Consider the following 144,179-nt stretch of genomic DNA (forward strand, 5'->3'; position numbering starts at 1 on the left):
GATACTGAGATTAGCTGAAGACCAGTGGATGTTAATTTTCAATTCTTTCTAGCCCTGAAAAAGATTTCTGTCCATCTGAACAGGTGAATACTTATTAATTAAAATAAAATGATTGCTACTCATATCAAAATAATGTCTCCATCTGACTGCTACCGCTTACCTGCAGGCAAAGCAAGCAGTAAGAAGTGGCAGCAAGAGTGAAGAGGAGGATATTTTTATAGAAAATATTTTGAAATGTCCCTCTGTTCTATTCTAAACATATTCCATTGCCTTTGGGAAAGGAAACAGTATGCTTAACTGCTACCAGATTTTCATTGCTAAATATTCAGTGATCAATGACACTATAAAAAATATCTGGAGCTCTTAAAACTGTTGCTTCTCCTTTATCTGGGATGAGGAGTGACCTCTTGAGTCAATTTTTTTTTTGGAGGGAGAAAAGTAAAGATACTTAGAGATCTAAAATTTAATTATTACGAAGTATAGAAAAGCATCTGTGCCTCTCTTTGCCCATCCATAATATGAGGATAATTATACTGACCTCCTTTACAGAGTGCTTTGAGATCTACTGATGAAAAGCACTACATAAGGACTAGGTATTATTATTATCTTCCTTTGGAGAAAAATACACAGTTGGGGGAAAATCTAAAAGTCAGGGCAAGCGCCAGTTCTTCAGTCTATGGTGTAATAGAGATGAGAACACCTGTGGATTCTGATAGCTCCATTTTAATGTGTCCCAGGCACTGTCTACAACGGGAATTGCCCCTGATTTCAACCATTAGTATGGCTGCCCCAGCGCAAACTCCTTGGGTAGAGGGGGAGTTCTCTTTTATTTCAAGCAGGGCTAAGCGCCACCATTGAAAATTTCCTTATCTGCATTAGGTGTTTGCACAAAGTAAAACTACACTAATGGCTGCAGTTGGGTAATTACCAGCATATACAAGGCATGAGTCAAACTGTATCCCCAGAGGAAGAGCAATCAGGAAGGAAAATGGGATAGTCAACACATTCTTGCCATATTTGGTATGCTGCCCATAATACTTAGCTATTGCACAGCATGTTTGAAATATTGATAAGCATCACAAAGTGTTTTACGTCTCAGATGGGGTTTACTGGGCAGAGAGACTGAGGCTGAAATAACTAGGCTGCTCCTCACAAAAAGAGGTTGTCTGGCGTGTGCTACAAGTGAGATGTGAGCTATTATAGCACAGCTGTGCTTAGAAAGTCAAATTAAAATATTAGATATTGTTATATCATTCCCTCTTTCAGCTACAGTGAACAACCGCATTTCAAAGTGCTATTGTGCTTTTAAAAACAGCCAAAGGAAGCCATGGTAGGGAGGGATACATTGGAGAGATTTGCTTTTACTTGCCTCATAAACAGAAGTAGAAATAATTCTTTGTGTCTTCAAATTAGTTTATTCCCCCCCCCAATTTTTTGATTGTCAACAAAATGAGACTGAGGTGATGCACATTGTTGTAATGAGTAAATTAAATATTTCTCCTAACATTCTGTTCACTGTCAAACTGGGAGGACATATCTAATGAGGTCATGCAGGGGTCTGTCCTAGACCTAGCACTAGTCAATATTTTCATGAATGACTTGGATAATGGTGTGCACGGTATGCTTATAAAAATTATGGATGACACCAAGCCAGAAGGAATTGAAATCACTTTGGGGATCAGGATTAGAATTCAAAGGTACCTGGATAAATTGGAAATTTGGTCTGAAGTCAACAAAATGAAATTCAATAAAGACAAGTGCAAAGTACTACACTCAGAAAGGAAAAATCAAATGCACAAATACAAAATGGGGATAAATAACTGACTAGACCGTAGCACTGGAGAAAAGGAGCTGGGGTTTATAGTGGATCAGAGATTGAATATGAGCCAGTTATGAAAAAGGCTAATATAATTCTGGGTGTATTAACAGGAGTCTTGTATGTAAGACATGGGAGGTAATTGTCCCACTCAACTCAGCCTTGGTGAGGCCTCAGCTGGAGTACTGTGTCCAGTTCTGCATGACACATCTTAGGAACAATGTGCACAAGCTGGAGAGAGTCCAGAACAAAACAGCAAAAATGATAAAAGGTTTAGGAAACCTGACCTACGAGGAAAGGTTAAGAAAAAAACCCTGAGTATGTTTAGTCTTGAGAAAAGAAGACTGAGGGAGGATCTTATACAGTCCTTCACATATTTGAAGACTATTTATAAAGAAGATGGTGATCAGTTGTTCTCCATGTCCACTGAAGGTAGGACAAGAAATAAATCAGCTTAATCTGCAGCAAGGGATATTTAGGTTAGTTATTAGGGAAAAACTCTTAGCTATAAGGATAGTTAAGTACTGGAATAGGTTACCAAAGGAGGTTGTGGAATCCCCACCACTGGACATTTTTAAGAACACATTAAACAAACACTTGTCAGGGGTGGTCTAGGCATTACAAATGCATGCATTATTATTCCAGTTTTCCTGGGGGTAAAACTGGAGGTCAGAGATGTTAACTGACATTCAAATACAGCTGTAGGCTAGAAGACACACATCATGCTGTCTTTCCAGGCCTACTCCGCTCTTCTGAGCAGACAAGGGATTGAGATTCTTGGAAAAGTTCATCCTTTACCTGCTGGCAAGAATGAAGCGGGCAGGAAGTGTGGAAGGATGACTCTATGCATTCATGTCAGATATGCCTGCAAGGCTCCCACCACAACAAACCCAGAATCCTTAGTTATTGGTGATTTGCTGAATTGCAGAGCTGGGATTTTAAGATTTTCAGCCTCCTATTAGAGAACCTTCTTTGACTTTCCATTAACAGGAAAATATTAGTCTCAAAAAAATTTCTCATCTAAGGGTACATCTACACTACAGGGGGCAGTCGATTTAAGATACGCAAATTCAGCTACGTGAATAGCGTAGCTGAATTCGACGTATTGCAGCCGACTTACCCCGCTGTGAGGACGGCGGCAAAATCGACTTCTGCGGCTTTCTGTCGGCGGCGCTTACTCCCACCTCCGCTGGTGGAGTAAGAGCGTCGATTTGGGGATCGATTGTCGCGTCCCATCGGGACGCGATAAATCGATCCCCGAGAGGTCGATTTCTACCCGCCGATTCAGGTGGGTAGTGTAGACCTAGCCGTATATCACAAACTCTGTTCTTGGGTTCTTGTGTGTTATTGTTCTGAATTCTAAGAAATAAAGTAGTGTTACAATGGAACTTCCAGCAAGAGTATTTGGTTTTATTAATTTCTATATGTATATGCAGTGAACATAACAATATTCATGGGCTCTTGTACTAGAAACAGGTAAGAAGAAGATGGGGAGGACAGAGGTCTACACTGGCCTCCTGAAGTCTCAGGAAACTGATCATGTGGTATACAGTCACCTGAACATCACAGTCAATGCCTACTCAAGAAGGCAGGCTCTGATATTATTTACAGTGGTGTAAGTAACTGGAGGTAGCCCACTGACATACACTGGTGTAAATCAGATTTAAATCTGACCCACTATCTCCAAAAGAAGATGAAAACCCAGCAAGGTCAATAGGCCCCTAGGAGAAATACCTTCATAACTGCAAAGTTGGTGACCTCTGTACAAGTGAGCAAGAATTGCCAACCTACTGAGTTCATGATCTACATCTTGGATGAGAAATTTAGATTTGTAAAGTTTGAATTATATTTGAGAGGTCTCAAAAGGCTAACTGGCATAGTAACAAAGTTACAGCATGCTGAAAGTTGCTATGAAATTCTTTCACACAGTTCTGAAGGTTGCTCAGTAATCACCCAATATAAAGTCACTGTGGTAGAAAGTTTTCTCACTTGGGGTCAATAGGTATAGTTCCACTGAAAACAAAGATACTGTACTCATTTACCCCAGCTGAGGGTCAGGGCTGCAGTATTTGACTTTTTCTAAATTTGGAATATAGCCCTTATATGGGAGTACATGAAATATCTATAAAGTCTTTAAAATCAAGACTGGATGTCTTTTTTAAAGACATGCTGTAGTTCAGACAGAAGTTATGAGCTTGAAACAGAAATTACTGGGTGAGGTTCTTTGGCTTGTGTGATTCAGGTCAGGCTAGAGGATCATAATTGTCCCTTTTGGCCTTATAATCTACCAATACTTTGCAAGGAAAACTTCTTGTTAGTTAGGGCTTGTGGAGGAAGGATGAGGGTATGTTACTAAGTATGCTCTAGGAATGAGAGGCTTTTCTGGAATTTTTCTAATTTATTATCTGCTGCCTGAGGTAAATTGTTACCTCCATTTGATTATTGAAGGCTGCTGGTTGGTGGAGTTAATTCATTTGTATTTATGCCACGGAGTGATTATTGAAAACTTAATTATTATCAGTACACTAAGATCATTATATGGTCAGTCAAATGTCAAATCTAAAGAAAAAATAATACATTTATAGTTTGTGCCATTTGCTGCAGAAAAGGAGGTGTTCCTTGTGGTTATGACTCTGGGATTTCTTTCCAGCTCTACCACCAATTTACTGAGTGAACTTTATGTGCAGATATTTAGTTGATTAAATATAAGAACAACAAAATAATAGACCAAAAGAAACATAAGTGAATAATGCTATCACAAAGTAATCCATCAATCCTGAAAACCATTTACCAACTACTAAAATCTCTGAAAATAAACTTAAAAGAACAGTATTTTAAAAGCCAGTGCAATATCCTAAACGAAAGTCCCAAAAAATAGTTAATGTGAGCAATGAGTCTTAGCGGTCTGGTAATATATTTTGCTATCTGAACTGAGATCATCATCTCAGTGAACCATAGTGAATAGTGAACCATAAAATAAATAGTGTACAAAATATACACCAGAAAAAAAAAAAGAAAAGAAAAGAAAATACAAGTAGGGCCTAGATGCTACAACTAGCTCCTGAAGACAGACATTGAGCCTGTATGGAGCCAGCTACAGCATTGGGGCCTCTTTCAGTTATAGCACTTTTCATTCAAGGATCCCAAAGATTTAAATCAAGAATCTCACCATTATAAAGGTGAATAAATATAATTACCCTCAATTGAAAGATGGTTACATTTACAGAGAAATTCATTTACTTGCCAAGATTCATAGAGCGACCCAAAGGCAGAGTCAGGAACAAAAAATGACTAGTGGTCAACTGCCTGCCTGGAGATTTTGTAAATGACCAAACAACTTACTTTATTTATTTATCTGACTTTCACGTAAATCCAAGTCTGCTGATTCCTAGTCTCCAGCTCTAAATAAGATGCCTCAGTAACAAGTACTGTATTACTTCTGTATTATTGGTATATCTCCAACATGTTAATTGCCTTACAGACAGATTTCAGAGACAAGGTCTGACTCTGCAGAGTTTGCTCTCTAGACAATATACAAACCAAGGTGCTAGGAGGTTGGGGTGGGAGGAGAATTACAAAGCAATGTGACTGATGGCAAAGTTAACACCTGTTTTATTTCCGCAGTTGTGGGTTACTTGTACACATCTTATTAGTGGAATACAAAGGGAAGGGGTGTGGGCTACAGTTCACATGCCTGTCTATGTTTAAGGACCCTAAAGGAGGGATGGTGGACCAGGGAGGCATTTAGGGCAGTATGGTAGAAAGGCTGTGTAGATTCAGAGGACATCTTGATCTGAGCAGGGGGAGCCATGAGGATAGTGGGGAGAGACAAGAGCAGGCAGGGACCAGGCAGTGAAGCCTTTTGAAAGCCAGAATGAGGAGCTTAAGTACGACCAGGATAGCAAGGGGCAGGAGTCAGTGAAGGGGCTGAATATGGTCTAAAAATTCTACTTTTCTTGCTGGAGTCTATGTATTTCATTGTTACATGACCTTCTAATCCATACCTACCTTGTTTGCCTGTCTCGTTCACCTGTTGCATCCTGACTGATGACTAGTCTGCAAGCTGTCTGGGGAAGGGATGGTTATCTTCATTACTTGTCTGTAAAGCATGTAGCATAAAGGAGCCCTGATCCTTCAGTAGGGCTATTGGGCACCACCATAATATGCATAAATATATAACAAGAGTGGTGGGCGAGGTAGTGACTTTTGCAGCAGCATTTTGGACAGATTGAAAAAATAGAAGAAATTGAAACTATGGATTTGCCTTAATGTGAACAGCAATTACTGGGCATGGATTAGGGTGACCAGACGTCCCGATTTTATCGGGACTGTCCCGATATTTGCTTGTTTGTCCCGCATCCCGACCGACGTGCGGTCGGGACACTGGACAAACAAGGAAATGCTCCAGAGCCCGGAGCCCGGAAGTGCTCATGCCCCCCCGCCCCGACTTCATCCCCTCCTCCCCCCATTGGCTCCCTCCCCGAATCCCTGCCTCTTCCCCAGGCTCACCATTCCTCCTCCCTCCACAAGCGCTGGAGGGAGGCCCCAGAGATGCAGGGGAAGCACAGGGCCGGGGTGAGTGAGAGTCCGCCTGGCCCTGAACAGGCAGGACTCAGTCGGGCGGTAGGGAGAGGAGGGGGGCGGCCCACGGGGCCAGGCGGCGGCTGTTCTCCCCCCCTGGGCAGCGGGACTCGGGAGCAGCCGCTGCTGCGGCTCCCACTGCCGCGGGGAGAGGAAGTGGCCGATGGTCAAGCTCGGTGGCTGCGGCTCTGGCGTCCGGGCCCGAACCCCCCGAGCCTGTTCCCCTCCAGGACCTGAGCGGGACAGGCGGGCTGGGGCCTGCTGTCCCCACTCTGGGGCCACCGCGGGATAGCACCAGCTGGGCAGCAGCCCAGACGCGACTGGCCAGGGGCTGGACGCAGCGTGCGCGCTGCTGGGTCCCCGCAGCAGGCCCCGGCTCGGGGGGTTCGGGCCCGGGCGCCAGAGCCGCAGCCGCCGAGCTTCGCCATCGGCCGCTTCCTCCCCCGCGGCAGTGGGAGCTGCAGCAGCGGCTGCTCCCGAGTCCCGCTGGCCGGGGGGGGAGAACAGCCGCTGCCTGGCCCCACGGGCCATCCCCCTACTCTCCCTACCACCCAACTGAGTCCTGCCTGCACTCGGGGCCAGGCCAGACTCTCACTCACCACAGCCCCGCGCTTCCCCTGCGTCCCCCGGGCTTCCCTCCAGCGCTTGTGGAAGAAGGGTGGTATGTTTTTGTTTTTTTGCCCCGCTCCCCCCGCATCACACACTCCCTCCTCCCCTCCTCCACCCCCCCCGCATCCCGATATTTGACTTGGGTGATCTGGTCACCCTAGCATGGATTAATTCATTTTTTGCAGAACTTACTCTCAGCTTAGTTCAAGAACATCTCAAATAAACTGCTGAACTCTGGCATCTAAAAGGAATTTGGAAAGAAACTATTGTAAGCAGTAGTTTATAACCAATAACATGCCACTGCTGTGGCAAGACGAGTATAACAATCAGTGCCAGTTAATCACTCTGCCAGGTTGTTTTTCTTCCAGAGATGGTGCTGTGACAGGTTTAACCTTCCATCTTTGGATTCCTTTCTTTTGCTGCATCAGGTCCTCACATCTGGTTGAGCTGTGTTTGACACAGGACTTGAGGTGGATGGGAAAGATGGCTGCAAGACACCTTTCTGCTTTCCCAATTTTGGAGCTAGTCTCAATCTGGATTTAGGAGGACCCTAACTTTAGGCACCCAGGTTTGAAATTTTTAACCCTTGCAAAACAGAGGATTAATTTATAAAACAGAATTAGAAGGAATCGTGTAAAACAGCCAGGTGGTTCTGAGTCTTAGGTAGGAGTGAAGAAAAGTCTCTGAAAGGAGAGTGCATTGGCTACTTATTGTGTTTCAACAGTTATTATGTAGTAGACAAAAAATTAAAAATAAGCAATTTGTGGTTAAATGGAGACAGACAGATTCTGATCTGGGCAAAGCCAAGTGCAGTATCTGAAGTCTACAATATGTACAAACCATCCGTGTTTGGGAAGAGGGAAGCTTGGTCAGAAAGGGTGATAACAGTGAGATGCACCGATTGGAGAAGAATATCTGGTTCCTGTTGGAAGAGTTATGGCTGCTCAGGAGGTACAGCACAGAATCATGAGGGCTTCAAGAGAATAGGGGTAACAGAACTGAGGGAAAACTTAACTAAGGAGGGGTGGTGGGATGGGGCATTCTGTGAGTCCTATAGGATATCAGCCTGCGGTGAGTGTGTTAGCTGTTTGGTGATGGGAAGAAGTCAAGGGAGCTGAGCAGCCCAGCCGGTGACTGATTCAGGCCTCTGAACATTAGAGCAAATCACAGGCCTCCCACTCCAATTCTGATTTTATTTGCCCCCCATGGAGCATCACTGGTGTGGGCTTTCAATCTAGGTGACTTATTTTAGATTACAGAAAACACAACAAACTGCCAACAAATATAAAGCCTCCTTGGGAGAAAAAGCAGAGTGTGCCTTGCTTATTGTTTAAGACTGAATCTTCTTACAGCCCTGCTCCCAAGCACACATGCATACTTCTTACATTTAAAGGAGCAATACACAGGGAAAGGAATGATGGTTACATACTCAACAAGTGCTGACAGGAATTGCTTGTTGCACAGGATTTACTAACTCCTCTAAACTATGCTAAAAACCCACACAAGGCAGTTCTCAAAGACAGCCTAATCTCCGTGTAAGAAGCACTCCCCTTCATAATAATCTATTTCAAAGACCACATCGCTCACTGACTGAGCATTTGTTCATTCACACAAGCACACATCCAGAATGATATATAGCATAGAGTCCCTGCATTTCAGAGATAAAAAAAATGTATGCTACACCAGTGTGATATTTCAGAGCATGGGATATACACACATGAACGTTAGATTCTCTTCCATGTGTGGAGTAGTTTATCTCCTCAGCAGGGATACATTACTAATTCCTCTGCAATACAGAGGATGGCAAACCCCAGACTAACAGAAGATGTGGTGATTCATCTCTCTACAGCCAAAGAACACAGTTTAGAAAAAGGAGGCAACATAAGTAGTTTAGTGAGTATTTTATGGTTGTTCTACCTGTTTATTTAAAAAGGAAATGTGGTTATGATGCACATTAGAAAGAATGTTGTAATGAACATGAATTGGAGATTATACATTTATTATATAATGTATAACACACATATATATGCATATCTATATATAAAATATATAATCATAATTGTTTTCATATTAGATAGATAGGTAGATGGGGTGTATGGGGATAGCTAGATAGATAGATAGATAGATATAGTTCGGATAAATATTGTTACAAGACCACAACATTAAGGACCTCTAGCAGTAAGAAATCTCTGAGTTGAATTGATTCAAGTTCATGCCTGCTGCAGAAGTGCTGAAGCCAATTAATTACGCCAGGAATGAATTTGTCCCATATTGCCTTGGCATTACAGGACAAATAGGGCCAAATTGTGTCCTCAGATAAACACGCAAAACTCTCATTAGGTTCAGTGGGAACTGAACACAAGAATCTGAGGGCAGCATTTGGCCTGTTATATGAAGCTATTCACTTGCCAAAAGATCATATGTGTTAAAGTTGGAGGGCCAGATCTAATGGAGTCAAGCTGAGTTACACCAGTGGAGGATCTGACTCTGGAGGCACAAAGAAGGACAGTTAGCTAAGGTTCCTGTGGTTGCCTTAGCTCTGATTCTCGTGCTTTGTAGGTCTAAAGAAATTATCTAGAGGGGAAAGAAAATGATTTCATAGTGAGAATTATGACTGAACTACTAGAGCAAGAACTAAAATATAAATGGAAAATAAATTGTACGAATCCCATTTCTGGGCTAGAATGATCTTTATAAATTGAACAATTTATTGCCTGTTACTTGCAGTTTCACTACATAACCCTGTGGTATATTTAAATGCCAGAAAGCCACAAGATCAAAATTCCTACTAGGAAAGTGGCAATTGTTAAGAAAAGCAGACAATAAAAATCTGGTAGATTAATGAACTGCATAGTAAATTTTATGATAAAAATAATGAAGCTCATAACCTGAGCTCCATTATTTGCATCGACATCCTAAATCAAACAAGCAGCTTGATATATCTAAATCCCTAAAACAAGTGTTTTAGCCAACAGGGAAAGCATAGATCTGAACTCTGACAAATTTGTGTTTATTCAAGCTGTGATTTTAGGTCACAAACAAGCAAATAAAATTTAAGTCATCAAAGTGACTCTCCTCCCTCAGAAAAGGTCATTCTCTCTATGATATAATGAACACTAGTTTGTCCTCTACAATGTTAGAATTTTCATAGTTAAGAAATGTTCAGCACAAAGGAGTAATGCCTATCATCCCCTTCCCCTAACTCCCTCTGTGCCCCATTCTCCCCCCTCTCCTTCCACCCCCATAAAAAAATCCTTCAGACCTGATCCTGCATCAGGTCTACATGGGCAGAACTTTATGCCCACACAAAACTCTACAGAGATTTATATGGGTGGATCAGATTGCAGGATCAGGACTTAATAGTAAAATGTACCCCACAGAGCTAAGGGATAATGGAACCTTGTATTCTCCCCTCAATCCCCAGCAAAGATGGTACACTTTAGGACTGTGATGGCACACACAGAGCTGCAGTTGCATATCAGTCGCCAGATCTGGGATCGTTCCACTATCTCTCTGTGGCCTGGGGAAAAGGATTGCTTCTAGCACTCTGGACTCTTCCCAAACCTACCCACCTCATGCCTAGGGCCAACTCAGTAGTAGCGTTAGTTATAAAACCAACAGGGTTTGTGTGAGTAAGGGCCTAATAGTGTATTTTTTAAATCATGTTTGAGGCAGGGGGTTGTTCCATATTACTAGCTTCTGACACGGGGGCAGGGATATGATAGCTGTGGTTAAAATAATAATTTGAGATGATACATAAGAGCAAGTGTGACAGACAACATGAGAAAACCACGTGGCTGCCCAAAATAATCACAACCTCATTTAATAACCACGACATTTCAGTTTAGCAATTTGTTTTATATTTGGTAAAAGAGTTTGATCTTATGCATAACTGGTGACATACTGTATTGTTAAAAAAAGAACTATTTTTGAGTACAAAAATGAGCTCCATACACATTCAGAAATGGTTCAACTTTTGAGCTAAACATCAACATTTTTGGAATGTAATTAATAGAAAGATCAAATGATTCAAATAGTTGAAATTTTGCATGATTCAATGTGAAAAACAGCTCAAACGGAAAACTAAAATTAATGAAAAGTTAAATTTCTGAGGTGCAAAAAGGGCCAGAAAAACATTGAATTTTTTTTTGTAAAATCTCATGGAAGTTATTGGCATCACTTTTGTAAGCAGTTAGCTAATAGCTTGTGATAAATAATAAAAACAATTAACCCTCAAGAACAAACCAGGGAAACCCTGAGGAGGCTCTGCAGAACCCCTACACAAATGCTGAAATATTTGGGCCATATCCTCAACTGGTGCAAACTGGCATCATTTCACTGACTTCAGCATCACTACATTGCTTTACACCAACTGAGGATCTGGCCAATATTTTTCCAATACTTATAGTAGATCAAACTGAACTAAATATGCTGTTCTAGCTTACTCCTAGGGCTACAATGTCTCCTCTGTGCATGGTGGATGTAGCTCTTAGAAAGGCTGAAAAGAGCTATAGTTACATCTCAAGAGAAAAGGGTATGACTACACAGCAATTAAACACCCTCAGCTGGCTTGAGCTGCAGGGCTGTAAAATTGCTGTGTAAACACTCAGGCTTGGTCTGGATCCCAGGTTCTGGGACCCTCATGGAGAGTCCACTGGGATTTATGTGAAATTGTTTTATAACCCTAGTGGTCTCCAAAAGAACTTCTAGGTTCTGAATTCTTGTAATTTTTTGCTGCTTTTAGGGACTGATCCAAAGCCTATTGAAATCAGTTGAGTCTTTCCCTTCATTTCAATGGGCTTTGGATCAAGCACTGAGTCCTGCAGCCTATTAAACTCCTGGGACCAATCCCCAACTTTTCCACTGACTCATTTTGAGTGTGATCCTACACCCACTGAAGTTAATGACTTCAGTGGCCTTTGGATTGGGCCCTCTGTGATCATGGGCAAGTCCCACAAGATCCCACAAAGTTCTGAACACATCCTGGGTGCATCTTGATGGATCAAGCACTTTCCACAATTGTCTTTTCATGGGCTAAATTCAATCCTGGTGTCAATAGAGGAAAATTCCACTGATATCAGTGAAGTTGCACCCACCCACTCATGCCAAGTGGTGAATTTGGCCCAACCTCTGTGTCTCAATTTACCCATCTGATAATGAGAATAACAATGTTTAGTCACCAGAGAGTTGTGATTCTTAATTAATGTTTAAGTGCTTTGAGATCTTCAAATGAAGGCTGCTATTTTAGAGCGTGATCCGGTCTATTGAAGTCAATGGAAAGTCTCCCATTCACTTCAATATGTACTGGATCAGACTCATAGTACTAACAATATTTAACTTCATTCTTGATTTCAAGAAAAATATATACTTAGAAATTATGGGTGGGATTTTCAAAAGCACTGAATTGCATTAGGAATACAATTTCCTTAGGGTTTGTGCTCCTAACTCCCCTGATAATAGGTTCCTTCCATCTCAGAAAGAAAGAGAGATACTTTAGCATCAATGGGAATTATGCAGTTGGACTGAATGGAGAAGGCACCTTAGTCTTTCTTCTCTATTTGCCTGTTTTATTCTAAAACTAGTTACCTTAAAAGGATAAAATAATTTTTTAAATATTGGTCTCAACACTTTTTTTGTGTTCTATTCCTTTCTAATTTGTATCATTATGTTAAAAAAATACTAATACCAATACCAATTTTTTCAGCCAAAGGATCAAAGATTAAATAAAATATGGAAGACCATTGTTGCAAAGATTCCAAAATAAAAACAGAACTGGGTATATGGAATCTTATCAGAAAGTTAAGTCTTTTGATTTCTTCTTGTTTAGCTTCTTTACTCCTGAATCGTCTTAAGAACTGTTGACCAATTTTTGTTACCATCATTTCGCAGCAAGACAATAATTCAAACCTCTTTCTAACAACTGAGCCATGGAAGACCAACTTTCCACAGCAAGTGTTTGCAATGAGATCAGCATTTCACCGAAAGTGTTTGCCCATTTTTATTGTATTCTGGTCAGATCAGGGGAGAGAACCTGGCCCACTTACTGCATAGACTTGCAGCTTTAGCCCACTGGAAGCTGACTGCCCCATCTCTGGCTACTCAGTTCAGTGTTGGCAAACCAGTTGTCAGTTTTGCAGTGATGGAGGTTTGCCAGGCAGTTGTTACATTGATTCATCCATGGGTAGTCAAGGGGAGCACTGAGCAATGTCCTCAAAACAACTGAAGACTTTCAGTGAATGGGCTTCCCAAATTGTGTTGGGGCCATATGTGCCCATGATGTGACCCCACAAGGTGCACATGAGTATGTAAATAGGAAAGTCACTCCATACGCAGGCCTTGGTGAACTATAGAGAGAGGTTCCTGGACACCTATGCAGGATGCACCTGCACAATGCCAGTGTATTCCCAGAGATCAGGACTATTCAGATTTGGACAAGTAGATACTTTGTTTCCACCCACTAATGTGCTACCAACAGGGTGTCTGTCTGCGCTGTAATTTTGGCAGACCCAGCCTATCCTCTTTTCTCCTGGCCCATGAAGGTCTCTCCTGATTGGTGAGCACTGGAAGAAGGTTTAATTATACACTGAGTGGGGTAAAGGATGGTGGTGGGATATGCCTTTGTCCAACAGAAGGACAGATGGTGCTGCCTACAAAGTTGTTTGAACTGAAGTGTGTATAATGCAACACATGTTATTGGGACATGCTGCAGCAGTACTTTACAGGCCTTGTACAGGCCACTTGCCAGTGAGGCTTTGGAAACTGGGCACATGTCAGTGCTCTGTATTTATTTATTCAAGATTAATATAAAAATGGGAGTCTCACTGAGATTGTGTTTAACTAGCTCAGTGCCAATTGCATGAATTTTTAACCTGAGACTCCAATACATTTTTTCCATTTCTAAGAGACAGTTTTCCCTGCTACTATTTGGAACACACACAATAGTCCTGGCCTGACATGAGTTAGGGGAAGTTTCCATTCTTTGGAAAATAGGATTAGGGAGGTAAATGAATCATCAGGCTACAAAAAGGATGTTTGTGCTAAATAAGATAAGTAAATAGGTCAGTAGGCTAAAAAGACAGAATATCTGAGCCAGCCAAGATAAGAAGGAGAACATCCATGACCCATTTATTATGAACATGATAACAATGGACAAGATAAATTAGCAATGTAGAGATGAGGTAAAGAGTAGGTCCAGTATTGACAGAACATGCTGCACTGGGACTGGCTTCTGCAAGCCAATCCAAAAATGTGTGATACCATGTATAGTAAATGCAATGAGATGTGTAAACGTACATAAAGGGAGAAGGTTTCTGTATAACTTTGGAGCTGTGATGTACTCTGCATCACCCCTGTACATTTGAGTCTGATCAACTCAGTGTAGCACTGCTGTATGCCAAATAAAATAAACCTGAGTGATGAAGTCTGGAGTCAAACTGAGTTATTGGGAAGCCAAGTGTAAAGAGGTCTCAGAAGGAATCCCAACACAGAGGATTTTTGTCAAAGCCATTTATTAGCGGTTGCCAACACAGACAGTCTGGCTGCCAAAAAATAAATGCAAGAGGACATAATAGGTGCAAGTTTTCCAGCAGCGCCATCCCAAAACCCAATACCAAAATCCAAGCAAAAACCCACAAACTCAAAACTAGAAATGCCACAAGAGTGCAAAAACAAAACAAAACATACAACGAAGTACAAAGTCACATACAATGATCATGCCCAACGCACTCCCTGTCCCCCCTTTTGCTTTACTTCAGGGGCTAAGAAATTGCTGCTGGCTTATATAAAAAGCTTATCACTTGTGCTGACTCAGCTCCATTTGTTAAGTAGGTATATGATGGAAAGTCAGACCCAAAGCTCTGCCTACTCATTGGCTCTTTGCTCCAAGGAAGATTAAGTGAATGTGCAGCACCCCTTCTCCTTGCATGCCCAGAATTCTGAGGTGTATGAGAAAGTATTACTCCTCCCTTACAACCCTGTATGGGTATGCAGTCCAGGCTATATTCTAGCCCATAAACCCACAGTGGTGGGGATCTGCAGGTAGAACACCTGCAACTAAGTTTGGGAGTACCAGGGGGGTTACATTATTTAATTATCCTCAGGTGGCTTAGCTTTCAGTGTATCCAAAGAAAAGCTGGTGAATTGTTTATTGTCTCGTGGCCCATCTCTTATGTCCAGTTTAGAAACACAGCATGCTTAGCTTGAGCTTTCCAGCTCCAAGCAGTGAGCCCAATTTATAATGCTCTTAATTGCTTTTCTGTTACTCTTCCCAGTTGGCAGATGGAATGGGGCAGATCACACCATATTACCGCTTTTGTATATTGTGCTTAGAAGAATGGTGACAGAGGTACACAATGATTTTATCCTCTGATCCCTGCGTGGCACAAACAAGTTTCACTAATTATTTGCTCTTTATTTATTTTTACTCTCAGCTGCTGGCAGGGATTAGAAAACAATTTCTTTGTGTTTAGTTTGCTTGCGTTCTTTTGAATTCTAAATTCTCCATTTTAATTAATGCAAAGTATTCTTTTGGGAGCACACTGAGTTTGTTGTGCTTGTGTGAACATTACTATGGAGGCAAAGCAGAGAGGGGCAGTGAGAGGGAGAGGAAGGGAAAGAGAATAAATGATCTTCCTAAAGATACCAATAAAAGAAGATTTTTTTGATACCAGTATCAGCCAAGAGAAACATATCCCAAAGTGATGCTGGTGAGGGAGGGAAGCTGATTAAAATGAAAAGCCAGTGCAGAAAAAGAAAGACTTGAATAGGTCTTGGCTAATATTCCAGGCAAACAAAAGTACCGAGCAGTAAAGCCATGATCAACATTGTAAACTCTTACATTATAAAAGTAAAAGAACAATAAACACCGCAGCACCAAGAAATTCAACATGGCTGCCTTTACATTAAATTAGACCTCAGTATTTGCACTGATTCTTCACCAGCAATTCCCAGCACACATCTTTTATACTTCCCATTACAGTTACCTGCTGCTCTAGATAAGCGACAGATTCAACTCAAACTTGGGATACTTTGGTTTTGTGCACATTTTTATTCTCTCTAGCTATCCATAAATATTTCAGGCTGCTGTTGATACTCTATTTCTGGTTTGAACCAGGTTAGGTCAGGTTACATGGAGCATGTCATAACATTTTCTAATGCATCCACTTGTCCTACTTCCATTTTTGGTAACTCCCCTGCAAACAAAACCTTGCATATGGGTTTGAATTAAGATGTGACCTGGGAAAACGTGGTCCATTCAAACTCAATATTTTAGACCGTAAGTGCCTGCAAAATCATGTGAATTGGTTCAGACATTAAAAACAAATTATGAACCTGTCTTGAACTGAAATGTTCACTGCAGTTAGCAATCTGTTAAGCTGCTCAGTTGCAGTGGCTTTATCCTCAGGAGTCTATTCTGTACCTTTTAGTTGTCTAGGACCTATGATGACATAATGGCACTTTGACATTGTTAAATACGGTAAGTAAGATAAGATTGAACAATATAGTTATCTCATCAAATAAAAAAATACAGATTTGTACAATAATAAACATTGCAGTAGCTATTTATATTGCTGTAAAATACGATCCCTGAATGTGCTTGGCAGGACAGCTGGGAGTCAGCATATAGTACTTCAGCTACATAGAAACCCAAACTTCAGAAAGTTATCAAAACATATAAGGTTCTTTCCAGTTTACGAATAGGTTGGAAAATCTAACACTAGCCTGGGAAATCTTACAAATCTTTCTTGGGGGAGATTTTGATGTTTATGGTCTAGGTCAAAACGAAGATACGTGGTAACACAATAATGATTGAGAGAACTTATGCAAACCTTGAAGTCTAGGTTCAGATTGAGTTATTTTGTACAAACCAGTTCACCCATCCTGAGCCATTTTAGTCTTAGTCTCAGTTGCCATCTGAAACTTTTCAGTCACTGCAACTACAGCTGCATGAAAACGTCATCCTAACAAAAGCCCAGATCTCCATGGATAGGAGTTTGTAGTGGGCTAGAGTTCATTCAGACCTCAGCAAGTACTTAGATGACATTCTCAACAGTCCCATAAGGATGGCTTGGCCAGGTGACCTGCGTCTGCTATTTTAGGAAGGGAAGTAAGAAAAAGCCCATTGCTACACCCAGCCAAACCCCACAGGGTATGTATACATTTGGAGCTGGGGGTGTGCTCAAAGAGATACATGGGCACTAACTCTCATCAAGCTACCATGGTAAAAATAGAGTGTAGCCATGGCAGTGTCTGTCTTCTCTTCTCCAGACTAAACAAACCCATTTTTTTTCAATTTTCCCTCACAGGTCATGTTTTCTAGACCTTGTTGCTTTTCTCTGGACTTTCTCCAATTTGTCCACTTCTTTCCTGAAATGTGGCACCCAGAACTGGACACAATACTCCAGCTGGGGCTTAATCAGCACAGAGTAGAGTGGAAGAATTACTTCTTGTGTCTTGCTTACAGCACCCCTGCTAATTCATCCCAGAATGATGCCCCCCTTTATTTATTTATTTTTTACACACACACACACACACACACACACACAAAGTTTTTTGTTGACTCTTCTGGGAAGCAAACTCCATTGAGCGATATAATAGCTGGGAATCTGCTTGGAAGTTTGGGGTTTTACATACACAGGACACTGAATGAAACCCTGGAATGAATCCTCTAGTGTGGGTTAATAAAATCCATGTTAACCAAAAAAAGTGGGCTTCATACAGCCTAAGCTGCAATTATATCGTGTCCTAATAGACACAACTCACAGGTATGGTCCTTTCCTTGGACCGGTCACATAAAGGATCAGTTATATTTCAGCAAAGTGGGGTGGATTGATTTAAATCAAAGTGATGTAAAGCACATTTTAATCATGATTTAAATCAGCAAATAGGAAACTTTGATTTAAATTGTCAATCTTTATTGTATTTTGCATTTGTATTTTTAGGTATTTTCATAAGGAAAAGTTGATTCTCACTCGTTGGTAATCACTGAAACAAGATGATTTGCAATTAAATGTAGACTTTAAGCTAAATTTGGTGCTTCTGTTTGCTAACCAGATGTTATGTTACATCTATACCTGTTTATTTATGCAGCTATATAGCTTAACTTGCATTTATTCAGATTCTTAATTTTTACATATTTTATGTTCGAAAATGGTGAATGATGCATTTCTTGATTTCCAGATCATTAATTTTTACTTGCAATTTGTGTCAAACTTTATTTGGATTAAAATTTAAATTCAGTTAAAATGCACAAAACAGCATTTAATATTTTATGTGCTGGGTACATAATAAAAATGTTTTTCAGACCATGTTTTGCATTTAAAATTAACTGGCTGATTAAACAAAGTAAGTTAGCTGTAGTTAGTAAATTGAACTGACTTCAGAGCTAGTAGACCTCATCTTCTCATACCTAGTATTAATTCACAGGTGGGAAGAGGAAAACAAGCTGTCCTGCTTTTTCAACTCCCAATTGATTTCTCAGCTTTGAATGAACTAGTCATTGAACGGAACTAGTTGAATAAACTGAAATAGCAATATTCTCTTTGCATCTTCAGAAGAGCTTTCTGCTGTCAAATGCTAGTTTTATACTTGAGCAATCTCTGGTTCTAGGTGGTTAAGCAGTGACTTCCTGCAGTTCGGTGGTTTGACTTTCTTTAAACTTGGCAGCAAATATGTATTGCTTAATATTATTTTTGACATTCAATGATTAATAGATTATAATATGTTTAGGCCTTAAAAAGAGGTAGTCAATTTCAAATTTAATTTAAATAGATTATTTTTTAAAGATAACCCTGGTTTTAGTTTAAATTTATCATTTTTAAAATTTGTTTAAATTGATTTTATCCACCCTGAAGCAAAATACATTGAAAACTATTAGCCCTGTAATATCTGAAATACAGGAATATAATGGAAAGGTAACAGTTTTATATGCAAGGTCAGTGAACTTTAACATATTATACTTTAAAAACTACACAAGGGGAAAATATGATAGAAGAGGGCTCCTTATTCTAACAGACAAAAGGTATAACAAGATTTGATGCTTTGAAGTTGAATCTAAAAAATTTCAAATTAGAAATAAGGTGCAAATTTCTAACAGTGAGGGTAATTAACCATTACAACAAAAAAGGGATATGGTAAATTCTCCATCAGCTGTAGGCTTTAAATCAAAACTGGATATCATTCTAAAATACATGTTTTAGTTAAACCGCAAGTTATGAGGTTTGGTGGAGAAATAATTGGGTGAAATTCTATGGCCTATGCTTTGCAGGAGGTCAGACTAGAAGATCACAATGGCCCCTTCAGGCCTTAATAGCTATACATTTGTTAACATTTAATATTAGTATTTATATTTAATATTAATTTTAGGCCACTTTGACATGACACACTTGCAAATGTAAATAATTTTGAGATTACTTTTGAAAGAATTCTTATTTTTTTCCCCTTTACAATAGTTACTTTCTAAAAAGCGGTGTCCTTTGGAAAAATATAAAATGATGCAGAAATCCAGGAAAAACTCACCTTCCCTTTCACACAGGGAGAAACAAAGCAAATTGGTATTTCTACTACAGTGAGTTTGATCTGAGTATTTTCCCCTCTTCTCACTTCATTGAGCAGTCTGGTGAGCAGACAGTTGCACCAGATGGTACCGAGTGAACCCTTGGGCTATGCTGCAGCCAAAAAAGGACACTGATTGAGAGAGTTATATCCCAATAAATACAACTTGTTCTTACAGCTTGCACTAAATAGAATTAAATATACTTTTAAAGCTCTGAATGAACACATTATTGAAATGAATGATACAAAACTTGATTTATGTTGTTTTTAAATGAAGAAAAGGCAATCTGGGACAAATTCCACCAAACAAATTCAATTCAAGGGCAACTTGACTGATGACAGGTGAATTTAAACAGTGATGAATGCAGCACCCTAACATTAGAATCAGCTATTGCTGGTTGCCCTGCATCTTGAAAAGATTCACAGATGAAAATGTTGGGGAAAGTATTCTCTCTTAATTGTAAGTGAAATTACAGAGTACCAATTGTGAAGTTGCCAGGGGAGTGATGTCGTGAGCCTCTGAGAAGAAGAAGTGAGGTTCTTACCCACGAAAGCTTTTGCTCCCAATACTTCTGTTAGTCTTAAAGGTGCCACAGGACCCTCTGTTGCTTTTTACAGATTCAGACTAACACGGCTACCCCTCTGATATCTGAGAAGATAGTGCCTTTCAAAGACTAATCTCAAGATGGAATCTAGCACTGACCTGCCTTTACTCGGATCACAGGCATCTTACAACCTTTAGCGATTCAGTTCTGCATCTAGATCTCTCCGTAGTAAACTGGGTCACCAAATCCTGAGGCTCTTGTTTCATTAAGTCAGTTCTTAATCAGGAAAACTCTCACTGATGGCATGAGTATGCAGCCACGGAGGTTTGGGGTAGCCTACTGCAGACACAAGTATCAGAGGTAAAGTTCAGGTTCCAGTCTGACTTTGCCAAAATTTCAGGGTGTTTGGATCTGAATTTTGGTTTGGTCCCCTCCCCCTCTATTTAAAACTTTTGCGTGCATGAGAAATAAAGTTACAGTTGGTTCACTGTTCCTGGTTGCCAATTCTTGCACACCTTCAACATTAAGTTAATTTTAAAAAGCAGGAACAATTCCCTGTTAGCTGATCTCTCATGAACAGCAGGCCGATACACTAGCTAGCTACCAGAGGGTGTGGTGGGGACCTTCGGTACATAGTCTGGTTTCTAGCCTATGCTGAAGCCCGTGCTGCCACATCTACACTGCTATTGTTACCCACGCTAGCTAGCTTAAAGCTCGCATGCGTATGTGTAGCTGTGTGACAATCACACCTGCACTAAAAGGGGGAGGGAAACAGTCCTCTCTAGACCACCTGCCTTGCCAGCAGTAGGGCTTGAGGATACAACTCAGAGCCTGATCTCTGGCAAATGGGGCCCCTGGTCCTATTTATGGTGAGGTGCTTCAAGAGACCTGGCATATTGTCTTGAAGAACATAGGAAACTTAAATAAATGCATCATTCCGTACCATGATTGTCTTGGGCCACATTCCTCCTCTGCTCATAAATGTCTTTTCATCTGCTGAGCCAGACGACACTGTTGCTTTCCTTTAACAGACAGGTAAGCAGTGTACTAAAATCCATCTCCCTGCAATGTAAAAGATATTTTACATAATCATTTGCCTTAATTTTATTCTGTTAAAAGGGAGGCAAGTTCCATTCAGGAAAGTGTTCAAGCAACACCATCCAATACTAACACTCCTGACTTGACAAGCTTTTCACATGCTGGTGCTTATGATCACTAAATTCCCATGTGCAAATTTTTTAAATGGTCGCAATGCCATCATTGTCTGATCCAGATCATCCCTCCCTTTAGTCTAGGGAATAAACATTTTTCTTTTTGAACCTTCAAACAAAATGTCTTGTAGATGCAAATGAAAGGCCTGATCCTTAAAAGGACTCCTTGAAGTGCTAAGAACTTTCAACATCCATTGGAATCAATAGGGGTAGCAGGTACGCAGCACTTTTCAGGATTAGTCCCCCAGAGTCTCTCTCCCACGGGGAGTTCCACCTTGTCCTTTTGATGCTAGTCTATTCTGTGGATTGCTGTCAGAAGGAACCTATGCAGCAGGGAATAATCATGTAAGGGCCAAGTTTCTGCTCTGACTTACATCAAAGTCAATGGAGTTATTTTGGATTTACACTGGTGTAATGTATATAGAACATTGGCTAATAAATCCAAGTCAGTTACCTCTGTGACACTTCTAAGTTCAACCAGCCCAGCAAATAAGAGTCCCAAGGTTGCTTCTCTAGCTGGGGCGTCTATGCCTACCCAAACAATATTTCAATCAAGCCAGTCATCTATTCATTTTGGGTATTAAATATCCTTCATTAAATAAACACTAGGTTACACCAATGATTCTCTGCAGCACACAGAAAAGGAAATCCAAAGCAACCATTTGAAACAAATCACAAGACGTCACACAAATTATTCTTGGAGAGGAGGCAAGTATATACTACAGAAAGTGTTGAATCCATTCTGTCCTGAAGATAAATACATGAGAGGTAAAAGACACTGATCCGTTAACTAGACTGTCACATTGACAGACAGAGTGAGGCAAATGTCATAACATCTTTTGTAAATTGCTCTACCTTAATTGACAAACAAGATGTTCCATTTCTCTGCTATAGTCAGACAATTATAGTTAAAAAAATTGTAATGAAAGTGACACAACCTGTTACCAATAGTGACTTGAAACCTCTTCTGATGCTGCTTCCATATTTTCTCTCATCCTCAGGAGATATCAAGAGCTATAAAATCCTTGGCAGCCTTATCATTTTTTTTGTCATCCTTTCCATTTAGAAGTGATAGTTTCAGGCAGTGTAACTAGCGTTTTTGCTCACCAACACAAGAAATATGCAATGGAAATTTTACATAAGGGGGAACAGGTGTTGGTTGAAAAAGAGCAGTGCTTAATCAACCATATGCAAGAGCCCACATTTTACAAGTGACCTTTCCCCCACTTCATCTGGGCCAGTGGGGAACAGGCACCCCATGATCACAATGTCATACTGTACATAAATAGAAGTACATATTTTAAAAAATAGAGATAAAAATGGAGATAATAGAATCTCCATCGGTCAAATGGCTAACGATCACAGTCTCAAAAGACAGCTTGTAAAGCAAAAACCTATCGGCTAGTGCAAAAATTAAGGGCTAGACAAGAGCCAAACTGAGATTACTGCTTCTGATCTGCTTATTACCTCTCACTGGGGCATGGGTAGCAGTTTTTTTTGAGGGGGCATTTGATAGCAGCCTTCAACTACCTGAACGGGGGTTCCAAAGAGGATGGAGCTCAGCTGTTCTCAGTGGTGGCAGATGACAGAACAAGAAGCAATGGTCTCAAGTTGCAGTGGGGAAGGTCTAGGTTGTATATTAGGAAACACTATTTCACTAGGAAGGTGGTGAAGCACTGGAATGGGTTACCTAGGGAGGTGGTGGAATCTCCATCCTTAGAGGTTTTTAAGGCCCAGCTTGACAGAGCCCTGGCTGGGATGATTTAGTTGGTGTTGGTCCTGCTTTGAGCAGGAGATTAGACTAGATGACCTCCTGAGGTCTCTTCCAACCCTAATCTTCTATATTTCTATGATTACACCTGGAGAAATATACAGTAAGTGTGGTAATGTTGTAAGGTCCATATTAGAAGCCATGAGACAAATACTGCTCTCAGTTACTGCACTGTAAATCAGAATAGCTCAGTTCGCTTCAACAGAGTTAGTCTACATTTACACTGGAGAATCTTAGCACAAAATTTGCCCCATTACTGTGGAAGTGAAATTCATTACATTCTGTAGGAGGAGAATCCCAAGTATCGATTATTATTTTAGTAGACACAATTAAATTGTATAGACATAACTGCAATTCAAGGTAAGCTGTATCTTATACCTTAATTGCATCTGAATCAATACTTATTCAGTTTTGTAAGATGGAAATTAAAATTTAAGTTTCCAGACTCCAAAATAATTTTCTCATTGGCATTCTAGCATTGAACTGCTGCATGATGCAAGTGTTAATGATTATCCTTCACTACACTCTGAGATCTGTGCAACAAGTACTACTTTCACTAAAGTGAAAGTATCTTACAAGTCAGATATCAGGAATGGCAATACACAAAAACCTGTAGGAGAACACTTCAGCTAGGTCTACACTACGGGGGTGGGGGGTCAACCTAAGATACGCAACTTCAGCTACGTGAATAGCGTAGCTGAAGTGGCGTATTTTAGGTCGACTTACCTGGCTTTGAGGATGGCAGCGAGTCGACCGCTGCCACGCCGCCGTCAACTGCGCTTCCGCCTCTTGCCGCGGTGGATTTCCGGAGTCGACAGAAGAGCCATTGGGGATCAATTTTATCACGTCTTCACTAGACGCGATAAGTCGATCCCCAATAGATCGATTGCTACCCGCCGATTTGGCCCTTCAACCTCCCTGGCCACACAATAGCAGATGTAAAGGTAGCCATCTTACAGCAAAAAAACTTCAGGACCAGACTCCAAAGAGAAACTGCTGAGCTCCAGTTCATTTGCAAATTTGACACCATCAGATCAGGATTAAACAAAGACTGTGAATGGCTATCCAACTACAGAAGCAGTTTCTCCTCCCTTGGTGTTCACACCTCAACTGCTAGCAGAGCACCTCACCCTCCCTGATTGAACTAACCTCGTTATCTCCATACTGATTTATACCTGCCTCTGGAAATTTCCATTACTTGTGTCTGATGCCACGAAAGCTTATGCTCCAATACTTCTGTTAGTCTTAAAGGTGCCACAGGACCGTCTGTTGCTACTTTCACTAAGACACACACTTAATTTTCATGTCTAACTTTTCAAGTGATACTTACAGTATGCGGGCAATCCCAGATTGTCTTTGCTTTAAATACTCATTGATCAACTAACATGCCCACCAGGGAGAAGCTATGAAACATAACTGGGTGTTTTCCTTTCATCCTGGACTGAGAGAACACTCATTTTACTTGTTTTAGATAGAGCTGAGTGAATGGAATCTGAAATCTTTTGGAATTTTTGGTGAATTGAAAGAGTCCATTTCAGATCTATTACGGAGCAAGGATTCAGATCTGGGTTTTCCACATCTCAAAAAAGCAACAGTGTCGTCTGGCTCAGCAGATGAAAAGACATTTATGAGCAGAGGAGGAAAGTGGCCAAAGACAATCATGGTATGGAATGATGCATTTATTTAAGATTCCTATGTTCTTCAAGACAATATGCCAGGTCTCTTGAAGCACCTCACCATAAATAGGACCAGGGGCCCCATTTGCCAGAGATCAGGCTCTGAGTTGTATCCTCAAGCCCTACTGCTGGCAAGGCGGGTTAAGGGGGAGTGGAAGATGCAGTACCTCTGCCACCTCCAGCCATTTTGTGAATGGTTTAAACTATTTGTGTCTAACTCACAAATAGTTTCAGGTCAACCAAAATTATATTTATTAAATAAACTATTTCTTTGAAACTCTAGCTGTAAATTACACTGGCTACCATGTACTTCAATATTTTTAATCTCTAGCAATTAGACACAGATCACCCAGCCCAAAACTTGGGATCCGTATCTATACTCCATACCCTTAATGTGGGATGGTACAAGTCTTTGAACCTAGTCCTGCAAAACTACAGCTTCCATTTGCTTCAGTAGGAGCCATGGGTGCTCAACCTATTGCAGGATTGGGCCCTTAATGAACCATGTACATAAAACATTCTGCCACAAAATTGTTCCTCTAGTGAGAAGTGCACATCAACTCTTTGGATTAATGGAGCATAAGTGGTACACTTCCTAGCAGCTACCAACCCCAATGCTAATGTTCCTGATGATAACATTGAGTCAGATTCAGCTCTCAGTTACACTACAGCAAACTCAGATATCAGTGAGGCTTCAGGCATGAAAATGATCCCAGAATTTGGCTCCTGGTGCTTCATCCTTCTCTAGTGCTGCTGTAATGTAAAAGTCTGAAATATAGAACATACTGTACCACTCTGTAGATACTTGAAGCTAATCATCTCAACTCCTCTAAAAATTTTAACTAAGGCTAGAACCTCTCCCCGAACCCACTGTCCCACCCCAGAGCCCACACCCCCAGCCAGAGCCCGCAGCTCCTCCTGCCCCCCAAATCCTTCATTTCCAGCCCCACCCCAGAGCCTGCACCCCCAGCCAGAGCCCTCATCCCCTTTCATGCCCTAACTGCTTGCCCCAGTCCGGTGAAAGTGAGTGAGGGTGGGGGTGAGCGAGTGATGGAGGGAGGGGGATGGAGTGAGTGGAGGGCAGGGCCTTGGAAAAGGGGCAGGGCAGGGGCGGGGCCAAGGGGAAGGGGTGGGAAAGTGGGCAGGGCAAGGGTGTTTGGTTTTGTGTGATTAGAAAGTTGGCAACTCTAGGAATATCTATACCAGTATAAGTCACCTTTATATCAGTATAACTGTATCCACACTATGGCTTTTACCGGTATAACTATTTTGGTTTTTAAAAAAATCATACCCTAAACAAAATAGTTATAGTGCTACAACTTTCAATCATAGAACAGGCCTAAGGACTTCCCAGATAAATAACAGCAGCATAGAAAGTTTCTAAGGAACCTTATGAAGTCATCTGCTCTTGAGTTAATCAAATCTGCTGGCTGGTCATCAATATTATTAATTAATTTTTGTATTGTGATAATACCTAGAGGCCAGTAAAGCAATAAAGTGCTAGTCACTGCACATATAGAAAACAACAGTCTCAACCCCAGGAGTCTACAATTCAAAAGACAAGGCATAATGGGTGAATGAGACAAACAAGCAAGTCAGATGGAAGAAATATATTCAATATAAAATACAGGTTTCCTACCTTCTTCTTCTTCTTTTTTTTTTTTGGCAATGAGGGGCCTGGTCTAAAACCCACAGAAGTCAATGGAAAGATTCCCAGTGACTTCATTGGACTTTGAATCAGGCCTCTAATTTGTAAATAAATAGGATTTCAAGAATTCTTCCAGGTCTGTTTTAAAATACTTCTTTTAATGCCTACTCTCCCTAAGCAGCTGGAGTACAGTACTTGTCATTTATTATATTTTTCTAAAAGCAATGTTAAACAGTTTGATTTCAGTATGAAATTATATATTACCTCTTAGTTTTGATTAAGTATTCCTTTAATAAATAACAATTCAATCTTCAAAATAAGGAGCTAGAAATTCCCAATATGATTATGCCATAAAATAGTAATGAGTTTGTTCTTATTTTGGCAGGGACAGTAAAAGGGAGAGTTTCAACTATTCCCATTTATCTTGTCTTTTGATGTCAAAGATTCTCTAAAGTTCAGTGGCCAAAGGCCTTCATAAATCAGTCTGGGAAACCACTTCTGACTAATCTGACCTAGTGAATGGTTTGAAATAGAATTCAGTGCCAGCAGCTCTAACACTTTAGATTCTATAGTCTTATATTAAACTTCTGTCTATCCTTTTTAAAAATACTTATTTGTACAGTTATAGCACCATTCATCTGAGAATCCCAAGGTGCTTTGCAAATATTAAAGTCTCACATCATCATTGTAAAATGAATACAATAATACACCTCTACCCCGATATAACGCGAATTCGGATATAACATGGTAAAGCAGCGCTCCGGGGGGGCGGGGCTGCGCTCTTCGACTGATCAAAGCAAATTCGATATAACGTGGTTTCGCCTATAACGCGGTAAGATTTTTTGGCTCCCGAGGACAGAGTTATATCAGGGTAGAGGTGTACTTACCTTATCATCTCAATCTCAGGCAGTGAGAGACAAATTCTCTGCTTTTGTAAATTGGTGTCAATGGAGCTGTGCAGTTGACATCCGCTGGAAATTTGGCCGTGACAATATAACTTGGCCAAAGTGACACAGTGACTCTGTGGGTGGTCCAGGAATATAACACAAATGTCCTAGTTCCTGATTCCAGCTACTAGATAATTCTCCTCTCCAAGCCCATTCTTTTATTTTGATCTGTGCAGTTTTTTGTTTTGTTTTTTTTCAAACAAACAATGTCTATTTTACTTTGAGCAGAAGTCTTGTCATATAAGACACCAGAATCAAATTTCCAAGTGTTCATGCATTTTTTTGGGTACCCAATTTAAACACACAACTATTATGCTAATGCACATGCATACAGACATACAAACACATAGGAAGGGGATGCAAATACATGTGTGTGAGTGCTTATTTGAATGCTTAAGTTAAGATTTGGACATAAGACATCATTATAATCATCTGTTAAGATGATTGTGTTACAAAATGCACAGGCATCCAGGAGCCCTTTCTCAGCCCTTTGAAATGAACAAAGTTTATGGAGCTCCTGCCTCTGTCCTAGTGCACTGGTGAGGTACCCTTTCATCCCGCAGCTAAATTAGCCAAGTATGCAAAGCAAATCCTCCCTCAGCTATGCACTTTAAGGCCCTGATGTAGCAAGGCACTGAAGCATGTAAGTAATCACACTGAAAACAGGGTTTCTAATAAGGTTAACTCTCACTGTGATATCTGAGTGTCTTTGATGTTAGGTACTAAAATGGGCAGTAAGCTTCCTCGTCTGTCCGTTCTCTCCCCCCCCCCCCCCACACACAAACTATGTTTTTAGGGATTCGGCAAGGAATTGAAGCTTTTGCCTAACATGAAACAGGTGAATTGTCCTACTGAAATCAGCTAAGCCAGCCTGAGGGGGGCAGTCATTTGCTGCTTTCGTAGGCCTGCAGCAAGTTATTGCCCCCTGAAGCAAGTTAGGGAAAGAAAGAGGCACAGTTCCTTCCCTGTGATGCTCCTGAGGCAAAGCAGGTAAGTGCCAATACTTATTATAGGTTATGTCTAGAGACTAAATCTAACCAACAACAACAAAAAAGAGTAATACAAGGGGCCCGATTCTCCTTTTTACTACTTTAGCAGTGGCTCTAGCAGTGTAAAAGGGTCTAAATGTGGGTACAAATGTAATGCCTCTTTAAGACCTCTATACATTGGTAGAGAGTATAAAAGGGGCTTTAGGTCAGTCTACACTATAGACCTATGTAGGTATAACCACGTCGCTCAGGGGTGTGATGTAGTTATATGACCTACTCCTAGCCCCAGGGCAGACAGCTCTATGTCTATGGCAGGGCTTCTCCTGTTGACATAGCTACCACCTCTCGGGGAGGTGGATTAACTACGCCAACAGTAGCATCTTCACTAAAGAGCTACAGCAGTGCAGTACGTGAAGACAAGCCTTCTGTGTAAATGAGAAACAGGATCAAGATGTCTACCCTCTCCGAAAGAACAGCATCTTTCAGAATTGGGCGTAACACCCTCAATTTCTATTGAAGTCACCTTATGGTAACTTCTGATAAGATAACCTTTAGGTAACCTTATGATAAAGGTAGCAGTGACTTGGTACCACATGCCATTTTGATTAATGTCTATTTTTAACTGTTATTGCTTTCAATTTCTAGCAGTGGCATGAACAATGTCACAAAAACAACCACCTGGGCTATTTAATCTACCAAAATAGCCACGAAAAAGGCATTTTGGATTAACATAGTCTATCAAAATGTAAAAGGTGCACACGTGTTAGTATCATTCACTTTCTGGTCCCTGGATTTGATTTCAAGGGCTCAAAAATTGTGAAGCTGTCTGGTATACCTCGTTTTTCTGTAGACAAGTAGAAAAAAATAATTGCTGTCTCAGGGCCAACCTTGTAGTTATTTATATATATATGAATTCCACTGGCTACGTGAGCAGTATAATTTCCAATACCTATTTCCACACGATTCATGGGCTAACAAGATACTTGAGCTGCTGCATGAAGAAATTTCAGCATTTCCCCAAGGAAAACATGAGGGCAGGTTGATTGTGAATAGTCATTTCTGAAGCCTAAATGGTTTCTGTAAAGTAATAGAGCTTTAAAGGACTTGGGGCTACTCTGGGTCTGATTCTGTTCTCAGCGAACCCAGTGTAAGTCTGAATTATTTCACTGACTTCAGAGCATTACTGAATGTTACCCAAACAGATCAGAACCTGGTCTTAAATCTTTTACTGTTCAGGAACAGTTTAGGCTTTAGAAATGACTATTCAAAATCCACCTGCCCTCAAGTTTCCTTTGGGGAAATATTGAGGGTTCCCGTCCTCCCGCCCCAAAACCCTCATATGTTATGTTAGCTCATCCCTCTTTTCCAACAGGTGCTGGCAGGGCTGGCTCTAGCTTTTTTGCTGCCCCAAGCGGCGAAGACAAAAAAAAAGAAGAAGAAAAAGAAAAACCTGATTGAGTTGCTGCCGAAGTGCTGCCGAAGAGGAAGAGACGGAGTGAAGGGCCTGCCGCCGGATTTCCACCCAAGACTAAAACGGAGCGCTTGAGCTGCTGCCAAAGTGCCGCCGAAGACCCGGACGTGCCGCCCCAATAACAGACAGAATGCCGCCCCTTTCTATTGGCCACCCCAGGCACCTGCTTCCTTCTCTGGTGCCTGGAGCCGGCCCTGGGTGCTGGAAGCTATGCTGAAGCAAGGCTGAGGAGATTTCTACAGGCTAAAGGTCAGTTTCCAGCTGTGGGATAATGGCTGTTTACTTTCAGCCATTCCTATTATTTTTATATTTATTGCAAGTGGGAGGGAAGATGCTATTCTGAGGGTTAGAAAGCCCCCTTAGATCCACACAAAGCTCTACCGCCTCCCAAGACAATGTGGGAGAATCAGCTGCCTCTGCAACACTGACTGCTAAGCACACACTCCATGGAGCAGTAGTCTCCAAATTGTGGGGCATGGAGATGGCAGGGCCCAGGCCAGCCCCCATGGGAAGCAGGTAGGGTTGCCAACCCTCCAGGATTGTCCTGGAGTCCCCAGGAATTAAAGATTAAATTTTAATTAAAGTTATGTTATATGATGAAATCTCCAGGAATTCGTCCAACCAAAGTTGCCAAGCCTAGTAGGGAGGGCGCACCACCAAGCCCCACTCTGCCCCCAGCTCTGGTCCTGCCCTGGCCCCACCCCCTAGCCATGGTTCTGGCTGCTAGCCCACACTGTGGCCTGGCTGCGGCTCTGATCCCAGCCCCAGCCCTGCCCCCATCTGCAATTCCACTTTTGGCCCCAGCCCTGCCCCCATCTGCAGCTCTGCTCCCGGCCCCAGCCCTGTCCCCAGCTGTGGCCCAACCTCAGCCCCCTTACTCCTGTCCATGTACCCCTTCCCCCAGAGCCATGGCCCTGCTCTTAGTTCCAGTGGAGACGTGGACAGGAGTAAGGGGGGACATGACTGTGAAAAGTTTGGGGACCACTTCCATGGAGGGATCCTTCATAGGTTTGCAGTCAATGCAGGTGGAGAGAGTAGCAACTAGATGGGTTGAGGGAAGGAAATGATTGCCCCTGCTCTGGCCTCATGAGTTTAGGTGAAATAGATAGTATAAGCTATGAGCTGTACTGTTACCATTTCAACTAAGCCTCCCCTGCTCCGGAGGCTTTGGCTTCCATGGATAGTTTTGGTCTTTTGCAAGTCCACCAGGTTCAGGGGCAGGTCTAGTCTCTAGGAGAAAAGGCCACCAACAGAATGATAGGGGACGAAACTGTCATGGATAGTTCTTTCCCCACAAAATTTACTGTGGGAGGGAGTGATCCAGGCCTTAGCAATTAGTGGCAGAGCATAATATAGTAGCATATATAATGAATAACATGTTGCAACATATTTATAATAATAATTAAAGGTACAGCTATTCTAAAATTGTACCTTGTAGGATGACACCATTTCCAGGGCAGGAGAGAGATTATAGACGGGGAGAAGTGAAAAGTTTGGGGAGGTTTGCAAATAGAGACAGGGGTGATATTGTCCAATAGAGAATGGGAATTGCCTGTACGGCTTACATCATCTTTACATATTTTTGAGCCTGTTTTTATTTACATATGCATGCACATGGCACTGAAAGTATCTTCTATTTTTTATTTCTCACAGTCTTATAGAAATGGCAATTTCCATTTGCTATAGCTCTCTTCTGTCAGCCTGACTATAGACACATACAGTAGCTCCTATGCAGCGACTGTTGCAGTTCAGACAACTATCAGCCCATCCTGCAAACACTTGCATAAGTTACTTTTTGGGAACTCAGTAGGACGAGTTGCATGAGTCTCGTTACTCAAACGTGTTTTTGCTGGCTTGGGCCCTAAATTAATACACCCTTTTCCTCCAGGCCCACACAATACAGTATGTGCCATTGCTAATCCTATTTTCATATCTGATAGATTGCATTGGAACGTGTCAGCAGCAAAACAAGAATTCAACTCATAATTAAACTTGGAAACAGCTAAGTGTTTGGTGTGTAGAAATGTATTTGCCTTCTTGGCACATATTAGTTTTATTGAAAAGGCTGATCCAGCTGGCAATCAGCTCTGGCTGAGTGAAGGTCAACATGGCATCATCTTGCCAATAGTATCTCCCCAATGCACTGGGTTTCTCATAAACAGCTGGGTTGTTTCAAGAATAGAAGTGTTTTTTGGGAGAAGTTCATTGCAATGTCATTCCACTACAGCCTTCCAGTGTTTTTGAGGGATACCCTTGATGCACATTTCTGTGAGTGGACTCTCTAAATTCTCTCTGACTGAGGCTACTAAGGTATTAATGTTCACCCTCACAGAATGAAAGCACCAGCTCCCCTTTCCAAGCTAGGATCCATATAGAGACTTTGTGCCTCCCTGCCAGTTCTGAGTCCATCCCCCAAACCGATCCCACTTCTGACCTGCAGGCAGCCCTCCAGAGCTCCCCTAGAGGAAGAGGGGGCTGATACTGCCAGCTCCTACCCCCCCCCCCAGCCCTCCCCCTTGTGAGCTGATCTTATGGATAGGATGTGATCCTCAATTACATTGCTGTAAATTGGGGGTAACTCCACTAAATCAATGTAGTCACACCAATGTGAGATTGAAGTAAGTGAGATTGGAATTAGGGCAATTTGGGTTTTAGACTTTTTAAGGAATCAGGCATAGTGTGCACTTGAAGAAATAAACTGAACTATCAAGCACACTTCAGATGTTCAAATATTCAATAGTTGTTCATACACCCACACACAGTAAATAGTAGAAAATAATCAAGGGAGACTTAACAGATCAACTGACCTTTAAAGAATAAAGGTTTTATGGAGAATATATCAAAGCAAAGTCGTCTTCTGGATACAGGTTTGTCTGATCAATTTTGTTTGAGATAATTAAATAAGCACATAGTACAAAGGGTTCCATTATTTGAAGCTGAACATATCAGCATCAAAGCACAAAGTGCCAAGGTGAGAATTTATAAAATTGGATCATTGATTCAATTTGAGGCAAGGTATTACTATCGGCTCTTAGTACAATATGCTATTATGGGCAAGAAGGAAATACCCGGGGCCTGATTCCAATTTGATAAAGGCCCTAATCCTGCAAATGTTGATGGCCACCATCTTGGCCAACATCAGGGTCTAAACTGGGGACTTCTAAAGCTAAAAACATTAGCATCTAATGTTTGAGCTAAAGAGTCAAGCTGTATAAGTGTGGCCCATAATAGACTCATATCCTCTGTGGAATTTGGCACAAAGAGTGATACATAGCACACATTGATGAATGAGTTACATACTTACTCTAAACAGAGGAAGCTCATCCCAAGTGTCTGAGTCCCACAGCACTTTGAATCCCAGATAGACCCCACTTATGCAATGACCCCCATATTGTTCGACAGCTGCGACCCCCAAAGCTATAACCATCGATCTCTACTGCTTGAGCTAAAGAACCATGATCTCAAGCTAAGAGAAATGTAATAGATCTATATTGTCTGTTTATCAGGCACCAAAAGGGGACATGTAATATGTAGTGATCAGTACATTACCCAAAGACTTGAGCACATGGTTAACTTTAAGTATGTGCATAGTCTCATTGACTTTACTGGGACTATTCACACAATTAAAAGGGAAGCATGTATGAAAATCTTTGCAGAATCAGAGATTTACATCAATTTTATATTGGTACAAGTGTAACCCTTCTGCCCATCTAACTTGGCAGCAACAAGGGCCGGGTTCTGTATCTAGGGGTTCCGTTTCAATAACGCAATGCAAAACCGGCTCGAGCCCCCACCCAGTGACCTGGGACAATTACATACCACCCCCTGGGCGCCTCTAGGAGGCAAAACTTCCCCTCTTGCAAGCACGGAGTCTGAGTGTAACAGAAAATGTTTAATAACATGAGGTAAACGACATCAGCATTAAATTGGAAAAACAACACAAACAGGCGTCATGAGCAAAAACCCACCCCAGCAAATTGGGCTGTGTCCTTTCTCTTTGGTCCTTGAAACCAGCAACCCAAGAATCACCAAAGTCCCAAAAGTCCAACAACCCCAAAGTCTCTTGGGTCCAGCAACCCAAGGATCACCAAAGTCCCAAAAGTCCAACAACCCCCCCAAGTCTCTGTCCCTGGTCAGTGCAGCCCCAGAGTTCAAGCGGGGGGGGGGGAGGAGGCATGCAGGGTGTTAAGGGGCACCTTACGTGATCCAAGGCCGACCGGCTGCCTCTCCGTGGGGTTCCGCCGCAGCCTTCTCCACGAGCCGCTCCACTCCACTCCACCAGCTGTCCCGTGAGCCGCTCCCGCCGTCCACGAACTGCGCTGGCAGCTGCTCCGCTCTGCTTACCGACCTGTGAGCCGCTCAGCTCTGCTCCACTTCAGCTGTTCCTTGGGCCGCTCCCACAAGGCTCCGCTCTGTTCACTGCTTCTCCAGCCGCTCCGTCCTGCTCACCGACCTGTGAGTCGCTCAGCTCCGCTCCAACCGTCCCCGTGAGGCTCCACTCGGCTAGCTGCTCCACCAGCCGCTTAGCAATATAGCTTCAGGCTCCCCCACTAGTTAACACAGTCTCAGTGATCTCAGCTCTTAATAACTTTAGCTCTTTTGTGATTTCAGCTCTTAGTGATTTCAGCTCATAGTAGGGGAGCCCCAGTGCTAATGCACCATTGGCCCAAAGTGAATTCAGCTCAGCAGCCTGTAACTAGACTCCTAATGGAATCAAAGTTAGCTCTGACATTCAACAGTGGAGAGAGGAGATAGTGCAATTGGTGTTTCAAACCCTCAAAGAGGGCCCATACCATCAGATATAAATACCTGTCCCCCCTCCTCTCTCAATTCACTGGGTTTTGTAACCCATGCCCCTTGTCAAGCAAGTGCTACTTAGGTAATGGTGAAGGACTCACTCAGTCCTTCTGTCATACAACAGTTCCACTGGCCTTGATTCACAGAATCAGGGTAACAAAACTTTATTCTTCCTGCCCCAATAATAGAGAAACTGGGGATCCCACACCAGCCAAAGTAACCACTTTGAGTTGCTGTTGTTTCATGCCAGGCGAGTGGGTGTGCCTATGCAAACCAGATCAGCCCCTGGAGTTCTTTTCCACACTCGTCATAATTCACCACCAGATGTCAGGGTAGAGCTCATCCTGACTCTGCTTACACAAGAGAAGAGAATAAGACCCCAATATGAACAACTGTGAAGAAGTCAGGCATACAGGACATAATCAGCTATTTACTCAGGAGGAAAACTTAATTTCTGAGCCTTAATGTTGCATGCAACATTTTTTACACTAAACATTATGGAACTATTTATCAGAAATATATTGACTGGCTAATGTTCTGAGTATGTTGTTATCTGGTGTCTTCTGTACAAACTGAGAATCCTTGTCCAGTTGGCCATCCTCCAAATAATTTTGCCTATTTGAAAATAAACTGTTCCAGAAGCTTCTGAAAGGCTTTCAGATACTAAAATCCACATAGCTTCCCTTGGAGCATTGCAGTCAGTGAATTTTGGGCACCACATCACCAGAAAATACTGACCAACTGGATGGAGTTCACAAAGAAGCAACAAAAATTGTCAGAGGGTTGGCTTATTAGGAAAGATTAAAGCAGCTAAATACATAGCTTTGCTCAGCAACCACTAAATTTACAACAGTCTGAGACCACTCTGCCAACATTTGAAGGGTGTAAACATCAAGGATGGAAAGGAGTTTTGTCTGATAAATGGGGACATAAATAGGCGTAATGGGTTAAATTAAGACTGGGAATATTTAGCCAGAAATATTGCAAAGAACAAATTGTATATATTGAAGAATACCCTAAGATATATACTAGGCTGTTACAATCTCCAAGGTGAAATATTGGAAGTCTTATCAATTGTGTGGTTTAAAACTAGTTTGGGCAAAACACCAGAATATATATTGGAAAGTACAATTCTATTTTGGGCGGGGGATGGACTAGAGCAATGTTCCATGCAATGTTCTTTTCTGTTCCATGATCCCTGGGTACAACCAAAAAGAGTGTTGGGGCTCTCCTTCCCATCTAGTGAGGAGAAGAAGCCTGGTCACAATATCCTGAAACTTGTTCATAAACCCTAGGTTGAAAACCCATTGACTAAGTGATCCAATAGGTCTTTTTCTCTGTATGAACCTATGACTTTGCCTGAAGAAACCACTAGTGTTATCAAAAGTCCATCAAAAAATTGGCATCAATTAACCAGTTTTTATTTAAACTGAAATCAAGAAGAGAAAGTGGATGAGGCATTCTATAAGCAGGTAACAAGATTAGTTAACACAGGAGGTAGTATTAATGTGGGATTTTAACTTCCCTGATATCTGTTGGAAGACTATTACAGCAAAACATAATATGTCCTGTAAGTTCTTAGCATGTGTAGGAGACAACTGATTCAGAAAGTTGAGGAAACAACTTTTGGACCTGATGTTGACCAACAGGGTTGAATTAGTTGCGAACGCGAAGGTAGTCAGGAACTTGGGAGGAAGTGATCATGATCTAATAGAATTCAAGAACCTAAGGAAAGGAGGGCACAATAACGCAAAACAAGGACACTGGCCCTACAGAAAGGCAGATTTCAACCAACTCAGAGAAATAATAGGTAATTCCCATGGAAAAACCAATTAGGAAGAAAAGGAGTCGAAGGGGCTGGCATGTCCTAAAAGATGTAATACTAGAGGCTCAACATCAAGCTATTCTGACACAGGGGAAAGTTAAGAAGAGCCACAGGAGGCGAATGTGGCTGCACAAGGAGCTCTTTAGCAATCTAAAAACCAAAAGGATACATACAGGAAATGGAAGGAGGGGCATGTCACTAAGGAAGAACACATGGGAACAGCACAAGCGTGTAGGGACAAAATCAGGAAAGCCAAGGCAAAGAATGAGTTACAGCTGGCAAGAAATGTTAGAGACCACAAGAAGAGGATCTACAAATATGTCAGACAAAACAGAAAGATCTGGGATGGTGTGGGTCCACTGCTCAATGGAGAAGGTGAGCTGGTAAAGGAAGTTGATAGGAAGGCAAAGCTGCTCAATGCCTACTTTGCTTCAGTCTCCTCAAAAAAATAACATGTGAACAGATGACTAGTAAAGTTACCTTAAACAATAAAGTGGAAGGGATGCAGATTGGAATAAATAAAGAACACATCAGAGTTCTTCTGACTAATTCGAATGAACTCAAGTCAGTGGGGCCTGATGCTATTCACCCCAGGGCACTGAAAGTATTAGCTTAAGAAAGCTTGGAGCCAGTGACACTAATATTTATAAACTCCGGGATGACAAGAGAGATCCCAGAAGACTGGAGAAGGGCTAATGCACTGCCCATCTTTAAAAAGGGAAAAAAGGAGGAGCTGGGGAACTATAGGCCAGACAGCCTGAACATGATACCTGGGAAGCTACTAGAGCAATGTATAAAACATTCAATTTGTGAATACCTGGAGGATGCAGGGTAATCACTGGCAGCCAGCATGGATTTACTAAGAACAACTCATGCCAAACCAGCTTAATTTCCTTCTTTGATGGGGTAAATAGTTTTCTGGAAAGAGGAGATGCGATGAACGAAGAGTAACTATTAATGGAATAATGTCAGTTTGGAAGGAGGTCTCAGGTGAGGTTCCACAGGGATCTGCTTTTGGTCCAGTGTTATTTAAAATCTTTATTATTGACCTGAATGTAGGAATAGAGAACGTACTGATCAAATTTGCAGATGATGCAAAGGTTGCGGGGGAGGGGGTTGGGATTTGCCAGCACTTTGGAGGACAGAGAGAAAATTCAAAGGGATCTTAATAAGTTGGAGAACTGGGATATAGACAACAAAATGAAATTAAACAAAGACAAAGTAAGGTGCTACACTTAGGGAAGAAAAAACAAATGCCCAAATATAGAATAGCGGAAGTTGTGGTGGATCACAACCTCAACATGAGTCAGCAATGCAATGCTGTTACAAAAAAAATAAAAATAAAAATAAAAAAAAATGCAACTTTAGGTTTCATTTAACAGAGACATAGTATGCAAGTCACAGGAGGTGATAGTACTGCTCTACTCAGCGCTGGTTAGGCCTTGGCTGGAGTACTGTGTCCAATTTTGGTCACTAATGTATAGAAAAGATGTAGAGAAACTGGAAAGGATCCAGAGGCGAGTGACAATGATGATCAAAGGCAGGCCTGCTGACAGGGGAGGGGGAGGGGGTGGGGGGAAGGCGCAAGGGGGAAATTGGCTAGGGGCCCAGGTGACTTAAAAGGGTCCAGGGCCACCACCACCGGCAGTTCAGCAGGGCAAAGCCAGGCTTCCTGTCCGCCCTCACTCCACGCTGCTCCTGGAAGTGGCCAACATCCCTGCAGCCCCTGGGGAGGGGGGTCTCTGTGTGCTGCCCCTGCCCTAAGCACCAACTCCGCAGCTCCTATTGGCCTAGGAGCCTCTGCCAGAGGTGTGAGACAGTCACTTTTGGGAACCACCCAAGGTACGCTGTGCACCCTCCTGTACCCCAACCCCCTACCCCAGCCTAGAGCCTGCACCCCACACCCAAACTCCCTTCCAGAGCCTGCACCCCGAACTCCTTCTGCATCCAAAGTCCCTCCCAGAGTCCACACCCAAACTCCCTCCCAGAGCCCAACCCCGCACCACCTCCTGCACCCAAACTCCCTCCCAGAGCCCAACCCCACACCCAAACTCCCTCCCAGAGCCTGCACCCTGAACTCCTTCTGCATCCAAAGTCCCTCCCAGAGACCACACCCAAACTCCCTCCCAGAGCCCAACCCCACACCCAAACTCCCTCCCAGAGCCTGCACAGTGCACCCCAATCCCCTGCCCCAGCTTGGTGAAAGTGAGTGAGGGTGGGGGAGAGCGAGTGATGGAGGGAGTGAGGATGGAGTGAGCAGGGGCCGGGCCCTCAGAGAAGAGGTGGGACAGGGGTGTAGTCTCAGGGAAAGGATGGGGCAGGGGGCGCGGCAAGGGTTTTTGGGTTTGCGCGATTAGACAGTTGGCAACCCTCCCAGGCAGGCATGTGGAAGCCCTGGCCGTGCCGAAAGAGCATGCTCAGCAGTGCAGCCGGCAGCTCGTTGGGCACCAGCCAGTGCAGGCACAGCACTGCCCAAATGTCTGGTGGACCGTCTCTGCGCGGGCCCGACTTGTGCATACGTGAGGGCCCATTGACTATTTTGCCCTGGTGCCTGGAATTGCTGTCAGTGGGTCTGATCAAAGGGATGGACTGAAAGCCATATGAACAAAGGCTGAAGGAACCGGGTATGTTTAATTTGGAAAAGAGGAGATTAAAGGGGACATGTTTGTGGTCTTCAAATACCTGAAAGGCTGCCATAAAAAAAGATGGAGAAAAGTTGTTCTGTCTTGCCACAACGGGCAGGATAAAAGGCAATGGGTTCAAACTACAGCATAGCAGAGTTGGAATAAATCTCAGGAAAAATTTCCTAACTGTAAGAACAATGTAACAAACTGTGTAGGGAGGTCATAGAAGCTCCTTCACTGGAGGTTTTCAAAAGGAGGCTGGATAGCCATCTGTCTTAGATGGTTTAGACACAACAAATCCTGCATCTTGGCAGGGGGTTAGACTAGATGACCCTTGTGGTCCCTTCTAACCCTACGGTTCTATGCTTTTTAGGGGAGGTGAGTCTCTCTTTGATTGATCTTGGGAATCCTTTGAACAGCAGGAATCCTTTGAACAGCTACCCCAAACTAACAAGAAAACCAAGGGTGCCTGTTCACCAGATAATAGGAATGTATATGGTTTTCTTTCTGTCAAATTTGGACTCTGCTGTGCTACTACTGAACACATTAAAATATACGTAGAAGAAACACAATTGCCATTCTTTCCTCGAGGCTCCCTAACAGCTCTTTGAAGTTGCTAAAAACCGCATCAGCACCAGCATTTCTCCTGAAAGAAGCATACTGTTGCCGATGCTGCTATCACTTCGTCTATTTCTGTTGATGTACTATTCAGTGCTACACATTGTCCCTATTAATTAATTCCTCCTACAAAAAAGCCAGCTGTTGAACACCCATTTTAAAAAGCATTTCTAAACAGGTCGAGTTGCCATCTAAAATCCCAGCTACTTTTGCTAATGTAAAATAACAATAAGTAGATTAGTCACCCTTAAAAACTAGTCCATTGACTTGGATATTTGCAAGTGTTTGCAATATTCCCTATAAGTATAGGAATTTAAAGGGAAATAAATATAGTACTCATATTTGGACCCTCTCTGTTTTCCTCCAGTCATCCAGGTTAAGGATTATTTAGAAAAGCTGGACATGCACAAGTCCATGGGTCCGGATCTAATGCATCCGAGGGTGCTGAGGGAGTTGGCTGATGTGACTACAGAGTCATTGGCCATTATCTTTGAAGACTTATAGTGATCGGGGGTCCTGGATGATTGGAAAAAGGCAAATATAGTGCCCATCTTTAAAAAAGAGAAGAAGGAGAATCCAGGGAACTACAGACCAGTCAGCCTCACCACAGTACCTGGAAAAATCATGGAGTAGGTCCTCAAGGAATCCATTTTGAAGCACTTGGAGGAGAGGAAGGTGATCAGGAACAGTCAACATGGATTCACCAAGGGCAAGTCATGCCTGACCAACCTGATTACCTTCTATGATGAGATAACTGGCTCTGTGGATATGGGGGAAGTTGTGGACGTGATATTATCTTGACTTTAGCAAAGCTTTTGATACGGTCTCCCACAGTATTCTTGCCAGCAAGTTAAAAAAGTATGGATTGGATGAATGGACTATAAGGTGGATAGAAAGCTGGCTAGATCATTGGGCTCAATGGGTAGTGATCAATGGCTCAATGTCTATTTGGCAACCGGTATCAAGCGAGTGCTCCAGGGGTGGGTCCTGGGGCCAGTTTTGTTCAACATCTTCATTAATGATCTGGATGATGGGATGGATTGCACCCTCAGCAAGTTTGCGGCTGATACTAAGCTGGGGGAAGAGGCATATACACTGGAGGGTAGTGATAGGGTCCAGAGTGACCTAGACAAATTGGAGAATTAGGCCAAAAGAAATCTGATGAGGTTCAACCAGGACAAGTGCGGAGTTAGGACGGAAGAATCTCATGCACTGCTACAGGCTGGGGACCAACTGGCTAAGCAGCAGGTCCGCAGAAAAGGACCTGGGGATTACAGTGGATGAGAAGCTGGATATGAGTCAACAGTGTGCCCTTGTTGCCAAGACGGCTAACGGCATATTGGGCTGCATTAGGAGCATTGCCAGCAGATCGAGGGAAGTGATTATTCCCTTCTATTCGGCACTGGTGAGGCCACATCTGGAGCATTGCATCCAGTTTTGGGCCTTCCCACTACATAAAGGATGTGGACAAATTGGAGACAGTCCAGCAGAGGGCAATGAAAATGATCAGGGGCCTGGGGCACATGACTTACGAAGAAAGGCTGAGGGAACTGGGCTTATTTAGTCTGCAGAAGAGAAGAGTGTGTGCGGGGGGGGGGGGGGGGGGGAGTTTGATAGCAGCCTTCAACTACCTGAATGGGGGTTCCAAGGAGGATGGAGCTCGGCTGTTCTCAGTGGTGGCAGATGACAGAACAAGAAGCAATGGTCTCAAGTTGCAGTGGGGGAGTTCTAGGTTGGATATTAGGAAACACTATTTCACTAGGAAGATAGTGAAGCACTGGAATGGGTTACCTTGGGAGGTGATGGAATCTCTATCCTTAGCGATTTTTAAAGGCCCGGCTTGACAAAGCTCTGGCTGGGATGATTTAGTTGGTGTTGGTCCTGCTTTGAGCAGGGGGTTGAGGTCTCTTCCGACCCTAATTTATGATTCCTCCTCCTTTTCTTTAAAGGAGAAGGGGACACAGCTTTAATTTGCCTTAGCCAAACATGTCATCCTTGCCCAAACCCTGATCTGAGCTGGAATGTGAACGAAGGAACCAGGAAAGACAAAAATCTAAATTAATATATTTTTTTAATTGGAGGGTTGTTTTTTTATTTGGAAGCTCAATTAGTTTTATTTGTAGCAATTTTTAAAAAATCACAGTTGGATGTTTTTCTGGAGGATGTGCTCTACGAATGATATTGGGGAAGTGCTATGGCCTGCGTTTTGCAAAAGGTCAGACTAGATGATCACAGTGGTCCTTTCTGGCCTTGGAAGCTATGAAAACTTCAAAACATAAGTATAAGTGGATGAAAAATGGGTGTAAAAGGCACTCAGCAGTTCTGTGAAATAGGTATTGCTATCCTCATTTTGCACATAGGGAAACCAACACTATTTTCATGGCAAAGATGAGCATACTTAACAGGAGTCCTAACTCTAGAGCACAGTAGGGTAAATAATGCTGCAGTTGCAAAAGATCCTAGGACAAATTAGCACAAAATGGGTTGCCATGAGGAATGCTAGAACTTTAGACCCGACGCTTCAGTTGGTGCAAAACAGCATAGCTCCACTGACGTTAGCACCCAAGGACCTGGATTATTGTTGATCACAGCAATCCCTATAAACTTTCCTGAGAGGATTTTGTCAGACTTCAGTAAACTTCCCATTATTTTATCTACAGTAATGGGGGTGACTTTGACACAATCCTGTAAATAATGGAAAAATGTCAGCATCTGTCATGGCAGCAGTATTATCATTCATCACCGTCTGGCAATTCAAAATCTGTCCATGAAATAAAGTTTAGTCAAGGGTCAGAACTTACAGAAAGGCCTTTGTGGAACCAATATGAAGACTAGTAGCTGTATTCTTTGTTTTCCAGTGAAGCATTCAGTAATTTAATAACTACAGCAGATTGTATAGTTCTATGTCACTTCCTAAATTTCCTTCTCTCTTCACATCTGTAGTCTGTGATGATGTACTTGCTACAAGCTCCTCTTTATTTCATACTTGGCAAGTGCCTTGATCTTAACTTATAGGAAAGAAGCTGTAGAATGTAGGGAAAAGTGAATCCTTATAGCAAAGAATAAAGGCTTTTTGTTGCTGGGTGTTTGCTTTTTCCCTGAAAACAGTGGATAACATCCCATTTTCTGCTTTTTATTGAGATTTGCTGCTCATGTGTGCTCCCTAGGCAAATTTCTTTTTAGGTAATTCTTCCTAACTACTTTGCTTTGTAATTTCAGTTGGGTACAGTATTCTTCATTCCTTATCTTAGATTATTGTGTAGTATGTACAGTTACATAGCTGTTGTACTCCAACCCAGACTTGGGTGCACTACAGTAGTAGACAAAGAAATTTCTATATGTAAACCATGAATAAATCAATCAGTAAAATTTGTGAAGTGCTTTCTAGATTCGTTTGGATAAGAGACTCTATACAACCTCAAAAGCAAAATTGTCAACATAATTATCATTGGAGAAAATAAAATGGATGGATTTCTTGGAGAAAAAATATTGGTGGCAAAAGAACTGAAACTAAGTAGTGATCTGTTAATTCTAATGACCTTGCATGAGAGTCCGTTACAATACATCAGTAAGGGATCTGCCACCGGACATTACGGAGAGTGACGCAGATGGCAGCTGAAGATGAAAAAAAAAAAAAAAAAAAAAAAGAGTCCTATAGTGATGAGTTAGCTCTATATAGAATCAGACGACAGATATTAAGGGTTCAGTAAAAGGGTACTAAGATCAGAGCTACAACACCCTGAATGGCTCAGATACAAGAAGAAATATAAAAGGAAGATCAACTAGTAAAGCATTTTAACCTCTTCACATTGACACTTGTGTTAGAACAATAGGAGCTTCTGGGTGCTAAGCCCTTCTGAAATCTGTCCAAGAGTGTGTACAGTGCTCCTGTAATACACTTTGCACTAAGCTCTAAATACATCAGAATACAGGTATTTATTTGGGAAGTGTGATGGCCTTCAGACCAATGAGGAGTTGTGTTACCACCTGCCCTGTAACCATGGGAACCCTCACAATGCTTTGCTGCTGTAGCTTCCAGCTTGGGACGTTCACAACCAGCCTACCATCATGCAGGTCACACTCTGTGTGTCTGTGTGCTAGACATGCCTGGTTCAACAGTTCTGACCCCAGCAGCCTGTCTACAGCCACACAACCCCACTCTTGCTTCCACCAGCCCTAGTTTCTGCTTGCAGGGTGACCCCAACACACTGTTCTGAATTTTCCCCAAACGGTATGCTCTGTAATGTCCAGCCCTCTCCTGGACAGTTCATTTGTTCTTGTAAAGATGCAAAATCACATCAAATAAAATGGATGGATTTCTTAGTTATTACTTAACTAAGACAAATAGCTCTGATTTGGTTTATAATAAAAAATAAATCAAATTTATTAACAGGACATAGGTTAAATGATGCCAAGTAAAAGGAAAAATTATAGCAGGAATCACAGTAAGATAACTATAATTGGCAACACTGCAACACCCGATCTCCATCTCCTCTCTGCTCTATGAAGTGTGCGTGTTTCTGACCTGCCTGCACCATGCCAACAATCCACCTTGGCAGCTCATGAGCTCTGCTGGCAAGGACTCCTCACACCTCCATGCAACTCAGCCATGTTGCTCCAGAAACCATAATCTTTCAAATGTGCTAGTGAATGAAGTTAGCATGATACAGAGGTTGTTTTTCCCAGTTCCTCTTTTCTATTAAGAGCAATACTTTGTATAGCATCATTTTAACTGCACTCCTTAATTATAGGTTTAAATGAAGTATTCTCTTTAGGCACGATTTATCACCTCTCTTGGTCTGAGCTCCTGCTGCTTTGTACTCTTGGGTTTCTTTTTCCAATAGCTGTAAATAAAGCACAACAAAAATAGGTTTTAGAGCTGTATTTTGCACCATTGGCCATTGACTAGTGGAAGTGACAATCTTGATAAACCAATTTGAAATCACTCACCATTGAACACCTGTTTTTCAGATGTCTATAAATAACAAGATGCACTTGGTTTAAAGGGCTTGTGTAGGTAATTCCAGAGTAAGCCAGATCCATCACCAGGGAGCATAAGCCAGATGATACAATACCTTAAATCGCTAAAGGTAGTTATACAACTATTCACATTAGCCGTGAAGGTTTATTACCGCCTGGGTAAGATGGGCCCTGTTTTTTTGTGTGTGTGGCTTATTTATTTCACATATAACCTAAGATCAAATATGTCATTGATATTAAAATGGTCTCAATATTGTCTCTCTGCTTCCAGGAACTCCCCTACTGGTCTGTCTATACCAAGTTGTCTCTTGTTTTATACTTAGTTTGTAAGCTCTGAGGGGCAGGAACTGTGTTTTTGTTCTGTGTTTATACAGCACCTAGCACAATTGGGTCCAGGTCTGTGACTTGAGCTCCTGGGCATTAATACAAATAAAGATAAAAATAATAAATTAAAGGAAATGGTCTAAACCAGTCTCCTCACACCACTGCAGATCACACTACCAAATGGATGCTGCAGAGGATCTGATACTCTAGTCTATGGTATAGTTGTAACAATGGTAACAGACCCTTGCACTCTATCAGGCTAACACCCTCAGCACTCACCTTCCTCTCACCTACAACAAATGCAACTAGTTCAACATTTCATTTAGTTGATAGAACGTCATTGGACAGCATTCTGATCTGGTATTCGTTGGTTTATTGGCTCCAGTGACGTCAGGAGTCTCACTGATTTAGAACAGCTGAGGATTAAGTCTCGTATTTTTAACCCACTTACAGTATGTCTAAAACACTTCGTTATTAGACATTTTAGTAGAATAGTAAATAAACAACAATAATAGGCCAGGTTTTGCCTTCTTGACAAAAAAGTCACAGAAAATCTGAGACCTTGCCTGGCTGTGGTTGAGGTGTTGTGTGAGTGAATGGGGATGTGTGGCTGCGTGAGACTGCAGGTGAGAGTGGGTGGGTGACTGAATGCCTGGGCAAGGGACAGTTTTGGGGAGAAAAAATGCTGCTGCTTTGGACCATTTATATCACAACTCTTCTAGTTTTGTGTTTTCAAACAAAGGTCAAAAGGGCTCAGAACTGACTGGTTGAACTTTGGGGTGGAATTAAAAAAAAAAATAGATGATCTCCCCCAATATAAATAAATGTATGCTAGATCCTCCTTCAAAGCTCTGAACTGGGAGTATTTTTAAAGTGACTAGTGTAAAAAATGGCTGTTCTCCTTTTGAACCCTCATCTCACTAACTAGAGACTGCAGAATGATCGCTGCATCATGCCAAAGGCTAATTTACTTTAACTTCATATGAAGTCAGGAATCCTTCGTCACTCTGTTCCCCCAACAACAGATTCTCAGTCATTTTTAACCCCCAATTAAGAAGCACATATTTAAAAGAAAACACACGCAGGTCACCTGTCCCCAGCTGTTACCCCAGAATTTGACATTCCTGATGTTACCCCAGAATTTGACAGTACTGCAGTCAGCAATTTTGTATGTTCAGCCACTGCCTGCTGAAAATCAAACATCACATAGCTAGGAAAATCTTAGGTCCATAGAGGCAAGGCTGTGTAGCTGCACGTTTCCAGCTTTGCTATCAGAATGGGCAGATGAGACAGAAAGTTAACAGATTATAAGTATGGAAGAGCGAGTGAATAGTGACCTTGGGTTTAGGTGCCTCTAACATGTCAGTTTCATTATTGCTCTGACTAGAAATGTTTTGATAAGAGATAATGAGTAGTTTTACTGAAAGTAGGAGAATCGGTGACCCATTAGGGGTTACTATGGTGACCCACTAGGAGTCACTATAGGTTATGTGCTTTGTTTGAAGTTAGCTATAAAAGATTAGGTGAAAGAATTTGCTTTGGAGGAGTCCAAGGAAGCTTTTCTCTGGGCAAGGATATGACAGCTAGATGGAAGGTGCCCCCTACCCCGAAGCCTGGCCACTGATCCCTGAAACCCATTTTAGACTTTTTAGGTAACTATAAACGTTTGGAATGCTTTAAACCTATTGCAACAGTAGGTGTGTGTGTGTGTGTGTGTGTGATCACGCTTGAGATCTAATTAAAAGTGTTTTAACCTAAAACTACTTTTTTGCTTTTGCCAATTATTTATCAGACGGATGAGCTGTGCCCCCATTGATTTATTCCTGACACTGCCTAGAGAGAAAAAGTTATCACTGCTTTGGGTTCTGAAAACCCTGGTTAGTACAACTCTCTACCTACAGAATCACATGCTGATGATCCTTTGTATCCCAGTTCGCAGAATCATTACTTGTAAAACTAATGAAATAAAAAGCCAAGTTTTCTCAGTTTATCATTTGATCTGGCTGCTGTTTATTTGCAAAAAAGTAACAGATTGCTTCTGCTGCTCCTACAGTCAAGCTGAGCAGGAATCTCTCTGCCAGACATGAGCCTGGAGAGTTATTGGTGCGGAATTTGCAAACGAATATTTCCAAGCTGAGCATGGTTTTTAACAATTCTTACCAGGGTTCCATTCCCAGCACATGAACAGGAAACTGTTTCCTCCCAGAAGTATTTCAGTCAGATGTTGAGTTCCAGTAAGATGCAGGCTTCTATTCATAGATTCAAAGGCCAAAATGGACCACTGTGATCATCTAGTCGGGGCACCTGGCATTGGCCACTGTCGGTAGACAGGATACTGGGCTAGATGGACCTTTGGTATGGCCGTTCTTATGTAGTCTGACTTGTATAACACAGACCATAGAACATCCCTGAAATAATTCCTGTTTGAACTAGAGCATATATATTTTCTAAAAGATAAGCTGCTGTTTTTACATTTTCTTCTTACAGTTGGGTCCAGATTTCTCTTCATCTGATGGCATGTCATAACTAATGGCAATGTATTATTTAGCAGTGTCAGCAGGGAGGAGGAGGAGATCAGCAAGGTCTTATCCTCCAGGGATACTGTTTACAGCAAGAAGGTAAAATAGATGAACGTACCATAAATGAAACAGACAGCTCCCCAGCTCAGAGTTCAGCCCAGTTTTTCTACGCTGCATCTAAAATTCAAACTTCACAGGCACTGTTCCATTCATAACCTGTAAAGCAACCAAATTATAATCCTTCCCCTCAGCTCTTATGGAACGAAAGAGCAAGCTTGTGTCTCTTAGTTAACTATTTTCTATACTTGTTTAAAATAACTAATAAAAGGTCTGCTATATGGAGTCTGTAAATTCTGTCTGTAAGTTGCTCTTTTGACTAAACTGAAGGACTGGAGATAGGAGCCACAGTTTTAGCTCACATTTCTAAAGTTTGATGGAGAACCAACCAAGGTCACAGGATAGGATGAGTATCTCTCATCCCAGTAATGGTTTTAGAGGTTACTGGAAAATTCTTTAGCCACTAAAAAACAAACAAAAAAACCCAATGGACTCTGAAAGGGAAAGCTAACACAAACCCTGCTGGTTAATCCAACATACTTAAAATTTCCTGCTGCAAGAAATTTTAATGTAAGGTCAGGGGTGGCCTGTTATAATGCACACCTTCTTCCATCCAGGTTATCACCTTTTCTTGTTGTTCATTATCATGGGATTCACACAGAAGCATACATGCGCCTTTAGCCCTTTTACAATCAGTTACACTAAGAGGGCAAGTTCAGAGGTGATGTGAAAAGGGATGTGCAAATTACACATTGAGAATCTAAGGCTATACCTATACTGGAACTGGAAGGTCCAATTTCCAGCTCATGCAGACCTAGCTGCACTAGCTCTAGTCGAACTAGGATGCTAAAAATTGAAATGTAGCTGCTGTGCTACAATGTAGCGCAAGTAATGGGAGAATCAAGCCACCCAAGTACGTACCTAGGTTCTCGAAGGGGACTATCCTCATGGCAGCTTGCCACTCCTGCCACCTACACTGCTGTGGCTACACTTCTATTTTTAGCATGCCAGCTCAATCAGAGCTAGTGCCTGAAGGTGTAACCAAGCTAGAAACTACACTTTCCAGCGCCAATTTAGAGATAACCTAAGGAAGTCTAAGCAAGTGTAGAGTACACCTGGAGGGAGTTTGAAGAAGGTGTAATTGCAGAAGTCCCTTAAGGCTTGTCTAAATGAACATTTACTTCATGGCAAACTGTTGACAAAAATCTACCTGTGCACTAAGTGTCCATGTGGACCCTGCTGCCACACTAAAAGGTCCCTAGTGCACTTTAATTTACTCCCGTTTCGAAGTGGAGGAGATCAAAGTGCATTGTTAGTATGCGGCAAAAGGGGCCACACAGACACCAAGTGCCCAGCAGGCTGGTGTGGGTGTAGATTTACACCACAGCTTGCCACAAACTAAGTGTTCATTTAGACAAGTCCTTACATGTCCATTGTGTCAAATCATTCCATGGTGCAACACCAATGACTTAAGTGACAAATTTATGAAGTTCTTTTAATCTAAGAATCCTCCATTATGTAACCTGCAGTTCATTTGGTAGTACTGCTTCAAGCTGTACCTTTCATCTATTATGGGCCAGGCCTTCAGTTGTTGTAAATTGGTGTAGTTCCATCAAGTTTGATGAAGCTATGACAATTTACATGAACTGAAGAACTCCGCTTATAGTTGGCAACGAAGACTTAAAGAACTACTACTAAGGGTAATTAACTGTAACAATAACTATCTACAACTATACTACAAGTTCTACAGAGTTTGTGCAAACAGAGAGTGAGACAACGCTAGCTGAAGTAGCAGATGTTCCAGCATCGTCACTGGCGGCAAGAAGGAACTGAGGGTGGGGGGAGCTAGTGGCGCCCCTTATACTGTGCCTTGCGGGCACCACTCCAGAGGGCACCAGAGTTGGTCCCCTATGGATACTGCTAAGGGAAAACTTCCAGCACCGGTGCATGTGGCAAGCACACACACCTAATATGGAATGGACATGAGCAAGCACTCAAAGAAAAACCCACACATTCTCTCTTACCTCAGCTCTTGAATTTCATATCACTTACTGCCCTTGAATTAGTCAGGGTCAAATAACAAATGCAGTGAAAAGTGTATTTGACTGCAAATTCAAAGATGATCATTACAAAGAGCAGATAAGGATCTAAAGTTAGGAGGAAGCCATTCAGAACTACTGAAAAGTATCCTTGGGATTCCCACTTTTATATCAATATGAAAAGCTGTTCAAATTTTCTTCTCTATGAAACACATTTAAGTACATATGAGGAGTTTTTATATTTTATCTCAGGCAATCTCAGGTACCGGTTCTTAACTCTATCTCTTCAAATACCAGTATTTTTTCTGCTAGCACTACTGGCAACTAAAAATTACCTACAGCCTATAAATTAACTCCATGTCATAACACACGAAGGGCCAGAAGCCCCTGCTACCCAAACCAGCAAGATGCAGGGAGAGACTGGAGAAATGGCCATTCGACATTTCAGTGATGCTTCTCAGGAAGCAGCACACCCAATCTAGAGCAGCCCACCAGAAGTCTTCAAAGATTCAGGTTGGGATGAATGAAGTTTGCAAGACTGGGTCCTAACTTGCAATTTGCTGTTGTAAGTAGCAGGGAAATGTTCGTATTTTAGCATTAAAGGGTGTCCTTCTCTCATTCACCACTATGGAAATCAATGCGGCTTCGTCAGTCAATGGATTAACTCTGGCATAGACCAGCATGAGGGGACAATCAGGCACAATATGTTGATTTGATCACTCAGGAGGATTCACTGGCATCTTAAAGAGAGCACCAGACACACTTTTTTTACTTTTTTTTTTTTTTTTTTAAATCACACAAACTAGCTCTTCCACATTACACATTCAGAGCTAATGTCTTCTTGCTACTGGACAGCAGTCAATGATCATTTTAAAATTATGACTGCTATGCAAACAGGGAGTGGTATTTACAAGTTTTGCTTTTAAATTGTTGATAAAATATAAAAATAGATTATAAAAATAAAATCTGTTGATTTATTCCACCTTATTAAATCAAAAGAACTAACATTACTTAAAACTAGAGCAGGGGTGGCAAACTTTGGATCCGCCCTGCGGGACTGCCACCCCCATGGCGCCGCTCCGAGAAGCGGCCGGCACCATGTCCCTGCGGCCTCTGAGTAGGGAGGCAGAGGGCTCCATGCACTGCCCTTGCCTGCAGGCACAGCCCCCCGCAGCTCCCATTGGCCAGGAATGGGAGACCACGGCCAATGGGAGCTACGGGGGAGGTACCCACAGGCAAGGGCAGCACACAGAGCCCTCTGCTCCCTGTCCCCCAGGGGCCACAGGGATGTGGTGCCGGCCGTTTCCAGGAGCGGCGCGGAGCCAGGGCAGGCAGGCAGGGAGCCTGCCCTGGCCCCAGTGCATGCCGCTGCCACCCCAGAGCTGCTCCAGGGAAGTGGCGCTGGGCCGGAGCTTGCACCCTGAACCCCTCCTGCACCCTGCACCCCCTGCCACACCCCAACCCCATGCCTTGAGCCCCCTGCTGCACCCCTCCTGCACCCCAACCCCCTGCTCTGAGCCTCCTCCCGCACTTCACACCTCCTCCTGAGCCCGAACCCCCTTCCCTGAACCCCCTCATACACCTCACACCCCTCCTCTGCCCCAACTCCTTGCCCTAAGCCCCTTCCTGCATACTGCACCCCCTTCCATACCTCACACTCCCTCCTGCACCCCAACCCCCTACCCCAGCCCTACATTCATGGCCCTGCATGCAATTTCCCCACCCAGATGTGGCCCTTGGGCCAAAAAGTTTGCCCACCCCTCTACTATAGTGATGAGAAAGCTAAAGAGACAATTTAAGGTTCTATCTCAATTTAGTGGGAGGATTAGCACAACTGCTGTTTGACTCTTGCATAGTGGAATTTGGAAGACAATGGCCCTGTTCTGGTTTCTGCTTTCATTCTCTGCATTTTCTCTGCCAGCTCCGAGTTATTTATAACTTTTTAAAAGCTGTTTAAAATGTACTTAGTGCCTGGACTAAAGTACTTTGATTATTGTGAAACTGTTTTAAAGATGTGATATGTGATTATTTTTGACAGAATCTTGGCATATAACCAATCACAAAAATCACAAATGCCAATTATTGCCTCCTATACTCTTCTGCTCCCAAAGTTATTCCTTTATTAAATAAAAAGACTAAAATGTTGGAGTTGAAGTACACAAATAAAAAGGCTGAGGTGCCTAATATTTGGTTTTTACCAAGAGAAAGACTTCCTTCAACCCTTGAATTGCTTCCAAATTGTAGCTATGTCTACTCAGAGCAGAAAGCCCATTTCATGGTGTGGAATGTAAATGCCTAACATTCCATTGTGTTCCAGAGGACATCTGAGAGCATGTTTTAAGGGCAGAACCTCAGCTGGTATAAACCAAGGTTGCTCCAGTAAAGTAAACTAAAAAAGGAGAGATGGTCTTGTGATTAAGGCGTTAGGCTGTGACTCAAGAGAACTGGGATCAAGTATCTGCTACATTATAGACTTTGTGTATTACCTTTGCAAGTCACTCACTCTCTTTACTTGAATTGCTCAAGTGAATTTGTAAAATGGGGATAATAATGCTTCTTTTACCTGACTAGACTAAGTTCTTTGGGCCACGCCTACCAAGTATATGTACAATAACAGAACAATGGGACTTTGGTTTCCTACTGTAATGCAAATAATAAACACCAGTTACTCAAGTATGGTGTCAATAGAGTGATATTGCTTTACTCCAGATGAGGCTCAAAGCCAAGGTATATATTAACGATAAAGGAACAGCTCTCAAAAGTAGGTTGAGATGAGGTGTGGTATGTATACTTTGTATATTCTAATTCCACCATCCCATCCCCACATTTTAACTCTACCACTCTGTTCCTTTATCACAATATTTGAGGGTTTTTTTTTAATTCTACCCACTCAACTTCTCTCTGCTTTCATTATTTCTACCCCCAACCTGTTTTCCACACTCCTAAAGCATAATACACAGACCTCTCAAAACCTTTCAAGACAGGGTTGAATTTCTGAACCCATATTTAACTGGGTTTGAAATCAGGAAGAATGAGTTTGCCTGTCCATACTGGAAATAGAGCTAGAGCACTAGAGGAGAAACATCTGGGTTTCACTTTACAGAATTTCAGAGAGATTCTTGTACTTTTCAGTACATCACTGACGTGAATGAAGCATACAACTGGAGTAGGGAAAATGTTCTATGAGTAAGCGCTCACAACCTGTCTGTAATGAGCCAAGTCATGTGCTTTGTAGAAAAAACAATTATATAATGTAAGCATGCATTTCCCATACCGTATCAAAGATTGTCCCGCCAGGCTTAACAGTGTCCTTTTAAAGTAATAATGACAAATTTCTCAATAGAAATAATGATCCTAAGATGAAACAATAATAGGAGCACTGGAACATCAGTTTTGATCTCTCCAAAAGAAGTGAAACCTGATTATGCAACTGAAAAGCTACTTAGCTAGCAAGTTCCATAATTTGAGGGGTGGGGGGAACAGATCTCTGGCTTGAAGAACTGCAGGGGGTGTCCCTGATGCTTTTGATACACATGGGTAATTATAATGCTTCCAACAGCAAGGTCTAATACTCAGAAAAGAATTAGTGATTTGAAAATATATAATTAAGTTACTGTACTTAATTAAAATGCTTTTCTACCATGCAAACAAGGGCATTAGACAGACAAGTTAGTTACAGAAAGGAGCTCATTTTGTTAGAAGAAAATACACTACAAAATTGATAAACATGGGATGGCCACCTTTTTTTAATAGAGGGTTTATAATAGGAAAGAATGAAGGACTGGGTGAATGAATGAATTCAGAAAAGACAAACTTCTCTAAAGTCTCATGCTGGGGCAGAGTTTTTTCAAATTATATTTTAGATTTATGTTATTGTTTCAGCTTTTCCCTTTTTACTGGGTATCTAGGAAAGTCCAGAGCTTAATTTTATATTCCTGGACCTTGGACATAGTCAGGCAACTTTTAATGGATAGGGAGACTTTTTGGTTAACAAAATTAATGGCTTTTTCTTCCCTGTGGCAGATCCTCTATTATTTTCATGATTAGCTAAGCCCCAAAATGAAATTCTTAATGAAACCACTCACAGTCTGGCCACAACAAATTTTGTTAGTCATAAAATGAATTTCAGGTATGATTCAAAGAGTCATTTTCCATGAACCTTAATGCAAAAAACCACATGCTTGCTTGAATGGCAGCTAAAATTCAAACGTGCTTGATCAAACTGCACTGTAGGATTGGCTGAATGTTTCAGAAATTTTTTTTCCCCCCACTATTTGTCCAGCTCTACTCTGGATTTTGAATTACTTTAGCTGGTTTCCAGATCTGAGGAGCTTCTCTAACTTAAAAGAAATGCTAAATATGTCTCAGTTCACACATTTCAGCTGTTGCTGAAGGGAATTTAATACTTTTCTTTAAAAAGAAGCTATGTGTAAATATTCTGTTTCCTGTGATGGATAATGGAAGTAAATAGAGCAGATTATAATTCTTTAAATCTAATCTAATAAATCAAAATGCTTCAGAGAACTAATAATTATGGGTCAAATCCTGGCAGTTGATCCAAAAGCCAGTGAAGTGTAAGCACCCACAGTTGTGAGCTACAGCCAGTAAACAAGAAATCCTGCAATTACAGGGCACATTGCCAGACGAAGGGTTGGCTCACTGTGTAAGAGGATGCTTTTTGCTGCTACTTTCTGTAGCAGCAATATGCTCACTGCCATTGTTGCCAGGTTGTACTCGCTGGGGATAGCAGCACAGGCACTCACTGGATTTTACGTAATCCGTGCCTATTTGCCATCAACACCTCATAGTCAGTACGATGCATTGCCCGTTGCCCTCAGGAGCCCCAAGGGAATATCTTCAGGGGCACTTTTGTGTGCAGTGGCAGAATACCTTTGATTGACTCACTTGTAGTCCTATTTTTTCATTTTAATTTTAGAGCTTCGCCTGCACAAAAATCACGGACACCAAAAAGGAAATGTATCAGTCCATGAGATAAAACCAAATCCCTTCACTTTGTGCCTCTGGTCTCCCTCCTACCCTTTGCCTGGCTTGTCTATTTAGATTATAAGCATCTCAAGGGACTCTTTCTTACTATGTGTTTATACAATGCCTAGCACAATGGGGCTCTGATTTTAGCTGGCACCGTTAGGCACTACAGTAATAATAATCATCTTTATTGTTAATTTGTACGTACAATTTCCTGAAAGTACAACAAAACAGAGCTATTGAGTTTAAGGCCAGGAGGGACCATCTCAACTCCTGTATATCACAGGCCTTTAACCATCATCCAGCCACACCCAAAACCATGAGAGCTAAATAAAGTATTACAGGCCACAGGAGAGCAAACCATTGTTTACCATAGTCACATGTATGACTTAACTAGTAATACTTAGCACTTCTCCAACATTTTATATTTTCGAAGCGTCAGACAACTCAAGCAATAGAATCAGCAATCTCAACTGGTGGGTCATGACACCCAGGTAGTATGTGTATATTCATTGATCACAGTAGCTGAAGCCCAGCATCTATTTCCATTTGCATGGACTGACTGTTTAACACCACCATTACTTTCTAAGGTCCCACGTTTTCCCTTTTAGTCTTCCTCTCCCTTAAGGTAAAAAGGGCCTCTTCTTTCTTCCTTTTCCTTTGGTGTTTTGGGCTCTACCTCGTCAGCTTGAGATTCTGTCTGATAGCCACCTCTGCATTTTCTGGCTAAATGTCTGATCTTGAGGCATTTATGAGACTGAGACCCTTGCAGCTGACTTTGTTTTTGGTTTTATTGAATCAGTTTGATTTCCCCAGCAATCAAAGTGAAATCTTGTAAGTTTGTCACTGCTTCTTGCATTGCTGTTGGCAATACTGCTCCTATGGGGCAGGGTAAGTGCCCCTCTGCCAGCAATTGTCTTTCAGTAGTAATATCACAAACGAATCTATTCCCCAGCCTCTAGGACATTTCTGAATTAGCAATATTCCATTAATCTTTTTACAGTTTCACCTTACCTCTTCATTCTGGTATAAAACGTTCCACCAGAAGATTCGGCTTTGGTGCACAGGGATAGCAACCAGAATACATATCCAGGGTCCCCACGGGGGTTGTTCTCTGGTTGCTAATGCATGCTGCCACATCTCCACTATTAGTGTTACCCATGCTAGCTAGATTAAAGTATCCTTACCCATGCTACAATCCAACTTGTAGAGTGGACGGACCCCGATGTTAAGTCTTCACTTGCAATAGTTTGTAGAATACAGGCACTGCCTGCCCAGCTAGCAAAGGTATAAATAGCAGTGTAGCTGGGGAGGACTGCTTAGGCGAGTAGAGACACTCCTGAACCATAGGGTACATACCCTCCAAGGCTCTACACACCCAAGCAGTGCCTCCCATATCCACACTGCTATTTTTAGCATCATACTGTCCTACTGCCTCTCCCATGGCCGAGCCTTTCCCCATTGACTCCTGCCTGCCGGAGCCTTTTACTACTGCATGCAGCTACACACCACAGGGAGTGTGGACACAGCCTGCCTTTCACTGTGATGCACAGCTATATGTACTGTGGCAGAGCTCTAAACTTGTCCCTGTGGGTCCTGCACTTCTAGGCAGTATATGCTAGCCTCAGTGGCTCTCTGTGACCCTCCATGTAGCCCTTCTCTCTCTAGGGCCAGGGTTAGAGTCTACTGAGCCCTTTTCATCATAAGCCAGCAAGGAGGTTGGTGAGAGAACTCCCACAGTCGCCATTGTCCCTAGAGCTTGTTTTAGAACAGTTTAGCCTCCTGTCCTGACAGGGGGCCTGACTTCCCCTCCCAGGAGGTGTTCCAGTAGTGGTGGGTTGGGGGGAACCCAGGCCCGCCCTCTACTCCAGGTTCTGGCCCAGGGACCCTAATGGTAGCAGCTGTTGGGAGCCAACCTTTCATTGCCAGAGTTGCTACATTTCCCTGGGCCACTTCCCCCCAGCTCTCCTGCTTCTCCCTTCTTCACCCTTACCTTAGGGCTCCCTTATCAATAATTTGAGGGTGTCTTCATTAACCAGCCCTTCAGCTGCACTTCCTCTTCTCTGGCTCCCTAGCTCTCCTCTGCCTGACTGGAGTGAGCCTTTTTATAGTATCAGTGGGGCCTTAATTAGAGTCAGGTGGTCACATTAGCTTAATGCCATCACCTGACTCTTTGCAGGTTAATTGGAGTCAGGTGTTCTCATTAGCCTGGAGCAGCCCCTGCTCTGGTCAGTCAGGGAACAGAAAACTGTTAATCCAGTGGCCAGTATATCTGCCTTCTGCTATTCTGCTGTACTCAACTGGCCTGGGTCTATCACAGTACCTTACAAGCCACCGCAAGTGTGGACAAGGCCTTAGAAGGAGTGAGGCAGGAGGACAGAGAAGTAGATAGGAGCCATGGCTCTGCTCACCATGAGCCAGCTAGAAAAGCTGGCCAGACACTCTGTTCAGGGCTGCAGTCTGTTTCTCTCCCTGCTGTGAGAGGTGGGTGCTGCAGGGGGAAGTGGAACTCCATCCCGATTCCCACTGGGGTGACACACCTACACACTGGCCTTTTGCTCAGACCTATCATTTAAATGCCACTATCTAGCTCTTAATCCCTCTGATCCTCATTTTCTCCCTCTGTAAAATAAAGATAATAATGCTTCCCTGACTGCCTCACAGGGGTGTTGTGAGAATTAATTAATATCGTTAATGTACTTTGAACATGTAAACCACTTTGCAAGCACTATGTATTATTACTTCAGTTCTTAATAATCTATTATAATTTTGGGTATAATTATCTTTGTACCAAGGAAGTAGCTGCCATCTCCAAGTATTGACTGGAGTTGTAAAAGTGCTTGTCCTCTCTCTCCTAAGTTGTCTTGCAATGGTGCTGGTGATCGAAGCTGCTTTTTTGCCAATAGCACATACAGAGAGGATTACTGATCCCGGACAGCCCCACCGTCTGGGCCTGGTACACGCCGACAAAAATTAGCAGCAATTCCAGCTCCAGAGAATCGTAGAAATGTAGGACTGGAAGGGACCTCAGTAAATCATCTAATCCAGTCCCCGGCACTGAGGCAGGATTTAGTATTATCCAGACCATCCCTGGCAGGTGTTTGTATAACCTTTTCTTAAAAACCTCCAATGAGGGAGATTCCATAATCTCCCTAGGTAATATGCTCCACTGCTTAACTACCTGGACACTTAGGAAGTTTCTCCTGATGTCTAAACCTAAACCTCCTTTGCTGCAATTTAAGCCCATTGCTTCTTGTCCTGTCCTCAGTGGTTCAGAACAGTTTATGAAGCCCACAAAAGCTTCTGCCCAAATAAATTTGTTAGTCTCTAAAGTGCCACAATGACTCCTCCTTGTTTTTGCTGATACAGATTACCGTGGCTACCACTCGGAAACCTATTACGTAACTGAAGATTGTTATATCCTGTCAGTCTTCTCTTCTCCAGACTAAACAAACCCATTTTTTTCAATCTTTCCTTGTAGGTCATGTTTTCTAGACTTTTAATGTTTTTTATTGACCTCCTCTGGACTTTCTCTATTTTCCCCCACATCGTTCCCAAAGTGTGGTGCCCAGAACTGTACAGAATACTCCAGTTGAGGCCCTATCAGTGCTGAGTATAACTTCTCATGCCTTGTTTTCAATACTCCTGCTAATAGATCCAGTATGATGATTTTGTTAATTTGTTTATTTTTGCAAGAGTGTTACATTGTTACTTATATTTAGCTTGTGATCCACTATAACCCCCAGATGCTTTTCTGCAGTACTCCTTTCTAGGTAGTTATTTCCCATTTTGTATTTGTGCAATTGATATTTCTTCCTAAGTATAGTACAGTACTTGGAATTTGCCCTGATTCAATTTCATCCTATTTATTTCAGACCATTTCTCCAGTTCGCCACGATCATTTTGAATTCTAATCCTGTCCTCCAGAGCACTCACAGCCCCTAGCAGCTCAGTATTGTTCGCTAACATTAAACATGTACTCTCTAGGCTATTATCCAAACCACTTATGAAGATACTGAATAGAACTGGACCCAGGACTGATCCCCGCAAGGCCCTACTCAAAATGCCTTTCCAGCTTGATTGTGAAGCAATTGATAATTACACTGTGTACTCTTTTCCAACCAGTTGTACACCCACCTTCTAGTAGATTCATCTAGGCTATATTTCTCTAGTTTGTTTATGAGAAGGTCATGTGAGACAGTATTAAAAGCCTTACTAAAGTAGAAACAGATCATATCTACTGCATTCTCCAATCCACAAAGCTTCTTACCCTGTCAAAGAAGGATATTAGGTTGGTTTTACATGATTTGTCCTGGACAAATCCATGTTGACTGTTACTTGTCACCTTATTATATTCCAGGTGCTTACAAATTGATTGTTTGATTATTTGCTCCATTATGTTCTTGGGTACTGAAGTTAATCTGACTGTTCTATAATTCCATGGGTTGTCCTTATTCGCCATGGTGTAACTACAGCAGGTTGTGATGAGGAGATCATGACCTAGTGGAACCAGGGCAGCTTGTTAAGGAAATTATAATTAAGATATTTGTTTCTGGGACACAGTCTATATTTCTAATCCTACATGTTCTGCACTTAAAAAGCACTGAATGGTTTCAGAAACTACCACTCAGTCAACATTTAACCAACCATCTCTCCAGCTGAGGGTATGAAGTAGTTGAAGTTCAATACACCCTGATATAATGTTCTTTAGGGGGTCCAGGATAAGCTAAACATACATAAAGAGAGTAGTGATTTACCTAATAGAAGACAGTAGGTTTTTAAGAATTTGACCTTGCATTCTATAGGAGCTTTACTCTCAGGATCTACCGTATTTATAGGCTAATAACTCCTCATTATTTAAGATATTGTAACAAAATGTGGCCACCTAGGATGTTGTGGTTGTCACTTACACCACCCAGCATGGTCACTTGGATAATGTGGACAGAACCAGATACTACTGTACAGGTCCGCACCACTGGAGCTAAATGGAGACTGTTAGCTTTCAGCAGTATAGCACTGGTGATGCACACTTTACCAGTCCTGATCCTATCCAGAAGAGAACAATGGTACATATGTAAACAATAGCCAGTTCAGCACAATACCTAGCGACATCTAATGAAAAGATCATGTCTAATTACATAATTGTTACACCTCAATACACTGGTTTTTAATTGTTACTATTACATCGGTAATAAAATTTGAAGTGAACCAGTCTGTCCTTATTGCAGGGCTGTTCCCTTCGGTATATTCTCAAGTGCTTTGTCAAACCTGGGTCTGTATGCCCACTCTTTTTATAGATGTCACTGTCAGGGAGGACCAAATTTCCAATAAAAATCTCTCAAATTTCAGAGTGGTTGAGACATGTATCCTTAAATCTGAACCCACTCCTGTGGTTTGGGTTCTGGATCAGACATTTTTTGTTGATTTTGGTTCATTGAAACCCAGTTCTTGTAAGGTTTTGGCCCATAAAGTGAAAATCTCATGAAATCAATTGATCATGCAAGATTCCTGCCATCATGTGTTCACGTGTCATAACTCACATGATTTTGCAGTCATTCAGTCTTAACTTAGATCATAACTAGAGCCCTACCAAATTCTCAGCCATGAAAAATACATGATGGACCATAAAATCTGGTCTCCCCCATGAAATCTGGTATTTTGTATACTTTTACCCTATATTAAACAGATTTCATAGGGGAGACCAGCATTTCTCAAATTGGGGGGTCCTGACCCAAAAGGAGGTCATGGACAGTTGCAAATTTATTGTAGGGGGCTCATGGTATTGCCACCCTTACTTCTGCGCTGCCTTCAGAACTGGGTGGCTAGAGAGCAGGAAGGCTCGGAAGGCAGTGCCCACCAGCAGCAGCACAGAAATAAGGGTGGCAATACTATACCATGTCATCCTTACCTCTGCGCTGCTGCCTTCAGAGCTGGGCAGCTGGAGATTGGCAGCTGCTGGCCAAGGGCCCAGTGCAGAAGTAAGGCTAGCAATACCATACCATGCCATCCTTACTTGTGTACTGGTGTTCAGAGCTGGACTCTCGGCAGCACTCGCTGCTCTTCGGTCACCCAGCTCTGAAGCCAGCACCGCTCCCAGCAGTGGGACAGAAGTTAGGGTGGCAATACTAAGACCCCCTCGACAATAACCTTGCAACACCCCCCCCCCCAACTCCTTTTGGGTCAGGACCCCTACAGGTCAACACCGTGAAATTTAGGATTTAAATATCTCAAATCAGGAAATTTATTATTTTTAAAATCCTATGACCATGAAATTGACCAAAATGAACCGTGAATTTTGTAGGCCCCTAATCATAACCCTAATTTGGTGTAAATACCAAGAGTTTCCCAACTTTACTGTGGTGCAAATCTAATTTTGATCCAGATCCAAACACTTGTCCCATCTCTAGTCACTATTAGGAAGATTTGCAAAAATCTAGCTTTGTGTCATTTCATCCTATTACACGTTGTTATATTCGTGTCAAACCAACCTGATAGCTTTCTTGTTACCCTGATAGTTCCTGACAGGGTAACAAGCCTTGTGGATAGGGAGGAAGCGGTAGATGTGGTATATCTTGATTTTAGTAAGGCTTTTGATACTGTTTCGCATGCCCTTCTCAGAAACAAACTAGGGAAATACAACCTAGATGGAGCTATTTACAAGGAGGGTGCTGGTTGGAAAATCATTCCCAGAGAGTAGTTATCAGTGGTTCACAGTCATGCTGGAATGGCATAACAAGTGGAGTTCCTCAGGGATCAGTTCTGGGTCCAGTTCTGTTCAATACCTTTATCAGTGATTTAATAATGGCATAGAGAGTACACTTAAAGTTTGCAGACAATACCAAGCTGGGAGAGGTGGCAAGTGCTTTAGAGAATAGGATTAAAATTCAAAATGATCTGGACAAACTGGAGAAATGGTCTGAAGTAAATAGGATGAAATTCAATAAGGACAAATGCAAAGTATTCCACTTAGGAAGGAACAATCAGTTGCACACATACTGTCAAGGTTCCTTCCCCACTCTGAACTCTAGGGTACAGATGCGGGGACCTGCATGAGAACCTCAAAGCTTAACTACCAGCTTAGAACTGGTTTTGCTGCCACCACCCAAATTATTTATGAATCATTTGGGAAACTCTGTCTACCTCCCCCCAGAATCTTTCCCTCCCAAGTACTATAACTCTTCCCTGGATAGCCTTGAGAGACTTCTCCACCAATTTCCTGGTTAACACCGATCCAAACCTTTGGATCTTAAAACAAGGAGAAATTAACCATTCCCCCTCCTTTCCCCCCACCAATTCCTGGTGAGTCCAGATCCAACCCCCTTGGTTCTTAAAACAAGGAAAAATCAATCAGGTTCTTAAAAAGAAGGCTTTTAATTAAAGAAAGAAAGGTAAAAATCATCTCTGTAAAATCAGGATGGAAAATAACTTTACAGGGTAATCAGATTCAAAGAGCCCAGAGGAACCCCCTCTAGCCTTAGGTTCAAAGTCACAGCAAACAGAGGTAAACACCCTAGTAAAAGGAACATTTACAAGTTGAGGAAACAAAAGATAAATCTAACACGCCTTGCCTGACTGTAATTTACAAGTTTGAAATATTAGAGACTTGTTCAGAAAGATTTGGAGAGCTCTTAGTCCCAAGAGCGAACAACCCCCAAAACAAAGAGCACAAACAAAAGCCTTCCCCCCACCAAGATTTGAAAGTATCTTGTCCCTTTATTGGTCCTTTGGGTCAGGTGTCAGCCAGGTTACCTGAGCTTCTTAACCCTTTACAGGTAAAAGGATTTTGGAGTCTCTGGCCAGGAGGGATTTTATAGTATTGTACACAAGAGGGCTATTACCCTTCTGTGACAATGTGGTTCTGGCGGAACCCAACTGAGAGTGCCAACTTAGGACAAATTGCTCAAACAGGGCAGTTACAGCCCAAGGCTGGGGTTTATTCCACCTCTAAGGCAAACCAAACCAGCCAGACTAGGAGGACTTCGGTCTCACCCCACGGGCTAACCGAAAGCCTCACAAGCAATCTCCTTAGACACTCCAGTTTCCCAGTATTACCACCAGTGCCACTCATTATGGGGACAAATGGTTATGAAAACCAATACCCCAGTAAAAGAAAAAGGTTCTCCTGATCCCAAAGGACCAAGCCCCAGACCCAGGTCAATATACAAATCAGATCTTACCCACAAATCACACTGTTGCCAATCCTTTAGAATCTAAAATCTAAAGAAAAAAGAAGAACAGGAGTACTTGTGGCACCTTAGAGACTAACAAATTTATTAGAGCATAAGCTTTCGTGGACTACAGCCCACTTCTTCGGATGCATCCGAAGAAGTGGGCTGTAGTCCACAAAAGCTTATGCTCTAATAAATTTGTTAGTCTCTAAGGTGCCACAAGTACTCCTGTTCTTCTTTTTGCGGATACAGACTAACACGGCTGCTACTCTAAAATCTAAAGGTTTATTCATAAACGGAAAAAGATAGAGATGAGAGTTAGAATTGGTTAAATGGAATCAATTACATACAGTAATGGCAAAGTTCTTGGTTCAGGCTTGCAGCAGCGATAGAATAAACTGCAGGTTCAAATCAAGTCTCTGGAATACATCCCCAGTCCTGTGTTCAAAGCTTCAGCTTGTAGCAAAGTTCCTCCAGAGGTATGAAGCAGGATTGAAGACAAGATGGAGATGAGACATCAGCCTTATATAGTCTTTTCCAGGTGTAAGAACACCTTTGTTCTTACTGTGGAAAATTACAGCAAAATGGAGTCTGGAGTCACATGGGCAAGTTCCTGCATACTTTGCTGAGTCTCAAGGCATATTTGCCTTCTCTCAATGGGTCCATTGTATAGCTGATGGTCCTTAATGGGCCATCAAGCAGGCTAGGCAGAGCTAACACCAGTTTGTCTGGGATGTCACCCAGCAGCATAGCATAAGTTTGAAATACAGACAGTATAGAGCCAGTATTCATAACTTCAACTACAAAATTGATACACACATATAGACAGCATAATCATAACCAGCAAACCATAGCCTTGTCTTAGACACCCCATTTGACCCCCTTTATACAAGATTTGCGTGCCACTACAGGACCTTGGTTGCAACAATGATCTATATGGTCCCAGATTCTATCAATAACGTCACACCTTCCCTTTATAGTTATGGCACATACAAAATGGGAAATGACAGCCTAGGAAGGAGTACTGCGGAAAGGGATCTGGGGGTCAGAGTGGATCACAAGCTAACTATGAGTCAACAGGGTTTTTTTTTTTAGTGTAACACTGTTGCAAAAAAGCAGACATCATTGTGTGATGTATTATCAGGAGTATTGTAAGCAAGTCACGAGAAGTAATTCTTTCGCTCTACTCCACACGGATTAGGCTTCAACTGGAGTATTGTGTTCAGTTCTGGGTACCACATTTCAGGAAAGATGTGGACAAATTGGAGAAAGTCCAGAGAAGAGCAACAAAAATGATTAAAGGTCTAGAAAACATGATCTATGAGGGAAGATTGAAAAAATTATGTTTGTTTAGTCTGGAGAAGAGAAGACTGAGAGGGGACATGATAACAGTTTTCAAGTACATAAAAGGTTGTTACAAGAAGGAGGGAGAAAAATTGTTCTTCTTAACCTCTGAGGATAGGACAAGAAGCAATGGGCTTAAATTGAAGCAAGGGTGGTTTAGGTTGGACATTAAGAAAAACTTCCTAACTGTCAGAGTGGTTAAGCACTGAAATAAATCACCTAGGGAGGTTGTGGAATCTCCATCATTGGGGATTTTTAAGAGCAGGTTGGACAAAAACCTTTTAGGGATGGGCTAGATAATACTTAGTCCTGCCTTGAGTGCAGGGGACTGGGACTAGGACTAGATGACCTCTCGAGGTCCCTTCCAGTTCTATGATTCTATGATTCACTGAAAGCAAAATCCTTATGCGTGAGGCTTACCTTATAGTGGGAGAGGGATGTTTTTCTATAAAGGGTTTTGATATCTGATTCAAACAACAAAAACTAATTCATTCAAAAAAACAGTTCCGTGTTTACATAGTTGAAGTTTATACCATATCACTCTAATTGATTTTTCAGAACATTTAGAAGGCAAGAGATGGATAATCTAGCTCTTGTATAGTGGTTTTCATTCACAGAGTTGGAACAATTTTCATATACTCATCACAATGTTGGTTACTTTGCTAACTTATCTGGTTTACTAAGAAATCATTGCAGTTATGATTGTTCACCATAATGAAGTTAAGTAAATATACCTGCAAAATTCCTTACACCTGATTATGAATCCTTAAGAAAAATCTAATAAATCACAGAGGATTTATTGTGGTTTTTATTTACATATATTTCAATCTGGAATACAATTTTATTACATTTATTCAAATACCATTTCAATAAATGGAAAGTGTTTTCCAAAATCATTTTCACCTTTCATGAGTCTAATAAATTGACTTTCATGCCTTTAAGGATTTTAATAAAAAAAAAAAAGATTCCCATCCAAGACATTTTTGAAATATAGCCATCTCAATTGTATCTTAGAAAACATGTACAGCATATACTTTCTTTTAATGAGGAAGGAATTGCATGCTGTGCTTTTTACTATGTAATTTCTAATGAGCAAACATAGCAGGATGATATCTCAGCTTGAAGAACGGCTCAGGTTGTAGCAAAAATGATTCAATAGTGTGTCATAGTTTGTGCTTGGCATATTTTACTCTCTTAAAATGTGTGTACAGAGAAACAAGACAGAACTACTAAGAAAACAAGTAGAAAGCATGTTTTTCTCTAAATGGGACAGCTTACCCAAATAAGTTAAAAATAAATTAATGGTTATTTTATCATTATTAACATACATGCACTTTCCATGCAAGTTTTAGTTATAACCTGTACTTGTTACCTTTAAAAGATCCATTTGGGTTTGGTCAGTCTTATCATTATCTGTATATTTATTTTGTTCAAATTCCAAAAAAAGGTAGGCATACGTTATAAAAATCTATTTCCTCCTGAATTAATGCTGTCTGTTTTTCCATTGATAGATCCCCAAAATGAGTGCCATGGAGAAATAAAGTATGGGAAATCCTATCCTTTTTTAAAAAATGAGCTATAAATTTCAGGTGCAAATTACACAGGATACTACATTAAAGAGAGAATCTAAAACAGCTGGAAGAGGTACTGAATGGAATTGTGGAATGTTGAGGATTTGCAATTCCCCTTGAAGTTAGTGGGAGTTACAAGTGCCCACTACTGCTCAGGATGAGACCTATTGGGAATGGCTTTATAAAAATATTAGTTAACAGATTACAGTTCAACATTTTCGGTCATTCAGTTTTCCCCCTCAAATGACTGACCTAATCATGATGTGTCCTGCCACTTTACTTAACATCAAACAATATGGTATTGACTTTCCCAGCTGGGAGACTGAAGACCCATAGAGACTTAACTACTCCGTCACTCCTAAAGGTGGTCCCAGTAAAGCACTGACACAAACTGGCAAGGTAGTGGGAGGAGGGATTTCAAGGGCTGGCAATTTTCACAAGCAATAAATATTAAGCTAAATCAAAACCTGGTATTCTGCATAAGTGGGCTGGCTCAATACATCTGTGGAAGGGATAATGAGTTTGGAAGTAACTAAGGGACTGGGCCCTTCTTGCTAGAGGGTGCTTCTGCGGGAATGTGTATCCTAGCCAGACTGCAGCACTGTGACCGGGATCCCAGGGGAGCCACACTGAGGTTACTCAATTAGAGCAAACTGCAAAGAATGGGGCAGACAATCCCCAAAGCTGGTGAATATTCCACTACTTACATTTACCAAAACAGCTTCTATAATACCTTACTGGTTACCCAGAGGCCAAAACACAGTTCCCTTAAAGCAACCCAGCCTTAGGTCTCCACCCAGACACCCAAGTTAAATATGATGAGAATTGCTGAAAATCTTATTCATCATATAAGAAAGTTCTACCAATCCCAAAGGATCAGACACATTACCTCCCAGGTTAATGGATATTCCAGATCTTACCCAAAGAACTGCTTACAACCAATTCTTATTAACTAAACTGAAATTTATTAAAAAAGAAATGAGTATTGGTTTAAAGATCAATATACATACAGACATGAGTACAGTTCTGAGATCAGATTCATAGTAGAGATGATGAGAATTGTAGTTTCAAAGAGTTCTTTCAGAATTAGTCTGTTGGTTATAGTCTAATGTTCATATCCAGGGTGATCCAGTTGAAATTGGAGATCTCAGTCTTATGACTTAAGCTTCCCCTGCACGAAGCATCAAGCAGATCTGAGATAAAAAGAATCAGTATCACTTCTAACAATATAGGTTTGTAATTCAAAATTCTAGCCTATCTACCCTGGAATGGCCCAAATTACCATTTGGATACTTTTCTAACATGTCTCAAAAGGTTGGATCTGGGTCATTTATCCTGCAGGATGCTTAACCCTTTCTAGCCATGAGTCATACTTTGAAACAAATCTTATACAATTATATAACCATGGTAGCAACAATGATTTGCATGGTTATTAAATTAATGGAGATATCCTATCTCCTAGAACTGGAAGGGACCTTGAAAGGTCATCAAGTCCAGCCCCCTGCCTTCACTAGCAGGACCAAGTACTGATTTTGCCCCAAATCCCTAAGTGGCCCCCTCAAGGACTGAACTCACAACCTTGGGTTTAGCAGGCCAATGCTCAAATCACTGATCTATCCCTCCTCCCTGAGTATAGTCTAATCAGATAACACCACAGCTTCCAGCAAGAGACCAATGGTGTGCTGTGTATCATGTTTTTGCAGTCTCAATAGCTGCTAGAACTGGAGCAAAAAGCAGCTGTTCAAGAAGAACCATGATCACAGTAGGCATTTAACAAACATGGTCACTGCTACAAGGAGGATGAAGTAGTATAGAGAAAAATCATTGCAGTGAGTTTTCCCTTTACAGCTAATGTAATTTTGAGTACCCAACTTGGCTCAATGGGCAGAAACAGAATCTGCCAATATGTTTAAACAAAGTCCAGCATAGTGGAACCCTGCTCCTGGCAGAGGATTTTCAATGTTACTGCAATACAAAGAACACACAGTAATTTAGGTTAATGAATGAGCTGTTAGAACTGGAGCTATGCTGGGGGGGGGGGGAAGAAGGGGGAGAGGGAGAGTTCATTCATCCTGTACTGAGTGCGCCTGGATTTACTTCCTCAGGACATCACAGTTAGTGCACAGCAAAGGGTTGGGCAAAAGCCTTGATACTAAACAGGGTCCGAGCTGTAAAGCTTGGATCGTATTGTGGCTCAGAAGTGGACCAAAGTTTCTGAGAAGTTGGGCTCTACGGTTTGGTTTGGCTCAGCTCATTACAGAGATATGGGTCCTTCATGATATCTGAATCCAGATCATAGTACATTCAGATCAGGCTCATCTGTCCTTTAAGTTCTCCCACCAAATCATAACAACAGCGAATTCTCAATAACTGCTTTGGAGAGGTGAGGGCATGCTTATATTACCACTGTCCATGATAAATCCTGGCCAAAGAGGACAGCAAACCCACACCTTTCAATGCCTAGAACTCTCCTCTGCTAAACAAAAATGAAAAAGCCTTCTGACTGTTGAAATGACATAAAATGACAATTCTTATGTAAACTGTGGTATATCTGGGACTACAACAGGAAGAGGTAAAAATAGCTGCACATTTTACTCAGCAACAAACCAGACCTCTGAATCACTTCTGAAACAGACACTATAATAAAATTACATTTTTAATTTGATACTGTTTTAATCTTATTCATAAAATGTAGATCCCTTTCTCCCCTTGTGGCAAGGTAATTTGGACAGTTTGTAAATAACAGTAATTAGCCATCTGCTAACATTGTCACCGAGCACTGAGGTGCTCTTTCTCCTACTCAGTGCAATGAAATTAGATCAGGAAATTAACTCATGTCATTGGAACAGATGAGAAAATATTTAAGTGCTAAAGAAATTCTAAGCACACACACACACACACACACACACAAAGACAACACATACACAAAGACACTAAATATCCAATACTCTGTCATGATAATTCGATTCACAGTATTTCACATGGAAAATGCTGAGTAAAGCAATTGTTTCTATAAAAGATATGAACATTAAAATCATCGTGTTAAACAAGGCACAATGAGCAAAGAGTAGGTTCTCCTCCTGGAAGAGTTGATTGGGACTTTTTTTAAAATTAAACTGCAACTTTTCATTAGAATGAAAAGGATGGAATTTCTGTCCAAAACAAGAGAGGAAAAGAGAGACATGCCCCAGAGTGGCCTGTAGCCTATTCTCCCACAGGCTGCATCCCCTCCATGGCCTACTCTCCAGCTCATATCCCACTCAGATCCAAATCTGAGGGAGAATCTTATCTATCTAAATCACTCAAATGAGCCCACTTTACAGTAGCATCTGACAGTCTATGTATTTAGCCTCACACACCCTTTTGAGGTAGGAAATAGGGCTGCCAATTAATCACAGCTAACTAAAGTGATTAACTCCAAACAAATTAACTCGATTTAAAACTGATTAATCATGATTAATTTTTTTATTACACTACAATAAGAGAAATACTACGTAATTATTACAGTGTAATACAATAATTGAAATGTATTATAAATATTTTTAATGTTTTTCTACATTTTCAAATATATGGATTTCAATTACAATACAGAATACAAAAGTGTACAGTGCTCACATTATTTTTATTACAAATATTTGCACTGTAAAAAAGAAACAAAAGAATGGAATTTTTCAATTCTCCTCATACAAGTACCGTAGTGCAATCTCTTTAGTGAAAGTGTGACTTACAAATGTAGATTTTTCTGTTACATAACTGCACTCAAAACAAAACAATGTAAATCTTTAGAGCCTACAAATCCACTCAGTCCTACTTCCTGAACAGTCAGTCGCTAAGACAAAGAAGTTTGTTTACATTTACAGGAGATAATGCTGCCCGCTTCTTATTTATAATGTCACCTGAAAGTTAGAACAGGTATTTGCATGGCACTGTTGTAATCGGCGTTGCAAAGTATTTACGTGCCAGCTATGCTAAACATTTGTATGCCCCTTCATGCTTTGGCCACCATTCCAAAGGACATGCTTCCATGTTTCCATCATCAGTAAATATAAACTTTTGAAATGCTCTAAACCTATTGTGACTGTGTGTGTGCGGGTGTGTGCTTAAGATCTAATACCAAAAGGTAGTTTTAGGTGAAAGCACTCTGGTTTCTATCAATTATATATCAGATGAATGAGCAGTGCCCCCATTGATTTATTCCTGACACTGCCTGGAGAAAAAAAGTTAAGTTACCACTCTTTTGGGTGCTGAAAACCCTGGGTAACAACAGTACAAAAAAAATGTGAGTATTGTACAGATGGAAAATGGGGTCCACTTACTATTAGTATTCATATAGTGTCCAAGAGCATGCTAGATGCTTTATACATACAAACACACAAGTGGGGTGTGGGACCTATTGTATACCTATCTCACAGAACTGGAAGGGACCTTGAAGGGTCATTGAGTCCAGTCCCCTGCCTTCACTAGCAGGACCAAGTACTGACTTTTGCCCCAGATCCCTAAATTGCCCCTTCAAAGATTGAACTCATAACCCTGGGTTTAGTAGGCCAATGCTCAAACCACTGAGCTATCCCACCCTCCATATACCTAACTGTAAAGAAAGTTTCTTCCACTGGCAAAGGGAATGATGCAAAAACAATCCGTCTTTTCTATTTCCAGCAGCTAGACTGTGACTAGGTGCAACCCTAAGTAAGGTGTAGGGTGTAAGCTGTGCCATCTGCAGAGTAGCATCCCTGAGACACAATTTCCCTCTTGCATCCTTCTTGTTCTCATGTGCAAGGGGATAGGCTGATTGAGATGGCTAAGTTGATGAGTGAGTTGTTCAAGGGGACAGAGGTGGTCTGTGGTAGACTTGGGAATTGAACCCAGATCTACTGAGTCCCAGTCCAGTCATGTAAACATTGATGCAAAATAATTTGGGTAGTTCAAGTTTATCTTGAACGAATGCTGTAAAATGGGTGCATTTTCATTGCACTTGAACTTAACTCACAAATCTAAAAAAAAAAAAAAAAAATGCAGACTTTCACCAATTTAAAAAAATCCAAGAAGTTTAGCATCAAGGGTGGGTTTGGATCTCGGAAACAGAAGCAGTTGTGTTAATTGTTTAGCTGGCTATATATGTTTATCTTGGTGAGTCAAAAGCTCTCTCACATCATCCAGCAGATGATTAAACATGTTTGTTCAGCATAATTAAGGAAGCTCTCTTTGGGTGACCCCATCATGCTGTATTTCCTCAATTATTCCCCTGTCACATTTTTGATTCATAGATTCTTGGGATTTGTCCTGACTTTACTTTTTCAGAATCATTGATCTTCATTTCACCTGCAAATCAATTTGTATTAGAATTGCCATTAACTTTGCCATTTCAAATTCTATATACAGTATGATGGACAAAATGCAAATGCAAACTGCCTTTTATACTGAACTATCTGTCATCCTATATAAAATATCATTTATAGGACATTTTCTGGAATTTAACTTTTTAAATAAAGCTGAACTAATTCAAAATGTTTCTACCACCGGATTCTCAAATATTAGCTACTTTGAGTCAGATAATTAGGATCCAATAAGTCAGCCTGGCCAGACTAAGAACTTGCCCGAACTTTTGTTCATCCTTTGAACCAAACCAAATTGTAACTTTAAGATTTGCTATCTAGTTGACTATGTTCCCTCTTTGGTAGAGGAGATTCTCTATGCCGGGTCCAGCTGTATGTGTGTTCTCTGATCTGGAGCTTTCCTGATTGCATGTTTAAAACACACGTGAGCATATCCTGAAAACCCCAAATCACATAGGCTGTGGGAGTTCCAAATTGTTCTGGTCAATCACTAAACAAAGCATCAAACCAGGTGTTCAGATATCATGGTGATGGGCATAGAAGCAGAAGCTGGTTAGATAGCTAAACTGTGCAGCTAGAGGCTCCAAAACGGTTTCCCCCACCCCCCCCCTGCAGAAGAAAACACTCCTCTCTGAACATTGCCAGTGAAAGGGAAGGGAAGACCCTCTCTGATGAATCCTCCCAATAAGGTGGATGGGAAAGGAAGACAATGGAGAATTCCCTCTTGTGACTGATGCCGGTCTTCTAAACATGAAAAAGCTTACAATCTACAGATAAGACACATAAAGGGTGTATTATTATGTCCATTTTATAGACTTAAAACAGGGTCAGAGATTAAGTGATTTGCCCATGGTTTCACAGGTAGTCTGTGGCAGAGGTCTAGATATCCTGCATTCCAGTCACTGGTTTATCCAATAAACTATCCTTTTCCTCCCCATTTTTCACATATGTAAAAGTGGTTGGGTTTCATAGATATGTAAATCAGATTGTCACGGGGGCTCAGCATGTCCAGCAGGGGTCTTTCCTATTTGACCAGTGCGGGGGTGATACATCCCATCACACAGTCATTCCCTGCTGAGTCAAGCTATCACAAGCAGGAACTCTGGACCCTTAGGCGGGGCAGAGCAAACAAGCCGTCTATACAAAGAGCCAAGCCTGGTGGAGAGTGTGGGGCAGGGGCAGGGGAATTTGGGCTTTCCCTAATCCACCAGGTTCCGACCCAGGGCCCTATGAAACCAGTAAACTCCCTATTAATGGTTCAAGCATTGGCTCCTAATGCATTCCCTGGGTCACTTCCTACCATAAAGCCCATCTCCGGTATCTCCTCGGCTGGCAGTGACTTGGCATCCCTGTCAGTTTCCACAGTCAGTTGGGCTGCCGCAGCCTAGTCAGGGTCTACAGCCTCAGCAGTCTGGAGGCTGGGGGTTCTTTCTGCAGGAACCTGCAGCATACATCCTTCCTCCTCCTCAGCCAGCCCCAACTGAGCTGAGCTGCCTTCTTTTATCTGTTCCCTCCACCTGGAGCAGGTGCAGCAGAGGCAAGGGGATGGGCCCACAGTGATCAGTCAGTCTCCATTTGCCCAGTGCGGGATCGATACATCCCATCACACATATAGAAACTCAACTATTTGTTAGCTGTTTAGATCCCACAGAGATTCTTGGATACCAGGGTAATGGACAAAGTATGAGAGGCAAGAGAGATACAGACAATTTATCTTTCATAACCTGTAAACACAACACTACCAGCTGTCTCATCATCTCCTCTGATGCATGTAACTTTAGTTTCATTCTTATCATGTTCTACCCTATAACTGTTTGTGCTATCAATCCTCATGCTCTAAGGTTTTCTGTAATTTCAAATGAATTCAGGTTAGTGCAGAATTCAATGCAACTGGAATGAAACTGCTCCCATTTTAGATTGCTGCCTTAGCTGTTCAAATTAGGATAACTTTAAATAGAGCTTTGGAAGAATGCCTGGCAAATTTTCTTTTTTCAGTTCAGTTGCTATCATTTGCTTTCTGTGAGGCTCATGGGGTGCCACTCAATCTCATCTGTAATTTGGTTTGCAATACAATACAAATTCTAGAAGTCTACCTAGGTAAATCAATTTGTCGTCTGTTGAATGGATGAATGTAGGTACCCTTTCAATCTTTATTCTTTTTCATGTCCATTGGTTAATATAGAAATAGGTCTGTCATTTTCAAGGTCTGCTTTATCCCCTTTTATTTATATCTTTGTCACTATTTCCAGTGGAGAAGAAATTGACTCAAGACACGGAGAAATATGCCCAAATGTCCCAATTTGTAACAGAGTACACTAATTGAAGTGGTGTGATGTTTAATTCACTAAAATAATAGAATCTAGAAATGGGGATGACATAACAGGTCTCTAAGCCCATCTCTCTGCCAGTGTAGGATGTTTCCCTTCATTTTGTAGAGCTCTGTCCAGCCTAGTTGTTAGTCTCAAGCAATGGTGTTTCCAACCTCTTCTCTTGGGCATAAAGTCAGCATAGTTATGCAGATATTCAGCATAAGTATTCACTACCGTAATGTCTGCAGATTATTATTAATTTTACCTTTATGAATCACACTAGATCATTCCTTTTCAGCACTGTCATTTGGTTCCTTACACGTCTGTTATCATGCCTACCTGCTGTTGCATGAGTAATGGATTTACCTATTAAGCTCTTACTATCTTTTCTCGGAAATCAGTTTTCAAGCCATTAATCATTTTATTGCTCTTCTCCAAACACTCTCTGTAAATGCCTTTTTGGGAATATGCTGCTAAGAACTGAACATAATTCCATAAGCACAGAGAGGAACTGTGGGCCTCAGCCAAAGGCAATGGAAAAACTCCCAGTTATTTCAGATTTCTTTGGTTCAAGCCTTCTAATGACCCTGCTCTGGGCAATGCAGCCCAAAATTATTTTGCCTCTCTTTTCCACGGCTCCCACTTTACCAACTCAAGCCTAGTTTTGTCTCCACTACCCTACATCTCTTGCTACATTATTTATTGTTAGGGCACTAAGAGCTTTTGTATGAGCCACTTTAATGTTAAATCCATACAACCAGTTATTTCTCAGTTTCTGCCCTCCCATTAAGTATAATTATCTCAAAATATTCCACCACCACCCCACAGTTATTGGTTTGCATTTTCCAAGGTGAACTTCAGTTTGTAACGTTCTGTCCACATCTCTAATCTCTCTCCTTGTATTATTTCTCCCCTTGGTGGTATTTTCAGCCCTTTCTAATTTAGTATCAGTGTGAATTAGTCCCTCTCCCAGATCATTAAGATGTTTAATAAATAAGACTGAACCTAGCGCTACATTGCAAGGGCAAGCAATACAAACACACTACTTCAAACCATCAGTGTCCTTCGAACAGAGTCTTCACTTGGAACAGAAGGACTGTAGGGGTGAAATGGAAAGCTTCCATGTTTAGTCATTAGCCTTGTAGCTGAGACATCAACAACATTGCCTACTTTGGCAATGTCTCCCGCTCCTCCCTCTCTCCCTCCCCCCCCCCCCAAAATGATCAACTTGTCCACTAGGAACTGCACTAAGGCCACTAAACCCATATTATCTAAGCCAACAAAGACACCAGATGGTAAATATATATCAACAGCAGGGCCGGCTCTGGCTTTTTGGAAAAAAAAAAAAAAAAAGAAAAAGGGGTGGCCAGAACAGCAAAGCAAAAAAAAAAAACCCAAGACAAACAGTGATCTGTGCGCTGGAGCGTGGGGTGCTGGGGGGACCAGCTAGCGGGGGGTGGGGTGGAGGAGGGAGCAGGCAGGAGAGGGAGAGAAGGGGGGCAGCTACAGCGGGGCCTGCCGGGAGGGCTCCGCTCCGGTCGCTGGGGAGGGAAGGACAAGGACTGTGCCACCCTAGGATTGGGCGGAATGCTGACTCATTCAATCTGCCGCCCCAAGCACCAGCTTGCTTGGCTGGTGCCTGGAGCCGGCCCTGATCAACATCAACCTCAGCTGGATTTGAACCAGCCACCTTTTGGGGACAAACTTCATATTTTATTGCTAATCTCATGAGCAAGCCAAGCTCCCTTCTTCGTTTTATTGTCCCCTGTACTCCCTGTGTACCAGAGGTCCTCCCTTTTTCCTTGAGGCATCCTGTGATCTATTACTCAGTATTTTCTAGTTGACTCATTAGCCATTTGGGCATTTAATTAGTTGAGAGTTTTGTTATATTTACACTGAAATTTTGTAGTTATTTATGGCATGTCACTTAAATAATATGATCTTTGAACAAGTGAAAAGGCTACTGCTTTTTGTTCATTACATTTTTGCTTGTAGTTAGTTAAGACGACATTGGATCTTTTCTTGTATTATTGTTTCATCCCAAACTGATTGAAGTACTTTGTCTTCCTCACGTTACAGTATAGATAATCTAATGGCATATGAGCTTAATCCAATCAATGCCCCCTGACTAAAAGTACTATTTAATACATTACCTTATAAAAACTGAATTTAGTGCTAGTGCATGAGGTCAGAAGAGCAGCTCTGAAGATAGAAGTCCTCTTTTAATCCACGGGACAGATACAGCATGGGCACCAGGAATACAAGCAACCCTGTCAAGGGACCACCTCTGAGAATGGGAGAGTTTAGTTCTGTTTTCTTGCTTGTTTCAGCCCGTGACTTCACTGCCATCAGGGAGTGCCAACTGTGGAGGTATTATTTCTTTTGTGTTTATCCCAGTCCACCAGAAATGTGACAGACAGCCAACTAATTTCATGTTGGTCTCACAGAAGAAGATCAAAGCAAGATACAAGAGTGTCTAATTTATCTTCACAATAAAAGTATATTTATGTCACAGATGGATAGAGAAAGTCATGTAACGGTTAAGAGAGTACAGCTGGTAAAAAATTAAGAAAATAAAACCATTTTCCTCAAAAACAAATTTTCCTTCCACCCTCACCCCCTTTCAGAAAGCAATAGAAATGTGAGGACAATTTTTTATGAAAATATAGTAACAATATAGGCCTGTTTTTGTTAATCTTCATAATTTGAAGAAAATTCTTATTAAAGTTTTGAACTTTGAAAAAAGAACACTGATCTGCTGTACCAGAGAAATGGAGCAGACCCACCCCAAACAGGTGGTTATTCATCCATAAGATATACCAGCCAGTAACAAAAGTAAACTTCTGTCTCACCACACTGGTTAACAAGAAGTCAGAAATGCAGTCTGCTTAGGTATCCCAGCCCTTGTTTCACCACCCATACACTAGACTTAATGATGAGTGGTTATTTAAAACCAATTTCATCAAACAAAGGGTTCTTCTAATCTCAAGAGATCAGCCACACAGCCAGGTCAATATAGAACTCTGGCAACAGCATGATTATTGGGTAAGAACAATCTGTTAGTATCTAATATCTAAAGGTTTATTTATAAAAGAAAAGAAAAAGGAGAGAGATAAAATGGTCAAGGAAAACAAATGCCCATACACTCATTGTAAATACAAATACGTGCACTCATTCAGGTTTGAAGCAGCGATATTACAGACTGCTGGCTTGTAAGGTCTCTGGTAACTTCCAAAAGACTGCAAGGTCCTCAGTCCATTGATTGGACTGCTCCTTTTAGTGCAAGTATAGTCCAGAGATCAGATCAGGAAAGAGACAAAATGGAGATGCTTTCAGGGCCTTTAATGCTTTCTCCCATGTGGAGGGAATGCTCTCAGTCTTAATTTGTGGAAAATTATAGGCACAAGATGGAGTCCAGGGTCTCATGAGCAAGTCCCATGCCCTTGCATGCTTTGATGAATCATAAGAGCAGCCATTACCCATATTCTGGCCAAATGTCCACAGGACAGCCCATGAGGCGGGGACAAGCTTCTTCTTTTTTGGCTCATTGCAAGAGGTAAGTGTTCCTTAATGGGCCATCAACTCGAATAGTTCATTCACAATGTGCTGGCCAGACTGGATGTAAATTATTTGCGGCCAAGAGCAAATATTTGAAATACTGGTACATAATCATTATTCATAACTTTGTATGCACATATCTTCATATCTAAACAGGATAATCATATTTGATAGAGTGCAACTTTTCCATTGACACCTTACATGACATACTTTGTACAAGATTTGTTGCAATTGTATAACAGTGGCAATATTAATGATAGGTTTCAGAGTAGCAGCCGTGTTAGTCTGTATCCGCAAAAAGAACAGGAGTACTTGTGGCACCTTAGAGACTAACAAATTTATTAGAGCATAAGCTTTCGTGGACCTGTTCTTCTTTTTAATATTAATGATATGACTGGTCATGTTTCAAATAACCCCTACAACAGGATCAGCTTTGATTGCTACCCAGTTGGGATGGAATCACATTGCTAATGCAGGGGGAAAGTTTTCAAAAGCACCCTGAAGCATGATGTAGAACACTGTTTCCCAAACTTGGGACGCTGCTTGTGCGGGGAAAGCCCCTGGCAGGCTGGACCGGTTTGTTTACCTGCCACATTCACAGGTTCAGCCGATCGCGGCTCACACTGGCCGCGGTTTGCTGCTCCAGGCCAATGGGAGCTGCTGGAAGCGGCGCAGGCTGAGGGATGTACTGGCCGCTGATTCCAGCGGCTCCCATTGGCCTATGGGAGCCAGTGGGAGCCGCGATCGGCAGAACCTGTGGACGCAGCAGGCAAACAAACCGGCCCGGCCTGCCAGGGACTTTTCCTAAATAAGCGGCGTCCCAAGTTTGGGAAACACTGATGTAGAACACTGATCTGCTGACACCAAGTGTTATAAAGTACTGATGAAAAAATCCCCTAAGTTTCATTTTGTTTTGCACTTCAGTCCCAGTAAAAATGTTTTGGTGTTCTTGATCTTATAAAAGATTATATCATTTGTCCCTTAAAGGGAAATATGTAACATCTTTCACTGCAATTTTTTTCAGTTTCACATCAAAATAATATGGTTTGATAGCACCAGAAATTGTTATTCCGAAGACATTGGAGGCCCAAACACAGATTCATTAAGAAACAAACAGATTTTTTCAGGAAAGAGAGGATATGGTGACTAAGTAGCCTTCAGGTCTCACAGGCAACCCAGGTAAGGCTAATCCTGATTTTTTAAAACCTCATCTCTGTTTAAGGTGAAATCATTGTAACATGCAGCAATATTAGCATGTGTGTTGTGTCAAACTCATCTAAAAGTTTTGCCACATACTGTGGCTGCATTATACTACTATGCATTTTACAATATCCCTATTTTGGGCAAGAAGGATTTGTAAAGCTCATCTATAAGGCTACAAACATGAGGGTAGTTGTCCTTAATACTCTGATATAGAGCCACTGAAAGTTTGTTAAATATTTTTAGGAGTTGTCAAATATACATTAAATTTGTATACTGCATAATTCAGACACACAAATAATTTGCATTTAACACAGCTTAGGTCACTGAGCACATGCTAGTTATCACTGGCATTTCCTCTGGGGGCTTTTATGTTATTCTCCTTCTTTCTTAATACATTCCCCTGGGATTCTCTTCCTTGCCACTCTAACTGTGATTATCCTGGAGCCTTTGTGAAAGAACTGCACAGTGGTGGTAGTTTAGCAGTAGTTCAGAATGCACACTGGAGAACAACTGACATTTTATTTCACTAGAGATTATCTAGTCACTGAATATTTATCATGGCCCAGACTCACATTTTAATTGAAAATTATGATTAACCTCCTCTTGCTATCTCCCTTTATGAGTAGATATAAATCTCCAAAGGATTATTTTGGTGTTTTATCAGGAAGAAAAGTTAAGATCTGTTATTTCTTATTTTGTAATATTTTTACTAATCCCATCGACTATATTTTGTCAAAGAATCAGCCTTAAAAACCATGTACACTATTTATGTCAGTATGAAATATTAAAACCAACTTTTAGCCTTGACAAACGTACTCTGCATTATTCATTTTGTTTTTCTAGGATCTATTTCCTGTCCACAAGCAATTCCTGAATTCCTTCTCTGTGGCTCAAGTTTATAGCTTCAGTTGTGCCTTTTTGAAAATGAACCACTATGCTAATAAAATTACCAAAATTAATAATACATTTCTCTTTTTTTAAGGTGTCAACAATATATAGTTACAAATAAATGGTTAACACTAAGTCAGACAAACATGCCATAGCACTGGTACAACATTTTGACATTAATAAATGTTGGAGGTGCCACATGATGGTTCTGCATGGGATAAGGACATGGTTTGGTGACCTCCAGGTGGTCTAGCTTACTGGCATTTCCCATGTTGTATGGGCAGCACTATATCCGTTCTCAAAGCCTAATCCAACTCCCATTGATTTTAATATGTAATTCTTACACAATTTAGTGAAAGACCTGAAAGATTCCCATTGACTTCTATAGACTTTGGATCAGGACCTCAGTGAGTAGGACAATTCTTTGAAGATTTTTCTAGAGTCATGCCCAAATTGCTGAAGTTCAGGAAAACTGTCCATTTCATTCTTATTTCACTTTCAGCCAAGATGCTAGCATGGAATAAATACCATCTTCCTCACACAATATGATCATCTGAAGTGGCAGAGAGAGAGAGAGAGAGCTACACAGCATCAAACTGTGCTCGTAGAAAAGTGCAAAGGAGGGAGTAACCAGAGACTCCTAGAACAACAAGGAGCCCAGAAGCCCATGTGGACACACAGGACCTCCATTAAGAAGGCCATGTGACCCAAGGGGATTCCCCACGTCTCTCCCAGTCCCCTACACCTCAAGATCCAGAGTTTGAGGGGGGGAAGCTCACCCATCTCGTGGAAGAATTAGGAGGAGACACCCTGAGGGGACCTTTTGGAATTCCTTTTCCACTTTCCCCTTCCCATAGGTATGTTCCTGGGAAGGGCATTCAGTTCCCAATATGGAATTTGGCTAGGGCAGTTGCAGCTAACATGTCTGCTTTTGCAAAGGGTCATGGTATCTTTAATGGTCTCATATTATTTAGAAAAAAAAATCCAACTGTGCACCATTAAAAATAAATGTAACAGGAATGTAAAAAAGAAAGAACTGCGGACATCTGGTATTTAGATAAATGAGGAGGTTTCACAAAGTAAATAGCTATAAAGACAGTGGTTTATTTTGGGGGTGGAGGGAAGACATCTGACATGAGAAATAATTATAAGATATGGAAACAAAACTGAAAAAAAGCTATGTCTGTAAGAAGTTTTGAAGTAGTAAATAAAGATGTACTCTACTTACCCTTCATTCTTATGGAGGTTATAGCAAACAGTGAGAATGAGCCATTAAGAAGCATGAGTGGGAAGACAGTGACATATAATCTTCATGCTGTTGACAGCCAAAATTAATTCTCTGTGTTTCTGGGGGGTGCTAAAGTTCACATGGCAGAGATTCAGGTATATTTTTCAGGAGCAGAGTCAAATATTAGAAGATTTTCATGATTAAACTTCTAATCATGATACTCAATTAGAAAAATAATGACAAGTTGCCATACCCAAATTAAATGCACTGAGTCCCAGAATACAGAAACAAATAAGGAGGGAAATATGAGTGGGTTTTAAAAGATTGTGCATAACTTACCAGGATTAGTGGAAAGACACCAGAGAAATAGGACGGATGGAGTGGGCTATTCCAGCGTTTCTCAAACTGTGGTGCGTGGACACCTGGGGGTCTCCAGGGGTACTCTATGGTGTCCATGGACCCCGCTGATCAACTCCTCGCCCCCCCCCAATTCCCTGGTGAGCAGGAGGCGCTGGGAAGGAGAGGGTATAGGGTGCGCTCTGGGGAGGGGGGAGGGCGGAAAAAGGCAGGGAAGAGGAGGGGCAGAGGTGGAGTGGGGGCAGGAAGAGGTGGGGTGGGGGGCAGTGCCTGAGGCTGAGCGCAGGACTTGGGGGTCCGCAAAATGTTTTTAAATAAAAAATGGGCGTCCTTGGGTTGCTAAAGTTTGAGAATTGCTGGGCTATTCCATATCTCAGAATGGGTCTGGGAAGGATGTGGGAAAAATACAGCTCTGTAACCCTGTTTTGAAGGAAAGAATGATGGTCATAACATTGCTAATGTAGAGGATTTCACAACAGTGAGAAATATATAAAATTGGTCAAGGTCAATCAGTGCAAACTCCTTAAAATATTTGACTGAAAAGGTTTCTCTGTTTAACATATGGTAAATTTTCAGAAGGGTTTTAATTCATATCAGCTGAAGATATATCCTTTAAGTTAATTAAAATTACTCCAACATTAGGGCCCCGAATCAGCAAAATAATTAAGCATGTGCCAGATTTTAAGCATCCATTGACTTCAGTAGGACTACCTAACATGCTGAAAGTTAGGCACATGCTTAAGTACCTTGCTGAATCAGGACCTAGTGCAGAGGTCCTGAAACATGAATAAATAAGTCACACCAGATATACTGTAGAATACAACATTTGTTTGAGGCCTAGGGTAGCCATACATCCTGTTTTGGTGGGACAGGACCCTTTAAGCCTTGTCCCCAATGTCCCAACTTTTTTGGAAAAATGGGCATATTTCCCCATTTGCTTTTGCCAATTGATCATTATTTGGCAAGAGCAACCAGAACAAATGCCCAGTTTTGCCCCAAAAGTGGAGTGTGCCCCCCTAGGGGGCCAGAAAGGAACATTCAGGGGGGTGAGTGGCGATACAAGGTGCCAGGGCTTAGGCTGTCAGCCCCGGGCGGCACGGGACTCAGATGGTCAACCCCAGCCATAGGCAGTGCAGGACTTGGGTGAGTGGTGATGCCAGGTGGCTTGGGCCAACCCCACGCAGGGGGTGAGGCTCAGGCAAGCGGTGATGCCAGGCAGTTCAGGCCAGCCCCAGCTAGTGTCTTGTTTTTACAAGGTAACCCTATTGAGGCCAAAACCATGGACCACAGCAACAGGCTGTGTCCAGTGTGAGCTCAGGAGGAGGTCCACAGAGCAAAGCTCCTCTTCAGAGGTAGCTGAGGCACTAGGACTTTGACTTCACTTCTGTCAACTTAGCAGAATGTAGTAGGGTGACCAGTTACTGAGCATCCCCCTCATGGCCCAGGGTCACTCTGCTCTCTTCGCTCCCTCTTGCAAGTCCCTTAATCACCCTTTCTCCCTTCCCCCACTTCCCCTCCATCTCTCTTGTGTTTAATTGGATCCCCCGCCCCCAAGGGATGGTTTAATAAGACTCCAACAGTCCTCAGTCCTTAATAACAAATGGTTCAAACAATCCACAGAGTCCCCAAAATAAAGTCCATAACAATAAACACAAAAGTTCTTAGTTAGCCCTGGTTCTTCTGCCACACATAGTGCTCCTCCTCTTATCCTAAGCCACCAGTCCTCTGACTCCAGCTTCCTTCTTCAGTGTCTCTCTCCATTCTTAGGGAGAAGGCAGTCTATATACTGCCCTCCTCCAGAGAGCTCCTCCCGATTGGCTGGAACAGTGCTCTGCCCCACCTAGAGGGCTCCTGATCTTGGACCCTTAAAGGAATAGTGTCCTGGGATTCCATCCCCCACCATTAAATTCCTAATTCTCTGAAACTGCTTCCTCCCGGGCCATTTCTTGGGCCTTTGTTCATTCCAAATCCCTGGAATGGGGTCTCTGTCTCCCTCTGCTCTTGATATACAACATATCATGAATTAGTGCTTACACAAGACAATGCAAATATGCTGTGGTTTCACATTCAGTGCCAACATCTCACTCTAGTAAACCACTAGAACATCTTTCAGGAAGTCCCCTGTGGTTTTTTCAGTCTTTTCATTCATTAGGGACCATCTTACATTTCTTAGTGTTATCAATATTGATATCAGTCTAATGTCATTTGTCACAATAGATTTCTCCTGAGCCCAACACTGCTTCTATTGAAGTTAATGACGTCTTATGTTAGTGAGTGTTGAATCGGGCCTCAATGGGACCAACAGGTAGATGGTTTTAGAACTTTTATTTAATGCCTTTGAAAAAATAAATCATTCTCTCCTCCAGCTATAGTTTGGCAACTTCTAAAAAAAATATTTTTTAAGCAGCCTCTAAATGCATATATATGAGAAGATAATCTGGTAACAAAACAGGGTGCAGTCCTGCATTTCTTGGGCAATCTTGTGCGTCTTGTCACTAATTACATATGCCTGGAAAAACAAAACAAAAAAGGTAGAAACATAGGTGGGATTTTCAAGAGCACTCAGTGGCCTAACTCCACTCCCACTGAAGTCAGCGAGGAAATAGAATTGGGACCAACTGACTGAGTTGAGTTTACATAGGTTCCACATATGAAAGTCATGGATCAAATTCACCACTGATTTAAGCTAGTGCATTTCAATGGGCAGCCAGCAGAGAATGTGCCTCTCCATGTCCTAAATATAAACTTCAGAAATGTTTGAAGAAAAATCATGAGTTTAAAATCTCTGCACATGTTTTACAGCTCTAATAAAAATCAGTGTTCTTCAGCAAGCAGCTAATGAAGTGAATATTTCTCTTCTTTTTTGTAGTTGTTCCAAATAATTTCTGATTGAAATCCTCTACATAGAAAGTACTCAGGCTGGTGAATAGCAATAAATCCCTTCCCTAATAATACTCCTTTTCTCATGTTTTCTTGGGCCCAATGCATCACTCCATAATGCCAGTTTTACACCAGTGTAATTCCACTGAAATCAATGGTGATGCAGCCTTGTTAAGGCTACTGTAAATGGAACATAGAATTAGGCCCCTTGTCTTTTAAGTCTCTTCGAGATCAGCAATTGATCCAGCACAAACTTTAATATTCAGAAATTCAGTGGGCACATTGACAGTTATGGAAGGAATCTATGCAAGTAGCTGGCTGCTTTCCAATATCTGCAGGCAAGCTTTTCAGCCTTTTATTGAAATACAGAAATCAGATTTCACTCCTGGGAGATAAAATGAAATGCTCAAATTTATCAAATAATTAAATTCACATATCTGGTTACGTGTTTCAGAAAGGTGAAAATAATTCTCTGCCATGGGGACAAGTGAAAATGAAACTCCTGTCTTTTTGTATTCCTTTCCCTGATTTTCTCCAAAATCTGCGTTTATCATGGGAAAGGAAATGGAGTAAGCCAGAAAATTAAAGAAGAGAAACCGGTCTCATTCACATACAAGAGAGCTATCGCTTCATTCATAGAATACTGCTTTTTTGCCTTTATGCTCTCAGCTAAAAAGCTACAGATCAATAGGTTTCCTCATTAACCAGATTTACCATCAGATTGTGAATATCAAAAAGGTGTTTTGACTTGAATATAGTCAGGGCCAGCTCCAGGGTTTTGGCCGCCCCAAGCAGCCAAAAAAAAAAAAAAAAAAAAAAGCCCAATCGCGATCTGCGGCAGCAATTCAGCTGGAGGTCCTTCGCTCCCAGGCGGAGTGAGGGACCATCCGCCGAATTGCTGCTGACACCTGGACGTGCCACCCCTCTCCGGAGCGGCCGCCCCAAGCACCTGCTTGACAAGCTGGTGCCTGGAGCCGGCCCTGCATATAGTAGAAGTGATTAGATGACAGCTAGTCTAGCTGCCCTTGTAGTGCAGGATCTCTCTGGACTGAAAATTCATGTCAGAAATAAGGACTGTATAAGTAACCAATTCTAATAAAAATCATGTCTGCTATCCTGAAGATTGTAACCATACTTGTTTTCTCCCTCTGTTAGCAGATTTATGCTGCAAATCTTTCCTGTCTGGGTTATTTTATTCAGGATGACACTCCCTCTATCTATCTATCTCTTCCTCCCACCTGCACAGACATGGATCAGCATAGGCATGATGGGGGTAAGGGCAGATTTTCTGTAGCTGGTCACTGGGCCCACTTTATATGCTGTGCTTTGGAATAAGTGATTTACAAAATTATTTAAATAAAAATAACATACCGAGCTGAAATATATAGTTCTTGTCCTGCACATATTTTCAAGGCCTAAACTTCTCTTGAAAAGATAAGATGAGTGAGGTAATATCTTTATCTCTCTCAGCAACATACATTGGTCCAATAGAAGATATTACCTCACCTGCTTTGTCTCTCTAATATCCTGGGACCAACATGGCTACAACAACTCTGCAAACAAACTTCTTTTAAGTTATTTCTCGAAATACATTGATAGTTTTTGTAATATTCAGATTGAAGTAGGTAATTTCCAAACAGTGATGCCAGAAGTCTCGGATTCTAGATGTCTGACAGGAAGGGAGATAGCCCTCAGTATAAGTACTGGTTAAGGGCAGAAATATCTAACTTGTACCTGAATAGCATTTGCATGTACACTGCATGAGCAACATGTTCCTGTATTCCTGGCACACTCAGAACTCCTGTCCCACTAATAGGAATTTTGGCTAAGGTATCGGACTGACACTCTGGAGATCTGGGTTCAGTTCCCAACTCTCCTACTGACTTTTTCCTGAGTGACCATGGGCAAGTCACCTCATCTCTCTGTGCTTCAGTTGCTTGTCTGTAAAACAGGGATACTACTACTTCTGGTCTTATTAAGTTGTAATCTCTTAGGGGCAGGATCCATGACTGACTCTGTTGGATATACCCATAGCACATTGGGGCCCTGATCTCAACTGAGGCATCTAGGCATGTCTGCAATACTACTGACAACAACAACAATTGAACTCAAGCATGGGAAAGTGAAGATGGTATTGGGCACCCGATTTCAAGCCAAGCACTGCAAATACTATTGAAAGCAGAACGTTGGTGGAGAGTTGAAACATGTTTCTTCAAGGGGCAAATTCTGGCTGCTCTTTCATGGGTATGCAAGCGGGTAGGGAAGGTGCAGGGAATAATATTTTTCCTTTCACACACGTGCAGGAGGCAGCCAGAGTACTGGTGCGTGGGCTTTCTATCAGCAAGCTGTGATAGCCATCAGCTATGGTAGGGGCTCCACAGGGATGCACAAGGGTAGGAGGATCATGCCCGTTTCACTTGTTCTGAAACAGTTGAGTCAAGGCTGCAAGAAACGTAAACTCCCCACAGCACTTGATTTCTAAAGTGTGCAGCTGTCTCCTCTACTGGGTCTATGCCCCAGCCCCACAAGAGGCATTCTGATGGTCTCCATTCTCAGATGGGCAGAAGACTTCCATCCAGCTATTGGTGTAGTATCCCTCAATAGTCTCTAAAGCAGCAGCAGCAAGTAAAGCTGCACAATCATCCAAAAATTGATATCCTACTCCTGCTCCAACAATTAACCTGGCTATATTTAACATCGCGACAGACATTTAGCATAGCTTTTGTTTGCTTGGTTTCCATTTTAAGAGATTGTTTTGATTATATTTGATCATAAGACTCAGAAGATGAAGAGAACTATTTTTTATTCGATCAGCCTGATTGGATAGTGATGGCTCCTCATATATGAACTTGATTTCTGCAGCTAATCATTTTGGCCTCATGCCGGCATTCTGGTCCGATTTCTTTTTAGATTGAAAAGCCAGAGTAGCATGTCAGATCATGCTTAGACTCCAGATGCAGTTCTTTTAAGAACAAGGAAACCCATATTTATAAAAACATTCTCCTGCATTGCTTGCATCGACAGCCTGGTCATCCAAAACCAAAACTGGCTGGAAATTAAAAAAAGATTTAAAACATTCAGTTTTAATGAATTTACAATCTACAAAACGGCTTTAAAAAGTTCTGGTGCCTGACCATTCAAGCTATCCGTATGCAAAAAGTGCCTCAGACTTGGCTTCAGCAAGAGTTACAGGCACAGTATAGCAGGATTTTTCCTAAGATATTTAATTTGACAACACCCTTTTAAACAGCCCGAACTGTCCCTTTTCATTATCCACACTATACAAGTTTTGGGCCTGATCCTTCACTCATACACCTTATCAATGAAGTCAATGGGAGTATAAACCAGTGGGCTGCTGTCTCCCCAGCCTGTCCACTAAAGAATACTTTTAGCTACAGCATTCCAGACCCTTTCTTCGGGCTTCAGTTTTAGCTCTTAAAAATAAAACCATTTCACACAAGTTAAACATTTTAGTCGTGTTTGTTTCCCACTGGGCCAGCATCTTCTGGAGATGCTTATGTACTCCCTATGAGGCTAAATAATGACAGCCTGTCTGCCTACACGTCAAAGTAAGGTGCTCTGCTCCCTTCTCCTTCCTCATTTGCCTCCAGCAGCATTACCCTCTACAGGCCATGTACTGGCGACACACAAATGAATTGGATTCTTCCCCTGGCCAAGGTACTCCTACAGGATCCTTCCTGCTCCCTGTAGCTCTCAAGCTCAACTGAACTATTTGCTGGGTTTTATGAGGACAAGGTGATCTTCCAGCTATCACCTGATCCCTAGCCTCAAAGCATCAGCTGGGAGGCAAATGATTAGTTACCAGCCACCCTGTGACAGGGAGCTTTCCTTGATTAAAGACCACACAAATTGGCTCTTCATTAGCTAATATAATTAACTGCCAACCTATTGTTTTGTTGTACATGAATGTCACAATGCTTTTGAGTGATGCTCTTTCAAACAAGTCAGACATTTTTCACAGTATATAGATTACTAGCTTAAGTGAAGTTATATACATGGAGTGATACAATAACAGTTCTTTAGAGCACTCCTGGGCTGTTTCCCCCAAAGGAAGTAAAGAGAAGAGTCTGAACTTTCCATTTCAAAAGGAAGAAGATAAGATTATAAACACTATTGAATGGTAAACATGAAGCAGAAGTCTTTAGAAGACTTTGTCACTATCAAAAAGTGTCCATAAAAGGCCTTTCAGACGATTTTTTTTTTCTTCCTCAGTGTGCTCTGGCCAGATAAGACACATTTGAATGTGAATCTTTACCTTTCATATATTAAGCAAGTTTTTGAAAAGTATTTGGTTCTCTTTGTATGGCGTTTTATGAAATGTGTTTGCTCCGAAAATCAATATCTATTGTAAATAAATAAATAATAATAATAATAAATAGGCATGTCACAGAATGCAGCAAGGTCTTCCAGTGAAACAGCAAGACCCAGTTTGGAGGAATTTAAAAAAATACCTGGATTTATTTTAAACAGAGACAGAAAACAGTGAATACCTTCTACACCAATAACTCCAACAGGCCCATGTTCCTCCAGACGATGCTTCACTTCAAATTAGAACCCAGGGAATTTTATAGAGGGCTTCCCTACTCACACCTTTGCAGGGAAGTGAAGTCCTCTCCTAAAACAACAAAGAGTCTGGTGGCACCTTAAAGACTAACAGATTTATTTGGGCATAAGCTTTCGTGAGTATAAACCTCACTTCTTCGGATGCATAGAGTGAAAGCTACAGATGCAGGCATTATATACAGACACATGGAGAGCAGGGAGTTACTTCACAAGTGGTTAACCAGTGTTGACAAGGCCAATTCAATCAGGGTGGATGTAGTCCACTCCCAATAATAGATGAGGAGGTGTCAATTCCAGGAGAGGAAAAGCTGCTTCTGTAGTGAGCCAGCCACTCCCTGCATCTGTAGCTTTCACTCTATGCATCCGAAGAAGTGAGGTTTATACTCACGAAAGCTTATGCCCAAATAAATCTGTTAGTCTTTAAGGTGCCACCAGACTCTTTGTTGTTTTTGTAGATACAGACTAACACGGCTACCCCCTGATACTTGAAGTCCTCTCCTGTTTCTCTGGATGACTGATAGCCCACCCAGCCAATCAAGTCTCTTTCTGTCTCTCCGGCCACTCTAGCAGCTTCACCCCATTAAATGTGTATAAAAAGAAATGAAGGATTCCAAAGAACAATAACGGGTGCAACAGAAATATATTAGAGCAAAGATGAAGGAAATGCAGCATTGAGCAAAAATTGGAAGTCATTTTTTAATAAAAGCTGTGAGAAAATTAAGTGAACTGTGATCCACCAGAACATCTAATTATTACCAGCATTTTACAAAAGAAGAAGAAGATAATTAACTCATTCACTTTAAGGGACTGTGACCAAACAGCACCACTAAAGCTGCTTGTGACTCCAAATCCTCTCTTTTCTTGGGGAAATTTGACATTGATTGCAACTGGACCAAGGTTTAGCTCCAAAGGCCTGTTTCAAAGACCACTAAAGCCAGTGAATTCTTTCCATTGTCTTTAATGGGTTCTGGATCAGCCCCATATGAGTTGCTGTGATCTGCTAGCTCAGTGGTTTGTGCACTGGCTTGCTAAATCCAGGCTTGTGAGCTCAATCCTTGAGGGGGCCATTTAGGGATCTAGGGCAAAAATCTGTTTGGGGATTAGTCCTGCTTTGAGCACAGAATTGGACTACAGGACCTCCTGAGGTCCCTTTCAACACTGGTATTTTATGAAACTTGAGATTACAAGGCATTGGCTCTGGTCCCTGCATTGCAGCAGAGATCTCACTGAAGGAGCCCTAATCTCACCTGTAGTATAACCCTCTTAGAATCATTATCTTTTGTACTGTAGGCAGTGCTCAGTTATAAAGGTGCAGTGTGTTCTAACATTCATTATACAGGACAACATAAAAAGGAAATAGAGAACCACTTTAAAGACCGAGGCAGGCTCTTGTGCACGTGTGTGGTGAGTAAAGGTAGTTGAATTATTTGTTGTTCACACATTATCCAACAAATATAGCCCCTTTTTCTGTTCAGAAATTGTTAGCATTCTACATATACATCCATTATTCCCAAGTATATGGTTTAGGAAAAATGTAGAGCTGAGATTGGACAGAACAGGCTGGGGAGAGGAAATGGCAGTGCATGCTCCTCCAATAGCCAGCAGCTGTAGGTGAAGAATGCAGGGATTGGGCATCTTTGGGACTGGATGGGCCCCTTTCCTATGAATACCTAGGATCTGTAGAGTTAGAAAGCTGCATCTCTCCCTCCTCCATGGTCCCTAAAACCAATTCACCCCTTTCCTGTGAGGGCAATACTGGAAGGGAAGTCTGAAGTCAACCTCATGGTTTGTCCTCCCATGGGTATTTCCACAGGAGGGATCTATTTTACTCAACGGTTAATCAGAGGTGTACCCATATCAGAACATTTTATCCAGTATCCAAAATGGAACCCAGAGCTGAGCGACCCTTGATTTACAAAGACTATCCCCAATCAATGAGATCTTACAAAACAAACTCAAAGCCCATGACCATGGTTAAGCTAATTTTGCTATTGTTTTCCATATATGTGTTTTATTTAAGTGTTAAGATGTTTGGAATAATTTATTTTCTAAATACATTATAAAATCTATTTCAGACCATTTAATAATTTCAATATGATATTCCTTAATAAGGATTTGTATTGATATATCGCCATTTCTCCCATGGCTCTGATATCCAGCCTTTGGCCTCATAACTTAATGCTATGCCAAATGTACTATCCCAGCATGTCTATCCTTAGCACCCTATCATGTCTCTTTTAAACAAGGCTACTTTCATTGCTATTATTTTATCATTAGTAAGCATACTGGATAGCATTCAATAAAGTGTTTACAAGCTAGGCTGAGTTGGATTGAAGAAGAATTGACTTGAGCCTTCACCCAAAACTTAAATCAAGTCTTTCCATGACCTAATCGGATTAAATTATTTTATTAGCAGCTTGCAATTTCATGCACTCAGGTACTTCATCATAAGAACCAAAATACAATGAGAAAGTTTGTTCTCCTACTATATGAAGCCCAACTGGAAGCAAGCAGTGCTGAAAAATCTCATGAGAAAATGAGATTTCCAGACTAAATTGATAAACCGAAGAACTTTGGACAAAGATTCAGATAAGCACACAAACTTTTGGTGCTTCTTTGTGCTGAATATTTGAATTTTTAGAGATTCAATCACTAGTATGGACTATACTGTGCAATTTATTCTATGGGCCAAGACAACCAGTTTTGGACTTTCCTATAGATTAGAAACTCAGTTACCCAAGCTTCATTTACCTGAAGCACTGTTATTTGAAATGTCCCCCAAGGAATTTCAGATATGTGACGTTCTAAAAAATCACTTTTTCCTATTCCCATTCTCCCCTGCTTTAGTGGAAAAAAAATTCTCCTTTAAAATGAGGTCTTTTACCCCTATGGATATGGACTCCTGGCCACTTTCCCCACACTGGGTAGCTCAGCAAAATGTACGTATGCAAAATTTTGCTAACTGAAGACCAATTTCAGTCTTAAAGACTTATGTGCATATAACAACACACCTTTATCATAGAATCATAGAAGATTAGGGTTGGAAGAGACCTCAGGAGGTCATCTAGTCCAACCTCCTGCTCAAAGCAGGACCAACACCAACTAAGTCATCCCAGCCAGGGCTTTATCAAACCAGGCCTTAAAAACCACTAAGGATGGAGATACCACCACCTCCTGAGGTAACCCATTCCAGTGCTTCACCACCCTCCTAGTGAAATAGTGTTTCCTAATATCGAACCTATATCCACTGCAACTTGAGTCCATTGCTCCTTGTTCTGTCATCTGCCAACATTGAGAACAGCCTAGCTCTATCCTCTTTGGACCCCCCCCCCCCTTCATGTAGTTGAAGGCTGCTATCAAATCCCCCCTCATGCTTCTCTTCTGCAGACTAAATAAGCCCAGTAACCTCAGCCTCTTCTCCTCAGCTGAAGAGAATGAATGATTACTAAACACCTGGCTTTTTTCACCCAGGAAAGCTCATTCTGAAGAGGAACTGTCCCTGAAGTCTCACAGTGAAGCTGATAAAGTAACTCTCATTGAATATTTTGGCTTCAGAGTTCTCAACAGCTTTATTTAATAAGATGAATTGCTTCCATCTTTTCATCTGTGAAGCACTGTACCTTGTGCCAGACATAATTAACATACTTCATGTGAAGTTTAAGAAATTGGGTTAATGGTTGTATTTTTGAAAGTGTCTTGAATGCTAAGAGATTACAAGGTGATATGAAAGAGACTTGAGATCACATCATGTTCTGACAGAGACAGAATTTGTATGAGGTAACTAATTTGCCTTTGTGAGAGAGGTTGTCTTAATTAATGAGCAAGAATCCAGCCTATAAAAGGATGTATGCAGTGGAAGACAATCATGGAAAATAAAATATTCATCTTTCATGCAGACTTTCCAGCAAAATACTAAATGGATGAAAATATTTAATAATTGCTTGTTCTTTGGCTTTATTGCCAAGAATTTAGATTCTGGTTTAATCTTCTGCATATTTATCAAGACAAAATACCAAATTAGATCAAAGTTTTTCTAAAATGCCTTGCTACAGTTGAGCAGTTATATACCAGCAGCTGATTAGCAAATTAGTAGTGCAGACTAGAAAAGCACTGATCCAGAGATTCTTTACCCCCAGTTATACTGGTGTAAGCTTGGACTAGCTCCAGAAAAGCCAATGGAATTACTCCAGGTTTACACAGGCATATCAGAGCAAACTGGGTTCCCTTAGATCAACCCATCTAAAAATTCTAAATTATTCTCTTTGCATCTGGTGAAGCTGAATTAACTACACCAACTTTAAGCATTCACCTTTCCATTCAGGCTGCAGATCTGTGAAATGTCACCCTGCAAAAATGACTCAGTGAAAGAAGGTCATTCTGTCTAACAGGGGAACCAAGCCTGCCCTTGGATACAGTGTGTTCACACAATTCCCGATGAAGCCAGCATATCATGTATGCATATCTCTGGGGAGAATTGGGCTCAGAAATATCAATTTAAGAAAAAAGTGAAAAATGTCAGGGACTTCTCTATCAATTCCACAGGCACAAGACCCTCATCCTGGTGGGGCTCTCATCTGGAATAATGCTGCAGTGGAGGGTAGTTACAATGCTGGAGATGTTCCACACCAAATAGGAGCACACCTAGTGATTGAAGGGGAAACCATGAGGCGATATCAAGGCTGCAGTGAAAACCTCGTTCTCACTGGTGCTCTATATCATGGGGTAGTATTGAAATTCACTAGCAGCTTTTTATTAGAGTGGGGGTGGAGATAGTTTGTTATGCTTTTCTTGACTGAGTGCTTTTTGCATGGGTAGGATTGGCTGCCATTTTTGCTCTTGTTTTTTCCCTCTCACCGATTACATATTTAATTGTTTCTCAGTGTGCCTACAGCATCATTTATACATTTAAAATAAAAATAAAATACGCCATGGAACACTTAAGGAAAGTATAATGCCTTGCCAACCTTCATGGAGGAAGATAAACCAAAAATTAAAGGACTAAATCAGCAAAGAGAGAACAATAGAGCTGAAAAAATAGCAGAAAACCACTGAGTTAGCATAGTAAATCCACCTCATCTCCTAAGGGTAGAATGGAAAGAAACTTCACTACAGAGAAAGGACAAAAAAAAGAAAAAGAGGGAAAGCCAGAGAGGAGAAACAGTGATGGTAAATCTTTGTGGACTGGCAAGAATTATACATTGTGCAAAGTAATAATTACACTGCTCCACAGCCAAAATGCTTCTGAAACAAATGTAGTCAAACTTTACTAATTCTGGGTCACTCAGAATGAAAATGATGCTTAAAATTGTTGATTGGCTCTAGTTTTCAAGATATGCTATTGGGTCAGTATATACGACCCTTGACTTGGGAATGGCGGAGGATAAGTGTGTTAAAGGGAAGGGATCTCAATTTAAACCAGAAATGACTAAAGTACATCTTTGACTGGATCTATGAATAAATCTATGACTGGGTTTGGACAGTACTTGCTTTTTAGGCAAAACAATGAATGATGCAATCTGAAGCTGGTATTGCGTCATACATGATATGACTTGCATCATGTTATTCCTAGAAGTCATGGATGATGCAATCATAACAAAGCTTACATCACTCTGCTGAACAAATTGCCCTACATCAGCTCTAGAAATCATACAGTGTCATGCTCTCTTATTTGTCAGTGTTTGATTTTGCAAAGGGACACATTTCTGTTTAGCCAAAGTGAGCAGAGATGCCTCGTACTTGTGTGAACAGTGCAGATAACTTCTGCTATGTTTGTGGTGAAGTGACTTTTGCATCACAAAAGCGCAGTATAACCACTATGGTTAAGAAAGCCTATCACCTTTATTTTGGCTGCAAAATTGGAGATCAGGACAAGAGGTGGGCCCCCACACATATGCTGCAACACTTGTGCAACAAATCTTCGCCAGTGGTTGAACAGGAAAAGGAAATCTATGCCTTTTGCAGTGCCAATGATTTGGAGAGAGCCAACAGATCATACCAGCAATTGTTATTTCTGCATGGTGCCTCTAGTTGGGAAAGGTGTGTCAAAGAAGAAAAAGTGGACTGTGCATTATCCAAACATTCCATCAGCTATACGCCCAGTACCCCACAGAGAAGGACTGCTGGTTCTGGATGCACCAGAATCATTCTCACTTGAGTCAGACGAGGAAGAGGATGAAACTTCTGGTCCTGAATCATCAATGTCACAGGACCCACATTTTCTCCCATCCTCCTCCTCTGAACCACACCTCATAACACAAGGTGAACTGAATGACGTTGTCAGGGATTTGGAACTACCCAAGAGTAAGGCAGAGCTGTTGGGCTCCAGACTACAGCAGTGGAATCTCCTGGCAGGTGATGTTAGGGTTTCCATGTTCCGTGACCGTCAAAAGGATCTTGTCCCATTCTTCTTTATGGAAGGTGATTTTGTAGCTTGCAACAACATCGATGGTGTGATGGCAGCCCTCAACATGGTTCACGATCCAGATGAGTGGAGACTGTTCATTGATTCATCAAAGACGAGTCTTAAAGCTGTTTTACTGCATAATGGCAATGTTTTGCCATCAATTCCAGTTGGTCATGCAGTCCATATGAAGGAAACCTATGACAACATGAAACAACTTTTGAGGTGCATAAACTATGACCAACATCAGTGGCAGCTTTGTGGCGATTTGAAGGTTGTTGCTCTCGTGCTTGGTCTGCAGACTGGATATACAAAGTACTGCTGTTTTCTCTGCGAATGGGATAGTCGTGCAAGAGATTCCCACTACATCAAGAAAGATTGGCCACTCCGACAGTCATTGGAGCCTGGGAGGAAAAGTGTTCAGCATCCATCACTTGTTGAATCAAGGAAGATTTTGTTACCACCCTTACACATCAAGCTGGGTCTGATGAAGAACTTTGTCAAGGCCATTGACAAAACACAAGCAGCTTTCAAGTATAACCTTGGAAATTGTCCATGGAGAAGTGAAGCTAAGATAAAGGAAGGTGTGTCTTTGTTGGTCCTCAGATTCGTGAACTTTGAGATGATGCATTTGACCATGCACTGCGTGGCAAGGAAAAGACGGCATGGAAAGCCTTCCAGTTAGTGGCAATAAATTTTCTTGGAAACAAGGCAGACAATGACAGGTTGTTGGTGGAAAACCTCCTCAAGGCATACAAAAGCCTTGGTTGCAACATGTCACTAAAGATACATTTTTTGCACTCTCATCTAGATTTTTTTCCACCTAACTACGGAGCAGTGAGCGACGAGCACGGCGAGCGATTTCACCAGGACATTGCAACAATGGAGAAACGCTATCAGGGCAGATGGAGCCCATCAATGCTTGCAGACTATTGCTGGACAGTGACAAGAGATGCTCCATTTAATGAATACAAGAGACAAGCCAAGAAGACGAGTAGACACTGAATAGGACTAAACTATGTACATAATAGGTTTTTGCCTTTTGTTTCATAATAAATTTTATTTATATAACCCTTTTGCAGATTTTTAAAGTGTTACATAAACAGGACAGGTGAAATATGATCATGTAAAGCAACCATAAACACATGAAGAGACCTAGGTTTACAATTTATGATTAAAACTCTACTATCTACACAATATACATAGACATAAAATGTAAAAACTTAAATATCTTAGAAACAGTAGCCAGTTGTTTTAATTGTCATATTTGAATTCCGCACATCAAAATACATAATAAATAGCACATTTTATCTCTGAAGCAGATGACTTCTCAAAAATTGTAGACCAGTGTTATACAACATCTCACATTTTTGTAATTAATGGTGTGGTGATCTGGCAATTGGATCCAGACAGGTCTCTGAAATGTTAACATTCATGGATCTTTGGTGAAAAAGGAGCATTATCCTTGGTGAGAAAAGAAAAGTGCTCTGTCAATTAGCTTACTTGTTGCTGGTTGATGGGACATATGGGAGGGAGTCCAGAAAAGAAGCTGAAAGATTTTTTTCCGGATCTGACTTTTCCAAAGTTTGGGGAGGTGTTCAGAAGTGAGGTTTTGGTTCAGGCCCATCTCGGATACCATTCTTTACATTTTCTTCCCTGCACGAGGCTTCCTGATGACCATGATGCCCCCATGGCTTCATTTTGTCTAATCTAAAAATAAAGTTCCAATCCAAGTCTGAGGCTCTACAAATCTAGAGTAATTTCACGTATCAGTTCAGAGGAAATGCAGAGGAAGAGATTTAAGGAGATATGGGACCCATATTTGAGCTTAAATTTGATACAGTAATTTCTTCTGTAGCTCTTGGCAGGATTTTGATTTATTGTATATATGTATGTTTTATAAAGGTATAATTTATGTTAATTAAGAAAAAATATTTTAAATAATTCTGAGACTCCTTGATTCAACTCTGGTTTATTTGTTAATGTATTTTATACTCAATATAATTCTCTATGACCTTGATTTTAATTCGCAAAAATACTGCACTTCTCATCCTGGCTACAAAAGTATTATCTCCATACAACTCGTCCTATTCAGTAAACACATTCCCCACAGCCTAATGGCACATACCTGAAATAAATACATTTCCCCCCTGGCTTACTCCCCCAGAACATCCAGTTAGCACATTCTCTACCTCAGAGAGTTTATCCATCTGTAAAGCAGATTGCTTTCTGTGAGCCTGGTTACTTAATGAGACCCCATAATCACATTCCTTACCCCCTACAAATTTTGGAATCAAAAGGGTCCTCACATAATATAGGAATACTGTGGCACAGATCTGCGACTGTGCTATTTCTTATTTGTCTACTATTCATTCTCTGAATCATGATGATTCACCTCAACTATAAGTGGAACTGCAGTAATAGTGCAGGGTCTCACCAGGTACAGTTTTTCCTTGCTAACCTGCAATTTAGGTCTACTTTAAGCCCTCTTATAGTTTGAATAGTTTACATATTTTGTTCTGAGCAAGCCAGTTACTATGCTGGCAATCTCATTTTGTCTTCAGGGCTTATCTTCACACCATCACTTCCATATAAATAGATTGTTTATTTTTAGATCAGAGTCTTTAATGTTTTATTAGGCAACTGGTCTTCTGACAACTGTTTTCTGTTTTCATACCAAAATATATACGCATGTGTGTGTGTGTGTGTGTGTGTGTGTATGTATACACACAAATAAGTCTTGATAAATTGAAGCTAAAGAATTAAAAAAAACCAAGAGTCAAAAATGCACAATATTCTCCCTATTCTAATACTTTCCTATTATTAGGAGAAAAGGGAATGGTAAAAACGTCAAATGATTTCTTCTCAGACTTTGTTCCCTACATGGAGAGGTAATAATTATTTCTAAGTAAGACGCTTTTAAGTAGGATGGTAAAGGTTGGGTATGCTATAAGGTATCATGACTTTTAAATGTCACGGTTTATGCTGAAGGGCAAAATCTCAGAAACTAAATTCAAACGAGGAAGATTAAAGAGAATGTACTGTACTATATGCCATTTTTGTAACACAGTGAAGCAGATGGTACCCCAAAATTCTGAAGCTTCCATTGCGTCATCAAATCACATGGTGATAAGTATTTAAAAAGCAAGCTGATTGTGACACATGGCCAGAAAGGGTTAAGCGTCCTGCAGGATAAATGACCCAAATTCAACCTTTAGGGACATATTGGTAGATAATGTTTGTGTGTTTACATACATATTGTTAGAGGTTAACAATGTAACCAGATGGTCCCTGTCTATGCTGTATTCTGTTAATTCAGAGATCAAAAGGAGATTTTTAACATTTAAATGAACGTAAATAACCATCAGGGCAGTGAAGTTCTGGAACAGCCTTCCAAGGGAAGCAGTGGGGGCAAAAAACATATCTGGCTTCAAGACTACGCTTGATAAGTGTATAGAGGGAATGGTATGATGGGATAGCCTAATTTTGGCAATTAATTGGTCTTTGACTATTAGTGGTAAATATGCCCAATGGCCTGTGATGGGATGTTAGATGGGGTTGGATCTGAGTTACTACAGAGAATTCTTTCCTGGGTATCTGGCTAGTGAGTCTTGCCCACATGCTCAGGGTTTAGCTGATCACCATATTTGGGGTCGGAAAGGAATTTTCCTCCAGGGCAGATTGGCAGAGGCCCTGGGTTTTTTTTGTTTTTGTTTTTTTTTGCCTTCCTCTGCAGTGTGGGGCAAGGGTCACTTGCTGGAGGATTCTCTGCACCTTGAAGTCTTTAGTTTAAACCATGATTTGAGGACTTCAATAGCTCAGACAGTTTGATACAGGAGTGGATGGGTGAGTTTCTGTGGCCTGCGTTGTGCAGAAGGTCAGACTGGACGCTCATAATGGTCCCTTCTGACCTTAAAGTCTATGATTCTATGAAACATAGTGATAACAATGTATTGATCTCCCTTTGAAGTATACAGCAAAACACCTGTGAATGATGGAAAACAGGCAATTGCCTTATGTTAATCCATGTAGCTAATTACCAGTGATGCTTAGGAACTAGGTCTACTTCAGAGTCTCCATGATTACCTATTACTCCCCTAAGGACTCTGAGCTGTCAAGAGAAGGCCTGGAACTGTATAAAAACCCCTTGGGTCCTGATCCTTTTAATCTCAGATCTGCTTGATGCTTTATGCAGGGGAAGCTTGAGTCGTGAGACAGATCTCCAATCCCAACTGGATCACCCTGGATATGAACAGGACTATAACCTATGAACTAATTCTGAAAGAACTCTTTGCAATTACAAAGCTCACCATCTCTTCTGAGATTAGTTTCATAGTACTGTATTCATGTCTGTATTTATACGGATCTTTTAACCCATACTCTTTTCTTTTTTTAACAAATTTCAGTTTAGTTAATAAGAATTGGCTGAAAGCGGGTATTTGGGAAAGTTGTGAAATATTCATTAACTTGGGAGGTAATGTGCCCGATCCTTTGGGATTGGTAGAACTTTCTTATATGATGAAAGAGATTTTCAGTAATCATCATATTTGATTTGGGTGTCTGGGTGGAAGCCCAGGGCTGGATTGCTATAGGGAACTGTGTCTTGGCTTCTCGGAAACCAGTAAAGTATTACAGAAGCTGTTTTGTGCTGGCTTGGTAAATCTAAGTAGTGGAATATCCACCAGCTTTTGGGATTGTCTGCCCCATTCTTTGCAGTTTGCCCTAACTGAGTAACTTCAGTGTGGCTCCCCTGGGACCCTGGACACACTGATCTAAAGCAAAACAGAGTTAAATGTAAAGCATTTGGAAATTAACCAATGTTTATTTTTCCTCCTTGGATAGCAGGTGGCTGTTTTTGTCGGCTCTCTAAAAACATCCTTGAGTGGAGATGGAAGCAGTGTTTGTTCAGATGATCTATATTTAGATATGAAATAATAGGATACCTCTTCAACTATTTATCAACACTGCATGTATAGGGCCCCAACCCTGCAAACTGTTCCGCACAGGCAGATTCCTGCACTCATGATGATGGGCCTAACGTGCAGATTTCTCCTCATACGGAGCTGCCTGCAGGATCAGAGCTGTAAAAATATCCCTCCTATTCCTGGTAAGAAGAGGGAGCTTTAAATGCTTATGCTTCTCTTTGGTTTATGTTTCTGCATTAAATTATAAACAAGTGACCTATAAGGGAGAGTAGATGGAGTATTGACTGAATAATAGAAAAAGGAACTAATGCCAAGTATACATAGTATAGTTAGAGCTTGAAATAATTTGACATCATTTCATTAGCATCTGAAAGAGTCCTATGAATGGGACATCAGAAACATCTGAGTGAAAAGATATTGTGGGCATTTCTTAAGCTTAAGCTACTTCACTTGCATCACTACTATTAAATTCATTTTTCTCAACTTCTACTATTTTAAGGCTGGTCTCTTGCACCAGCATTCACATACCTCTCAAGTGTCCCTCATTTCAAAGGGATGAGGATCACTTTTGTCTCAAAGTTCCTGGCATACTAGACAAATTTGGTGTCCCTTCAATGTTATCTTGAAAATTTGCCAAGTAAATCTAGACCATATCTGACACTGGTTTTTCCAACCTGTTCTTGAAAACCTCTAATGACAAGAATTTTATAACACCCCTTGGAACTTATTCCAGGGCTTAACTATCCTTTTAGTTAGAAAGCTTTTCTTAATATCGAACCTAAATCTCCATTTCAACTAAGCCAATTACTTCTTGTCCTACCTTCGGTGGACATGGAGAACAGTTGACCACCTTCCTCTTCATAAATAGCCTTTCACATATTTGAAGAAATATCACCCCCTCAGTCTTCTTTTCTCAAAACTAAACATGTCCAGTTTTTTAAAACCTTTCTTCATAGGTCAGGTTTTATAAATCTTGTATCATTTTGTTGCTTTCCTGTGGACTCGCTCCAATTTGTCCACATCCTTCCTAAAGTGTGGCCCCCAGAATTGGACACAGTACTCCAGCTGAGGCCTCGCACATGCCAAGTAGAGCAGGATGATTACTTCCTGTGTCTTATATACCACACTCTTATTACTATACCCCAGAATTATATTATCCTTTTTCTCAACTGCATCACATTATTGGCTCATGTTCAATATGTGATCCACTATAACCCCCCCCCAATTCCTTTTCAGCAGTACTACCACCACCTAGACAGTTGTTCCCCATTTTGTAGTTGTGCATTTGATTTTTCCTTCCTAAGGGTAGTACTTTGTACTTGTCTTTACTGAATTTCATCCTATTGATTTCAAGCCAATTATTTAATTTGTCAAGGTCATTTTGAATTCTAATCCTGTCCTTCAACGTGCTTGCAACCCCTCCTAGCTCGGTGTTATCGCCATTTTTATAAGCATACTTCTCAGTTCATTATCCAAGTCAATGAAAATATTGATTAGTCCAGACCTAGGCTACACCCCTTCTGGACATCTCTAGAGATGCCCTTCCAGTTTGATAGCAAACTATTAATAACCACTCTCTGAGTATGGTCTTTCAACCCGCTATGCACCCATCTTGTAGTAGTTTCACTTAGACCAGGGGTCAGCAACCTTTCAGAAGTGGTGTGCCGAGTCTTCATTTATTCACTCTAATTTAAGGTTTCGTGTGCCAGTAATACATTTTAACATTTTTAGACGGTCTCTTTCTATAAGTCTATAATATATATAACTAAACTATTATTGTATGTAAAGTAAATAAGGCTTTTAAAATGTTTAAGAAGCTTCATTTAAAATTAAATTAAAATGCAGAGCCCCCCGGACTGATGGCCAGGACCCAAGCAGTGTGAGTGCCACTGAAAATCAGCTCGTGTGCCGCATTCGGCACGCATGCCATAGGTTGCTTACCCCTGACTTAAACCATGTTTCCCTAGTTTTCTTATGAGAATGTCATGTGGGACTGTATCAAAAGCCTCACCAAAAATCAAGATATATTATGTCTATTGCTTCTGCCCATCTGCTAAGTGACCCTGTTAAAGAAGGGAATTATATTTGATTCAAATAAATCCTTGTTGGCTATGATTTAATCACTCTATTATCTTATAGGTGCTTACAGATTGATTTAATAGTTTATTCCAGTACCTTTCCAGATGTTGAAGTTAAGCTGACTGGTCTATAGTTTTCCCAGTCCTTTTTGTTCCCCTTTTTGAAGGTAGGTACTATGTGTGCCCATCTCCATTCTTCTGGGACCTCACCCATCTTCCATAATTTCTCATAAATAAGCCTAATGGTTCTGTAATTTTTATTCTAAGGTGAATTTCTCCAGTCTCTGCTGCCTTGACTACATCCAACTTATCTAGACATTCTTTAAACTGTTCTCTCTCTATTCTGGCTTGTGTTCCTTCCCTCTTGTTAACAGTAATTGTACTAAGCATCTGGTCACAAATAACCTTTTTAGTGAAGATTTAAGCAAAATAGACAGTAAACACCTCAGCCTTCTTGATGTCATCCATTGTTAGCTCTCCTTCCCCGCTAAGTAGTGGGCCTATATTTTCCTTTGTGTTTTTCTTGCTCATAATATATTACAGAACATCTTCTTATTGCCTTTTATGCCCCTTGTTAAGTGTAACTCATTTTGTGCCTTAGTCTTTCTGATTTTGTCCCTACATGCTTGTGCTATGTTACCTATCAGCTCTGTATTCTTGGGGAACCAGGGCGCAGTACCCAGCCTGTCTGACTCACAAAAGACCTCCCCATCCAGCCTGTGCTTGAACCAAAACTAATCAGAAGAAAGACTTACAAAAAGCAATGAAAAGGCAGTGGGAGACACACCTAAACCCCTCCGGAAATGGTGATAGGATTAAGGAAACTCCCCTAGCCTCATTTGCATCGAAGAGGGGACAGGGAAGCATCTCTATTAGCATAGAGAGATTCCAAGGCAAGAACCGCACTGAATTCTGGGACCAGAAAAGCAGGGAAGCACTGCATGATGGAGGATCTCTGCTCCAGATCTTAATGACGTTAACAAACCCATGCCTGCACACACCCAGCTCAGTAGTTACCAGACCAATTCTAGTAATAAGTCCTTTATTGGTATCCAAAATACTGAAGCTGCCTAATTGCATTGTGAGCTCCCTGGAAGGAACACCGCCCATAGCCAGGAATGATCAGTTCCTAATGTCTAGCCAGAAAAAAAAAAAAAAAAACACTTTGGTATACTCCCTCGAGCCATCAGTTTACCAAGAAACAAATTTAGTGTTCTCCCTTGAACCATTGTTCTTTCCCTACAAAAACCCCTACCCATGCTCAGCTAAGTGCTCTGATGCCTGGATCCAAAATCTACATCAGTTCCATTGGGACTTCATCTTCTCCTGACTGATCATGCTGGGGGTTCTGCCTGTCTCCAGTACTCCGGACCTTTGGCTACCACCATCACCTGGGACCCCCGATCGATTCAAGCTTCACAGAGTGGTGAGAACCCAGCTCTCTCTCGAGGTATAGCCTTCTGACCCTGACTTGTGTGATCAGTTATAGTTTTCTAAACCTGACTTTTGTAATCCAATTTAAGTTAGATTTAATATTATAACTGTTTTGTTTGTTTGGCTCCCTTTGTATGGTTGCCATCTAGCAATAAATAACTTTCATGGTTAAGCTGGTTGCTTCTCTCTCTCTCTCTCTCTCTCTGCAGAGACACTCCACGTACCTAAGCTAAAGATCCCTGCAGCACCCAAAAATCCTGGTGGGTTTGCACATCAAGTGGGTTACTACCAGAACAACTGTAACATGAAAGTGGGGATAGGGACATGCTGAACCTGGGACATATGAGGGTGGCAGCTTGGAAGTGCTGCTCGACCCAGCCTGCTCAGGCGTATTCTATTCTGGTGCGGTGCCCATGGCATAGGAGGGTGACAGCTTGGAGGTGCTGATTAACCTGGTCCTCAAGTGTGTGTGTGTGTGTGTGCTCATCTGATTCTGGGGCTGGAAGAACTCAGACCCTGGGGAACCTAGGTCCTGCAGGATAGCTCCATTGGGAGGGGACTTGCAGAAGGGAGAAGTAGAGCTCCATATGAGAACACAAGCGACACAAGCAGTACATTGATAGAAATACAGAAACCACTGCCCAGAAGAGTAACCCTAATAAATGAGCATACCCCAAAGTAAAGGGCAAATCTGGTAACAGCTACTTTTAACATTTTGTTTTACTTTTTGTAGGATTCTTGTTTGATTTTCAGGTTATTACAGAGCCCCTGATGCAGCTACATTGCTCTTTTATTATTCTTTCTGTTTTTCCTTCACATCAGGATAGTTTGCTGTTGTGCCTCAATGAATTCCACAGTTTAATTATGTATTGTATGGGTGGGGGAAATATATATCCTTTCCTTTATTTGAGACATACACCGCTGACTTTATTTCTCTCCAGCACGACACACAGCATGTCAGTTTTTCTGCCGACACAAACTGGAGCAATTTAGAACGTAATGTTTCCTCAGGAAAGCGTCAAATGGAGATTCTCTCATACATCCCACTGATGGTGGTATATAAATGGGTGACCAAGGCAATTGGAATAAACCTAGAAACCTACCTCCTTACTAGGTAACCTTCACTTAAAACCTTGCTCCAGACTTTCCCCTCTAGTTGTAGTGGAAGAAGGGATAAAAAGGATGGTTTCTCAGAGACAATACTTCTACCAGCTCTTCTGTTCCCCACAGGGATAGATTATGATGGATCTGCCCGTTAGCAGATCTCCAGCATACTCATTACATTTGCCTCTGGCTGGTACCCAAGGGGTGAAACAATGGCTCTTCCTACTCCCCACGGCCTGCCAGCCCACTTGCTCACAGGGAACAGATCAGATGTGCAGGCCCTGCTTTCATCTTGGGCTTGGATATCTAGATAGCCCCTGTCTGGCCACGCAGGAATTGGGAGCACCCTTAGGGTATGTCTACACAGCATTTTGCAGGGATCGGGAGTGAGCTCCCAGCCTGGGTTGAAAGACGTGGGCTAATGGAACTTATGTTAGCGCTCTAACTGGAAGGTTCTGCAGTTGAACTAACTTTTCATTGAAAAAACACATTGTTCTTTTGAATTTTGCAGACTAAACCAAGAACTTATTTAAACTGGTTAGCATCCAAAAATCTGAAAAGGAAAGGGGAGATTTTCTGAGAGAATGAACCTTAATTGAGCCCCATTTGCAAAGATGCCACTCTGGAAATTACATGGCAGTGATCATTTTTTCAATCCAGCATTCTGTGCACATATCACTGTCTGGTTTAAAAAAAAAAAAAAAACATGGATGGTGACTCTTCCTTAGAAATTCAGTCCGTGCAAAGCAGAAGAGTAGGTATCACATGTGAGAATACAAGATCACAGGCTGGCACAGAAATTATGCTGGATATTCTCCAAAAGGCAACTTGATTTTCCCTTTAGGACAGCCTGAAACCATCATAACTAGCATAAGGAAAATCATCATGGAGAGGCTACAGAGACAGGATGAAATCCTGAGAGGCACTGAGCTCCCATTCAGTGCCTGCTATTCTCACTGAAGTCAACAAGCCCAATCTTGACCCCTTCACTGTGTTTTTACCAAATATTTACTCAGTCAAAGCTGAGAACTTGACAGTCCTGATCCTGCTCACAGTAAAGTCAAGGACAACACTCTCTCTGATTTAAATGGGAGCAGGAGCAGGTCCACTGGCAGTTGAAGATGCTCAGCTCACTTAATCACTTAGAGGAAATTTTACAAAAAGGACCCAAGTGACTTAGAATCCTCAGTTCCATTTTCAAAAGTGACTGAGGCACTAAGGAATCTGACGCTCAGTGAAAGCTGTGCCTAAGTGTCTCAGTTGCTTTTGTAACTAAAACTTAGGCACCTAAGTCACTCAGGCCCCCCTGGAAATATTATCCTTTGTCTATAATGAGTTCCTTTCACCCATGGATTTGCTTCTGGCCACAGGAATAAGAGGGTCAAACCCCTCCATGGCAATGTCCCCAGTCCTGCTGTCTCTGGTAGGGAAAGACTGAGGGAAGGGCCAGTGCTGAAACCAAGGAGGGAGACGGGGGAACGGACTGCTTCATTTCCTCTAGAAGCCAGTGGGAATTTGCAGGAAAACTAATATACCAAACCCAGCCACCCCTACCACACCCATAATATACAGGAAAGATTTGGAGAACAATCTATGCCCTGGTCTACACTACGAGTTTAGGTTTAATTTAGCAGCGTTACATCGATTTAACCCTGCGACCATCCACACGACAAAGCGGTTTTTTTCGACTTAAAGGGCTCTTAAAATCGATTTCTGTACTCCTCCCCTGACGAAGGGATTAGCGCTGAAATTGACATCGCTGGGTCGAATTTGGGTAGTGCGGATGCAATTCAATGGTATTGGCCTCCAGGAGCTATCCCAGAGTGTTCCATTGTGACTGCTCTGGACAGCACTCTCAACTCAGATGCACTAGCCAGTTACACAGGAAAAACCCCAGGAACTTTTGAATTTTCATTTCCTGTTTGGCCAGCATGGCGAATTCAGCAGCACAGGTGACTGTACAGTCCCCCCAGAATGTGTCTACATTCCCCCTATCATCTCCATCCCTGAGGTTATCGCAGATTAGAAGGCGAAAAAAAACCCACTCGCGATGACATGTTTTCCGAGCTCATGCAGTCCTCCTACACCGATAGGGCACAGCTTAATTCATGGAGGCATTCAGTGGCACAGGCCAGGAAAGAATTGCTGTGTTTGCATAACGGCAAAAGTATCATGCCTCGCTAGCGATCCTGCCCGAGCCAGGTCGCTGTGTCAGCCTTGGACGGGGGCATAACTGCTTTGTGAGCGGGATATAGACATTGCATTAGGTAGCTTCTGTAGCTAGAGAAAACATTCCTGTCCATTCGGCAAAGTCTGTGGCAAAAAAAGAGAAGCCCCGTAGTGTAGTGGTTATCACCTTCACCTAACACACGAAAGCTCTGTAGTGTAGTGGTGATCATGTTCACCTAACACGTGAAATGTCACTGGTTTGAAACCGGGAAGAAACAGGTCACTGTTCCTTTTTCTGACTCCCCTCCTGCATTTTTAGTCTTAGAACAGACCGCACTGTGAAATTTTACTTTGAATTATATCAATTATAAATGAAATAATATGGAATCTCTCTCTCAATTATAGTCCCGGGTTCCTTACCCTTTCAGCTGCTCTGTTAAATTAACATTTTTATTGGGAGGAGGGGGAATTTTCATGAAGCCTTTTATAGGGACTAATGCTATCTAGGACTCTGAAATAAGCTTAACATGGCCCATAGAGTGCAATCCTTCATTCTGGATTTGTCATTCCACAAGTTGAACTGCTCCTTACTACTGTCCAGGCTTCATGAGCCATGGGAGCAAGGGGTAGGTGCGACCGTGCGGTAATGCCAGCTGGGAGAGCAACCTGAGGCAGAAGCCTCCAGCTGGCATGATATTCCAGGCAGGACTGAATCTCCATGAGATGAAACTTAAAGAAGAGAATGACCTGGAGTCACTCCCATTCGGTGCTCTAAGAGGAGGATAGCCATTTTGTCCAGGCACTCCTGATCAACCTCACCGAGGTCTGCCAGCTGAGCGGGGCTGACCGGGACCCCGGCTGGCAGGAGCCGGCAGAAAGAGCCCCAGACTGGCAGCAGACCGACCCGCTCAGTCCACTGCCTGCCTGGGGTTCTGATCATCCAGGCAGGCAGCGGGCTGAGCAGGTCCGGTGGATGGGACCCCGGAAAAAAGGCGCAAAACGATTGTCTGCCGTTGCTTTCACGGAGGGAACGGGGGGGCTGACGACATGTACCCAGAACCACCCATGACAAAGTTTTTGCCCCAACAGGCATTGGGAGCTCAACCCAGAATTCCAATGGGCGGAGGAGACTGTGGGAACTGTGGGATAGCTATCCACAGTGCCACGCTCCAAAAGTCGACACTAGCCTCGGTACTGTGGACGAACTCCACCGAGTTAATGGTCTTAAGTGGGGACACACAATCAACTGTATAAAATCGATTTCTAAAATATTGACTTCTATAAATTCGACCTAATTTCGTAGTGTAGACATACCCTATTATAGGAACCTCTGAGTTTTTCTCCTTTGCTACTCCCCTTCCAGTTTCTGCTCATCATCTGGTCCCATTATTACTCTCCTGAGTATTACTGTAGGCACTGATCCATTCTAAAAACCCCAGCATTTTCTCCACTGGCTTGTGTCTTAGTTTTTAAAAGCAATCTAGGTCACCTCTTTAGAGTGCACTTTTATTAGCTTGAGATGCCCATGAAATCTTCTATTGAATGACATACTTAAGACCTTCCCTGAAGGAATACAATGAAATTGTATACAGTATGAAATATGCAGTTCTGACCCAGTAGCATTAGTTTTATGCCAGCCTCTTCCATCAAATCTCTATTTTTTAAGAAGGCAAAAGCCTCTAAGAAGGAGAAAGCAGCTCATTTGCCTTTTTATATACACCTAGAAACCCACCACTCACTGTTTTATGACTCCTCCCTCTGCAATGCTTCTAAACGTTTAACATCTACAAACTACTAGCCTTGGGGACTCTACATGTCAAATTCTCACTAGAAAAAATAAATGACTGTGAATCCTTGTAACACAAAACAGTCAATAAAGTTGATTTCTGCCAATGAATCACCTCCCAATATTTCCTCTCTGTAGCTCTATCTGCTGTGGCTGTTTGACAGAATACTAATCACGCTGTACTTGACTCTGATCTCATCAGTAAAAATTAAGAGTGAAGGCTACGTCTTCACTACTGGGGGTGGGGTGGGGAAGGGTCGATTTAATATACACAAATTCAGCTATGCGAATAGCGTAGCTGAATTCGACGTATCCGAGCCGACTTACCCCGCTGTGAGGATGGCGGCAAATCAACCTCCGCAGCTCTCCCGTCGACGGCGCTTACGCCTACCTGCGCTGGGGGAGTACAAGCGTCGATTTGGGGATCGATTGTCACGTCCCGACGAGATGTGATAATTCGATCCCCGATAGATCAATTTCTACCCGCCGATTCAGGCGGGTAGTGAAGACGTAGCCTCATTGAAGTCATCAATGTAAAACCAGCATAAATGGGGCATGAAATCAGGCCCTCTGCTTGGTTTCTGATCATCTTCTGACAAATGGGGAAAATAAATCTGAGTGCATTAAGTAGGTGAGTATCTACTAGATATTCAACTATTTTAGAACGTGGGTTGAAAAAAGTGATTCAGTGATTTCACATCGATACTAGACTGGCCAAAAATAAAGCCCATGAGACAAAACCCTTAAACTTTTAGAACACATGGATATGAATTTTGCAGCTCAGCTCCAAGAATAGCCATTGATTTATGATAGACCCATGTGTTCAACAGGACAATCCCTTTGAGTAAATGCTGCTCACTCAGATGTTTGCAAGATCAAACCCACAGTGAGAAACATGCCTGCTCTGGTTACAGCGGGCATGCTTCCCCATTGCCTTAGCTCTTTGTGTAGTCATTACACCTCTGTAGGGCAAGTGGTAGCATTTTATACTCATTTTGCACAGGTGTAAATGAATACACAAAGTGCAAGGCAATGTAGAATCAGGCTCACTGTACCTAGGCTCTTATGTCCTAGAATAGTTGATGCAGCTTATGAATATGGATATGGGCCTGAACAGAAACCTGAATTCCAAACACATCCAAACTTTAGGAGTGTTCAGATCTTGAACCAACTGTGCACCCAGGACTATCACCATTGTTACATAAATAAAATCTAATAAGCACATTTGAGGAGGATTTTTGAGGGATATTAATCAGAGCCCTAAACACTAGAGAGCTATGAACCAAACTCTTTTAATAGTTCCACTTGATTGAGCAACCAGGATTGTCACTTTAGCTGTTAGTCCCTGATAATGTACATTTCTACTGGCTTATTTAATAAGTGTTGGTTATATCTAGCAATATTTTGTTCTTGAAAAGCAGCACCTTTACAATAGCTGATGAAACACAGGTATTTTCATTTAGCAAGACATCTCTGGAACACACTGCAAAAAACCTGACACTTCTTGATCTGCACTCTGGCACTCCTGTCAGATATATTTTTTTAAGGATCAACAAATAACACCCTCTACAGTGAGTTCTTGCGCCTTTTATAAGCCTCTTGCTGTAGAATAATCACTGGCTGGTGAAAATGACAGAAGTAGCTTCTGATTTCCCTCCACCTCCCCTTTTTCTTCTCTGAAGAAGAAGCCTGGCCTTTGTAAGTTAGGATCTTGAGGCTTCACTCCTTGCTCTGATCCTAACTCAATCACTTCACCTGTGTGCCTTGGTTTCTATGAAAGGGGGGCCACCTATTATGCTGAAGGAGTATCACAAAGATTAGTTAATATCAGAATACATTTTTACCATATAACACTCTTTTTAACACTCTGAGGATGATTGTTATTTCTCCCTGGCTGCTGTCTTATAAACAGCTTGCTACTGAGAAGTGATGCTGTCACTTCAAAGGTAGATCACCCTTGCTCCTCACCTCTGTGCCTTCAAAAAAACAGCACCTACTTAACATCATCATTGGATGTAATTAACTTCCCCCTTCAGCTCATCACACTTCTATTTATTGGATCTAAAATACTTTGCTTATCTATAATCATCACTTTTATGGGGCAAGTTTTCAGAGACAGGCATGGGTAACGGAGTACATTAGGTACATGCAGATTCTAAAAACAATAATGGCAAACCAGGTATTTGTACACAGCCACCATGTGTGACAAGCCACAGTATGCAACTGGCCACATAGATGCACAAGTACTCTATTTGCACATGCAATTGTGATATTTTTATGCACAAATTAGGTACATATGTGCAAGTGGGTGTGCACAATTCTGCACACCATTCTTTGACATTTTAGCCCTGTGATGTACAACACCAATGGAAAATAAATGTTGTGAATGTCTTTGGCTCTTTATGAGCCTCTACAGGAAGAGTGGCTCCTCCGTCTCCTATATTCAGATCTTCTGATTGTTGTAGAATGGACCATAAATTGAGTTTAAGTGTAAAGTCATCTTTACACCTTTTCCATATGATAAGCTATAAAAGTAGTCTAAGCACATTAACTAAAGCTGTGTATGTTCTTTTCCCCTGAGACATGTAGTCTAATTCAAAAGCCTTTTATGTATTAAAGTTGTCATTAAATAGAAGCCCTTTATGGATTATTAAGTCACTTAAAGATTTGCTGAACATACTCAAATTCCTAAATAAATCAAAGGGAATTTTTAGTAACAAACTGAATGCTGAGGAAAGTTTAAAAAGTGTATTTTATTAATTGGAGTTTAACTATTTGAACTTGAAATCTGTTGAAACACAGAATTTCTTATGCTGCAGTTCATTTTGATCCCAGACATAAATCACAGTATTTGGGTACTGGTTAGAGAGGATTTATATTCAGCAAGTTAAAATTAACACTGATGCAAACTGGCAAGAACTTTCTTCATGTTGCATGAGACAAGTAAAAACACCTTTGCATATCTGTAACGGGGTTGGGACTCAACACCGCAGCGCCTCCTACTGGTTGTTCTGGGAATTAGCTCAGTCCAGTGGAGCGCCCCCTCCTGGTGGTGTCCCATCCATCATCTCGCCCTCGGTTGGCGTGTCTGAGCCCTCGTCGCTCACCAACTCGCGGCATCCTCTTCGGGACCACTGCCCTCCGGCAGTGCCCCTCAGTCCTTCCACGCCACCTTCCGGGGGGGGGGAGAAGGGGTCAATCGGCAGTCTCTATGTTCCAGCCACTGTGGTCAACCACCCACCCCAAAGTCTAATCCCTCCTGTCAGGGATCTGGCGTGGTCTGTAATAGCCACTCCCTACGGCCAATGGCTAGTTGTACTGCAAGGGGGTAGGGGGGAACCCAGGCCCGCCCTCTACTCTGGGTCCTGACCCAGGGACCCTCTGGCGGCAGCCTCGCTGTCCTCCTACTGTCCCCTCATCTGTCCGCTTCCCTGGGCCACTTCCCCTACGGCCCCTTGCACCCGCTAGGCCCTTCCACTCAAGGCCTGCAACCTGGCAGGCCTCAGGCTAGAGCTCCCTGAGCTTGACCAGCACTACGCTATTTACGGTGCTAGTCTCCCAGTTTGGAGATAGACCTTCCCCTCTCAAAGGCCTAGGACAGACTGACTGCTCTCTCCTTGTGCAGTCTTTTATAGGGCTGAGCCTGGCCCTGATTGGCTGTCTCCAACCTGGGCCCTGATTGGCTCCCAGTAAGCCCTTCTCTCATTGGCTGTGTATCTGTGCAGGCCCACTGGCCTACCGCAGCCCATAATCTCAGGGAGTAGGGCAGCCGCCCCACTACAATATCTAAACATATTTACAAACTATATTCTAGTATTGAACAATCTCAAACCCAGAATGAAGAATGAGAGCTGCAGACAAGGCACTCTCAGTGTAGAGGGATGCAGCTGTGGAATAAAACTCCAGAGGAGATTAAATGAATCCAGAGTCTGATCCTCTTTAGAGGAAATGTTTCAAAACCTACTTATTTGATGAAGCTTTTCCACTACAATTGAACGTTCAATGTCAACCACCCTCCCCAATCCCCATAAAAGCAACCTCTTCCAAGGAGGATTTATAGAACCCAAAAAGGGAGAAGAGCCAGACTCCATGAAGTCCACTTTGTGACTGCCACTCCATTTAACACGGAAGGTGCACAATACAAAACTCAAAGATAGATAGAAAATCCTACCCTTCTATGATGCAGCATCAACACCCATGTGTATAGCAGCACATGCCAACATTTATACTTGGCAAACAGGGAGAATTTAATGCAAGAAAGGATAAAGTGGGTGGATCCTGTGATGTCCCTGGTGCAAATTCCTATATTTTAGATTACTTAAAGTGTTCCTCCCCCGCACCCCCATTCCTTCCCACACAATGAGCAGCATGAGAGCCCCTGTTTGTCTGGAATGCGGTACCAGGACAGCTTGCCAGTGGCAAGTTAAATACTATTTCCTTTACCAGCTAATCTAAACCACCCTGGGTTGGGGTTTCCTAAATGAAAACCCAACAAAGTTTGTCAACCTTCACCCACTGCCTGATTTTGCCTCTCTCCTCTATTAGAGATGGGCCAAAACAGAAAATTTCTGAGCCCCGAAAAAGTATTGGGTTTGGAGAAAATGGGATCCTGAGCTGAACTAGCCATAACACTGGTTTGCTTAAGTTGAGGACTCTCACAGGAGGTGCTCCATACTTAGCAGGGTCAGGACCCAAGACCCTTAGTAGAAGAATTTTCTTTTATTGCGATAGTTAGTGTTTGCTACCCTTGCAGCATCAATTCTGGAAGAACAATCTTCTTAAGAGTGCTATTTTGGGGAATGATAATGACAGGACCAAGATATAACTGGACTAGCTAACGCTTGCAATACCTGCTAATATCGAAATGTTAGTGCTGTTATATACTGATGACTATCCCCAATTCAAAACTGTTTTCACACAAGAATGTTTCTGCTTTAGTGATCTAACTGAAGTGAAATATTTAAACAGTGATATAATCATACCTTGATGTGACAGAGTGCTGTGGCCTGACAGGTTGGTCAGCACTCTGATCACCATAGCCGCAGTTAGTTTCCTCGGTGACGGCTGATTGAGCCATTAGCTAATCAGAAGGAAAGACTGGGGGAGGTGAGGAATTAATTAGCCCTCAGCTGGCTAACCTGATAAAAGCCCAGAAGGAAGTGTTACAAAGGGGGTGGGGGAAGGGCAGCGCTAGCTGAATCCAGGCTGAAGCACTCAAAACCAGGCGATCTCTTTTCCTCCTATGGTCCTGGTGCAGCTGGACTCAAAAATGTAGGGATTAAAAAACTGATTCTGCACTGCACTGATATTGGTAGGAGGGAGTGGAAAAAATTACAGACTGAACACTCAAAGAAAGTGGGCCTGAGCAGTGTCTGGGCCATCAGCGGATGAGGACAGAGCACTGCCTAGTCACACATGGCTTGAGAGAAATCCCACATCCTAGCAAGTTTCCTAATATTTCTCATCCCTATTAAATTTAAATTGTCTTTTCCTTCAAGTTATACAGCCCATCAGTGTTGGGGTTTAAACCAGCAGCATGAGGAGTACCAAATGCTACAACTGCAGCAGACGAGGTGTGTGATCCAAGATGAGGCAACAAATGTGTGCTTGTGGATTTCATTTCCTCCTGACCCTACTAAGCATGTCATTGAGTCTCATTTAGATATGAGTGCAAGACTAGATAGTCCTTACACTGGCTGTACCCCCATAAGATAGGAAATGGGATTACAGTGTATTTGTGTATTTGGGTAAAATCAGTTTATTTCCACTCAGTTTAAGAATGGTTAGAAAAAAATTACATTGCCTTCTTGTTTTTAAAATATTATATATATTTCCAAGCTGTCAAACTCTTGAGGCACTGACCTAATGCTATTAGTGCAAATGCTGCAAAGTATTACCAGTGTGCAATGAAAAGAGAGCCACAGCAGCAGCCACCCTCCTCCCTTTTCCCAAGCAGATGCACCTCTGTAGATATGGAAGGGGGAGAGCAGGAAATGATGTGGTGACCATATTCCCAAGTCTTTTGACCAGTGTGTTCTTGACTTTCTGGAACAGGCTGACCACATACCAAGCCTCTTGACTTTCACTTTGTCACCATGTCACACACCAACTTGTCTCCCAGTGGTTCTGCAGCTCAATATAGCCCCAGGAATGTTTTCTTTGCAAGATTATATTTACTTACTTTTGTTTGATTGTTTAACTGGCAAGGCACCTCTTTATTTGTCAAAGCTATTCCATTCTCTAGGTCAGCACTGACTGACTTCTGCTTGTTTAAGGGACACACTCAGTTTTGATATTTTAAAACTGATTAATTTTCTGGTGAAGCATTCCTTAAATAATACGGCATGTTCTGAATTTTCTTTGTAAATAAATTGCTTTAGAAAAGTTTCCTGAAGGTTTTTCTGCTCCCCTGTTGATGTTTGTAAGAGTCTTTTCAGGGAGGAAGGAACGGACTATGCAGAAGACACAGTGAAAGTAATTGTACAAAGTACTGTCAAATGCACAAAGTAAACAAACTGAAGTATTCATACTGTTCAAGGCGAGAAGGGACCATTAGATCAGCTTGCCTGACCTCATGTATCACAGGCCCTTAAATTTCATCCATTACCCCTGTATTGAGCCCAATAACTTGTGTTCAGCTCAAGCATATGTTCCAGATAGGCATCCAATCTTCATCTGAAGACTTCAAGAAATGGAGAATTCACCCCTGGTGTTTTATTCCAATGGTTAATCCACCATCACAGTTGAAAATTTGTGCCTTATTTCTCATTTGAATTTGTCTGGCTTTAACTTTCAGCCTGTGGTTCTTGTTATGCCTTTCTTTGTTAGATTTAAAGAGCTCTCAGTACTCTAGAGCTCTTCCCCAGGAAGTTACTTAGACACGGTAACCAAGTCATCTCTCAAACATTTTTTTTCTTTTTGATACACTGGACTGATTGAGCGCTATAAAGCCTCTCACTGTAAGGCATTTTCTTCAGCCTCCAGTCATTTTTGTGGCTCTTTCCACACCTTCTCCAATTTTTCAATATCTATTCAAAATGTGGAGACCAAAACGGTGTGCCGTATTCCACTATCAGTTTCAGTAAAGCCATGTGCAGAAGTAAAGATCACCTCCCTATTCCTACAATGGAGAAAGGGGTATATTTTTTGCTAACTTCTTTCAATAACAGCTTCTGGTTTTCCCCCTTTTGTTCTGCTTCCCTGGTGTTGGAGGTGAATGAGATAATAACTAATTAATGTTTTTAAAGTGTTCTGTAAACCTGGGATGAAAGGCATTCTACAAGCTTCATTATTGCTTGGAACAACCTCCAGGAGAGTCTTTTTTGGCACACTAATTTGACTTCCAATCTGAAATTTCCATAGTTAATTTGTGATACTCTTAACTCATTAGATGAGGATCATTTGTTAGAGCCAGGAGCTGTTTGAATTAGCTCTTATATCCGTCTCTAGTTTTCTAAAGCTAAAAGGTAAAAACCCAGTAAAAAAGATTTAACACATCAGCTTTAAAGAAAATCCATTGGAGCAGAGGGTATTTTCTTTAAAAACGGTTTTTCAAACAAACTTGGATCAGACATTAATAGCCCTTTCTAAAGTGAGATATTTCAGTCATAGACGACATAATGGGCTTATGGGCTTTATTTTGGGATTCCAGCTTTGAAACTAAGTAGGCCAATTATTCATCATCATCACTGACCCTTGATTCTGATCAAATGCCTCATCCTCTGTCTAGAGCATCGGTTAAAATAATAATAATAATAATAAAAAGATATAGAACTTTAGAAATGGGAATGAAACATACGCAAAGAAAAGGAAAGAACTGAATATTCTCTCTCGCTCCACAGCTGTGGTCAGCAGAGACCCTTGATGCGGATATCCAGAATTACAGAAGAGATGGCGTAGCTGGCAGGGTGTTCTCCATGAGGGCCCTCGACCCTAGAACATTGCCTCCCAAAGCAGTCTGAATTTGGTGACAGCAAAAGACCCCTGTTTGGGAGAGTTTTTGAAGAAAGAGGAGGGTATGCTTCCCACAACAATGAAGGGTCCAGAAGGATTTTTTGTAACTGTCTGGCTGAACTCCTGCTGAACTGATTGTTTCAACGCTGCTGAGATTTAACTGTTATTGTTAAAGGTGTGTTTGCCAGCCTAGACCATGGGATAGGGGTTTTTTAGTTGTTTTTCAAACTGAAGTCAATACGTATTGCCTGTATTTAACACGTTATAGGTGGGGCATTCAAAAGCGCCTAAGTAATTTAGCAGTATAAGTGTTTGAAAAACAATAGGCACCTTTGAAACGCCCATCCTGCATCAATAAGCTGACTCCAGCATTCATTACTAGGGTGACCATATGTCCTGTTTTGGCTGGGACAGTCCCCTTTTTAAGCCCTGTCCCGGACAGCCAAGCTCTTTTGGCAAACTAAGCGTTTGTCCCATTTGCTCTTGCCATCTGATGATCAGTTGCCAAAAATCAAATGGGACGAATGCCCAGTTTTGCCAAAAGAGTGGGGCGCACCCCCCCGTGGTGCAAAGGAACATTCGGGGAGGGTAAGTGGCAATGTCAGCCCTGCACAGTGGGGCTCGGGTGAGCAGCGATGCCAAGCAGCTCGGGCAGCCCTGCGCAGGCTGGGGGGGCTTAGGCGAGCAGCAATGCTAGCCCTGCATGGGAAGGGGCAGAGGGACTCGGGCTAGCCCGGGGGGGTGGGGTGGGGGTTTTCAGTTTGAGAAATATGGTCACCCTATTCACTACTACATATTGGCTGAAAGAACACAGTGGATATTAGTTTTCAGTTGCAATGTGGTCATTTTGACCAAAGATCATCATAGATTACTTTGCATGGCTGAATAGCCTTTAGATGTTTTCTTCTGACTATGGATTTACGTCGCCATTAAACTTACTCTATTCTTCCTTTATTAGTGGTGCCCATCAGTCTTCCTGGAGGATAGCAAACATTTCACGTTTTATATTGGCCCAATGCTGGGCATACTGTTGTCCATTGGGCTGAGGTCACAGGCACTCTGCAACATAGATTCATAGTTTCTAGGACTGGAAGGGACCTCAGGAGGTCATTGAGTCCAGTCCTCTGCCCTCATGGCAGGACCAAATACTGTCTAGACCATCCCTGATAGACATTTATCTAACCTACTCTTAAATATCTCCAGAGATGGAGATTCCACAACCTCCCTAGGCAATTTATTCCAGTGTTTAACCACCATGACAGTTAGGAACTTTTCCCTAATGTCCAACCTAAACCTCCCTTGCTGTTCTGTCCTTAGAGGCTAAGGTGAACAAGTTTTCTCCCTCCTCCCAATGACACCCCTTTAGATACCTGAAAACTGTTATCATGTCCCCTCTCGGTCTTCTCTTTTCCAAACTAAACAAACCCAGTTCTTTCAGCCTTCCTTCATAGGTCATGTTCTCAAGACCTTTAATCATTCTTGTTGCTCTTTTCTGGACCCTTTCCAATTTCTCCACATCTTTCTTGAAATGCAGTGCCCAGAACTGGACACAATACTCCAGTTGAGGCCTAACCAGCACAGAGTAGAGCGGAAGAATGACTTCTTGTGTCTTGCTCACCTGTTAATACATCCCAGAATCATGTTTGCTTTTTTTGCAACAGCATCACACTGTTGACTCATATTTAGCTTGTGGTCCACTATAACCCCTAGATCCCTTTCTGCCGTACTCCTTTCTAGACAGTCTCTTCCCATTCTGTATGTGTGAAACTGATTTTTCCTTCCTAAGTAGAGCACTTTACATTTGTCTTTGTTAAAGTTCATCCTGTTTACCTCAGATCATTTTTCCAATTTGTCTAGATCATTTTGAATTATGACCCTGTCCTCCAAAGCAGTTGCAATCCCTCCCAGTTTGGTATCATCTGCAAACTTAATAAGCTTACTTTCTATGCCAATATCTAAGTCTTTAATGAAGATATTGAACAGAGCCGGTCCCAAAACAGACCCCTGCAGAACCCCACTTGTTATGCCTTTCCAGCAGGATTGGGAACCATTAATAACAACTCTCTGAGTATGGTTATCCAGCCAGTTATGCACCCACCTTATAGTAGCCCCAACTAAGTTGTATTTGCCTAGTTTATCGATAAGAATACCATGAGAGACTGTATCAAATGCCTTACTAAAGTCTAGGTATACCACATCCACAGCTACTCCTTTATCCACAAGACTCGTTTTCCTAACAAAGAAAGCTATCAGATTGGTTTGACACGATTTGTTCTTTACAAATCCATGCTGGGTATTCCCTATCACCTTACCACCTTCCAAGTGTTTGCAGATGATTTCCTTAATTACTTGCTCCATTATCTTCCCTGGCACAGAAGTTAAACTAGCTGGTCTGTAGTTTCCTGGGTTGTTTTTATTTCCCTTTTTATAGATGGGCACTATATTTGCCCTTTTCCAGTCTTCTGGAATCTCTCCCGTCTCCCATGATCTTCCAAAGATAATAGCTAGAGGCTCAGATACCTCCTCTATTAGCTCCTTGAGTATTCTAGGATGCATTTCATCAGGCCCTGGTGACTTGCAGACATCTAACTTTTCTAAGTGATTTTTAACTTGTTCTTTTTTTATTTTATCTGCTAAACCTATCCCCTTCCCATTAGCATTCACTATGTTAGGCATTCCTTCAGACTTCTCGGTGAAGACCGAAACAAAGAAGTCATTAAACATCTCTGCCATTTCCAAGTTTCCTGTTACTGTTTCTCCCTCTTCACTGAGCAGTGAGCCTACCCTGTCTTTGGTCTTCCTCTTGCTTCTAATGTATTGATAAAAAGTCTTCTTGTTTCCCTTTATTTCCGTAGCTAGTTTGAGCTCATTTTGTGCCTTTGCCTTTCTCATCTTGCCCCTGCATTCCTGGGTTGTTTGCCTATATTCATCCTTTGTAATCTGTCCTAGTTTCCATTTTTTATATGACTCCTTTTTATTTTTAGATCATGCAAGATCTCGTGGTTAAGCCAAGGTGGTCTTTTGCCACATTTTCTATCTTTCCTAACCAGCGGAATAGCTTGCTTTTGGGCCCTTAATAGTGTCCCTTTGAAAAACTGCCAACTCTCCTCAGTTGTTTTTCCCCTCAGTCTTGATTCCCATGGGACCTTACCTATCAGCTCTCTGAGCTTACCAAAATCTGCCTCCCTGAAATCCATTGTCTCTATTTTGCTGTTCTCCCTTCTACCCTTCCTTAGAATTGCAAACTCTATGATTTCATGATCACTTTCACCCAAGCTGCCTTCTACTTTCAAATTCTCAACGAGTTCCTCCTTATTTGTTAAAATCAAGTCTAGAACAGCTTCCCCCAGTAGCTTTTCCAAACTTCTGAAATAAAAAGTTGTCTGCAATGCAGTCCAAGAATTTGTTGGATAGTCTGTGCCCCGCTGTGTTATTTTCCCAACATATATCCGGATAGTTGAAGTCCCCCATCACCACCAAATCTTGGGCTTTGGATGATTTTGTTAGTTGTTTAAAAAAAGCCTCATCCACCTCTTCCACCTGGTTAGGTGGCCTGTAGTAGACTCCTAGCATGACATCACCCTTGTTTTTTACCCTTTTTAGCCTAACCCAGAGACTCTCAACACTTCCGTCTCCTATGTCCATCTCCACCTCAGTCCAAGTGTGTACATTTTTAATATATAAGGCAACACCTCCTCCCTTTTTCCCCTATCTATCCTTCCTGAGCAAGCTGTACCCATCCACACCAACATTCCAATCATGTGTATTATCCCACCAAGTTTCAGTGATGCCAACAATGTCATAGTTGTATTTATTTATTAGCACTTCCAGTTCTTCCTGCTTATTACCCATACTTCTTGCATTTGTATATAGGCATCTAAGATACTGGTTCAATCTTGCCTCCCAGTTTTGCTCTGACCCTCCTTTCTCTCTGCCATTATAGCCCACGCTCCCTCTTGTTTCTGACCCATCTCCCAGGTCTCCATGTTCCCCACTTACCTGTGGGCTTTGCTCATCTGTCCCCGTCAAACCTAGTTTAAAGACCTCCTCACTAGGTTAGCCAGTCTGTGTCCAAATAGGGTCTTTTCCCTCCTCGAAAGGTGAACGCCATCTCTGCCTAGCAGTCCTTCCTCGAATAGCATCCCATGGTCGAGGAAGCCAAAGCCCTCCTGATGACACCATCTTCGCAGCCAGGCATTCACCTCCGTGATGCATCTGTCTCTGCCCGGGCCCCTACCTTTGACAGGAAGAATCGAAGAGAATACCACCTGCGCTCCAAACTCCTTCACCCGTACTCCCAGAGCCCTGTAGTCACTCTTGATCTGCTCAGTGTCACACCTCGCAGTATCATTTGTGCCCACATGATGAGTAGCATGGGGTAGTAGTCAGAGGGCTGGATAATCCTCGACAATGCCTCCGTAACATTTTGGACACGGGCCCCCGGCAGGCAGCATACCTCCCGAGATGAAATGTCAGAGCGACAGATGGGCGCCTCCGTCCCTCTCAGCAGAGGGTCTCCGACCACCACTACCCTACGTTTCCTATTTGCAGTGGTGGCAGCAGACCTCCCAGCCTTAGGGGTATGTGGCTTCTCCTTCTTCTCCTCCATGACTGTGCTCTGCTGCTGAAGAGGCCGATTTATATCCTGAGGGAGAAGAGTGTCCTCCTGTAGATGGCTGTGTGTATTTACATGGCTGTCCAGCTCTTCTCCATTCAACCTTAATGACCCAGATCCACAGAGCTATTTAGACTCCGAAGTTCCATTGATCCTCAGCTGGTGTCACAACTACTGCTACCTTTTGGTATTTTTCTGTTCTCCCCTCCGAAGTAGCAGGCCTTTTTAAAGGTTCCTGGGAAATGGTTGTGGGAAGTCGCCTGCCTCACATGGCTGAAAGGGTGTGGAAGCCCTGTGCAGTCCACTCAGATATTCAGCTAAACCACCAGAAATGGAAGCACTGGCAAGATTAATAAAAAAAAAAAAGACAGATTAATGTATTTGTCATGCAGCATCTGCAGAGAACCCAAATTCATAGTTTGGCTGCTGTGATTCCCTGGGTGACGGGAATGAAGCTGGAAGTCAAGGAGAATTTTTATGGGACCGTGGCCCAAATATCTTCACCAGCTGGCTGGTGTTCAGTTTGCCTATGAAGAATTCATCTAGGCATATGGATGTCAGAGGATGCACTGAGCTCCATGCTTCTCTAATATTCTCAAGCACCTGATTCCTACATAGCAATCTAGTTGGGCAGACTGTCTCTGAGAAGGAGGTGGCCACATTAAATGAAATTATGTTGTTGGTACCAAGTGGGTACTTCTCCTTCCCACTGAGGAGGGAAAGCTCAGAGAGAGGGAATAGGTAGAGCCCTGCAAATCCGCAGACATCTGCTTTATATCGATGGATGCCAATATCGCAGATCAGATACGGATACAAATTTTGTATCTGCACAGGGCTCTAGCAATAGGGAAACCTCACAGACCCTGCCTCCTCTCAGAGAAACAGAGCAAGGAGCTACCAGAATGCAGTGGGGGCAGCTGGAAGCTCTCAGTCAGACAGAGAGGAATGGGGACCTCAGTGCTCAGAGCCAGGGCTGGACCTGGCTTGCTGGGCTCCCCCCTTCCCACATTTCTCCCCTTATTTCTAAGGCTGCCCTCACTTTCAGTGAACATGGAGAAGAAGAGCCAGAAGTGCTGCTTCTCAAATAATTGCCTCCACTCACAACAGGAGAGTTTCTTCCCCCGGCTCCAGGGTATTGAAGAAGAGGTCATGGGTACTCTTGCCCATCCCCCTGCAGTTTCTCCTCTTTGGAATAATACACCAGAACCCAAAGATGTGGTACAGATGTGCATCTCTCCCCTGATCTTCAGACCCTAAAGGATGTGATAGGTCCTTAAGGACCAGCATCTATGGCCCTAGATCCTGACTTATTTCAAGAACTGTCCTTGGGAAAATTTCCCCCAACTTAGCAGTTCTACATTAATGGGATATACACTTTACAGGTAATATATGTTCCTTTGATGTATATAAATGGTATTATCCAATCATCTCGGGTTCAGTTCTGCAACCCTTCAGAGCTGCCAGTAGTTGGGGGGGGGGGGGGGAACGGCGGAGGGAAAAGTTGGCCATGGCCTGAGCTCAGCAGGATATTTTTAAGTTGATTCTTTCAGTATCCTGGGTGCCCTGGAGGTGCCAGAGTCCTCTCCCAGCCATGCCCTACAATCCCTGCTCACTTTGGGTCCAGAAGAGAAAGAGCCAGGTAGAGGTGAGCATGCATTGCTGCAGGCCTGAGCTGCTGGAAGAACACCAAGACATTGTCTCTCCTGTGAGCAGAGTAAAAAAATAACAATAATTCTCTCCCACAGCCTGCCTGAAAGAAGGAAGCAAATCCCATCCCCCAAAACTTGAGTCTCTGTTTTGGACAAGCTAAGTCTGGGGCTGAACTAAAGTGGAGAGAGAGCGAGAGAGAGAGAACGCTGCAAATGCGGTTCTGTACTTCCTTTTCAACTCCAGGATCCAAGAGGTGGCCTAGGACCAGAATAGTCCGTGACTCAAACCTGAGAAGTCCTAAGGCATTACTATTCATAAGGCCCTAAACCCAGTCAGAAATGGCCACCAATCACCCCGCTACTCAGTGATCACAGATTTCAGAGCCTTGCAGGCTGGTTTTTCATTGGAAGAGAAATCAATGACAGAGCACGGCTATTTTCTTAGTGTAACTTGTTTCATCCACAATGTATACACCATTCCTTGAACAGAGGTGGTCACAACATGCAGGCAAGCATCTCTTTCAGCAATCTCTGCTAAAAGGCCAGTGCCTGATTCTTAGGGAGCATCTCTAACCTAACCTAAGAATTGACTCTAGTAGGAGAGATTAAATTAGGGAGAAACGCTTCTGCTGCTTGCAACAGTTCCTCCCAAAATAAACCACATGACAAGACTTTCTTAGTGTGTGAGCACTGTGGATAAAGCTTGTAAAACTATGTGCAACAAAGCCATCAGGTGTCAAACACCATAACAGCCCTTACTCCAGCTGGACTGGTGTAAAGGGGCTGGTAAAAATCCAGAATTAGGTCCCCACCAATCCATCTGTGAGCTCCTGCCCATTCCCTCCTCCCAGGCATTTGGGGGCAGATATAGAAGAGCCCTATGGGCCCTAGAGTAAGTGACTTTATCTGTGAACCTGAGAGAGAAGATTTTGGGATGAAAATTAATTAGATGAAAAAGAAATCAGCTCTATAAGCATATAAATACCTTCTTGGTTCCCAAAATCAGTGGTATCTGAATTTTTTCTCAGCCATTTGTCTCATAAATAGCTTAAATGCAGTGTCAAAAAAAAAAAAAAAACCCAATAGTTAAATCTGAGCAGAGCCTGTAAACCAGCATCTACCCAGATCACTATTCCAATTCCTCCTTGGGTTTGCAGGCAAAGATGTAAACACCCTCACCAGTAAATCAGTTGCTAAGAAAGTTTGCTTGTTGTTTGCTTTTATACCGCTTACATCTGTTTATTCACAGCCAGTGCCAAATGAGTACTTCTTCGAGCTCAGAATTAGAGTCATGAAAAGTGTCTCTACATTTCATAATTTCAGTTTATTCAGGAAATTAATAAACTGCTGATTCAGTGAAAAAATCAACACATCACAAGGACTCTACTCAGCATTGTGTTTATTGGACCGAATTCACCTCTGGTATGAACTGGCACAACTCAACTGACTTCAGTAGACTTGCTTGTACTTAAGGTCAGCAATAAATTTAGCCCATTAAGTTGTCCTGTAATTTGAAACTCAACAGAAGCTGGAGCCACTCACCCCTAGAATTTAGCAGGTATTTTGAGGAAGAAGTCTTCTAAGCTACAGAATGGCTGCAGAAGGCCTCCAAAACAAGAGTGCAAAGTACCAGCAAGGGAGAGATTCTGCCATTAGCGTAAAGGAGACTGGGAGAAAGACAAAACTGTAGCTGGTGGATTTGAAGTTTCATAGATTCACTGGCCAAAGCACCCCTGGGAAATGTAAGCACAGGGTAAGGCAACCATGTTTTTAAAACTAGAAACAGGGACACTTTTGTGGCAACATGCTTAGGATTGTGAAGTAGCCACACGAAAGAGAAGAGTAGTTTCTTTTAGCGTGTGTTGCTACCAGCTTCCGACTTAGCTGAGACATATCCTTATTTCTCAGGGTGGAGGATTTTTTTTTTAAGTGAAAAACTCATTCAGATGCTGTTTTCAGGAAACACTGAACAAAGCATTGTTCAACAAAAGATCGACTCTGACAGTATCTACACTCATTCAGTGTCTCTCTTCACTTCAAACATTGTTCATCACACTGAATTCTTGTTCCACTGAACACTTCGTTCTGGAAAACATTGAGCAAATTCTATTCAATACAACAATTTACCTTAAACAATTGTTTTTGATTTTTTTTAAATCCTATGAAGTGAAAAACCAGGGTATTTCAGGTGAGACAAAAGAAATTATTAGGACACTGGGACTCCAGATGGAAAGCCGAGATTGTCCCAGTAAAATCAGGACATGGTCACTTTACAAGAGGAAACAACCATTATTATTACACTCCCGACACTGAAGTATCAGTCATGAGAAAAGTATACAGGTGTCCTGCACTTTGTAGCTGGGTGGGTGTACAGTTCCATTCATGCAACCTCCAAATAGGCACTCTGTGCAACATTTTTATTTACAGGCTTTGTACAGGGCTCAGGATTTGACTCAAAGTAGTAAACGGGTGAGGAAAAGATTGAAGGATGCAATCGTCCACAACAAAAAGTGATAAACACAACCAGGGAAGAACCAGTCTCAACAGTCTTCCTCCCCCCCGCTTCTTAAATCACAGATAAATTGAGATTTTAAGTTCTATAGCCCTTCTGCAGCATTTGTTTGCTTGGCCAGCATTTATTCAATGAATCACTGTAGGTTTCACCAAACTTGGCAGCAACACAGAGATGTAATGTACTTTCACATGCCTGAAATCTTTTTGAATTATTATGCAGATGCAATAGGCACAAGCTGGCATTAACCTCAGATAAGCCACCTTCCCTTTTACCTCTTCCTTCCTGAGGAAACATATTCCCTGCAGCCATTGCAGTGCAATTCCCTTTCTGCATTAATATTGGGGTTTCCTAGGCAGGGCCGGCTCCAGGCACCAGCTTAACAAGCAGGCGCTTGGGGCGGCCAATTCAGGGGCGGCAGGTCCCTCACTCCCTCTAGGAGCAAAGGACCTGCCGCTGAACTGCCGCCGCCGATTGCAGCTTTTTTTTTTTTCCAATTGCCGCCGGCGATTGTGGCTTTTTTTTGTTTGTTTGTTTGGGGCAGCAGAAATGCTGGACCCGGCCCTGTTCCTAGGAGCTCAGTGCCTGGTAATGATGGAACAGAAATTATGAGCTCAGCAAGGGAGTGATCATTTGATTTCAACAACACTTGCAGGTGCTCAGCACCACTTAAGGAACAGGCCCTTGGTGAACTCTCCACTTTGTTTCCTGGCCACTGGCAAGAAGTTCCAGGGTGAAATCTGTATCTGCTCCTTCCAAAAGAGAAAAACTTTCTACCAGTATTTTTCTATTCTCTGGGTATTACAGAGGGGCCTTTTAATACTAGAGGTAAACTAACTTTAAAAAAAGAAAAGAAAAAAGAACACACTGGCAGGGCACATCAGTAGACTGCAAAGACAAAAATAGTCAAAGGGTAATTACCTCAATTCCGAGTCTCCTTTGGTTATGAACAGGAGCTAGCATGGCCTCTCCTGTCCAGCTGCAGTCCTTGTTGGAATGAGGCAGGAGCAGCATTCAGAGTGATATGACAGTACTTTGCCTGGGTGATAATTCAGAACTGGTCTTCAGGCTCTTATAGGGCATCAAAATGCAATTCAGCCTTAAGTAGCTTTATAGTCATGTGTCTGACTGATTTCCAAATCAAACATGTTCCATTTTACAAGTTTAAAAAAAAAACACTAGGTGTTTATTTCCTAGCTATCAGCCCTCTAAAACTCAACCTTCATCATCCCCAGTAATAAAGGTTCTGCAGGCCAAGTTTTGCCAGCTGTTACCCCTGTGCAACCACATTGTTTTCAGATGATGTCCTCAGTGATACCTGTGCAAATCCACTTACGAGGTAATTGAAAAGGCATATGGTTTAGCCGTGAACCAGTTAATTTCTCAGGATCCATGGAGGCCCAAATACCTTTGCATAGCCATGCTACTAGCAACACCTCACTATGTTGCAGCATTTGTTGTTATTTTTTTCCCTGAAAAAAGAGAGTGAGAAGCAATGGGGAGAAAATATGGATTTTAGCTGGAATACATTTGTGTCTGTACATCTATGCAGAGGGCAGTAGGATGCAGCTGGAAAAGCCTAGAAACACCCAGAAGTAGGGTGTGGCAATTACTACACATGTTGGGAAGCTATACTGGAAGGTTCATTGTGGGCAAGGAGTCTTGTAGTCCCTACAATTATTCACCATTTGATAGGTGGGCCAGCCAGAGCTGAGGTAGGGGGAGAAGGCTACAAATACAGGAGTTAAAGACAACCCTATAGATTCAGCAGCGGATTGACCCAGGACCAAGAGATGGCTGGCTGGGTCCCAATCCCCGTACCAGTGTGGCTACATGGGAAGCCCTCCATTAGGATAGTATTTGGACCATCATGGTGAGTTTTATGGACAGGGAGTGGAGCCCTTGTCACCCCTAGGGGCAACAGATCCTATGGAATTTGCATTTAGCTATCAGCTAACTGCTCTAAACTGGAATTCTGTCTTGGTTAAAGAGAGAACAGGAGCAGAGCTGGGTGAGGTGAGGGTTTGTACATTCTTACCTAACGTAGGTGGGCAGAACATGGTGCCCTATAGAATGAGAGCCTTATACAGATCTGGGGAATGGGTATTTTTATATGCTGATCCCAATCCCTGTACCACTTTGAATACAGGGTACAGATTTGTTTCACCAGCAACTGAGTATAGACAGCTAGTTACCCAAGGGCTGGAAGGCTGCTAGGCATGGAGATCCCCAGACTCTGTGTTTGCTGACAGGATTCTGACATGTTTGGGAAAGATCTGGGATGCTGCTGTTCCTCTAAAGCCCTGAAGAGTCCAGGTGATGCAGACTACACACTATGGGTACACTACAGAGAAAATGCTATGATGACCTCTTACACTTAAATATACGGTGGCAGGTACAAGTTTTTGAGCTTCACAGAGCTCTTCTGCAGCTGAAAAAAACAACACTGTTTAGCCATCTAGCTATTTTCTTACAAAATTTGTGTTTTTACAGCAAGAATTCTCTGACATGCAAATTGATAATTGCACACAGCACTAGTGGTAGCTGTAGCTACACTAAGAAGTACTAGCCCCATATATTACAGAGCCATGACAGCTTCATGGTAGGAAGGGATGAGCGAGAAAGGATTATACCAATCAATCTTTGAACACTTTTACTTGTAAGAACTTGGCGGGGTAGTAATGCTACATTATATTTGACATGCAGTAAAACAGGGAAAATGGGTGAAGAAGGAAATTGAACTTGTTACAACTGCATTAGCAATAACCAAACAAGTCTCCTCACTAAACAAGTCACTGCTAGGTTTTAACACATGCAATTGAAAGGGATTTGTTAAAAAGCATTCTTTCCGTAAGGTAAAAATGCAGCAGAGGCAACATATGAATGCTTCCTAAAACAACAAACCACATTATATACAAATTTCATTCAGTTCCAAAATAAATATACAGTCAGAATTTTTTTTTAAATCACCCAAACTCCTTCCCAGAGCCCATACCCCAACCCCCTCCCGCACCCCAACCCCCTCCCAGATCCTGCACCCAAACTCCCTCCCAGAGCCCACACTCCCTCCCACACCCAAACTTCCTCCCAGAGCTGCACCCCAACCCTCTCCCACACCCAAACCCCCTCCCAGAGCCAGCTTCCCAACCCCCTCCCACACCCAAACTCCCTCCCAGAGCCTGACCCCACACCCCCTCCTGCACCCAAACTCCCTCCTGGAGCCTGCACCCCCTCCCACACTCCTGCCCCAGCCTGGTGAAAGTGAGTGAGGGTGGGGGAGAGTGAGCGATGGAGGGCGTGGGGATAGAGTGAGCAGGAGGCGGGGCCCGGAGAAGGGGTGGGACAGGGGAGTCGTTTGGATAGGGCAGGGGTGGGGCAAGGGTCTTTGGGTTTGTGCGATTAGACAGTTGGCAACCCTCCCAGGCAGGCATGTGGAAACCCTGGCTGTGCCAGAAGAGCATGCTCAGCAGTGCACCCGGCAGCTCGCTGGGCACCAGCCAGTGCACGGGCAGCACCACCCAAATGTCAGGCAGACCATGTCTGCACGGGCGTGACTTGCGCACACGCGGGGGGCCCATTGATTGTTCTGTCCTGGGGCCCAGAATTGCTGTCAGCGGGCCTGGTAATGGGTTAGAAAGTTCTCTGGCTCTGCAACAGTCAAGCACAGGTCATTCAGAAAGTTTCATTGTATTTGGTTCAAGATATGGATCCTTATCTCTGAATACAGTGGCACCAGCTTGTCTAAGTCTTAGAAACAATGTATTTAATTGCATTGGGTAAAAATTAATTTTGACTATAATGATCAGCACAATGACAAGTACATTCAAACTAAAACCTACAAGCCAGGAGGACACAAGGGCAAGACAAAAAAATAATAATAATAAGACTTTTATTTACTTTGCCTACAGACATAATGAAGGAACTGTATGTGGTTATATTAGTCTCCTAGTCACTGAGCTAACTAATATTTATTACAGTAGAATCTCAGAGTTACGAACACCAAAGTTACGAACTGACCGGTCAACCACATTTGTCATTTGGAACCGGAATTTTACAATCAGGCAGCAGCAGACAAAAATAAAAAAGCAAATACAGTACAGTACTGTTTTAAACGTAAACTAGTAAAAAAAAAAAAGGAGTTCAGAGTTACGAACATTTCAGAGTTACGAACAACCTCCATTCCCAAGGTGTTTGTAACTCTGAGTTTCTACTGCAATTGATTGGGGCCTCCAGGGTCTGCCACAATATATGATTCCTACTATAGCATAGAAAAGACAGTATAGTACGTAAGGGGGCACCAGACAAACTCAGGAGGCCTGGGTTTAATTCCTGGCTCAGCTATAGATTTCCTGTGAGACCTTGAGCAAGCCACTGTGCACTGTGTCTCAGTTCTCCATTTGCAAAATGAGTATAATAATTCCCTACCTCACAGAAGTGTTTTAAGGATATACTCCCTTAATGATCAAGAGGTGCTCACGGTGATGAGAGCTATACAAGTACCCAGATAGATATTAGTGCTAGCCACTGTACAAACACATAAGAGACATTCCCTGCCCTGAAGAGTTTATAATCTTATAATTAGGGCTCAGTCTTCAGCAAGTGGTCTGCGTATGCCATACCCTCTTAGCTATGGGGATTTGTTCTGGTGAAGCTTGTTTACTTTCAGTTAATTAATAATATTTTGCTTGCCTACAATCTACTTCCCCCCTGGATCTCAACGTTCTTTACAAATATTAACTAAGCTTCCTGCATTTCTGAGAGGTAAGCATTATTCCCATTTTACAGAGGTGGAAATGAAGGCATAGTGTATTTGAGTGACTTGCCTAGACAGAGAAACAAAAAGAGCTGTCACTGACTGTGGGTGGCAGATTGAAATACTGAAATGGCCAAGAACCTTAAAAAGGAACGAATGTGACTAAGCAGATACAAAGGTCCTCAGGCCTTGATCCTGTAAACTATTCCATGTGGATGAACTCCAGCACCCATTCAGAGCCCTGAAACAGCTTCAAAGACTGGGTCTTAGAGGGTATGTCTACACAGTAGCTGGGAGGTTGCTTCCCAGAGTGGATAGACAGACAGTACCAAGGCTCGCACTAGCATGCTAAAAATAGCTCCATGGCCGCAGTCGCATGGGCAGTGACTCAGGCTAACCACCCAAGTACAATCCTGCCTGATCCCCTGGGTATGTGCTCGGACACCTTGTCCAAGCTGCCATGGCCACAGTCTTGTTTTTAGCGTGCTAGCTTGAGCAGAGCTAGCGTATCTGTCTATCTGTGGTGGGAAACATTCTCCCAGCTGCTGTGTAGACATATCCATATTCTGCCAGATAGAAACCAGAGCTATGAGTGCATAAGATGGAGCTGAAATTCCAACACTAATCCTAGAGGAAATGGACAAAACCTGCTTCCCAGTTAAACAAATGTAATATTTTCCTGTTATTTCATGGCAAAAAGCTTTGATTTGAAATCACCAAGATTTACCACTGGAAAAGTTTTCATGAAAATTCCCAATATTCCTGTTTCTGCTGAAAAATCCTGCACCTACTGTAATTGTTCCCATCAGTTTCTCAGCCTATGGAAAATTGTTTTCAAATGTAAAAGCTCATCTCCAATTATATAACTGGCCTGGTTTATTTGGGGAGGAAATCTTTAAAGGACGAACATCTCAGAAAGATGCATTTCCTGAATCTTTTTGAACAATCAAATTTTAGTCCTGGCTGATGCATCTCGTAACAACACATCATGCCAGGCTGCATCAGTCACATTGCATAATAGTGAAGTGATCTAAATGGAAGACAAAACTGAGAAAATAACTTGACAATCATAAATCCTGCCATGGATTTTGATATGGATCTTGACAGCACTCCTGAAATACAAAGCAAAACTCCAGTAAGGTCATAGTCACTTCTGCTGACTCAAATGACAAAGAGATAAGTGTAAAAGATGTGGCTGAGAGGTCTGCACAGGAGAAGCTAGTAAATGTAAATATTTTATTTCTTAAATTGATAGTCAATTAATGTCAATCTTTGCAAGTCATCTGGACACATTTTACTCATTTTAAAATCAAAATAGCTCATAGCAGATAACCCAGATTTCATGTGCTGGGGGAGATCTTGAATATAGGGGTTCCAGATAACCAATGACTTTAACCATGTAGCTGCCATTGTTTGTGGGATCTGCGGAGGTGACTCGGCATTCCTCAGAAGATAGCTTCATTGATAGAAGAGTTCTATAATGGAATGGAAAGCTGTGTTCAAGTCAATGGCAGATATATGGCATGGTTTCCTATCTCCATGGAGGTTCGGCAAGCCTGCATTTCATCACCATCGTTCAATAGCAGCATTGATTGGTTGATGGATAAGTTTAGTGAATTGCTGCAGCTGATGGCTGATGTGGTCTGGCAAGAAGCAGCATACATTAGTCTCATTATAATCTAGATAAACAAAGTCCCTAGCCGTTACCATCAAGCAGCCTCCATCTCCATATTACAACCAGCTCAGTATTAACCTGTCCAGGTGGCAACTGTCAATTATCTGGGCGGTGTCATAGAAAGTACTGTAGGATGCTCGAAAGATGTGGACACTCGTATAGCAGCAGCTGCTGCCATGTTTCAGGCCCTTCTGCAGCCACTGTGCAGACATCATGACATCAAGCATGCCGCGGAGCTGCAGATCCACAGAAACGCAGCTACACAAACTCCATTGTATGGAAGTGAAATGGGGGAGCTGAGAAAGGCTTAGTAACAGCGTATTGATGTTTTCGATTCTCATTGTCTTCATCGGTTGTTCCATATCAAGAGGCAGGACAAAATCAGAATGAGGATATTCAATGCCAAACCCAGGAACCACCTCCATCAGTGCTGGCTCAGTTTTGAAGTCTTTCTTGGTATGGACATATTACTAGAATGGAAGACCAACAAATTCCAAAGTGTGTATACCAAGGAATGTGGCTACATTGCCAGTAGTCATACGTGTACCACTGAAGATTTTGGCCCAATAAAAGACTGCCAGTGGTGGATATAAACTGAATATACCACTGGACCACCTTAAGCACCAGAGATCGATCTAAGTGGCACTTTATTTCCAAGGAGGCCACATCCCTATGGGATCTGCCATGATGATGTTTGCAGATCCTGCTGGACAATGGCACCTTGTGCAGTGATTTGTACCTCTGCAAAGTGGGTGTGCAATACTACCATTTTGATTCATTAGCATTACACCCACTTTACAGAGACATAAATGACTACACAAAAGGGAAGGTAATGGTGAATCATGCCAAGAGATTCTTTAACAGTGCTGGATTGGTTCAAGCAAATTTGGATAACTGCAGGCAGATAAAAAGCCTGATTCTGAGACGTGCAGAGTCCCGACAACTTCCAATAATTTGCTTTGCTGCTGAGACTACTACGGGTATGTTTACAACGCAAAAGAAAAAGAAAAAAGGAGCATATCTCAGAGCCCAATTCTACATACTTGGACCTGTGGGGCATGAGGTATGGAGGCAGACATTTCTGTTTGGGCTCTGAGACCCACAGCCTGAGCTCCAGCCCAATCAGGAACGTCTACATTGCTATTGTTAGCCTCAAAGCACAAGCCCGAGTCTGAGACTTCTTGTTGGGGAGGTTGGGGTGTTTCAGTGTAGGTGTGCCCTTAGCTACCCTGTTACTCTAATCATCTATGTATCTTTTGTGCATTGTCTGAATTTATCTTAACCAGAGCTGTAGGAACTATTTTCTACATCTTTTCATTAGAGCTGCTCAAAATATTTTTATTCTAAGCTTTTTTGAAGAAAAATTTCCTCTTCTGAAAATGGAAATTTTTACTAAATTTGTGGTTTTAAATTTGACCAAAACCAAAAATGTGAATTATAAGTTTCCCTCTTCTTCTCTCTTCTTCCCTCTCTCGCCGCTATATTCCCCTCTTCCATTTTGCCAGTGACAAAGGAAGAAAGCATAAAAATGAGAAAGAGGAGGGAAAATGAAAACTGAAAAGTGGTTTTTTAAACAATGAAAAGTTTCTATATTTTGGTCTTTGCGTCTATGGTTAAAAATTTGGAAAATTTCAAATTTAAAATCTGAAATGTGCAGTTCATATTGATTCAAATTACATAAATTATGAAAATGTCAATTACAATACGTAATTAGAAGATCAAAAACAACCAGCTTGACGATTGGCACGTTGCTTGGCATTATAAGCAGACCCAGGACTGAATGGGTAAAGATACATTTCTGCCCTTGTGGTAGTCCCTCCAGACTGAGGTATAAAGTGACTAGGGCTACATGGAGAGTCTTGCATTCCTACAGCCTGTCATGTGCCTGTTAGTAGTATAAGGGCCCTACCGTCAATCAAACCCTAACCCCGCCCCTTGACTCCTTAAGCCCCGCCCCTTGGTCCCTCCCGCCTGTCATTTTACCTGACCGCCGGCTTTTCCGTTTGCCTTGTCCACCAGTGCTTCCACCTCTGACAGAGTGGACAAAGAGAGGCCGTCATGCTCATTGGAGTGCCTCATGAGGGTTTTGGGGTCGGGTTCCAGCGTATCCATCAACAGTTGGGTCAAAGGATCCTCCTCGGAACGGTCACTGATGTAGCGTTTTCTCCACACAAGTCCAAAGGTGCTCAGGGCTAAAACAAAGTCCGAAGTTCTCACGGGGCTGGTGAAGGAGTCCATGTTTCCTCTCAGCAGCCTTTCCACGATTTCGAAAATACGTGTCCTTGGTAAGAGATGGCCGCCTCCTCTGTCTGGCGCTGGGACTTACGGGGTAATGGTGCTGCACTCTGAGTGGCGGAGGGCCTTAGGAGGAGTTCTTAGTGGGGTCACACGACTCACTTCCGGAGGGGTCACCCCAACCCGGAAGTCACCCTGATTGGTCAAAATCTCCTCTTGGGGCAGTCCTATCAGGATGAAACCCCTCCTGATTGGTAGAGGGTGGTGGGTGGAGTTCTTAGAGGGGTCACATGACACACCTTGCTTCCGGTCAGGTAGCACCTTGACCCCATGGGGTGGGACTTCCGGTGACAGACGGGAGGGACCAAGGGGCGGGGCTTAAGGGGCCAAGGGGCGGGGTTAGGGTTTGATTGACGGTAGGGCCCTTATACTACTCATGTTTAGTGGATAAATAAGGATAATTTCCAATGCTGTTAACCTAACTCCTTTCACAAACACTACAGTCCACTTCAAAAAACTGCATCTCCAGAAAATGTTAATTATAAATTTATCACAAAAAGAGAAATAAACTTTAGCTGGTGTAAATGTCAGCAGTTTTGACATTTGAAAGTAGAGAGAAGAGGAAATAAAGGTAATTAAAATCTGACCGCATCTTCCTCACCCACAGTCTTTAAGTGTCAAATCTTGCCTGCCTTATCCACACAAATAATCCCATTGATTTTAAATGTGGTTGCAAGAGAGTTAGTTGTTTTTTAATGCTGCTACTGCTGCTTTTTTATGATGTATAAAAAAAGACCTAAAAGAAACGGGGGGGGGGGGGAATGTTTTGACATTAGAAATGCAGGTCTCATCTACCCTAAAAGCATAGTAAAATCATGACATCACTACAGTCAAGAGAAAAAGATAAGCAACTGGGGGGGGGTTAGTCATACAGTTTAAAACTTTGTGTTTTGTTTGGCTGATTGGTTAACACCTATTTAATGGCAATGGCTAATGAGCATATGAGACCACAAGAAGCCTTTATTACAGATTCAGCACCATCAGCCTTTTAATTCAGATGTGAAATTTCACAATAAAAAACACTGAGCCCCCACAAAAAGTCCTCCAACAAATCCAGGGAAGACCAAACTTGAAATTCACAATACTCCTATGAAAACACAATCTTGCTCTTTTTTCCCCCTTTTAAAAACCATTCAGGCTTTAAAAAAAACATGCTGAGGAAGAAAGGAAGGCAAACTCCCAATTAAAAAAAAATGATTTCAGGATGTCCATAAGAGACGTGGTCGTGAGTAAGAGCTTTCAGACATTGTTTCAATGTGTATATTTCCATCCTTGCTCCAGCATTGCTCATTCTTGCCATTCTCCTTGACTCCCTTTTTGCTCAAATCCCCACCCATGCCTTCATCTCCTCCTGCTTTAGCAAATTCTTTTATTATAGCCTCTGTGTCACAAGTGGCCACATCTTTAAACATCTCCACTTGCTGTCTGTACATTTCAAGCTCTAGATCAAACGTGCCTTCTTAGGGTATGTCTACACTGCAATTAGAACACCTATGGCTGGCCCATGCCAGTTGACTCGGGCTCAGGCTAAAGGTCTGTTTAACTATGAGGAAGACGCTCAGGGTTCAGCCAGAGCTCCCATCTCACAGGGTCCTTGATCCTGGGCTCCAGCCCGTGCCTGAACATCTACATCACAATTAATCAGCCCCGTAGCCCGAGCCCTGCAAGCCCAAGTCAGCAAGTTTTTAATTGCAATGTAGACTTACCCTTAGCGTTGGATCCAAAGCACACTGAAGTCAATGGAAAGACTCTCATTGCTTTCAGTGGGCTTGGGGTCAGACACTGGTTTTTAAAATTCCCATAGACTTGCTCCAATCTATTAAACATATTCTGTCTCTCTTGCTCTTCTTTGTTCTCCCCCACTCTCTACTCCTCTGGCACCAGAGAATCCTTTACCAATCTTGATGCAAGAGCCCCCTTCTCTCTAGCTCCTGCTACCTGCAAGAGTCTTTCATTTTACTGACTTACCATCTGGTTTCAACTTGCATCTGAAAATATACCTCTTCACCTGCGGTTTTTCTCTTGGTGCAGTAGATAGGCCGTTGGCCTGAGACAGTAGTTCTAGTCACAGTTTTCCTGTTGACTTGCTGTGAGACTTCAAGCAACTTACTTAACCTCGCAGTGCTGCGGCATCCCAATCTGAAAATGGGGGTAATAATACTTGCTAAGCATTTTGTAATGTGCTTGGTGATCTAGGGATGAGTTGTTCTATGTTGTTGTGAACTAGTCTCTCCTGCTCTTATTTTGTTATTTTATAGACTGTAATTGAACCGTTTAACTCAGAAAAATATTAGCGCTAATGTTTTGTTTGAAAGAATCTTAATAAGGGCTAACCCGACACTAGCCCCACACACCTACATGAGGGAGAGAGCATAAGGCACCCCTGTATTCTCTTGGGCTGGCTATCTGTATCGTGGGTTGCAGTGTGAGAGGAGATGCAGGCTCTGCAGGGCCCGTACTTCCTCTTCCCCATACAGGTGGGGATGGAGGATTGGGGACTGGCCGAGGTTCTGCCCCTCCAGTGCATCAGTCAGCGTAGTTGTGTCAGCGCACAAAGTGATGTAAACTGTGTGAGGTATAGGCATGGTGAAGTTTACTTCCTCCCCAGGTCAGCAGAAGAGGCTGGGAGGTAGAATGTGACTCGCCAAGTTACCATTTGTTTCATGGATTGCTCCTGGTAGTGTAGATGTAAAGTGAGGACCTAGCTCTAAGATTGCAGGCAAGGATAAATAGAACTATAGAATACAGATCTGGGGCCAGATCCTCAGTAGGTATAAATGGACACAGCTCCTTTCACTGTGCCCATTTACACCCACTGAGGATTCAGCCCTCTGATTTTGTACCCTATGCCAAGAAACAGCCCAAGAATTGATTTTAATGATGCAGTTAGGAAAGTTACACTTCTTCACAAATTACTGTTTGCTGAACTCCAATTCCGTCTTGCATAAAGAACATCATCCAGGGCCTTTTTGGTTAAAAGGTGTGTGGTCCCTGGTTTCATAGATACATTCAGAGAGAAATCTGGTGATTTCATATTAATTACTTTCTGCTTTCCCAAATATTTACCTTGCTATCACTGGGTGAACTTTATATGGAACTGTGGCTTGAGGAAATCTTTGTTAGTCATTCTAAATGGTTACAGGGTGAACATGCCCCATCTTCTGCAGCCACAGAGAATGCCCTGGTCGCAGACCCAGCATAATTCTGCAAAGCAAAAGGGGGTACAGACCGTGGGGAGCAAGGAGGCTGCATAAGCACCTTGGCATAGTACTTAGCTTAGCCACCTCATGATGGCTTTCTGTGTGTAAGTCAGCAGATGAAGCAGGAGGATCTACTGTTACACAGATAAGACTCTCTCTCCTGTGGTCCATAAAACGTGAGTGCCACCTAGTCACTCAGGTTCCAGCTACTTCAAGATTGTAGTAGGGATGGCAGAGTGTCTATGTATATCTTTGCAACTTGGAGTGGGTGAGTGCCCAGCCACGATTCTTGGTGTATTCCACAACACTGGATCCCAATCTTTATGGGCAACTGTACTGGTTTACTTAGACCCAGACCACTAGTGTCCAGGCCTCTGATTCAGCTGTGCATGCTGTAAGATGAAAGTATGGTTTCACATGACCAAAGCCTCATCCTGGAAGAGATTATGTGCAAATGAATCAGAAGATTCAGCACAGAAGAGTTAACTTTTAGAAACTAGTGCTGTAGAGAGGGGGACCCCAGAGCACCAATAACAGGAAACTGGAGTTCCTCAACAATTGGTCTTGGGGTGAATCTTATTTAACATTTTCATTAATGACCTTGGCACAAAAAGTCAGAGTGCGCTAATAAAATTTGCAGCGGACACAAATTTTGGAGGTATTGCCAATATGGAGGAGGACTGGAATATCATACAAGAAGATTTGGATAACCTTGAAAACTGGTGTAACCCCCCTTTCCTTCCTGGGTTACTCGCGAGCAGGCAACATTCACATGTGTGCCTGATATTGGTGACATTAAAGGCGATCCTGAGTATCCCGGTGGTGATGCTGGAGAGGTGGGAATCCTCTATCCGCCTCACTGCAGACCCTTTACTCCTAAAGGAATTTACAATTGGCAGTGCCTCCACCTGGCTGGCCCCTGTACACACTCAATGGTGTGTATTGGGAACCTCCAGGAATAAACCTACTCTAATAATAAATAATAATAATATAATCTGTGGCATGGATGTAACTCAAAAATACCAATTATAAATTATATACATCCAATATACTTAAATTATAGTCAACACACCTTTACATAACAACTTAAAAAACAGTGTATAACAGACTACGATTATACGTCACTATTAATTTAAATCCACAGGGGGCAGTTGAATAAAATCAATTAACAAATATAGGATACAGTGATAAATGAAACGTATGTAACTAGCATTTACACTGCCACCATTTACCCCACCCCAGAGTGTACACTCCTGTGGTTTTCAGAGTCCTAGGCACTTGCTTGCATGGTGTGCTGGAAGATCTGCAGCTGGAGACAGCGCTCTGTTGGTTCTGTGTATCAGTCCTGCCAAGGCAACAAGCTGCACAACCCCTCAGATGATTGGAGCCAGCCCAACCAAATGTCAGCAGCTCTGGATCCTAGTTCGATGGGAAGATCACTCTGCTTCTCCTCAGACTCAGTCTCTCTGCTGTGCCCCTTCCCTTGCAAGTACTTTCCCAAACCAGAGTGGTGGTTACTCACAGTCCTTCACTGCAGGCCCACCTCAGTCAGCTCTAGGCACAGCAACAGTCTCTGCCCTGGCTCCAGTGAAGCCACCAACATCCTCTGAGGCTCTCTGCTCGATCAAAGCCCCTGCAGGCTCTCAACAGCAGCTCCTGGTATGGACAGAGCTCCACAGCAGCAATCTCACTCCTCTTCCCAAAATAGAGTCCACCACCTGCTCTCCCTGCACAAGGAAGTCACTCCCTCTTTCCCCAAAGCATCATAGGAGTTGTAGTCTCTAAGGCTAGATTGCAACACACAGGCATTTCCCCTGGAACACTCCCAATAAAGTTCAGGGGCCCCTCTAGTAAAGGGTGCCTACACTGGCATGACAGAAATGGGGTGAAATTTAATAGTGCAAAGTGCAAGGTTATGCCCTTTGGGATGAACAATAAGAATTTTTGCTATAAGCCAGGCACTTTACAGTTGGAAATTATAGATGAGGCGAAAGACTTGGGTGTATTGGTCAATCACAGGATGACTATGAGCCACTAATGTGATGTGGCCATGAAAAAGGCTAATGCAATCCTAGGATGCATCAGGTGAGGTATTTCCAGTAGAGACAGGGGAGTGTTAGTACCATTATTCAAGGCACTGGTGAGACCTGATCTGGAATGCTGTGTGAAGTTCTGGTCTCCCATGTTTGAGAAAGATTGATTCGAACTGGAACAGGTGCAGAGAAGGGCTACTAGGATGACAGGAGAACCTATCTTATGAGAGGAGACTCAAAGAGCTTGGCTTGTTTAACCTAAACTAAATGAAGGCTATGGGGAAATATGATTGCTCTCTATAAATACATCAGAGGGATAAACACCAGTGAGGGAGAGGAGTTATTTAAGTTAAGGGCCAGTGCTGGCACAAGAATAAAAGGATATAGAATGCCCATCAACAAGTTTAGGCTTGAAACTAGAAGAAGGTTTCTAACCATTAGAGGAGTAAAGTTCTGGAACAGCCTTCCAAGGAGTAGTGTGTGTGGGGGGGGGAGAATCTAACTTGTTCCAAGACTGTGTTTGATAAGTTTCTGGAAGAGATGGTATGCCAAGGTTGCCTACAATGGCATATGGCTCATCTGCTACTGCTATTAGCAAATATCTCCAATGGCTGGAGCTGGAACACTAGATGGGGAAGGGTCTGAGTTACTAAAGAGAATTCTTTCCCAGTTGTCTGGCTGCTGGGTCTCACCCTATGCTCAGGGTCTAACTGATCACCAAATTTGGGGTCAGGAAGGAATTTTCCCCCAGATCAGCTTGGCAGAGACCCTGGGGTGTTTCACCTTCCTCTGCAGCGTGGGGCATTGGTCACATACTGATTTGAACTAGAGTAAATAGTGGATTCTCTGTAACTTGAAGTCTTTAAATCAACTAATCCAATGTATTTAAATTGAAGTGTCTGGATAACTCCATTTAAAGGAACAAGTTGTTATATATTATTCCCTTAAAAGCATAACAGACTTAATATATTTGGACTGTCCAGGAGAGGATTGGGCAGTACCAGACATACATTTCTGGGGGGAAATACGGGACTGGAAGTGTGATGGGCTCACATTGCAGTATAACCAAGGCAACTGAAAGCCAGGATATGGACGGGCAGGCTGCAGTTACACAAACACACCTGGGAGTGATCTGAATGCTGGCAAGCTTTTTGTGAGCAGTCCAGGTTGGGAGCTACAACAGTAAGGCATTGCAAGATACCCCAGGATGCAAGGCAAGGGTGACATAGCCCGCCACTGGTCTGGACTGCACCCTGGTACGTCACAATAAGGCATCCACTTTAGGCTTCCAGCTTCTCAGCTGTACCTCTCTTGGTCGGAAACCCATGTCTCACTCTTTCCTGACTGGGGATTTTAAGGCTGCAGAGCTCCTTGCCTTATGCTGTGATATCCCCAGCAAGCCAGATGGCCCGAAAGGCCAGCACCTGCACTTTGCTTTCTGTCCAAGGGCTATGACCACTGTATTGCCTGCAGTTACAAGTTACCACACAGCTCTTTCTAAGAAAGCACCTTTATTCTTAAGTAAAAGCATTACAGAGAAAACATATTAAAACAATAAAAGAACCTACACACATGCAAAGAAGCTTACCAGAGGTCGCTCCCAACTCCAGTATTGTGCTCTGGTAGCTTTTAGTCCTTCAAAACCCACAACTGAGTTTCCCTGTGGTTACACAAGTTCATCCATCTTAGATCCAGAATCCCAATTGGGCAGATCAACCATTTCTTTCTATGGTTTAGGCCTTTGATCTTGGTCTTCTGTAACAGCTAATCAGCAGACAATGACCCTCTCCTCAGGGCATAGCTTTGAAAGGCTGGGTTTTTGCATAACTGGAGTTGAAGAATTTGTATTAGCCTCTCCCAAGGGATTTCCCAGAAAATTCACTTTACACTTATTGTCCCAAAAGTCCATACATGTCTGACACATTTTCAATATAATCTTTTGAACTCCTAGGTCTCACATCTGTCACATCTCCCCCTAAAAGAAGTTACATACAATCCCAGCTCACAAAAACTTAATACACTAAATTCTTCCAAGAATATTGCAGGAAATTGCCAAATCTGTCACTGTGTGTATGCAAATTAAGAACCTGTCAGGCTTACTCATCACTGTCTGTTTCTAACAGTGGATTGTGCATTTCATTATTTAAAATTGCTTACAAGGTAAACTGTTTGACTGAATATATTGCTGATGTATATTTAGGAACTATTCAGACTGAGAAATATTATTGCTTTATGAATCAGCAAGCATTCCACTGTCAACCTACTGTCAGGATAATTAAAGTCTAATTTAATTGACTCATATTTCCCCTTAAAATAAACAAAGTGCATCATGACAAATTAGGAGATGAGTCTAAATTGCTCTAGCATGCACCTTTTCCCTCTTCCCTCAGCTGGTATATTATACGTCTTTAGGCTATGCCTTCACTGATGAAGAGTTGTCTTTACCATGGGATAATAAACACGTGTTAGCTTCCCAGTGTAAAAGCAAAGTGGAGGCAAGGCCATTTACTTGTATGTGAGATAATGTAACAAGTCATGTCCTCCTGAGAGGTCTCCTCATGGCTAGAGGTGGCCCTGCAAGTGCCCCAGTTTTCCCCATCAGAAGGTTCCTTGTAAACTTCTTTGCTTTACTTTATAATTCAATAATTACCTTGCTGTGGGGTCATTTGTTACCCTAAATGCTCCAAATTTGCACCCAAAGTCACAAAGTACAGTCCAACACCCTAATACAAAAACCGGGCTCTTCTTCAGCCTCCTTCTTCAATCAGACCGGTACATTTCCAGATTTCTGCCCAGTGTCCCCTAGCCTAGCTCAAAGCCAAAGAAAAAGTACAAATAAACAGTGTCCGCCCACCCTGCAACAAAAATGTAAAGCAACCAAGGGTTCACACCCCTGGGCTTAGGTTCTTAGTCACTCTTAGGTTCTCGCCCACCTCAGGGTTATTCCCGTGGACTTCCGTTCTCCCTGGCCTTGAAGAGGTCAATGGGCAAACTTACCTCCACTGCTCTCCCGGCCCAAAGATTTTTCCAGCTCTCTCTTCCCTTAGGAGTTTTCCATTACTGCTCCCTGAGGAAACTCCAGCAGGATGCACATGAGCTCTTTCTCTCTCAGGAAGTTCCACCAGATCCCAGCTGCCCCTTCCTTCCTGTCTCTTTCCCACCTGCTGCCTGACCCTTTATATAGACCAGGTATCTTCTCTCCATTCCAATGAAAAGGCAATTAACTAGGCACAGGCAGGGGCGGTGCCCACACAATGGAAATATCAAGGGGGTTGGATCTATGGCCTTGTCTACACTACCAGTTACTATGTTACGCTACTCCAGTTACATGAATAACATAGCTGCAGTCAACATAGCTTAGGTTGACTTACTGTGGTGTCTGCACCATGCTGCATCGATGGGAGATGCTCTCCCGTCCACTTACCTTTACTCTTCTCGTTCCAGTGGAGTACTGAAGTTGACCAGAGAGCACTTTATGGTCGAATTAGCAGGTCTTCACTAGACCCACTAAATTGACCCCAGCTTCATCGATCACAGCAGCATCGATCCCCTGTAAGTGTAGACATGGCCTTTGTTTTCACCCCCACAATATCTTGCAGAGGCAAGAGCGGGGAACACAGCTATAACTGCTCCTGCACACATGCACAGCTGCTGGGGAGGAGGTAGGACTCCGCAGTCCAGCCCAGCCCCAACTTCCAGCCACCATGCATCCCACTGGAGAAACCCAGTCTAGGAAAGGGGCAGGAGCAAATGCACCAGCTGCCAGGATGAGATGCGAGACAGGACAGGGTACAGCCATTCATGCAAAGATTGCCAGCTGCCAAGGTGGGAGGACCATAGTGCACTGGGCACCAGCCACTGAGGAACTGCCATAGGAAAGACTATGTGAAATAGTGAGAAGCCTCTTCTCAGCCTGAAGCCAGCTGCCCTCCACTCCCCCTCCTATCTCTCCAGCCCCCCATTCACAGGGAGTTTCTGCCCCACTCCCCAGTACAGATGGATTGGGTCCACTCCTTATAGGGGCCCTCCCCCTGTGACAAGTAAAGTAGTTGAGATCAACCATGGGCAGTGGTATAGTGCTGACCTCGCCTAGCTACCTCATGGCAAATGCTACAAATGCTTTGTCTCCATTTAAGATTTAGCTGTAAGATAGTTACAGGATTGCACATTTGTTGTTGCCCTGTAAAGAACACTAGTGAAAACAAAGCCTAGACACCATATGCTAGTTATGCTGTTGGTTACTAACATGTAACTAACACCCCTGCAAGCACTGTCTCTCAGTTTGGCCCACTGTGTCTGAGCCTAAGGGAGTCTAAACTGGGGGACTGGAAGAAAAGACTGTACCAGGAAGAACATGTAACATGGACACGTAAGAATGTGTACTTTAAATTGTTACATCTTCTACTGGCTCCTCAATGTGTTAAGGTATGTTTCCAGCAGAGTCTAGGTTCCAGGCACCCAATGCTAGAAAGTCTGCCAGGAGCAGGACATAATGGTGCAATAGCATCCACAATCCTCACTCTGCCTGAGAGGCCTGAACTAGTTAGTGCCACCCAGGGATTGGGGCCAGGCCAACTAGGAGATATGCTAATGCAGCTCCCTTCCAGGTCAGCCTCGCCTGGTAGGTTCCCCAGATAGAATTCAAAGCTACTCTCCCCAGGTGGTAAATCCCCTCGGTAAGCTCAGCTGCAGTCACAACAGTTTGCACTCCCATGTGAACCTGCTGGAATGAATCTAGCCCTTTAGTCTCCCTTCCTGCTCACTGATGTTTAACTTACCCCAATTTACACTTCACTTCTGAATTGTCCCCATCATTCCAATAGCAATTTTTCATTGATACAGCCTTTCAGCTGATGATCTTTTTGTGCTGTATACATCCTAATTAATAAAACTCCGCAGTATCCCGTTTATATTTATTTTGAGGCAGACAGACCTGCACATTTTCTTACTAAGTCAGTGGGAGAGTGAAAAATAAAATGCAGGTGGTCCCAGTTCCCAGTCTCCTGCTCTCCCACTAGAGAACACAAACTTACCCTAATCAGATCACGACATGCACCTATACTTGGGAAATATAGTTAAAGTCATCACTTGACATTTCTCACCTCGAGCAGCTTGGTGCAATTTCTGTTTATACGTGTTTGTAACTAGTACCTAACTGCTGTGGCATTAGGCACTTTATAAATGAGTAACGTCAAATAAATAAATGAATGAATTTACTGTACTGTCCTTCATATAATCTGGAGAGTATTCCTTGCACTCTAGTTCTAGTTCCTTTTTCTAAGTGGGCCATGGAGAGATTTCTTTCACAGGTTGCTGAAATTATGATGAATTATTTAACTTTGTTTTGATGTTTTGAAATAGGCTCTGGTGAATAGCATGTTACTTACTCCTTTCCTCTGGCAGTGTTTTTTATGGCAGGTAAGAGGAGCACATGCTATCATGATGCTCAAGTTAAGTTATACGCTCGCCGTTAAATGTAAGCAATCAGTTGGCCCAACTATAACCTATACCTTCCATGTCTGGATGTGTTTGGATCGGGAGATTTTGGATCAGCCTATCACAAAGAAATTTATATCAGTTTTACAGCAGA

This window comes from Malaclemys terrapin, chromosome 3 (genome assembly GCF_027887155.1).
Source record: "Malaclemys terrapin pileata isolate rMalTer1 chromosome 3, rMalTer1.hap1, whole genome shotgun sequence".
NCBI lineage: Eukaryota > Metazoa > Chordata > Testudines > Emydidae > Malaclemys > Malaclemys terrapin.